This window comes from Lissotriton helveticus, chromosome 2_1 (genome assembly GCF_964261635.1).
Source record: "Lissotriton helveticus chromosome 2_1, aLisHel1.1, whole genome shotgun sequence".
NCBI classification, from domain to species: Eukaryota; Metazoa; Chordata; class Amphibia; order Caudata; family Salamandridae; genus Lissotriton; species Lissotriton helveticus.
Window position 1 is genome coordinate 52774425 of NC_136059.1, and position 144179 is coordinate 52918603.

Below are 144179 nucleotides of genomic sequence, written 5' to 3' on the forward strand. Positions count from 1 at the left end.
GGCGTAGGTTGAAGTGCCTCTGGGGGTGACTAGAAGAAATCTCAGAAAAGCGTTTTCCGCTACTTGAATGGAGCTGATGTCCGTATGTCCCCAAACCCCGGCTCCATAAAGAGCAATGGCCTGGCATTTGGCACTCTAGATCTTCAATAGCTCCACTGGAGCCCTTCTCCCCAATCTCCGAGAGAAACTCATCAGGGCCGCTATTGATCTTTTAAATAAATGGCATCTTGACTCAACTGCTGGCTTCCATGTCAGTCGTCCGTCTATCATGATACCAAGGAACGGATACTGGGGAGTAACCTCTAGTTTTTGTTTATCAAGGTAGATCTCTTTTACTCCTTTTTTCTTGGTACCTGCTATCATTACAAACGTTTTCTTGACATTTACTTGTAGATCTAAGCCTCCCATGAATGTCGTGTATCTCTTCAGGGAGCTCTGTAGCTCGCGCGGAGTACGCGCGAGGATGACGGCATCATCCGCGTAGAGCAGGGCGGGAATCAGGCGCTGTTTTATGCGAGGGAGGTCCTGGGCCCCCCTCAGCATCTCCCCCTCCAGACCATTGGTGTAGAGTGAGAAGAGGAAGGGGGCCAGGACACATCCTTGCCTGACTCCATGCTCCACTCTAAACGGGGCCGTCAGCTCACCATTCTTTCCAAAACAAACTCTTGCTGAGGCTCCTGAGTAAAGCTCCCTTACAAAGTCTAGGAGGGAGGGTTCCACACGCATTTGTCTTAAGACCATCCACAGCTTTGAATGCGACACGCAATCAAAAGCTGCGGATAGGTCTACATAGACCATGTAAATCATGTTCTCCTTAGCCTGTGTGTATTTGCCCACTATCAGGCTGAGATTAAGGGCCTGCTCAACGGTTCCGAACCCCTCCCGAAAGCCGAATTGGAGGTCAGAGATAATGCCTCTCTCCTCGGCCCATTGCTGAAGTCGCTCCAAGATTACTCTCCCCACGACCTTGCCAAGCGAGTCCAGCAATGAGATGGGGCGATAGCACTTCGCATCTTGGCGGTCCCCTTTTTTGAATATTGGGACCATGATGGACCTAGTCCAAGAATTCAGAACCCCCTCATTAGCAGCTGCTATGCATACTCTTGTAAGGATGGGCGCCCAGATGTCCAAGTTGTATTTAAAGAAATCCGCTGGGACCCCGTCCGGGCCTGGGGCTTTCCCCGTTTTACTTGCTTCCAAGGCCAGTAGCAAGTCGGGTATGTCGAAGAGGAGCGGGATAGGGTAATATACTTTCGGAAGGATGCTCTGGGAGCAGTCAATAGTTGAGTCATTTTTAAAGATCTTAGAAAAATGGGCCACCCACGTTTCTTCGTCGATGGCCACTTCGATCTTGGGGATGTTATTATCAGTGAGATAGGGGGCTCTAACTGTGCGCCAAAACGCCTCGCTATTTTTTGAAACTGCACTCTTATGCAGATCTTCCCACAGTTTCTGCTTCAGTTCTTTAGTTCGTAGCTTTCGTTCCCTGATGTATTCACGTCTGAGAGATTGGATTTGTCCCGGGTCTCTGGGTTTATTATGTAGCGCAAGTTTTAGTTTAGTGAGGGCTACGGTACAGTTGTGATTGAACCACCCTTTCTTGCCGGATTGCTTGGACGTTAGTTTAGACGAAAGTAGTCCCTTGATTTTCTCTAGGATTTGCTTAAAGTTGTCTAGTACTTCTTCGTGTTTTACCGAGAAGTCCAAGCATTTAATTATATTGGAATATGCCAGCTTGACCAACTTTTTGGTGATTTCGGTCGGGTTAATTTTTTCCCATTTTATTGTGTATCCATTCTGATTGCCTAGTTCTAAATTATTCTGAGCGAGAGTATTTACTATTTCTATATTTTGGTGCTTATATTTAGGTAGTTGAAGATACAACTTCAACGCAGAGTGGTCACTCAGAGAGTTATCAATAACCTGGAAGTCTTTAGCCATCTCTGACAGTCCAGGAGACAAGAAGATATAATCCACTGTGGTTTGGTGACCTCTGCCCACATAGGTCGGAATTAGGCAACATGAGTCCGAACTTGGGTGGTTGGCGATTTGCAAGTCCAGTTCGGAAAGCACATTGTTTAAGGCGTTCCCCGCCTTACTGTGAGTGAGATGTACTAGTGGGAGCTCGAATTCATCAACAATCCCACAACAGTGTGAATTCGCCAGTGGGCACGGGTGAAGGTTGAAGTCCCCTCCCCATAATACGTGGTTTGCCCCATGGCTGCCTTTCCACAGATAGAGTTGGCTTAGTCTCTCATGAACGTCGCTGAGAAGAATCATAAATTGATCTTCGTCTAGATTATTATAGAAATTAATCAGAAGAATAGTCTCCTTCTTCGCAAAGGTAAGTAAAAGAATTTGGCAATTAGGATCAGAATGGATGGTGGTCACTTTTAGTTGGTTCAAAGTATTCGCAATATACGTTGTTAGCCCCCCTTTGGGCCTACCTATTATGCTACGGACCGCTGGGACACAAATTTTTTTAAATCCTTGTAAGTGAAGCTCAGAAATGGACCATGTCGCCTGCAGGCAAATTATATTATAGGGTTCTAAAAAGTTTTGAGCCGACCCGTCCTCAATCTTGGTGCGCAGGCCTGCTACGTTCCAAAAGAGGATGGGTATAGGTAGTGTATCATCTTTTAGTCCTATTTGTTCTATTGGTGCAGGGGAGGGGTTTATTATAGAGCTCTGGTGGGGAGAGCAGGGATTAACAGGTTCTATGTCAGTTGGTGGTCAGTCGACCATTTCGAGCCCGCTAAATCTATTAGTCGTCGGGATATTGTACCATGGTTCCCAACGGGGCGGTTCTCTATATATCATCCTTTGAATGGGGGGCCTCCATTCTCCCCATCCACCACCCTGCTGACGAGGTCCCACTAGTTGCCATGAGTTGTCTTGAACATGATGTCTGGGGGCCCCTTGATATCCAGTGTTGTAAAAGTCGACGTGTCGGGGAACAGAAGCAGACCATGGGGGATCGTAGTTCTGGAAGAAGCCCTTCAGTTGTCTTAAGGGGTAGAAAAAAGAGAGTGGTTTAATGCTGATGCCTCCGTGTTCATTCGGATCTTCCCAGGAGCAGATATAATCTGCTATGCGAAGGTCCTCGAAGGTAATCAGAATACAGTCCCCAGGGATCGATTTTATAGCTTTGCCCACCCATGGAGTCCTACGAACTGACAGAATCCTTCCATTCCATGTTGGAGGGAAGGGCCGATTGTTATGTAACCAATGTTGTACCTTATTTTTGAGGGACCAGCCCAGTTCTGCGTTATGATCCGCAATTTCTGGGACTCCGGTCATAACCGCTACATACGGCGAGGCCTCGGGTGGTAGATCCACTGACGGTCTGCCCTCCCCGGCACCTCTAGGGATATTTCTATAAGGTTTGGGGACCGGGGGATCAGGAGCGGATGATTGAGAGGCCGGTGTTTTTGATGTTACCTTGTTTATAGCCTTATTTGTAGCCACTAAGTTTGGAGCCGGTGAAATTAATGGCTGGGAATTTCCTTGTGGCAAGATGGTAGGTGCCTTAGTCACTATATTCAGGGTACTCTTGGTGATCGGGAGGGAGGATGTAGCAACTTGGGTTACCTTATTCTGATCGGTTACGGGTTTCTGGGGGGCATTTAGAGGCTTTGTGGGAGGGTGATTTATATGGTTATTTCCCCGTGTATTTTGAGCCCCGACTGGTTGATTGTGTTGTTGGGATTTCACAAGTTTACATATCTGCATCTCCAGCTGTGTTAGTCTTTTTTCTATTGGTTGCAAAGATGATTTAAGTAAATCAGCGATCTTCTTTAAGAGCTGTGTGTTTTCGCCGTCTCCTAGATCCCTATTGGTAGGTAATAAAGTAGGGGATTCCAAGTCAATGAGGGTGGGGGTTTCATGCTCGTTGTGGTGTATTAAAGCAGTGACTACTAGATGTTCTACTCTGGGGGGTGGATCCTGGGGGGCGCTTGAAATATGATGTAACTTATTCAAGCTGGAATTTAGTTGATCATCCGTTCTCTTGCTTATCGCGCCCTCCCGCCTTCCCCTTTCATGAGTTTTTAATTTTGTTTAATGTTAGTGGTTGAGGGATAGAGACATTTTAGAAACATATGCAGGATTGCCTGAGTCAGGGATCTCAGTTAGTTCTTCATTCCCTGCCCTCTTCTGGACCACTCCACTCGCCCTCCAGTTGGTCCTTATCACCTTTCCAACCTTCCAAAAAAGGCCTCTGGCCCCTTGGCGTCCCACCTATGCTCAGAACAACCCCCGTAACCCCTGTCTATCTTCGCTTCTTGGCCATTGCTTTGTAATTCTGTCTTCTATTGCTTTATTAGGTTGACTCCCACTCCTTTTCACCCAATCTCTTGAAGCCATGATGTTGAATGTCAGCCTGTGACTACTCAACTACTATCACCTGCAAACCTCACAGCCTGCGATTCACCCCTCTTTGGTGACCTGTATTTACCCCCTTATCTAATTTGGCTTTGCTGGCCTCTATCTTCATGTCTATACTCACTTCTACTCCCATAAGTCACCTGCCTGTTGCTGCTTCCATGGCATCCAGACACATAATGCCTTCTTGGTCACCAGCGGGTCAATGTGGCCTGTGCTAGTCAGAGTAGTCAATGCTCCCCTCAATCTATGTTGTCCCACACACCTTTCAATGTCTCAAGACTGTTACCCCATGATCCATAGGACAACCAAAGATCCACTGTGTGATTTGTCATCTTTCCTTTTACCTGCCTCTGGTCTGCTGTCTAGAATCAATAAAGTGATCTTAAGCTAAATCGCCTGATTTGTGTGTTAATGTCCTATCTCAATATTTATATTGTTTGTATTGTAGATGTACAGCAGTCTTGTTTCCTTGAACAGCCCATTCTTAAATGTACATTCCCTGGATGACTTCAGTTCACACTTTCAGGCATAGTCAAGTTACATGCTTTTTCCTACGGCTGGAAAACTGACAGAACTAATAATGAATGAATAGAATATTCCAAAAGTGCAACAGCAAATCCTGAGGGACCCTGTTGCTTGAGATGATGGGCAAACATGGCTAATATAGTTTTGGAACCTACAAAGCAAAAAAAAGACATGCATGCTTACAGTGAAAATGAAGATAAGGCATTGTCCTCAAATCAAGGGGGAGAGAATTTCATATTTTTGTTGTTTAGTAGAAAAAAGATTTACCCCTTCATCTAATATTGTGGGTTCTAGGTACCATCAGAAGATGTACTTATGCAGATGTAAGTGACTTCTGTGGTGTGTATATCTATTAAAAAAAGATAGGCACCAGAACCTGAAACAGCTTCATGACGGACAGAACTATTAGGAATTTGACACCAATGTAGTGGAGGGCCAGTTCTGGTTGGTCCTCCACCCTTACTGGGTTTGATGCCACCCTAAGTAGTAGTCTGACCTAGGAGTGAGCCTCACCTGACAGTGACTATGTAGACATCCTTTGTAGCTTGAGAAGGGCCTGAGCACACCCCCATGCCATCCTGTCAAGGAAGAAGTCCCCCTCCCCACTCACAGGGTCCATTGTCAATTGTCTGGGAGCAACACACATCTCACCACAGGGGAGCAATCAAGCGTCAGCTGACTGCTGAACTCTGGCAGGAAAGCCTTTTGGTTTTAGACAGGAACATGACAGGTTTCTAAAAGTGCCTTTTACACAATAGTGATATAAAACATCCGACTTGCTAATTAAGTTGGATTTTTAACTACTATTAAAATGAGTGCTGAAATCATTTTCCTAGATATTTCCAAGCTGAATTTAGAACTTATTAAATGTAATAGTGTAACCCAGGTGTTAACCTACGGGAGAGACAGCTTTACTGAAGTGAGAATCACTTTGTATGTGTTTTGCTGCAAGGGCATGTAAAACATTACATATATATGTCCAAATTTAGGCCTGTCAAAAGATTTGTTTTTCCAGGTTGAAATAGCTGTTTAAATATGTCATTTAGGTGTATGCCAATTTGACCATGTCTGGAAGGGGAGCACAGCCACGTTACCACCGGTTGGCAGGGGTAACATGCGCAGAGTTCTGTGTTCAACAAAAAACAGGCTCAGCAAAAAGAGACAAAAACCTGGGGTGACCCTACTGGAAGGACACATTTCCAACACCTAAGCTAAGAGACAATGCTAAATGTTGAATTATTTCAAGTTGAGGTAAGCAAAAAGCTAGACCACATCCTGCAGCACTGAAAAGGGGCATATTTATGTAGTTTTCACGCAACACAGCAAGCCACCTCGCTGCACCGCATGAAAGGGTAAGGGCAGGAATGCACCGCAAATAACATATTACAATGCCTTTCTGTCCTTTTCTTGCGCTGGCGCCCTTTTGGCTGCCTAGCGCCAACACAGGCACTCTTGCACCATGGTGCAAGAGTGCCTGTGTTGTAAGCAGGATTGTTTTTGTGGAAGAAGGGGTACCTTCCTGCACAAAAACATTCCCCTGAGGCATTTTCTGCTGTATATGTGTGCTGCAGAATGCAGGATACATAGAAGGAGGAAGTAACGAGGAGTAATGAAGATATTTCTCCTCGTTACGCCTCCCCTGTGGAGGCGTAGCATTGTGAGGCAGTCCCAGGTTTACCACTGATGGTAAATCTGAGAATGCCCCAAAGCAATGGGTGATGCATGGGAAGACTAATGCCCCACACTTGGAACGACTCACTCGTGGAGAGTGACGTAATGCAGCAATTTGCACCGCTCTGCGTTACTCTGGATTTACCAAGCCATGCACGGCCATGCAAGGTAGCCTTGAGTGACTTAATGCAGCAATGTGCACCGCTCTGCGTTACTCTGGATTTACCAAGCCATGCACGGCCATGCAAGGTAGCCTTGAGTGACTTAATGCAGCAATTTGCACCGCTCTGCGTTACTCTGGATTTACCAAGCCATGCACGGCCATGCAAGGTAGCCTTGAGTGACTTAATGCAGCAATTTGCACTGCTCTGCATTACTCTGGATTTACCAAGCCATGCACTGCCACGCAAGGTAGCCTTGAGTGACTTGAATAATCAAACTTAGGAGTTGCATGGCTCATGCGCCCCATTGCATGGCAGGAGGGCAACGCAATTCATTGCAGAGGAGGGATCTAATTAGACAAATAGCGACGGCCATTTCACTCCAGATTAAGGTGGATGTCATTTAAAGTTGAAAATTCCACGCCTGGGTACTGACCGGCTCACACAGAATGAAGAAAAGCCCCATCCTCAAGATGAGATGATAGTTGGAGATTCACCTCAGCCTCAGGACTCCTACAAACAAAGGGAAACAAGGACATTGGCTTCCAGGGGCCAAAAGCAGTGGTATTGACACTGGTAGTCGGCAAGAGTGGAATGTATTTTCTAAGAATATCAGACTCAAACAGCTAAGGAGTTGTTGCAAATGGCAGTCACTGCAACTGCACTGGTTGCAAGGGTAAAAGAAACTGATCTAACAATGTTCACATCACAAAGTTATTGAGGAGAATGTGATCGGGGAACTGAAGGCAGACATTTCGTCCGCTTGCTGCGCTAGCGCTTTGCATCTAAAAACTGAATTTGCGAATGTTTGTTGTTTTTAAATATCTGCACTGAATGGAAAACTGTTTTATTAATTAATTACTGGAAACTGATACTTGTACTTACATCGCGGTCCCCACTCACTGACTCCCCGGTCCACCACAGCTGCTTTAGTGCTGGTGGAGTGGAGGGAGACTGTAGAGCCCGGCACTTCCTGGTTGGGCTATTGCGGGCGGCCATCTTGTCAGGGTGACGCTCCAGCTCTCCAAGTGACCTAATCTATATCTATATCTTGGAGAATGATGCTAACACACAGCGAATGCGCGCAGCGGGCGCGCTGACAGCGCGCCGAAGGCAAGCCAGTCTGCACCCATCCTAGCCCGAACGGGCCCAGGGGCCATAAACCCTGGCCCCTTTTCCGGAAATCTATTAAATTACAGCTCATCCCACCTGCATGAGTTGAGACCAGAAGGTAAATTGGAATGTCTCTACACTCTAAGCCCCGCAAAGCTCCCTCCCGTTATATTGCAGTCACTGTCACTATCATCACAAGCCGGTAGCTCATACAGACCCGGAACACTCGGCCACTAGATCTCGAAACATGTCTCTCTTAAACTACAGGTCACTGCCAAAACACTGCAGCGAAATAGCATTACTGATAGAAGGACATAAACTAGACATTCTTTTTTTAACGGAGACATGGCTGCAGACTGGGAACGAGCCCAATGTAATTCAGGCCCTCCCCTCAGGCTACAAACTATGTAGAACGGACCATACCTCTGGTAGAGGCGGAGGCCTAGCAATTATTTAGAAGGATATATATAAGTGCCGACTGCCACCAACTACGCTTGATGACTGTGAAAACATGGCTTTCTCAGTAGAATTTATGCCCACCAGTACTTTTAATTCAAACCATTTATACAGCTTTCCCCCTCACTCCTCCCGACCCAGCGGGAATTGAGACAGGAGGCTCTGTCCCTGTGCTGGAATAATTGCATATTTTAAATGTAGATACACTAGATCTGATAACTTCCATAGTGACCTCAGGCTCCCCACTGGACCCTGCCCCACCACAACACCTTATTGCGATCATCGAATCCATCCGTCCATTGGTCCTTGATGTTTTGAACTGCTCAATCATATCCAGTACGGTTCCTGATCCATGGAAATGTGCGATGTTTAGGGCTCTCTTGAAGAAGCTAAGTTTGGATCAATCTAACCTATCGAACTACCGTCTAATTTCTATTCTCCCCTGGTTGAGCAAATTGCTGGAAAAATATATTAACAACATTCTGGTTAATCATCTAGAAACCAAAAATTTGCTGGACATCTCACAAACAGGTTTTCGCCCGCAACATGAGACGGAAACTGTACTGTTGATGGTGATAGAAGAGGCAAGGAAGCTGGTGGATGAGGGAGGAGTGGCGGCCATCATCCTCCTGGACCTCAGTGCCGCGTTCGACACAGTCAATCATACCATCTTGATCCACCGACTCAAGAGTGTTGGGCGCTGCACTAGCATGGTTCGCATCCTTCCTCAGCGACCGCTGTTTTCAGGTCTTCGAGGGGGATGTGATGTCCTCCAGTCTACCTCTGAGCTGTGGGATTCCGCAGGGCTCTGCTTTGAGCCCGACACTCTTTAATATCTACACGAGGCCTCTGGCAAGGGTCATCCATCCATTTGGTATTAAGATCGTCAGCTATGCAGATGACACCCAGTTAGTGGTGTCTTTACATCACGCTGTGGGATCATCTAGCTGCCTGGGCCCTTGCCTAGAGGCAGTGTCTGAATGGATGGAGCTCTCCTACCTTAGACTTCACGGAGACAAAACAGAGATCATGCTGTTGGGTAATTCATCTCCCACTGCCTTCCTCCCCTTGTGGCCATCATGTTTGGGTCCCGCACCCCCCCGAAGCCACAGATAAAGAGCCTTGGCATGTTGCTCGGCTACTCCCTCAATTTTGCATACCAGGCAACCGCACTCTCAGCAATCTGCTACGGACTGATGAGAATGCTTCGCAAAATTATCCCCCTCCTTCCTTTCCAGGCAAGAAGGATAATGGTTCAAGCACTCATACTATTTCGCCTGGATTATGGGAATGCTCTGTACCTTGGAGCTCCCCAAGCTACAATAAACTGCAGGTGACCCAGAACTGTGCTGCACGGATGCTTCTTCAGATCCCACGATGGCAATCGGCAAGATCAGCATTGATACAGCTACACTGGCTCCTGATCTCAGCCAGGGTACAGTTTAAAGCTATGTGTCTTGCACATACGGCCATATGCAAAACCGGTCCACCGATCATGAACCCACTAATAACTCCTTACCTCCCCCATATAACTTTACGCTCTAGTTCTCTACACTTGGCCATCATCAAGAAAATAAAGAAGGTGAGATGGGGCGGACGCTCTTTCTCATTCACTGCTGCTAAGTTGTGAAACTCCCTTCCCCAGGCTGTGCGGGGGAACAACAATCATTTGGTCTTTTAAAAACCCACTTGTTTGGAATGCTTATATAGCTCTGCGGACCGGCCTTACTCCGTTCTTCTTTTCGTCAGCGCTACGAGGCCTCCGGGTAGTTAGGCGCTACGGAAATACCTTTTCATTCATTCATTCATCAAAAAGCAAATCTTTCAAAAATAACAAAATCTGATGTTTTAGAATCATAGGAGCAGAAAAGGCATTCCTGAGACGAATACTCTGCTTTGCACTGAACGTTTTCTGAAAGATGGAAAATGGAAGACCTTCACGTCCTCACAAAATTCATTTGAAGCAAAAATGGCAGATTTGCTGCATCCAGGCAGGATCAGTTAAGTCAATAATAATTTTGAAAGCTCCCCCTTGCTTTCCCTGGTAGGTATTTGAGGGTGACACACTATGCTGTAAAAGGCACCAGCATACTCAGAATGATTTATTTCTTGCCAACAACTTATTTCATGCCATCAACTATTTGCTAATGCGCCTACATCCGAAAGAGATAAGGAATGCATGCATTTTAGAAAACTCGCCTGTCTCACTAAAACTTGTCTTTGAAGACTGAGGGGCATATGTAGTGAACGAATTTTGATTCGCAAACGCTGCGAATCGCAAAAAAGCAGCGTTTGTGACTCAAAATTCACAAAACGGTATGCATGAGGATATTCGCACTGCAAAATTAAGGTATCGCAAGATTTGCGATTCCTTAATTTTGTGTCAGCATTTCAGGAATTGCAAAATGCGATTCCTTAAATGCTATGTATGAAGCACCCAAGTTGTGCGATTTCTCATTAAGAAATCGCAAATTACCACCATCTTGAAGTTGGTGCTAATTTGCGATTTCTTTAAAAAATCAGGGTATCCTTATGACACCCTTGCACCCTTGAAATTATTCTCAATTTGGATTCTTAAATTGCGAATCGCAAATTGAGAATAACTTCCCATTCATTCCTATGGGCCTCCTGGCCCATAGAAATGAATGGGAAAATATTCCTTAATTGCGATTCGCAATTTGCGAATCGCAACTAAGGAATTTTAAGAAATTGCAAAAACATTCGATTTTCTACATACATCCTTATTTGCAAATCTCAAATAGCGATTTCGAAAAAATCACTATTTTAGATTTGCAAATTAGGATGTTGATACATCTGCCCCTGAATTCCAAACTTATTTCTGCTTGGCCATTGTCTTTTGTGATTCTGAAAACAGACTTATAAGGCCTTGATTAACAAAAAATCGAATAATTTAGCATTCTTCCCCTTAAAGATAGCTGAGCCTTAAGAAATAGATCAGCTTCGCTTCAATTACTTTTAGGAGATGTTCATAAGATTGGCACTTTTGAGTTTCACTTGAGAGGTGACCTGAAAGCAAAAATAAAAGGTGATGTTCTAGCTCTTAAAACAATAAAATGGCTTTTAAAATAAACTTTGGGCATTGTTTAGATCTTGACCTTCGAAATATAAATCCCATTGTATCCTGTGGGATTTATATTTCAGCGGACAAGCTATCTGACACCATTGTGAAAGAGTAGCCCAAGGGTCTCCAACCTTTTCTGTAGTGAGATCTACTTCTGATCAATGCAAATCGTGGTGAGCTACTAAAGGCAAAGTGTGGAGATTTCATTACAGAACTCAGTGATGTAGTAGAATGACATCACTAGGAGAATCTGAGAAGAGAGTCAGTTGATGAAGCTGGAGGTCGCTGTACATTGATATAGATGGACTCCTGAATAAACACATTTTATTCATCAACCACTGCCTCTGTGGTTACTACACAAAGCAACCAGCTTCATTGACTTTAAGCCTATTTCTTTGGAGCTCATACTGTGGTTTAAACAAAATACTCATTGTAGCTCCAATTACCTTTTGATCTCTCAAAATTAAAGCTGGTGTGGGCAATTAAAGGGGAAAGAAAATAGCAAAGGAGGGAGTGAGAGAAAAACGCACGGATTTGTTATCCCTAGTCAAGTATACATAAACAAATAGAGCCGCGTTGGGGGCAGCACGGCAGAAACTTTCTCCTGGCAATCGATGCACAGTGGCTCGACATTCCCCCTACGTTCAGAGGCTCATGAGGCACATCATACCATAAGAATTAGTTTGCAAATCGCAGAAGCCTCTTCACTGTATATATACTTTAGGTACACATTAGCCTTTATTTAATTCTATCACTTTTCTGTAAATACACCAATTTTGGTATAAATACGTGAGTAAGGTGGGGTTTTGTGCACCCCGTCCTGAATAAGGAGTACCACTCCGAAACAAGTTGATGCACACATGAAGTGATGTACATTATATTACATCAGCACCTCACAACACACCATTTTAATAGTGCCAGCCCGGGGGTCCATTAAAAACATTTTCTGAGTATACCCCATGAGCCCGGCACTTTTTAACCATCACTTAAAACACTTCGAACCCCACCGCTCACTAAACATCACACCCTCACACACACCACACACAGTCTGAGTAAACAGTGCTCCCACGTAGTCGTAGGTCGCAGCACGCCGCATCCCGTAGAGGGGTGCGAAGACCCCAATGATGAAGCATGACACCAAGGGGCCTGTTGGTGTGTGAGGGGTATTTAAAGAACACTATGTGCTCCCCACCACTGTAGGGACCACCCACACCCACCAGTGGATTTTATTTGTTTATGTATGTAAGGCAACTAATGGGGAGCACAACAGAATCTAGAGATGGCATAAATAAATGTGCTTAAAAAATGACTCTTCTTCATCAGGGATCTTATCCTAAGGTAGTTCTGCCTAATGATTGTCATCATGTATTCATTTGTGCATCTGTATACTGAAAAATGTGTAATACATGTCATTTATTCGAGGGGCACTTTTTAACCATCACTTAAAACACTTCGAACCCCACCGCTCACTAAACATCACACCCTCACACACACCACACACAGTCTGAGTAAACAGTGCTCCCACGTAGTCGTAGGTCGCAGCACGCCGCATCCCGTAGAGGGGTGCGAAGACCCCAATGATGAAGCATGACACCAAGGGGCCTGTTGGTGTGTGAGGGGTATTTAAAGAACACTATGTGCTCCCCACCACTGTAGGGACCACCCACACCCACCAGTGGATTTTATTTGTTTATGTATGTAAGGCAACTAATGGGGAGCACAACAGAATCTAGAGATGGCATAAATAAATGTGCTTAAAAAATGACTCTTCTTCATCAGGGATCTTATCCTAAGGTAGTTCTGCCTAATGATTGTCATCATGTATTCATTTGTGCATCTGTATACTGAAAAATGTGTAATACATGTCATTTATTCGAGGGGCTTGCAGTGGACAAATTTAGACACAGAACCGGATTTTATCTTTTTTATGTGGTGCTGATTCCTTCAACCTGTGACAGAAGTGTGAAACTTCAGCCTGGTCCCACAAAAGGCACTTTGAAAGTTTATCCTAGTTAATTGGTATGCAAGTGCTTTTATTATTTCTTTAAGAGACTAGGGGCCAAATGTATAAAGCCTTTTTCCCGTTCGCATATGAGCCGATTCTCAGAATCGGCCCGTTTGCGAACGGGAAAAAGCCTTTTGGGATGTATCATCCAAAAAGGCTCTAGCAAACTAGAGAATCACAAAATTTGCGGTTCCCTATTTTGCAAATGCATTTAAGGAATTGCAAATTGTGATTCCTGAAATGCAGTTCTGAAAGCACAAAAGTTGTGCAATTTTGCATTAAGAAATCGCAAATTACCACCAACTTCAAGTTGGTGGTAATTTGCGATTACCTTGAAAAATGCACTTTTTTGCATTTTTCAAAGTGCCATGTGGCGCACATACATGCCCTTGGGGCATGTATATGCACCACATGTGCACACTTGCATATTTCAGAGGTGCAACAGGGTGCCCTTTTGGCACCCTACACCCTTGAAAATGCATTTGCAATTTGCCAGTGCCGTAGCTGAGTTGATTCCGACCGTGATGGTGGCCCCGTGCGTAGTTGTATGATAGGACTCACACGTAGAAGAGTGACATTTGGAAAGTATACATTAGAGAGGAAAGACGGACCCAGATGCGAATAGAAACGCACCAAATCCAGGTGTTTATAAGAAATAGTGGATGCACCTTTAGTGACTGGTTACTAGCTGCTGCCGGATTGAGTTTGCTTGTTGTTTATCGCCCTGTCCTGAAGAGGCCAGATTTGTTGGAAGGCCGAAATGCGACCGCGTCGACACTTTCCACATGGAGGAGTCCCTGTATAAAAATTGATTTTGGAAATTAATGCCTTGTGACACACTTGTTGATTTAGGTTCTGTAAAATTTTTGCATTTGAACCAGTGTTGTCTGATGACCTCCTAGTGCACCTCCTAGAGCTAATGGGAGGGCATTTAGCCTTTGCTACAATCTTTTTGTAAGGGTAAAAATTTTTCTAGTTTGTTGGTTTTTTGTTTCATGTTTGTCTAAAGTGTTTTTTTTGTTGGTTGTATATAGGTGTGTATATATGGATGTATATAGTGGTGAATGAAGTATTGATACTAAAATATACATATTATTTCTTTTTGTTTGTTTGAAAGGAAAAAAAAGACTATACGAAATAAGATAAAAATAATTTATATGCTGATTACAAAAAATAAAATGTGTAATCATGTCCCCTTGTGCGAGTGATGATGTATAAAATGTTGGATTAACTCTACAGTGAACATTCGGCGAAACACGTGTTGGCTGTGAAACTAACAAGAATAAAAGTGGACAAGAAAGAAGAAAATAAATTTTCCTTGCATTTTATTACTCTATTAACGTGTGGAAACATTGCCGTAGGTACCATTCTGGAAGCACAGGTTGATGATCTTTTCCCTCTCCTCTGAGAACAATCCTCCACACTTAAGGAAGGTCTCATCATAATAGCAGGATGGATGCAAGCCAACTTTCTCAAATTAAACGGAGAAAAAACCAAAGTCATTATTCTCGGTAAAAATAAACACTTGTGGGGCCCTCACCACTGGCCTCAGGAAATGGGCACGCTTCCCGCCCCAGTCTCACAAGCACGCAACCTTGGCATCCTCATTGATGACTCCCTTAATATGCACCAGCAAGTGGTAAAAACCTCGGCTACGTTTTTTGCCATCCTTAGATGGCTAAAAAAGATCTGCTGGATGTTGCCTGAATACACAAAGAAAACAGTAGTCAATGCCTTAATAACCTCCAGGATTGACTATGGCAATGTGCTCTATTTGGGCTCAAATAAAGCAACCATTCGCAAACTACAGGTAATCCAAAATTCAGCTGCTAGGCTACTATGCAAAATCCCTAGATCCACTCCAACTACCCAATACCTTCGGGACCTCCATTGGCTCAGAGTCGACAGCCGACTCAAATTTAAAACACTCTGCTTCATGCACAAGATCAATGCAGGCAAGGCCCCAAAATATCTTCACTCGCTTATCCACCCTTACCACCCTGCCCGCACTTTCCGCTCCTCTACATCAAAAAAGTTTGTCACCCCCAAAATAAAGCTCACACGTATTGGTGGCAGGTCCTTTTCCTACCTAGGGCATTCGCAATGGAACTCCCTGCCTTTTACAGTACGCAATGAGGTGAATTATATGAGCTTTCGCAAAACCTTAAAAAATTGGCTATTCAACATCTAGCAACACTGTCCTCCTAACCCTACTTACATTACTCCATATTTCGCACCGGGAAACCCTTTGTGGGTAGCTGCTGCGTGCTACAAATGCAAATAAAAATAAATAAATAAATAAATAAATGATGTACTGTTGGAAGATGTAGGCATCATGCACACTGCCTGGGGGATTGGTGTCACTACAACGCATGCTTTTACCACGCATGCCTTTACAACGCGGTTTTTACCACGCAGTCCATTACAACGCATAATGCTTTTAGGCGCTGGATAGTGAATTATTTAATTTACTATTCCAACTCCAGTCCCCGTGGATAGCAGGGAAGGTGTTGGATAGTATATTAAATACATTCCCTATCCTAGAGCGCCCCCCAGCGCATTGCGTTGTAATGGTTTGTGTGGTAAAAGTTGCGATGTAATGGTAGTGCGTTGTAAAAATTTCGTTGTAACCGTGCTACACCTGCCTGGGTAGTTGGCGACGAGGTTGGTGAAGAGTCCCTGGTGGTCTACTTTTGCTTACACTTTGATGGAATGCGTGCTCTTTCTGTTGCGGTAATTGTGTGTAGTGTCGGTAGGGGTTATAAGTAGGACATGTGTGCAGTCAATTGCCCCCAACACGTGCGGGAAGCCAGCTATGGCGTAGAAGCCTTGCTTGGTCCCCAGCTGCTCCTGCACAGTGTGGGGGAAGTATAGGTTCTGTGGTACAAAGCTGATTACGCCATCCAGGACAGGTGTGAGGAACTTGGATAGCGCTGACTGTGAAACTCCTAAGACTCTGGTGGTTGTTGTTTGGAAGGTACCAGAGGCAAACAGGTGCAGAACAGCCAGCAGCTTTGTCTGTGGAGGGATGTTGGTTGTTCACTGTGTTGGTACTGTCAATCTGTGGGCAATGATGTTCAGGATGCAGAGGATGGTTGTCCTTTTGAGCCTGAAGTGGGCAATGACATTCTCTGGTGCTAAGTCTGTGAGGTTGGTGCCTTTCCTGAAGGTCTGCTGTCTTTGTCTGCGCTGCCTCTGTGGTGGTCGGGGGCGAGGGATGTCGGGGGTGGCAGGCAGGGGTGTGGTGGTGGTGGGTGTTGTGGCCCTGTTTGGGCTCCGACCTGCATGATCAGTAGCTCCATGGCATCTGTTGCTCTTCAGGTGTGGCTCTGGGTTGGCCTCCCTGTTCTGGTGCAGGCAGTCTTACGACTTTACACCAGGTCCTGCTGCTAATGAGCCTTATTGCCTGTTTTGAGTTCTTATCACCGATCTGGCTGGTCATTAAGAATGTTGAGGAGTGGTTGCTGCTTTTTGCACGGGAATGCCTACTCTGCATCTCATTAGCGATAGTTGCCGTTGTCATCTGTGGCGATGTTTTTTTGCGGCTGCTATCACAGGTAAACTGATGATATGGGCTGTTAGCACCAGCTTGTGAATGGGGTGATAAGTTTATCGCCACTTTGGATGCGATAAAGTGCCGATAGCTCGGCGATATATCCTTGAGAATATGCCCCAAGACCTTTTGATTTTAATGTCGGCTCCCACTGCCTTTTACTATGGAAAGCAGTTATGAAGCGCCATGCCAGCCGACGGTAAAATCAAAGCACCTTGCGAGTGTGGGGCCGATTTACTGAATATGAGGCTATGAGACCTGCAGTTTACATACCAATCTGCTGCTCTGCTAGGCGTAGGATCAAACGGCAGATTTCAAAACACGCCGCAGGCCTGGAAAAAGCAGGTAATGTGGTTCCTGCTTGTGCCAGACTTAAGGAAGAACGTAATGTTCTTTGGCTTGCCTAGTCCCAGATAAGTTCAGCTCAGCCAATCTGAGCAGCTATTTTGAGTTAGGGCGGGCAAAACTAAAAAGACAATAAAGCAATCAATTAATCAATCAATCTGGTGTTTGATAGGCACAACTACACACCCGTAAGGGTCTCAAGGTGTCGGGGGAGCGGGGTGCAGGTTCCAGTCCATCAAGGAGCTCCGCCAGGTTTTGAGGTTTCTCATGAAGATGGGGAGGGATGTTGTCTGTCTGAGGTGGAGTGGTAGGGCGTTCTAGGCTCTGGGCGCGAGGAAGGAGAAGGAGCAGCCTCCTGACCTGGTCTTTCTGGTGTGAGGTGTGAGTTACCACGGTGTAAGAGAGCTGAGCTGAACGTAGGGTCCTTTGGGGTGCGTGGAATTTGAGTCGGCTGTTCAGGTGTGTTGGCCGGTGTCGTGGAGGGCCTTGTGTGCTTGGGTGAGAATCTTGAAGGTGATTCTAGCCTCAATGGGGAGCCAGTGAAGTGTGCACAGGTGCTGGTAGATATGGCAGTGTCTTGTCAGGTTGAGGAACAGTCTTGCGGTGGTGTTCTGGATATTTTGTAGCTTGCGGGTGAGGTTTTTGTTTATTCCGGCATAGAGTGCATTGCCGTAGTCGAGTCTGCTGGTGAGAAGAGCATGAGTGATGGTCTTTCTGTGCTCGAGGGGTATTCATTTGAAGGTCTTATGTAGGAGGCGGCGGGTGTGGAGGAAGGAGGATGCAACATAGTTGATAGTTGATCTGACGGTCCATTTTGAGCTCTGAGTCCAGGATGATTCCAAGGTTACATGTGGGGTCTGTGGGGTGGGTGGGCTTCGAGGGTGGGGGCTGAGTGGGCTTCACCAGGTGTTGTTCCAGGCATTGTGGTTTGGGCCCATGATGTGCACTTCTGTTTTGTTGGTGTTGAGTTGTAGGCAGCTGCTTTTCATCCCTTTGGCGACAGCTTCCATGCCTTCTTGAAAGTTGTTATGTTATGTTATGTTAATTTTGATTTCTATAGCGCACGGCTACTCCATTGGAGTGTCCAGGTGCTTTTATTGGCAGCCCGAGAACAGAAAAACATAACACAGTAAAATAAAAGAACATCAGCAGACAGAGGAGGGAAAATGCTAGAGGGCGAAAAGCCAGGTTTTAAGGCCCTTCCTAAAGGTCAGCAAATTAGACGTGCTGCGTAATGCCAATGGCAGAGCATTCCATAGCTGCGGTGCCTTCAGCCTAAAGGAGCGACCCTCAATGCGGGCCCTCTTTACTCGAGGGACCACCGCAAGGAACAGAGATTCGGATCGCAGAGATCGAGCCGGGCGAAAAAAAGCAAGCCTCCGTTGAAGATATTTTTGCTCCAGAGGCATAGAGAACCTTATGAGCCAAAGTCAAAGCCTTGAAGACTATCCGCTTCCGGATAGGCAGCCAATGTAGTGACTGCAGGAGGCCGAATACTCTGGCTCGCCTGTGAAGGCCAAAAATGGCACGTGCGGTCGAGTTCTGCACCACCTGCAGCCGTTGTAAGAGATACTCCGGTAGGCCCAGATATAGGACGTTGGAATAGTCCAATCTGGAGCCAATTAAGGCCTGCACCGTAATCCTCCTGTGCTCTTCTGAGAGCAGCGGAAGAAACTTCCGGAGCATCTTAAAGAGGCCAAAGCATGTTCCCGTAAGACCGAGGATCTGAGATCTCAACGTCAGACCGTTGTCGATCTTAATTCCCAGATTTTTTGCCAGCTGGGACGAATGTGCTGGAGGGAACATATTAATCGGCCACCATTCCTGCCAGTCAGGATCAGAAGTACAATCGAAAAAGAGTACCTCAGACTTGTCCGAGTTACATTTGAGGCTGTTCAGCTGGAACCATTTAAAAACAGCCCCATGGCACTCACGAATACTCTCTCCATCAAAATCCTCTTCTTTCCCACACGTAAAGAGAAGCTGGGTATCGTCGGCATAGGATACGATCTTGGCCCCTAGAGACTCCACCAGTGCCGCCAAAGGAGTCATAAAGATGTTGAAGAGAGTCGGGCTCAGCACAGAGCCCTGCGGGACTCCGACTCCCAAAGGCGGCATCACGGCAGAGCTGGGAGAGGCCCAGACCGTTTGTCGACGGCCAGCTAAGAATGATCTAAACCAGCTGAACACCGTCCCCCTCAGACCGATCTCATGAAGCCTGACGAGGAGACCCTCGTGGGGGACGGTGTCAAAGGCCGCCGACAAATCAAGCATGACAAGCATGGCCTTGCCTCCTGAATCCAGTGTCTCCTTGATGGCTTCGGACACCTCCAAGAGCGCGGTCTCAGTGCTTAAGTTGGGGCGGAAGGCAGATTGAGTAGGATGAAGCAAATCGTTGGTTTCCCAAAAATCGGAGAGCACGATATGCACGTGCTTCTCCAAGATTTTGGCCAGCGCCGGAAGGAGAGAGATAGGCCTATAATTGGCCAATGCCTCGGGGTCTAGGCCAGGCTTCTTGAGGAGGGGAATCACCATTGCCTGCTTCCAAGCCTGCGGGACCACCCTCTCACTCAGAGAGAGATTCAGAAGTGGGTTTGCCAACCAATTTACAACAGCCGCCATTTTCGCCAGGAATTTGGCCGGGCATGGGTCAAGAGCGACCCAGATTTAAGGTTGGCCAGAAATGCCAATGAGGAAGAGGTAGAAATAGGCGGAAAGTCTGCCAAGACGGAGTCCAGGGGGGCCGATGGAGCTGACCCGTCCCCAAAGCTGGGGCATACTTCGACCATCCTCGAGGGAAAGGAGTCCTGAATCAACTTTATCTTGGTAGTAAAAAAGTTGGCAAGAGCACAGACCCACGACTCAGAAGGAGCGGCCTGGGTTAAATTGGACCGTGAACTCCCTCACAATAGTGAAGATCTCCTTACATGAGTTGGAGGCAGCCTCTATCCTCCTGGCAAAGTAACCTTTTTTCTCAAGGAGGATGTCGCGATGGTATACTTTAATCGCAGTCCTGTAGACCAGCCTGGCCGCCGGGTCATACTGTGAGCGCCACGCCCTCTCGGCCACCTTGCACTGCCGGCGAGAGGCTGACAGTGCTTCCGTAAACCAGGGGCAGAAACCCGCTTTGATGTTAACCGGGGGGCCATAACAGGGGCTAGGTCATTCAGCCTGTCCGTCAGCCACGCCTGCAGAGACTCAAGATCCCAATCCAGGTCGCCCGAAAGGGGGCAGGGATGGTCAAGAGATGCCTGAGCAAGCATCTCTGGAGTCACCCGGTGGAATGCCCTAGATACTAGTCCCTGCTGTCTAAGAGCAGTGCTAGATGGTTTCTCAGAGCCCGGCACATAGAATTTGGCCAGCCTGTGATCAGACCAGAGCACCGGTAGAAGTTCTGGCCCCTCTAAGGGGGACGTAGAAAAGACCTGATCCAGGGTGTGGCCCCTATCATGTGTTGGGCCAGAGAGGTAAGGGACAAGGCCCAGGGGGGCCGTGATATCGGTCAATTTGATCATATCAGGGTCCTCTCCCTCATCCATATGGAAGTTACAATCTCCAACCAACACACAGTGCTCAGCCCTCAAGGCCAACCCCGAGACTGCTGACTGCAGCTCATCAAAGAAGGATCCAGCCGGTCCGGGGGGGTCTATAAACCAACAGCCCTTTAAGAGCTTGATGGGGGGCCAGTGCAATAGAGAAGGCCAGGGATTCAGAACCTGTAATAGCATCCATAGGGATAATGGAACAGGCGGCGAGTTTATTCACCACAAGTGCCACCCCTCCTATCTATCTTGCCTAAAAATATTATATTCAGGGGGGATTGCTGAGGGGATATCAGGATTGGACAGATCCCCTCGCCATGTCTCTGTCAGCATCAGGCATAATGGTTTTTCCGTGACAAGGAGATCAAAGATCTCCTGAGCATGTCTGCGTACTGATCTGGTGTTTAAAAGCAGGCAGAGATGCTTCACATTGCCCACTCCCCTCTTCAATAGAGTGGCCGGGACATAACCTGGTGACCAACCACAGCCCGGGCATTGCCTCTTACCCCTATAACGACCAGGAAAAACTGTATGACAGGCGCAAGATACCTTTTTGCAAAGAGCGCAGTTCTAGCGACGAGTAGTATACCATCTTCACGACAGCAGCTTATAATCCCATGCAGCCAGCCCCACCCGCCGCTCCGACGCCTCCGGGGCGCTGACGGGCGCGGACGGGCAGGACTCTGGCAAGACTCAGGCACAGCGAGGGCGCACCCACTACGCGATCCCGCTGCGCGAAGGGGACTGGTTTAAGTAGGGCCGCCAGGTGAGGTGATATCCGCCCCACTAGGACGCTCAATATGGCGCTGAGAAAGCGTCACTACCCCTCCCAAGATGGCGCCCAAACCGCAAAACGAGGCAGAGCCCCAAAACCCCCAGAACCGGACCCGCTAAAGCAGCGGTGGGCAGTACAATTATATGCAGGTAAGGGGACAGCTACCCCGCTAAAAACAGGGGCAATAGAAACGAAAATAAACACAAATAGAAAAACGGGTCATTAAAAGCCAAGCGCGCTTCACACGCAGCGCTGAAAGCAGTGCCGAGCTGCCAAGCAGGGCGAGTGAATCCTGACAAGGCAGAACAGCGGAACAGACCGCCTTAAGTAGGGCCGCCAGGTGAGGTGATATCCGCCCCACTAGGACGCTCAATATGGCGCTGAGAAAGCGTCACTATCCCTCCCAAGATGGCGCCCAAACAGCAAAACGAGGCAGAGCTTCCATGCCTTCTTGAAAGTTGTGTCTGAGGGTGTTGGGTTCGTTGGATAGGGAAAGGATGAGGTGGGTGTCATCTGCTTCTGACACCATGTTGAGTCCGTAGGTCCTGACGATGGGGGCGAGCAGACCCATGTAGAAGTTGAAGAGGGAGGACCCCTGGGGGACTCTACATGTGGTTGGTGTAGGGCAAATAAACATATACATTACCGTACTGTCAACATATATCGATTATTAAATACACATGTTGAGAGTAAGTTGCTGCATACGAAAACATGAAGTTATTGAACTACAACTCTCATGAGCCTACGGGCCAGCGAGTAATTCTTAACTCAAGACGTCATTACAATGGGCCAAGAAATTCGGATAATTATCAAAACCGTTAAGAGGCAGTAACGATAATCTGTATATAAGACCATCTCTTACCTACCGCTGTTTACCTCCGGCCGCAGCTTTTGTCAGTCCGGGGTACCGACGGATAGGTAAGCGAACCGCAGGGGCATGGTATTTTTCTATTTTTGTAAATCAGTGCGACAAACTGACGATTGCGCTGTAGACTTGAATATAGAGATTAACATCTCCACACATTGATAGTGTACGCTTCAGAGCAAACTTGTTAAGTTTTTCCAGGCATAGCGTTAAGACCATAAGCATGTTCACATTAACGACGCGTTGTAGAAATAGAGCGTATGCCGCACATGGCTGGCTGAGATATTTTATGTATTCACATCCAGCTCTAGACTATCGGGATATATTATATTATACTATATATGATCACGCTACTTTGTAGAATCTGCTACTTACACTTTTAAGTACTAGGCTCATACTACAAAAACCTATGCAAACTTAACAGTGACTTTTTCATAAGTAGCATGCCAGACTCCTCCACTTTTTAGTTCAGCATTTACTCAGTACATTCTTCACTTTGAATAATGGGCCGTGATTCACATAATTGAGAGTATTCTAGTGAATGACAGTACATATTTGACAAAAACACTAAAAGTCTGAAGTGTTTGTTAGACGGCTCAATGGCATTATCAATCTTGATGTCCTTAATAGGACATAGACAGCCCGTTTGTTACGTTGCCAGTATGCACCCCTTCTGTTTACCACATTTGTGTTCCCGCACTGCTCCCTCATAGACTGCAGTGTGTACAAATTGTTTTCAACTATGACCTAGTGGCAGGCTAGACTAGACAATATATCTTAGTCTGACCCTTTGAAAACATTATGATTTTATAGAGCAGTGCCTCCCGTCCTGAGCTGTTGCCAGGTGAGACGAGGCTTCTTACTCATAATTTATGGGTACATTTACTTTACAGTCTTGTTTTTCATGATGTATATAATGATGCTCCAAATGATGAGTACATGTGACTCACATGTTTATGAAATTAATAGACACAAACATTTGATCTCTCTTTTTGTTTTCTTCACAGGTGTCACCACTATGTCATAATCTACTCAATTCCTATTGGTGATGTAGTTTGTATTTGTTCCGAACTATAAATCCCTATAGATTAACTCCATTATTTGATCACTTACTTACGCAGTAGCATTTAACATCAAGGTACCGGTACACAGACAAAATATCGATTTTTAAATATCGAGATGCAAAAATATCGAAGTTTAAATATCGATATACAAAAATATCGAAGGTAAGTAATATCGACAGTCTAAATATCGATATTGGCATGATATCAGTAATATCGAAGTTGTAAATATCGATGTTAATAATATCGAAATTAATAACTTTGATGTTACTAATATCAATTTTTAAATACATTTAGTGTATATTATATTGTATTTATTATGTTTTATTATTTATTTTTAATGTTATTTTATTAAATATTGTCTTTTACTACTGTAGCGGGTTGTGGGTTTATAGGGGAATAGGGTGGGAAGTAATTTAATTATGTTAAATTAATTATTAATTAGTAGGAATTATTAATTAATTAATTGATAATTAATTTTTAATTATTTTTAATTATTTTATTAATAGATAAATATGTTCTGTAGCGGGTTATGGGTTTATAGGGGAATAGGGTGGGAAGTAATTTAATTATGTTAAATTAATTATTAATTAGTAGGAATTATTAATTAATTAATTGATAATTAATTTTTAATTATTTTTAATTATTTTATTAATAGATAAATATGTTCTGTAGCGGGTTATGGGTTTATAGGGGAATAGGGTGGGAAGTAATTTAATAATAATTAATTAATTGATATATGTTTGTACATATTTTAATTAATAATTAATTGGTAATTAATTTCTATTAATTAGTTAATTAATTATTATAATTTTTTACATATTTATAATTATTAATTAGTTGGTAATTAATTATTATTAATTATTTAATTACATTAATTATAGTAATTTTTTTATATATAATTTATTGTTATTCTTAATTAATTAATTGTGCAAAATAATATTAATTATTAAATTAAATTAATTACAGCAAATGTGCTAATATATTTACTTTATTGTTATTGTTAATTAATAATTAATTGGTAATTAAATAATATTAATTAATTTTGGGTACAGGGGTATTTTTAGGGTTCAGGGTCAGTTTTCAGTTCATGGGTACAGGGGTATTTTGAGGGTTCAGGGTCAGTTTTTAGTTCATGGGTAAAGGGGTATTTTTAGGGTTCAGGGTCAGTTTTTAGTTTTTGGGTAAAGGGGTATTTTTAGGGTTCAGGGTCAGTTTTCAGTTTTTGGGTAAAGGGGTATTTTTAGGGTTCTGGGTCAGTTTTCAGTTCATGGGTAAAGGGGTATTTTTAGGGTTCAGGGTCAGTTTTCAGTTTTTGGGTAAAGGTGTATTTTTAGGGTTTAGGGTCAGTTTTCAGTTTTTGGGTAAAGGGGTATTTTTAGGGTTCTGGGTCAGTTTTCAGTTCATGGGTAAAGGGGTATTTTTAGGGTTCAGGGTCAGTTTTCAGTTTTTGGGTAAAGGTGTATTTTTAGGGTTTAGGGTCAGTTTTCAGTTTTTGGGTAAAGGGGTATTTTTAGGGTTCAGGGTCAGTTTTCAGTTTTTGGGTAAAGGGGTATTTTTAGGGTTATGGGTCAGTTTTCAGTTCATGGGTAAAGGGGTATTTTTAGGGTTCAGGGTCAGTTTTCAGTTTTTGGGTAAAGGGGTATTTTTAGGGTTCAGGGTCAGTTTTCAGTTCATGGGTGAAGGGGTATTTTTAGGGTTCAGGGTCAGTTTTGGGTTTTTGGGTAAAGGGGTATTTTTAGGGTTCAGGGTCAGTTTTGGGTTTTTGGGGTACAGTCGTACAGGGTAAAAATAAAATAAATTTAAATTAAATCAATTAAATGAAATTAAAAAATATAAAATTACATTAAATTATTAAGTTTTTAATTTATTTTAAATGTATATGTATTAGTTTTAATTTTTTAATTATGTTTTAATATTTTTATTTAATATTTGTAACATTATATGTATTTTATAATTATTTTTACATTATTATTAATACATTTAAAAAAACGACATTTTTTAATTTCGATATTTTTGTACTACGATATTATTTTTTCGATATTTTTGTACTTACCTTGTTAGGGATAGGATTCCTATATTTTTGACTTCGATATTTTTGTCCCGATATTTTTGTATCTCGATATTTTTGATTTCGATATTTTGTCAGACATTCAAGTATAATGTAGTTAGTTTGAGGCCTCATGCATGTTTAAAGCTGTGTTGTCAGAGGCCTCCTATAGTTCTTAATCTGTGCTATCCAGCCAAGCCTTGAGTTCCAGTGACGTATAATGTACTCAGTTAGATGCCTCATGCATGTTTGAAGCAGTATAGTTAGAGGTCTCTTATAGTTCTTAATCCGTGTTATCCAGCTAATGGTCCCAGTGAAGTATAATGTACTTAGTTAGAGGCCTCATGCATGTTTAAAGCTCTGTAGCCATAGGTCTCTTATAGTTCTTAATCTGTGGTATCCAGCTAAACCTTGAGTCCCAGTCAAGTATAATGTACTTAGTTAGAGGACTCATTCATGTTTGAAGCAGTATAGATAAAGGTCTCTTATAGTTCTTAATCTGTGGTATCCAGCTAAGCCTTGAGTCCCAGTGAAGTATACTGTACTTAGTTAGAGGCATCATGCATGTTAAAGCAGTATCGTCAGAGGTCCCTTATAGTTCTTAATCCGTGGTATCCAGCTAATAGTCCCAGTGAAGTATAATGTAGTTAGTTTGAGGCCGCATGCATGTTTAAAGCTGTTGTCAGAGGCCTCCTATAGTTCTTAATCTGTGGTATCCAGCCAAGCCTTGAGTTCCAGTGACGTATAATGTACTTAGTTAGATGCCTCATGCATGTTTGAAGCAGTATAGTTAGAGGTCTCTTATAGTTCTTAATCCGTGTTATCCAGCTAATAGTCCCAGTGAAGTATAATGTACTTAGCTAGAGGCCTCATGCATGTTTAAAGCTGTGTAGCCATAGGTCTACTATAGTTCTTAATCTGTGGTATCCAGCTAAACCTTGAGTCCCAGTGAAGTATAATGTACTTACTTAGAGGACTCATTCATGTTTGAAGCAGTATAGTTAGAGGTCTCTTATAGTTCTTAATCTGTGGTATCCAGCTAAGCATTGAGTCCCAGTGAAGTATAATGTACTTACTTATAGACCTCATATATGTTTAAAGCTGTGTTGTCAGAGGCCTCTTATAGTTTTTAGTCCGTGGTATCCAGCTAATAGTCCCAGTGAAGCATAATTTAGTTAGTTTGAGGCCTCATGCATGTTTAAAGCTGTGTTGTCAGAGGCCTCTTATAGTTCTTAATCCGTGGTATCCAGCTAAGCCTTGAGTCCCGGTGAAGTATAATGTACTTAGTTAGAGGCCCCATGCATGTTTAAAGCTGTAGCCAGCGGCCTCTTATAGTTCTTAATCCGTGGTATCCGGCTAAACCTTGAGTCCCAGTGAAGTACAATGCACTTAGTTAGAGGACTCATTCATGTTTGAAGCAGTATCGTCAGAGGTCTCTTATAGTTCTTAATCCGTGGTATCCGGCTAAACCTTGAGCCCCAGTGAAGTATAATGCACTTAGTTAGAGGCCTCATCTATGTTCAAAGCGGTGTAGTTAGAGGTCTCTTATAGTTCTTAATCCGTGGTATCCAGCTAAGCATTGAGTCCCAGTGAAGTATAATGTACTTAGTTAGAGGCATCATGCATGTTAAAGCAGTATCGTCAGAGGTCCCTTATAGTTCTTAATCCGTGGTATCCAGCTAATAGTCCCAGTGAAGAATAATGTACTTAGAAAGAGGCATCATGTATGTTCAAAGTAGTGTAGTCAGAGGTCTCTTATAGTTCCTAATCCATGGTCTAAAGCTAAGCCTTGAGTGCCAGGGAAGTATAATGTACTTATTTAGAGTCCTCATGCATGTTTAAAGCTGTAGCCAGAGGTCTCTTATAGTTCTTAATCCGTGGTATCCAGCAAAGCCTTGAGTCCCAGTGAAGTATAATGGACTTAGTGAGAGGACTCATGCATGTTTGAAGCAGTATAGTTAGAGGTCTCTTATAGTTCTTAATCCGTGGTATCCAGCTAACCCTTGAGTCCCAGTGAAGTATAATGTACTTAGTTAGAGGACTCATTCATGTTTGAAGCAGTATAGTTAGAGGTCTCTTATAGTTCTTAATCCGTGGTATCCAGCTAAGCCTTGAGTCCCAGTGAAGTATAATGTACTTAGTTAGAGGCCTCATGCATGTTTAAAGCTGTAGCCAGAGGTCTCTTATAGTTCTTAATTCGTGGTATCCGGCTAAGCATTGAGTCCCAGTGAAGTATAATGTACTTAGTTAGAGGCATCATGCATGTTAAAGCAGTATCGTCAGAGGTCCCTTATAGTTCTTAATCCGTGGTATCCAGCTAATAGTCCCAGTGAAGAATAATGTACTTAGAAAGAGGCATCATGTATGTTCAAAGTAGTGTAGTCAGAGGTCTCTTATAGTTCCTAATCCATGGTCTAAAGCTAAGCCTTGAGTGCCAGGGAAGTATAATGTACTTATTTAGAGTCCTCATGCATGTTTAAAGCTGTAGCCAGAGGTCTCTTATAGTTCTTAATCCGTGGTATCCAGCAAAGCCTTGAGTCCCAGTGAAGTATAATGGACTTAGTGAGAGGACTCATGCATGTTTGAAGCAGTATAGTTAGAGGTCTCTTATAGTTCTTAATCCGTGGTATCCAGCTAACCCTTGAGTCCCAGTGAAGTATAATGTACTTAGTTAGAGGACTCATTCATGTTTGAAGCAGTATAGTTAGAGGTCTCTTATAGTTCTTAATCCGTGGTATCCAGCTAAGCCTTGAGTCCCAGTGAAGTATAATGTACTTAGTTAGAGGCCTCATGCATGTTTAAAGCTGTAGCCAGAGGTCTCTTATAGTTCTTAATTCGTGGTATCCGGCTAAACTTTGAGTCCCAGTGAAGTACAATGCACTTAGTTAGAGGCCTCATCTATTTTCAAAGCGGTGTAGTCAGAGGCCTCCTATAGTTCTTAATCCGTGGTATCCAGCTAAACCTTGAGTCCCAGTGAAGTATAATGTACTTAGTTAGAGGACTCATTCATGTTTGAAGCAGTATAGTTAGAGGTCTCTTATAGTTCTTAATCTGTGGTATGCAGCTAAGCATTGAGTCCCAGTGAAGTATAATGTACTTAGTTAGAGGCATCATGCATGTTAAAGCAGTATCGTCAGAGGTCCCTTATAGTTCTTAATCCGTGGTATCCAGCTAATAGTCCCAGTGAAGTATAATCTAGTTAGTTTGAGGCCTCATGCATGTTTAAAGCTGTGTTGTCAGAGGCCTCCTATAGTTCTTAATCTGTGGTATCCAGCCAAGCTTTGAGTTCCAGTGATGTATAATGTACTTAGTTAGAGGCCTCATCTATGTTCAAAGTGGTGTAGTCAGAGGTCTCTTATAATTCTTAATCCGTGGTCTAAAGCTAAGCATTGAGTCCCAGTGAAGTATAATGTACTTAGTTAGAGGCATCATGCATGTTAAAGCAGTATCGTCAGAGGTCCCTTATAGTTCTTAATCCGTGGTATCCAGCTGATAGTCCCAGTGAAGTATAATCTAGTTAGTTTGAGGCCTCATGCATGTTTAAAGCTGTGTTGTCAGAGGCCTCCTATAGTTCTTAATCCGTGGTATCCAGCTAAACCTTGAGTCCCAGTGAAGTATAATGTACTTAGTTAGAGGACTCATTCATGTTTGAAGCAGTATAGTTAGAGGTCTCTTATAGTTCTTAATCTGTGGTATCCAGCTAAGCCTTGAGTCCCAGTGAAGTATAATGTACTTAGTTAGAGACATCATGCATGTTAAAGCTGTAGCCAGAGGTCCCTTATAGTTCTTAATCCGTGGTATCCAGCTAATAGTCCCAGTGAAGTATAATGTAGTTAGTTTGAGGCCTCAGGCATGTTTAAAGCAGTATCGTCAGAGGTCCCTTATAGTTCTTAATCCGTGGTATCCTGCTAATAGTCCCAGTGAAGTATAATGTAGTTAGTTTGAGGCCTCATGCATGTTTAAAGCTGTGTTGTCAGAGGCCTCCTATAGTTCTTAATCTGTGGTATCCAGCCAAGCCTTGAGTTCCAGTGACGTATAATGTACTTAGTTAGAGGCCTCATGTATGTTCAAAGTGGTGTTGTCAGTGGTCCCTTATAGTTCTTCATCCGTGGTCTATTGAAGTATAATGTACTCAGTTAGATGCCTCATGCATGTTTGAAGCAGTATAGTTAGAGGTCTCTTATAGTTCTTAATCCGTGTTATCCAGCTAATAGTCCCAGTGAAGTATAATGTACTTAGTTAGAGGCCTCATGCATGTTTAAAGCTGTGTTGTCAGAGGCCTCTTATAGTTCTTATAGTTTTTAGTCCGTGGTATCCAGCTAATAGTCCCAGTGAAGCATAATTTAGTTAGTTTGAGGCCTCATGCATGTTTAAAGCTGTGTTGTCAGAGGCCTCTTATAGTTCTTAATCTGTGGTATCCAGCCAAGCATGTTCAAAGCTGTGTAACCAGAGGTCTCTTATAGTTCTTAATCAGTGTAAGTTAACTTTTTGTTCCATCATTTTTGCAAGGTTTTACCCATGAAGAGGAACGAAAACACGTTTCTAGATACTCAGGGGGATATTCGCAACAACTTGCGATAATTATCGCAAAACGCGCTTAGCACGTTTTTTTTATCGCCGCATATCGCTGGACATTATCGAGGAGACAACACGCTATTAGCAACCTTGCATCTCCAATGCAATGAAATATCCAGCGATAGAGGCAAAATGCATGGATATCGCCGGAAATCGAGTGATATTCACACAGTAACACCATGGTAGACTTAGCCTGACAATTCACCTCCCATTGAAGAAACAGGTCAGTCATGTTTTCAGCAGGTGTTCTAGCGATAATCGCGCTTAGCGCTACTTTTTTTTCTCGCTTCGCTTGCGTTATTAATAGGGGAAAGTTGTGTTAGCGACTGTTTTCCGTCGCTTTTAGTTGGGAATGCCTACCTTGCATGTCATTAGCGATAATTATGGCTGGCATGCAAGGCGACAGGAAAATCGTCTACTATTGCCAAAAAGCTGTCGCTAACGAATATTAGCGACAGCTTGCTGATAGGGTGATAAAAAAATCACCGCTTTAGCAGCAAAAGTGCTGCAAAAGCGGCGATAGGACCCTTGGTAATATGCCCCACAGTTCTTACTGTGTCCTGAAACGTCTTTTTGTGCTACTTTAAAGTTATCTTTTCTCATGTACACGTGGTCTTGTAGATTTCACTGCGTCACTTCTATGACCCTTTCTTGCGTCGGAACACCCCCCGCATACATTATACCTGGTGCAGGTATAATGTGGTACAAGGGTTTACAAAGTGATGCACCTACCTAGATGTGTCACTTTGTAAATATGGTGCAACAAGACGCATTTTTTACGCCACTTGTGAATCACAAGAAGTGACGCAACGGCGGCGCCAAAGTGACGCAAGGGCTCATAAATAAGCCCCTCGGTGTTGGAACTTTGCTCGGGTCTTTTCACCAAAGCTTTGTGTTGATTATTTTTGCATAGATTATGTAATATAGATGAACTAATATGAGTTTCTCATTGTCCCCACAGATTGATTTTAAAGTTCAATACCATTGTTATATAGAGCCCCATCGCCCCATATGGAATTACCAGGATGTTTTGGATGGCAAATTGATCTCCTAATGATTTTCAGACCTGCTGCTCCCTGACGAAGGAACTGTGGGTTTGCCACCCCACTCCGAAACGCATGTCTGCGCTTTACTTGTGATGTTTGCTCTATGTATCTATTTAATTAACTAAAAAATGTATTGAATTGTTTAGTCTAGCTTTGTTATGGAGTATGATTGTGTCATGTATGAGTGTTAGTTGTGTGTCTGGTGGTGTTTTGAATGCACTGTGAGATATTGATTTTACTTTTTCTGTGGGTTCTAATCTTTTTTGAGATTTTGTAAACAAATTGGAAAACAACATATTTCTATATCTATAAAAAAAACAGTAATATATTAATATTTTTGATAAATAGATGAATAATAATTAATGCAGTAGTGGGGCAATATTTTTCCTTGATGATGGTGGAAATCCCTGAATAGAAATTGAATGTTAAGGAGAGGTTTCTGTTGTTCTTGTTCAAATGAAATCAAAAACCCCTAAGTTGCCCTTGCGACGGAAAGTCGCATCAGTCAACTTTCCATTTTATTATTTTTTGAAATTTTTATGAAGATATTAGGCAGAGCATCTTATGCCCTCTTTTTTTCTAGCGAGAAATTATATTCTTACAAAGCTGCATCTAACTATAGCTGAATTTTTATTAACCATGTACTGGAGACAGAGTAGCTTTTGAGAATGCAATCTCATTGGCCTTGAGAACTGTTGCACCTCTGTCAAGGGTTTAGAGCAGACCCAGGGATCCACCCTTGTGTACATACGATCTGAAAGCCAGAAAAATGTGTAGTAGGAATGTGAAACGCATATGGAGAAAAACTAAGACCAGTGAAGATTGTCAAAAATGTAAACAGATCCATAGAGGTTATTTAGACAACATCAAATTCGCCAACAAGTTGTATTTTACTGACAGGATCAACAGAGTTCTATAAAATATTAAAGGAGTTTACTGCTTCCTCGTCTGATCAGCACAGTAATATACCGTTGCAAGAATGGGTTGACACTGTCTACATTTTTTTGATGAAAAGATTAAATCTATTCATAGTTCCTTTCCAGTCCCCAAAACTAAAATTCTTGACAATAACCCAGTCAGCAACCCAGATTCCACTACCCCCCTCCCACTGGAATTTACTATGTTTACTTCAGATGAAGTTTCAATCACTCTAGCCAGGATTAAATAGGGTTCTCCAGTTGATCCGCTTCTGCCCGCTTTCATATAACTTTGCTCCCTTGCTTACAGATAAACTCACAGACTTATTTAACATGTCAGTAGCCCAAGCAAAGATCCCGGTCAGATGGAAGGCAGCTCAAGTTAAGCCCATCCTAAAAAAAAAACTCTGCCCAGCAACTATCGTTCAATTTCACTGCTGCCTTATTTTGGAAAGGTTCTGGAATGACTGGTCAATAAGCAGCTTACCACCCATTTGAAGAGTCATGGACTCATTGATCCATCACAGTCAGAGTTCAGGGCATCACACAGCACCGAAACCTCGTTGGTGGAGGTTGTGAATTACATCAGATTGGCCTTAGACAACGGGCAGTCAGCCATGCTCATTCTGTTGGATTTGTCGTCTGCCTTTGACACCATCTCCCACAGTATTATAGGACATCGGCTTTGGGAGGTGGGTGTCAGGGGAAAGGCCCTGCACTGGTTCAGGAACCGGACCGAATGACCACAGTGCAAATAGGCACCCTGGCCTCCTACAGTCAGTCTGTAAGCTTGGGAGTTCCTCAAGGTTCTAGCCTGAGTCCCATGCTTTTCAACCTGTATGTGACACCTTTGGCCAGGGTGATCAGGTCCTACGGCTTTGATGTGGTGTCATACGCTGATGACAGGTAGCTATTAATTATCTTGGGCCATGACCCCCTTGACACAAAGGTCCATTTTATAAACTGTATGACCCACATTTACAATTGGATGTGTACCAATCTCTTACACCTAAACAGAAGTAAGACCGATGTCATCTTCTTTGGCAAGGCAGACGAACACTGGTCCAGTGATTGGTGGCCACAGAAGCTGGGCCCGTGTCCATCCCCCAAAGCTGTGGTGCGGAATCTCAGAGTGATCATTGACAATAGGTTGTCTATGAAAAACCATATTAGCCATTTAATCGGCATTTGTAACGGCATATTGCGTAAACTACGCAAAATCTTGCAATGGATTCCCATTGAATCCAGGAAACCACTGATTCAGGGACTTATCCTGAGTCACGTTATCTATGGTAATGCCCTGTTGACCTCAATAAATGAGGAGCTCTACTCCAAGCTTCAAGTTTTGCAGAACACCGTGGCTAGACTGATATTAAACGTTCCAGCAAGAGCCCCATCTGTGTCTAGTCTGAAATCCCTTCACTGGCTTCCCAATAAGAAGCGGTGCCACTTCAAAATTCTCTGTCTCGTGCATAAGAGTATGTATGGAACTGGACCAAGTTATTTGGCTAAGAAACGTGGCTGGTATCAACCTAGTAGGACGCTTAGGTCCAGTTGTAAATGCTTTCTCACCCCTCGCAGAATACGCACTGCCAGAAATGGCGGGAGATCTTTCTCCTTTCTCGCTCCTGCCTGCTTGAACAAGTTGTTGCCTTATCTCCTTTCTATCACTGATTGTAAGTCTTTCAGTAAGGAACTAAAAACCTGATTATTTAACCATCCATAACCCTTGCGCCATGAGACCCCATGGTGATATATGCACTTAATAAGTTTCTCTGACTTGACTTAACTAGTTTGGAAAATGAGATAGTATGTTACGCTGTGCCCTCATGTACAACTGGCTATTAAAAGAAGCAAGGCCAATTCACATCTTGAGGCGTAAGTTTATGAAACTACATAGGATATATACCCATTGGGTTACTTTCAGGTTTTCATGTTTTAATCTATTTTTGGATACGATTGAATCATTTGTCTCCTATGTATATATGTATGTATGTATATGGTATTTCTACTGCGTGAAGCTAGCCAAAAGGCAGTGGAGCACTGTACATGGTCAAAGGCAAGCTTACATTCAGTAATTTATAGGAGAGGAAGCAGAGTTGTAGAAGCTTAATGCATTGTAATGTCATGTTTTTAAAGAGGTGAGTCTTCAACTCTTCCCTAAATAGGAGCAGTGTTGTGGTGATCCTAATGGATACAGAGATGTTGTTCCAGATCCTGGGAGCATAGATGGAAAAGGAATACTGCCTTGTTTTATTTTTTATTTTTTACTCTTCTACAATCTCATGACATCATGTCGGTGAATTTTAAAAAATCAACCATATTTGCTGGGCTTGCCTGCAAGATAAACAGGAGTGTTGGTCATGATGGGTTGGTAAATGATGTGGCTGGTTCTGAAGATGCTTTGGTCAGGCAAGGGTTAGCCAATAGAGCTTCGTTGGGACAGGGGTGATGTGGTCATATTTATTCAGGCCCTGGGTGAGACGTGTAGTGGCATTTAGGTTGTCTTTAAGGGTGTGCCAGTGTGGAGAATGGGAGCTATAGAACAGGGCATTACCACCATCCATGCTCAATATGAAATGGCTGTTACATAAATATAACTTATCTGGAGGGCAACGGCAATTGTGACCAGGTAATTCAGTGGTCGACGGACTACCTTGTCAAGAGTTTATGACCACAGTTGAAGCTCTGCAGCTGTTTCCATGGTGTTCTAAGTGAGGCAGGGTGAGGTTTTCAAACTCTGAATTTTGCAGCACCCGCCGCAATGTCAAATGGCCATGTCATGCATTTCCCTGCACACCGTGGCAGGCAACGCGCAGTGCCTTCCATCGTGTGCATGGTAAATGGGTACCCCCAAGTGCACAAATGGCTCCCCCAACACTGAGGGGGCCCGCCACGGGCCCCTGAGTTCTGCCTCTGCCAGCCTTTCCATGGCAGTTCCACCGCCATGGAAAGGCTGGCTGACGCCGGCATTGTGATCGGGCGGGCAGTGCCTGCTAAGCACCACCGCCATATCCCCGGCCTTATACGTTCCGCCAGGCAATCATCCCGATTGCCTGTGGCGGAAGCGTGGTGGGTGGTCTTTGCTCCCGTCACACTTGCGGGATGCACCCCCAGCCATCCTAATGTGGTGGGGGAAATAGGCATTCAGATGGCGGAGGGACCGCCACCTCCTGGCTGGCGGTGGCGGTCCCTCCGCCAATGTAAGCAGGTCCTATGTTCCTTGATTTCATGTTCTTTAATTTGTGTTCTATTTCTGTCTGTGCCAATTTCATGGTTTCTTTATCATTTAAAAATATCTGTCAAGTTCCAAGTTGTAATTCATGTTTTCTAATATTGTTCATCATGAGGGTTAACTGCAATAAGGACAGTAATATTTCTATTCCATAACAATATTAATAATGTGTAATGCTTCCTTTTAAAATCACACAATTACTTAGTGGTGTAAATAACAGGCAATGGAGTTTCACAATTTAAAGATACTTCATTTGTCACCCTTTTAAATTCTTTTAGGATGCAGCGTTGGCTTGATTCAAATCTGTCATAAGGGGATACATACATATCTTAATGGACAGTACCTAACACATGAACATGTAAATTATACCTTACTGAGAGTCAAGGAACAAAATGTCTTATGTTGATATTGTTTTATTTGATCATGCAGTAGTGTAGAAGAAATGGTTATAACATACAGAAATTGTTAAGTTTACAATACAGAAAGGTAATGAGCATATAAAGACCATAAGTTATTAAACTCTCAGACAGATCAATTCTGTTCTCCCAGGAAACACAATCAGCACTTAGAGATACTAAATAGGACATAACACACAGCTAGTAAGAATGTTAGTATTTAGTAGGTCGTTTTAAATTTGTTGCAGCCATTATGTTGGCAACATTATCTAGTTATATATGTGTTTACTAAAATTGGACAACAGAAGTATTCCCCCACTCGCAGGCCAATATATCTTCTGCTATACATTGAGCAATAGAAAACATATCTGAATATATTGATCACTCATATACACCTTATATTAGATCTCTAAGTCTATACATTAAGTATATGCAAAATATACCCAACCTCCTAATTGGTAATACATGGTCAAAAAAGATAGTTTGGATATGTTGCTTGTTAGAAAGCTTTATAAATCCATCACACATGACAAGGGCATACAAATAGTCAGAATCATTTTGAGTACACACTCTAGTAGTTTAAACAATCACAATCAACCATAGTTAGAAATTACTGTTATGTTGTACAGTGGTGTGTTTCTGTTTGTGCATGAGATCCTTGTACAAAGTGGAATAGTTCTATGGGCATCATGTTTGCTTCAACTTATGCCAACGTTTTACTGATGGATATGCAAAGAACCATGCCTGATCCCCTAAAGTTTAGAATATTACATAATTTAAAACATTATATGCACAGGTTATGATTTAAAGGCAGTGTCATCTTTATTTGGAATGTTGGTCATTTAGTTCATGGTGATAAACCATCATCATTTTATTGCCACCTGTATTTTTAACCACTCAGAATGTAACTTTTTTAAGTAAACTTTATTGTTACCTGATCGTACTAATTTAGTGAACCGTATAAATCACAATTTGAAGGACACTATTAGTTGATTTTATAGAAAACATGTTACAGTCAGTGGCTCTACTCTGGAACGGGGACTAAAACCAAAGACATAGCATTGGAAAATAAAAGATAAAAGAAGCTGAGTATCTGGGGTTAACAGGGTAATTGGCACCCACTGCGTGGTGTGGCTACAGGAATTCCTGCATGTCGCTGCTCTTGGCGGTTGCTGCTTTCTTCACTTTTTGGTTGGCTTTCTCCAACTTCTCTACAATAGTAGGTAGTCTCACTGTGATCAACAGTTGGAAATTTGCATCACCTCCAGCTAGGGGCCGTGCAGCCTTCACAATGTCATCCATGACTGGCAGGAGAGCGTCAAGCATCCCACTAAACTGGACAAACATGTTGGCCACACGGCTCTTGCCAGCCAAGGTGCTAAGGAAAGTGCTACATTGCCTCACTGGAATGAGGAAATTTGTAACTTGCTGTTGAATAGTATTTTCTCGGTTAATGTCACCCATGATGGCTTGGATATTTCCCTTGTTCGCAGAGATGGATTGTTCCATGCTGCTGATTGCTTGGCTGCGGGACCTGCATTGTTCCTGATACATGTTCACAGTGCTCAACTGTGCCTGGAGGCCACGTCGTGCTTCGTTAGCTTGGTTATTTGCGTTTCTTATAGCAGTGTCCGCTGCCTTAATTGCATTAATAGCTAAACAAAAAAAGAAAGAAAATGAGAGATAATACCATGTGAAGCATACATTCATTTTATGAAATAAGTTAAAACATTTGGGTCAGATTTACTAAACTGTCATCCAATGCAGTGCAGAATCCCAAAAATTCTGTACTGCGTTGCGTGACAGGGAGAGAGAAGAGGAGCGCCATATCTACAAAGATATGGCACTCTCCCCTCCCCTCCCCTTAGCACCAGTGCAAAGTTTTGCTCCAGACCACCACACACCTTTAAGTCACAGTGCAAGGGTGTGTGCAATAGTGAAGCATCTGTTTTGTACTGGAAGGGTTTCCTTGTACTGCAAACTAATATGCCTAGACAACTTCTAAAAATATTCCTACTTTGCATGTGTGGTGTACAGTGCAGCTCACATGCAAAGTTGGAAAAGAAATAAGAAATTAAAACATTTCTCCTCCTAACGCCTGGTTGCAAAAGGCAATAGTTTTTGATGCAAAACCACGTCTCACAGTTTTGGCAGAAAGGGTTTTGCGACATAAAGGGTGGGTGACTGCATGGGAACACCCATGTAACGCCTCCTTGAAGCTAAGTAACACAAACCAGAACTTTTTGCTACTTTGCATCACTTTAAGTCAATTTCTAGCGCAAAAAAGTAAATATTTATTTATTTATTTTTTTATGTCCTCATATGCCCCCTAGGTTCTGAATGTGCAACCTGCAGGTATACAAGCAACATGCTGCCTCAGTTCTTTCGACTGGTGGGGATAGAAATGGAACGGGGCGCTCATCCCTCAGCAATAGAGCCTAGACCAGCAATGATCGCCAAAACAAAAACCTTATGGAGGTCTCAGAAGTACAGCCAGGATGCTAGTAAAGCATCAAAACACGGCTATACCCAAAGATGGGAATGATGGCTTAATCATTGGACCTGGGGGGGAAAAAAACTGTTTCTCAATGTTCCTACCTCAGGAGATACCAGAAAGATCTTTTGTCACGGTTCCCAGCTCTGGCCAAATCTAACCTAGAGACCTGCAAGGCCGAGGTGTACCAGTCATTAACTGAGGGAGGTAGAGAGTCTTTCCACTTCTTGCATATCACCCTCCTAGCAAGCAGGATAGAATAAAAAATCAACTTCCTTGCCGATGTAGGAACCCTTTCTACAAGGCCAAAAATTACTGAGGTAAGGTCAAGAACAATATTGGTACCAACTGATATTGAAAGGATCCTACTTATGGCTTCCCAAAATAGGGACAGATGAGGGCACTCGAAGAACATGTGGCTATCAGCTGCGGCTAAGAGCCAACATCTCGCACATTCCTCCCTGTTTCCCTGATTACATTTAGAAAGTTGTGGGGCGAATAGTAAGCTCGGTGTATGGTAAAAATATGGTTTCTACGTAACCATGCCGTCTTGACGATATCCCACATCATACCACATGATGTACTCCAAAGGTCTTGCAGGTTGGGGTTACTTAGATGTGATGACCAAAGCTGATCTGGTAACAGAAATTCGCCGTCCAGTTCTTCCAGAATTAGATTATACCAAGATGAAATCTCCTTCTTAGTGGGAGGCTTGTCAACTAGAAGGGTGATAAGGTGACTGTGTGTACCCAATGGAAATTTCCAATATGGGGAAGAGGCTGGGAAGTTACTGGCATGGAAAGCCAAAACGGATCAGGTCCGTAACAACATTGACCTGATCAACGTTAATGATGTCCCTCTATCCATGGATGTTGATATCAGAGCAGTTTTTAGAGAATACTTTCAAGCCATTTACCGTGAGGACAAAATATCGGACCCTGTTACCATCAAAGATTGTATTGGTAAAATCTCCCTCCCATGTCTTTCTGTTAATCAGAACGAGATGCTAGAGAGTGAAATCTCGGAAGACGAAGTGAGGATAGCCATTCAGAATGCCAAAAGGGGAAAGCATCTGGGCCAGATGGCCTACCTGCAGAAATTTATAGAACTTTGGAGCAAGAACTTGTCCCCTTTTTGGCAATTTTGTTTAATCAGATCCTTTCAGATGAAGTGCCTCCTCCAGTGTCATGGGATAATGCTTCCATTACTGTAATACTAAAACCTGGGAAGCCATCAACTGCATGTGGTTCGTACAGACCAATCTCGATTCTAAATGGGGATTACAAGACATTTTACATCCAGATCAGAAGGGGTTCGTCAAGGGGCGACAGCTTTTCGAATTAACCTTCGACTTAATAGGAGCTATAGATCTGGCTGTTTTGGAATGTCTCCCTTTGGCGGCTCTTACTTTAGTTGCCACTAAGGCCTTCGACAGGGTCAATTGGTTGTACCTGTCGGAGGCCTTGGCAAAGTTCAACGTGGGAGGAGGATTTCGTCAAGCAATTGGTCTTCTTTACCAGAATCCCAGTGCCTGCGTTCTGGTCAATGGGGTATTATCTGACCCCTTCAACATCTCGAGGGGAACTCGGCAGGGCTGCCCACTCTCTCCACTCCTCTTCGATCTATATGCTGAACCATTTGCCCAGAGTTTGAGGGATAGTGTTAACATCAAGGGGTTCGTATGCAGGGGTTTGGAGAGAAAGGTGGCCATGTATGCGGACGATATCCTCATCTTTACGTCCGCACCCCATTCGGCCCTTCCTGCAATATTTAAACTGGCTTCAGAATTTGGGGAGGTGTCTGGCTACGAGATTAATACATTAAAGACTGAGATGATGACCTGGAACATCGACCAGAGTTCCTTTAGCTCTGGCGTACGGCCGGGTAAGGGGATGAGGTATCTAGTCCTTGATGTTGTTGGGGATATAGATCAGATCGCCACTAACAATTTCTCGAAGGTGGCTAAGGAATGTCGTAAGTTGCTCCAAAATTGGGCTCATCCCCCATTGTCCTTATTGGGTAGGAATAATCTTGTTAAGATGTCCATTTTACCCAAGATTACCTTTTTATTTAACATAATCCCTTTATATTTTGAACCGTCTCTTATTAAAAAACTACAGGCCGAAATCAACACCTTTATTTGGAATAAGCACCTTCCAAGAATTTCGTGGAAAAAAATCAGGAGACGTAGGGATAAGGGTGGGCTTGCTGCCCCTGACCTGCAGATCTACGCCTGGGCTTTCCAGCTATCTCATGCTAGGATGTTATTAAAGAATCCATCGGACCATGGAGTTGGTTATATATATTCTACATTGTTGATGGCAGAGGGGGTGAGCCAGTCAAGTTTCCTCTTCAAATTTGGGGATCCCATGTTTTTAAAAAGAGTTAAACTGAAAAGTTTACGGGGTATGGCAAGAATTTGGGCCCAGCTAACAAAAGTTATTAAAATAGGGTACTGTGGCAGTAGAACGCCTTTGTGGGGCCTTCCCGATAGCCCGGCTTGGTTGGGAGATGTACTTGCTCAACCTATTAGAGATGCTGGACTTCTGGTGTGGGGAGAACTATGACGGTGCTCTGTTACCCTGGGAGTGTTTAAGAAATAAAATTGGTCCAAACTTTGCCAGACTTAAATACTTGCAAATATCCAGCTGGTCTAGATCATATATTGCTTTACCATCTCTAAAAAAGTAAATAATTAAAAAAAAAATGTTGCTAGTTTTCGTCACTTTAATGACGCAAACCCAGTGCTAAATGTTACTAAATCCTCCCTTTGTTTTCAATACCATTTGAGAGTTATCATAGAAAGTTCAAGGAGGGAAGGCAACCTATCCTATAAACACTCTCCTACTGGAGTGCTTTGTTTTACAGATAGGAGATATGTGACAAAACAGGAGACAGACTTCAATGACATAAGAAAGCATAATGCAAACACAAGGAGACAATGGACGGAGCAATTGAACTTTTTAGACACACAACCCCAGTCACAGACCTAGGTTGAATCCATCATCATTCTTTAGCCACCTCAGTTCTGACCCAGCAATATGCATATCAGTTTTGACCCTATACCTCATGGGAACAGTCCAGCCCGAACTGCCAAGCTAGGTCTTCCCTGAACCGGAAACAAGCATCCTGGGACCGGTTTCGGGATAACACCCCTCAGCAGCCAGGCTAGCTTGAATCCAGTGGCAATGTGAGCAAGAGACCCACGTCTGGACATACCCTGCCAACTTAGGGCAAACAAAGCAAACACAAGGAAATGATGAACGGAGCCCTGAAACTTTTCAGACACTCACCCCCAGTCACAGATCTAGGTTGAATCCATCATCATTCTTTAGCTCACCTCCACACCTCAGTTCAAACTCAGCAATATGCAAATCATTCTTGACCCTGTGCCTTATGGGCACAGTCCAGCCCGAACTGCCAAGCCAGGTCTTCCCTGACCAGAAACAAGCATCCTGGGACCAGCTTCAGGGTAACACACCTCATCATCCAGGTTAGCTTGAATCCAGTGGCAAAGTGAGCATGAGAACCCCGTCTGGGCATACCCTGCAAACTTAGGGTGAACAAAGCAAACACAAGGAGATGATGGAAGTAGCGCTGAAACTTTACAGACACTCACTCCCAGTCACAGATCTGGGTTGAATCCATCATCATTCTTTAGCTCACTTTGCCACCTCTGTTCAGACCTAGTAATATGCAAATCAGTCTTGACCATTTGCCTGATGGGGACAGTCCAGCCCGAACTGCCAAGCCAGGTCTTCCCTGAACTAAAAACAAGCATACTGTGACCAGTTTCCTGGTAACACCCCTCATCAGCCAGGCTAGCTTGAATCCAGTGGGATCCCAATTCATGAGGAAGACACACAATTTTTAAATAAAAAAAACAGCTTAATTTACCTGTCTCTTGCTTGAAATTGTCTCTGTTTCAATCAGGCCTGGGTGGGCCAGGCCCACTCAAGCATGACCTTTGGCCTTATCACTCATTGCAGAAGAGGCCATGGAAAAAGCACCTGTTAAGTACTACCCCTGTTTTGATGGCCAAACGTTATAATGTTTTTTTTCACTTTGTTCTATATTTTCTATCAGTAAGAGGTCAATAGGGAACCTCTGGAACACATTTGAAAGTGCATTTTATATTATTATTACTGTTTTAAGTATGCACTCATAAGGGGGGGGGATACTGGCTTCAGTTGATTTTCCATATTTTTGTTCTGACCCAGACATTAAAATATTGATCATGCCCATAATAAAAAAGCCGGGAGGCAACCCTAGCACATGTCTGAGGCAAGCTGCGGTTGGGTGGTGTGTTGGGGGGACTGAGGGCAGGGGTTTTCCTGCCAATGATGCAGCAGGTGCAGTGGCACCAGGCCCCATGGCTGTGAGCAGCATTCTGCACCTCAGTTAAGGCTGTTTCTGTGTGGGGGTTCTGAGGCTGTTTATGTATTTTAGTGTCTGTATGATGCACACAGTAATTAATACACTTTAGGATGGGGCATGCGTTATATTATGCAGATAGTGGCCGTGAATGAGCAGCCACAAGGGAATCAACCGATACCCTGCCATCCATACTTCAAGTACCATTGGATGTAATGCACTTTTAATACAGCGGAGGGGATACCCGTCCATTTGTGAAGGAGTTACCGGTCCCCCGAACTCTTAATCAGTTGCTTAATGTGGATTTACAGTGCCTGTTAGACTATGCGTGTCTGTCTGTTCTCTGCCACATGCATTTGTAAAATAAATAACTGTGTTATCTCAAGCAAGATATTGTGCTGGGTTGAATTTATTCTCACCAATAGAACAGCATTTCATACTCTGATATCTTGTTCCAGTACATTCCCAGGTTATAGTCAAGGCCACTGAAATTATGCAATTTTGTAGCTGTGGTGTTTTTTCACATAATTATGGATTTGCCACATTCTCCATATAATCTATCATCTGCTGAATAATCTGCAACTTTACAAAACAATGTTTTTAGCTCAAATGAATCAAAAGTGGAGAAGTGTGGCTCACTGGTTAGAGCAGGCATACCCTGAAGCAGAGGTCAGACCCGGGACCAGGGTTCAATTCCCGATGCGGCAGGGTCTTGAGCTCAAATGTCCACGGACTCGATAATTCTCGCTTCGGTGCCTGCCCTAATCATGGGTTCACACTCTGCAACTCTGGGCATTAAGCTTGCTTAATCTCCACAACGGCCCCCCCGCGGCGGGATGCCTGGCTTTCACCTTGGGGATGCCCTGTAGGGGCTATCTCACAGGGAAAAACCAGGATGGGTTCCCAAGGCAAGCGCCGAGATGCCTCCGGGTGATTCGAGCGCTATATAAGAACATACAAAAAAAAAAAGTTACAAAACATGTTGCAACAAGTGTTGCCACATAGTTGAAGGCCAATCGCAAATGTTGACTGCTAACCTCTCAGTTCCTCTTTGCTCAATTTGTGTGGTAAACTACTACTACTGAGGTGCTAAATAAACTCAAAACACACCACATACAGGCACCTACCATGTGCGTAAACACCATGTTCATGCCCAAGCACATTTATGCCCAAGCACAGGCTCAAAGAAATGTTGCACACAGAAACACCCATACCAGAATAGCCATGCCGCACACACACACATGCACAAAAGCAACACAGGAATGCACAAATATACAACACTCACACACTCAAACTGCACATGTGCATATGTAGATCCTAGACACAAGAAATGCACAATCAGAAACTTTCACACTGTACAATCAGGGTCTCAAAAACTGCAAGCCCCACAAGCTATCAGTGTTTCTCCCCCCTCTGCTGAATTTGACTAGAATAACTTATCACAATGACCAATGAATGATGGAAGAAGTCCAACTGCCTGAAACTGAACACTGACAAGTGAAGTTGTGATATCTGGGGAGAGCTCCTCTTCGTGTGACTCTACCTGGTGGGCGACAGAGATAGGACCTACTCTCACCCCCATCACCAACGCCAAGAACCTCAGGATCATCATTGACTGAAAACTTGGCAACATAGCCCAAGTAAACGCCGTCTCTCCCTCATGCTTCCATACCCTGATGATGCTGAGGAAGATTCTCAAATGGCTCATAGTCAACACCCAGCAAACCATCCCCCCATACTTTCGTCACCAGCAGACTCAACTACAAGCACACCCTCTATGTCGGGATCAACAAGCATCTCATCCGTACCAAATTGAAAGGAATAAATAGCCAGTCTTCCTATTGAGAAGATGTAAAGGCTTGGGGGTGGTCACAGAGATTGCCTTAAGCTTGCACTACTATTACAATCAGGTGCTTGCGTTGATGTCTGACCTGCAGGAAATGATAAAGGTTGAGGCGGACGAACATATATATCAGCTCTTTCTCTCAAATAACTCTCTATATGCTCTTTATTTCTTTTAGAAAGAAGGTATGATGTAAATATAGGGCTTGAGGATGTCTCCAGAATTGACGACAAGCATTTGAAAAGCTATAGGTCTCGCAATTACGCAAGTTTAAGCATTGGCATCGTGAATGACAAAGCGTTTTATTTATGTTTTAAAAAACCAAAATATAAATAAAAGGTATTTACAATGTCAATAGCTCAAACACTCTTAACTGTGAGACCTTTTACATTGCAAATGGTAGGCATCACGGACAAGAGGAGGGAGGTAGGGCGGGTGAGGGGATGGGAGGAGGAAGAGAAGGCACGGACAACAGAAGCGAGGGTGGGTGAAGAAGGCAGAACAACGGGAGCGTGGGGTAAAGAAGGCATGGACCTTGGGAGGGAGGGCGGGGTTGTAAAGAAGGTACCAAAGCACGTCGTGCCTGCAATAAGAAAAACTGGATAAAGAAAATAGTGTGTAAAGACTAAATAACAGGTACTGTGTAACAACCAATGTAAAAGGGTCAGTCGCCATGGAAGGTGACAAATGAAGAGGAGGCGGTACTAAGAAGGGACTAACAAGCCTACTTACGAATCAGAAACCATCATTTAGGACAGACAATGACACAAGCCAATGGCACATATGGGCGGAGCATGGGCGGGGCTTCTATTTCCTACTCCACTGCAACAAGTCTCGCAGAGCAGCGCATGCTCGCTGTTTCTAGGCTCGACCTAAAAATTGGGCCCGCACTGGCTCACCCGACGGCACCCTTGGCCCATCCAGGTAAAAACGGCTGCAACTGCGGCTGGTTTCAATGTTGGTTCCCTGGGGTACATAAAATTGCCCTGATATTTTTGTCACTGTCTTCCCCTTTGCTGTTGAGATATGCTGCCATGCATGGTAGTGGGTCTGACTGCTGGCAGTGTGTAAGTTTAAGACATGCGTACCAATAAATGGTCCTGCAAACGGGATTAAGAAGAACCAGAAAGATCTCTTCCGCGCCTTCTCAGCATCCCTCCTCTGCTGCGCTGCTTGCCTCATCCCCTCCTGGGCCACGTTGACGGCTCTCTGTGCTGCTGCGAGCTGCTGGCTGCTGAGGTCCGCCTGCACCCGCAGCCCGGCCAGCTGCTCCTGCAGGCCCTGCTGGCGCGCCTGCAGCGCCGTCTGCTCGTTCTTCAGGCGCTTTAGGGTGTTGAGGCGCTCCTCGGCGTTGGCGCTCAGTAACCTCACTTGCTCCAGGGACACCTGCTCCGCCAGCGAGAGGCACTTGAAGGCGCCTCTGAGGTCACAGCGGATGAGCTGAAGGTCCTCATTCAGGTCGGTGCTGCTCTCCAGGGTCTCTGCCACAGACTTCAAGGAGTTCAAGCCTTCCAGGAAGGGCTGCAGCACGGCCTGCTTGTAGCTCCCCTCTGTGACCGGGACGATAGCCAGAGACTGACCCGGAAGCAGAAGAACTGGGCCTGAGAGGGGGTGAAAGCAGAAGGAGATTAGATTCCTTTGGGTAGAGCACTGAAGCCTTACTTTCAGTCACAGGCATAATTCATTCACTTCCAAGAGAAAAACAGACATGAAGCTACATGTACAATTGTTACAAAGACACATCTAAAGTTGATTTTTCATATTTTATATGTGCAACCCCAAGCATCGGGGTCAGCATGTTTTGTAGAATTGCAAGTCTGGGAAGGCACCGCACAGGGTGTCTCCAACACGCTGTAATACAGGACGGGTTGTTACATTTATGAAGGGACTCTACAAACTGCATTGTTTCTAGGCGCTCCCAGCATCTGGTAATGTAGCTCAAGATTTCCATCCATCAGTTTTTGCTGTCAAATGGAGGGAGCCTTCCTGACTGACATCACAGGAAGTGAGATCATCGGAAGTGGCTGATCAGGAAGTAATAAATGGTTCTGGAACTACATCACACCATCTGGGAGATCAACTGGATTGGAGCATGTATGTGGCCAAAGTCCTCATGGGAAGCTCTTGGCACAATCTACCACAAGCTGCAATAAGGAACTCTTATCCGAGGCACCAGAGCGATGGTTGAATACTATCGATAACTAATGCCGTCAATATCTGCAAGATCCCATATTGCTATTACATCCAACTGGAGGGTGATAGCATGGTAGCGGTGGTGGCTATGCTGGTGTCTTAGTGGGTACAGTGATAAATGCACTATTGGTGAAATGGTGGGGCACAACTAGGGAGAGCTATATGTGGTGCTTGTTGCAAAGATATGTACAGTGGTGCTGCACTAGTGCTGATGTAATACTATGCATGGAGATGGTGCATCGCCAGCCTTCAATGGTGATTGGGTTGAGTGATGGTGGAGCTGTGGAGGTTGTTAGATCCTGTTCTGGTTTGCTTGGTACTAGTGTACAGAGTGTTATGCTGGGGTGTGTGCAGCATTTAGAGCATTGTTAGCCATGTGTTTGCAGCAGAGTTCATGATGAATTGATTGGTGCAGTGTGAGATGAGGGTTATGGGGCAGAGCTACATACAGTGATGGTTGTAGTATTGTTAAGGTGGTCTAAGAACTGTGCTTTTGCTGTCCTGTTGCAGACTGTAACTAGAAAGTGCTCAAGCCAGTTCCAAGTGTATTAACAGCTCGCCGGCATAAAAAAAAACACTGATCTTGCTCACATGTCCTGCAGATGTCCTTTCACTAATACTAGGCTATTCATTTTCCTTTTTTAAGCAACTGCTTACTTATCCTTTGTTCGAGGTGCTGAAAAAAGTGCAGCCTCAACACTATACGAGATCCTCTGAATGTAAAACCCAACTTTGGTTTTAAAAAATATTAAAAATATCCTCTAGTGTAATCGCCACAGCCGGCTCCGGTTTAGTGGAGATTTTTTCTAAAATATGTCAGAAAAGCTGTGCAATGTCACTAGACATATGGTTACGTATGAAGCCGACTCGGGCGTTACTGATTAATTTGGGCAGGACCGTGTTTAGTCTGACAGCCAGGATTTTGGCATATATTTTACAGTCCACATTGATGAGGGATATGGATCTGTAGTTTTTTGGTAGTGAGTGATCTTTGCCTTCCTTAGGGATGACTATCTATTATAGTAGCCTCTGTCATGGACTGGGGCACTTCCCCTGTTTTTTCAGCCTGGTTGAAGACTCTTTTCATGGTTGGTATTAATTGCATCAGAAAGGTCATATAGAAGTGAGCAGTGTATCTGTCTGGTCCGGGGGCCCTATTTTGTTCAAGAGACTTGACTGCCCTTTTAATTTCTGAGTCACTGATTTCCTGGCTTAGCTTTGTTGTGTCTGTGGAGTCTAGCTTGGAAGCCCTAATCTGTCTAGGTATCTTGTGCATTCCTCTTGGTTAAGTGTTTGACTTGTATAGCTCGGAGTAGAATTCCTGATTGCGTTTGTGTTTCAAATACGATGCCAGTAGTTTACCGGCTCTGTTTGCTTCGCAAAGGTTAAGTGCTTTGCCCTTGTTGAACCAGAGCCCTGCCCTTTCGCTCATGATTTTATTGTATTCGTAAATGTGCTGGGTTAGTGTGACTGGGAGTGCATTGTCCTTCTACGTGGCCTAGTTCTAGCTTTTTTATCTCCTCCTCTAGTTGGTTTATTCTCAAATTCATCTTTTTGTTTATTCTTGCCTTGATTCCGATTAATTTACCCCTGATCATTGCTTTCAGGGCCTCCCACAGTGTGCCAACGCTGGTCTCTGGGAATTCATTGTGGTATAGGTAGTCCGATATGGCTTCCTCGATCTCTATTTTGTTTTCTGGGTCTGAAGTAATTTCCCTATTAAGGCCCCATCTTCTAGGGACCGCTTCGTTTTGACAGCCGCTTAGTTTTAGATTGATGTCTGAGTGGTCGTATGAGATTAGTCTTGGTGTTATCTCTGATTGTTCTATCAGGTGTGTGTGTACCCCCGATATTAAAATGTAATCTATCCTGGTGTAGGAATTGTGTAGGTTGGAGTAGAAGGTGTAGTCTCAAGTATCAGGGTGTTGTAGTCTCCATGCATCTTTGAGGTTGAATTTGGTGCAGATGTTCTGTAGTGCGGTGTGCGATTTCGTGGGGTGGTACGGGCAAGAGAATTGTCTGTATAGTACATGGTCAAGTGGGATGTTGAAATCCCCTGCTACGATAGTAAGCTCGTCCTGAGGGAGTTTGTCTAGCGTGTCTGCCACTTCCGCCCAGAATCTGGGATAGTCCGCATTAGGGCCATATATGTTTGCAACGTGGAATCGCTCTTCACCTCTTGACAGGTTTGTTATTAGAAGTGTGCCCGGCTTATCGTGGGAGTCTATCGAGATCTTTGATCTCTTGGATTCTAGGGTCAGAACCCCATGTTTCTTTTTGTCTGCTGGTTCAGCCCCTATTACAGTTAATGGCGCACTCTCGGACCCTTTCAAACTGAAGCAAGGAACCAGACAGGGATGCCTACTCTCACCGGCACTCTTTCTTCTGGCCCTAGAACCCCTCATTCAGGACATAAACCTAAACGACAACATAAAAGGGGTCGACATTAAGGGCACCGTAGTAAAACTAGCTGCTTACGTGGATGATATTCTGATATTAACAGAACAACCAAAGCCCTCGATTAGGGCCCTGATGACCACAATTGCAGAATACTCCAAACTATCAGGGTACAAACTAAAAAACAAAAAATCAGAATGCAAACCGTTAAAAATCTATTGCACAAGAGATACACTAGGGGACTAGGGATTGACATGGCAGACGGGACACATCAAGTACTTAGGAATACACTTCGTACCAACTTGATCAATACCCTACGCCACAGTGAAAAATCCCTACTAGAAAAGGTTAAGAACCTGTTAGAGGCCTGGTCCCCATAATTCATTACATGGAGGGGACGAATAGAAACGATAAAAATGATGATCACCCTGATGATAAATTACCTGACAAGCATGCTTCCACTCCTACTCACAGATGATTTCCCTCGGAAAATTGATAGCATGCTAACCAAATTCCTCTGGGAGGGCAAGAAGGCAAGGATTAGTATTAAGAAACTGAGGCTAACGAAATCCCAGGGTGGGGTGAACCTAGCAGATTTCAAAGTTTACCAACTAGCTTTCCTAGCAAAACAGGGTACACAATGGGTGACCCAGACGCCCGACTACACATCAGCGTGGTTACAGTTAGAGCAAGCCATTCTAAACATCCTGCGCCCTCTAGCCCTACTTACTGCAAACACATACCCACACACATCTAAACTGATATTTAAAAACCCTAAAATAGCACTCCTAAAAGTCAACAGGAAAATGGGCGCTAGCATCAAAGGATCCAAGTCAGAGTCACTGTGGGCAAACAGCAGGATCAAATATAAGGGGATAACTCTCACCTGCGAGACATGGATAGAGAACGGTATATTCTACCCACACCAACTAGAGAGGGGGTATCCCCTATTACTTTCTCCGACCTAAAAGCAATCCATCAACTAGAAGACTTAGACCTTTCCAGATTCCTAAAGATAAAAGCAGCCTTGTCAAAGGCAAACCTAGTCAGCACCCAACCCTCGATCTTCCGCATTTTGGCAAACATCAACAAACTAGGGCACCAAGTCTCATAAATTTACAGGCTACTACGCCCAAAAACCACCAAACTTAATGCCAAAACAACCGAATACTGGGACAAACAGCTCCAGCCCCCACTAAATGACCCGGAGTGATAGACTCTGTGGGCCTCTGCCACACGTAACAACCCCAGTCCTAGCACAAACAAAGTTCTGGCTATTACACAAAACCTTCTGGACCCCAGACCACCTACAAACACTATGCCTTAGGGAAGACTCCCTCTGCTGGAACTGCAACATACATAAGGGGCAACTAATCACCACTTATCTTCCATTGCCCAACACTCAAGTTATTCTGGCTAAGAGTTTTTGACTTCATAGACAAAGTGTTTAAATGCAAATCAACTAGGGACTTTGCCTCCCTCGCCAGAGCTTTTATGCGATATGATCTCTCCTCTGAGAGAGAGAAGGAACTAATGGACTTACTACTAACTGCTGCGGTTAAACTGGTTCTAAACAACTGGAAAGACGCTAGCAAAACTAGCTACCAAGGATGGTTAAACTGGGTCACTCACCTCAGATGAACGGATCGTATGGCGCTGCAGTACTCCCCCTGGAAAGCATCATCCAGGGGGCTGTGGGAAGCTCTGGACAGGTCCCTAGACCCACACAAGCCACCATAGACAATTGAACCTAAGTTGTTGAACCTGGGGAGCCTCAAAAATGAGCTCAATAACCTCGAGTTGTGATAAACAAAATGCAGTATGACTTATCGGTTGCTAATGCTTATGCCATGAATGTATACCTGTCTAATGGGCTATCCTATCCCTTTCTCTAATTAATTTCTATTTTGCTGTCCTTTTCATCCTTTCATCTCCTACTCTATCAAACCTAACCAGCAAGGTTAAGCACAGTTATAGCAATGTACTAACGATTAATGCCAATTGCGGTGCACCCTGCAACAGTTATTGATGATTGTATACAGTATAGAAAAATGTCAATAACAATATCTATAAAAAATATATATATATATCATTTGTGATTTTCATCATTACTCAAAACCTTTCCCATCATCCCTCTAGACAGGAAATTACATTACAGGTTTTCTTGCCAAAACCATCTGTAAAAGGAGAAGCCAAGCATGAGCACTTCATTTCGCGTTACCAGTCATCTGCAGCAAAAAAAAAGAGTGTGGAATTTCATGATTAGGAAATTTCTGAAACTTTGCTTGATTTTCTTAATGCAAAAATTGTGAAAATGATGTCAAAATCTCTTAGGCATAAATATTAGCTTACTTTTGCACTCTAGATATTGTTTGCAAATACATTCTTTCAACACCTATATGCCCATCCTAGCCATCATCACAACCCATGGACTTTAGATCATATCCTATGCCTACGCCACTCATTTTATCCTGTCACTATCTGAAGATCCCTCCACCATGATGGGCAAATTCTGCAGGTGCATAACGAGCATTGCCGAATGGATGAAAGATAGCTGCCTTGAACTCATCACTGATAAAACACAAGCACTGATCTTCGGCAATAACACTTACCCTTGGGGCAAAGACTGGTGGCCATCCGAACTAAGGTCTCACCCACACAGAAAGATCATGCCTGCAACCTTGGCATCATCTTGGACTCACCATGAGAAACCAGGTCAACGCACTCTCCTGCGCCTGCTTCCTCACTTTCCGCATGCACTGCAATATCTTCGAATGGCTCTCTGTCAACCCCAGATGTACCATCATGCAAGCACTTGTCACCAGCCAGCTGGCCTAAGGTAAGGCACTATACATAGGAATCACCTCGCACCTCCTGAAGAGACTGCAGAATATACAGATGCCGTGCCTAAACTCATCCTCAACATCGCAAAGTGGGCACACATCACCACCAACCTCAACAATCTCCACTGTATTCCTGTTCAAAAGAGATGTCAATACAAGATGCTGATCCACATCTACAAAGCCCATCACAACCAAGGACCAGCACACATCCACCACCGGCTGAACTTCCACCAACGCTCCAGACACTTGCGCTCTACCTCCCTCTCCCTTGCTCACATCCCCGCATCCGCCGAAGCAACTGTGGAGGAAGCTACTTCTCCTACTTCACTGCGAAGTCCTGGAACAACCTCCCCCTTCACCTCCGGACCTCATCCTCTCTGCTGGAACGCTGGAAAGGACTCAAGACCAGTCTGTTCAACTGAACCTTACCCTGCAGCAGGATTGTCCCAGTGCTGGGATACCCTCACAGGTGATTAGCCGCATTTTACAAATACATATTGATTGATTGATTGACTGAAATACACAAAGGATGATGAGAGGGATGCTTACTGATGGTCTAAGACGCTGTCAAGCCCTCAGGTTTGCATTCCATCCCATCATTGTTTGCCCTCTTTGCCCCTGTCTGTGCCACCCTCTGTGCCACTCTAGACAGAGGCCCTACGTATACAGATCAGTACAGACCCTGAACTACAAGTAGCCCCAGCCTGGTTTTGGCCTTCTTAGGCCTCATCAATAAAGTATAACTTGGATCCCCTAGCACAATGAGCAACTAACTCTTACCTGGGCATGTCCTTGGACAATTAGTGCATTAAATCAAACACACAAAAAGTGGCGGCAGGAAGCTTGCAAATAGTCTAAACCACTGGCAAGCATGCCGGGGAGCATTCCAATCCATTGTTTTTCACCCTCTCTAGACAGAGGCTCTCCTAATGCAAATCAGTACTTATCCTACTCCTCTTGGGTATTGGCCATCCTGAACTGTAAGGTGAGGCCCCTTCTAGAAGGGAATAACAGCAATCAGTTGCAGGCTTTCCAGGCCTTAATTATAATGTGCTCTCCATAGCCAAGCAAACAAGAGACCCACATCTGGGCATACACTTGGCCAATTAGGGCATTAAATGAACCACAAAAAGTGATGGAGGAATGCTTGCATGTAGTCTAAACCCATATCAAGAACATTAGGTAGCAAACAATCCCATTGCTTTTTTACAACAGATCTGAATTATGGGGCTTGCTGAGCTTTAAAAACAAAGTTTTGGAATACTCCACTTTATGCAGGTACATCAAGGCTGGAAAAAGCAAAGGGTGAACTGAAGCATTTCCCATTGAAACTCTCAAAAAGAAATACTGGTATTGGCTTGAAGCAAAAACTGTTGAATGGATTTAAAGGAAACATGCAAATAAAGTAGACATCACAAAAGACTCATTTTGTTTTTTAAATACTTGTGTTAAAAAAGCTATTGGGAAACTGGAATGCATTATCACTTTCTGTATCTTGTAAGTTCATTTTGCAAGTAATGAATCACATCTGTAAATAACATTTGGATTTTCTTGAGATGTGAACTTTTTTGCTCTCATCTTGGAATGTGTGAATTTGGCCGAATTTGCAAATTTCATGCTGCATAAAAAAACCTTCACAGTTAGAGGTTGGAAACATGTGTAGACACTGGCATTTGCAATTGTACAAAAAGATTGTATAAAATGCATTTAAGTTATGGTAAATTCTCACAATTTCTCAAATTTGAGAGCTTGCAGCTGGCGTTTTGTATTTGGCAAGCAGATGTTGGTTTGACAGCTTGCAAATCTCAGAACAATTGTGTATGTAGATCACCTGAGTAAAAAATCTATGCACACATAACGCAGAGCTGCAACCGGTATAAAAACACACAAAGTGAGGGAGCACACTAAAGGACACAGAAGGATCAGAGGTTGAACATATAACACATGGTTTTCTAGACAGGAGTCCTGTCAATGCACAAAGAACAAAGTTGTGTGAGAACAATTCAAGAGTTTAAGGAAATGTGTGGATTTTATAAATCTATACAGATAAAAAGGTTACAGACATCATGATTGGTTTTGCATGAAAGTTGGCCTATTCCCAGATATATTGCTTCTGTTGGCTCTAATAATGAGACTATTTTCATTTAAAAATGGAGATGGCTGAACTTAATGGATTAGGGGCCATATGTATCAAGGCCAAATGGGTTTGCAAACGCCGAAATTCGCAAAATGGTATGTATGAAAGAATTTGGGTGCAAAATAACGAATCGCAAAATTTGCCATTCCTTATTTTGCGATTGCATTTAAGGAATCGCACATTTTGCGATTCCTTAAATGCAATGTATTAAGCAAAAAAAATCCTAAATGCCCCTAAGGAATCGCAAATTACCACCAACTTGTAGTTGGTGGTAATTTGCGATTTCTTTTACAAATGCACTTTATGCAATTTGTAAAGGTGCCATGTGACGCTCATACATGCCCTTAGGGCATGTATGTGCGCCATATGCGCACACATGTTATTTTCAGGGGTGCAGCAGGGTATTCTTGAGACACCCCTGCACCCTTGAAATTATTCTCAATTTGTGATTAGCAAATTGCGAATCGCAAATTGAGAATAATTTCCCCTTCATTCCTATGGGCCTCCTGGTCCATAGAAATGAATGGGAAATTATTCCTTAAATGCGATTAGCAATTTGCTAATCGCAATTAAGGAATTTTAAGAAATCGCTAAAAAAAGCGAATTTCTACATACATACCATTTTGCGATTTCTAAATAGCGATTCCTTAAAAATCGCTATTTAGAAATCGCAAAAGGGAATGTTGATACATCTGGCCCTAAGCTTTTTATCTCAGCTTTTTTTTAAATCTCAGTTTTGAAATTAACGATAACCATCACAAATCTATTTTTTTGGACAAATGTGATTAGTTGATGAAGGCGATCAAAAAAATGATACTGCCTCTAAGTAATTGGGTTACTTATTGAATTAGGTGTGAGCCCTGGTAAAGCAACAACTATCACCCTTGTAAGGGGAAGGCACAAGCAAACCCCAATTTAACCCGGGCTCACCCCCTTGTAGCTTGGCACAGAGCAGTCAAGCTTAACTGAGAGGCAATGGGGAAAGTATTTGTAAAACACTTCAAACGGTGAAGCAGTGCAAATACAGGACGAAAGGAGCCGACAACAGATTTAGAAAACTAAAGTCATTTTTAATAAATACAACAAAATCAAAAGGACAACACTCCATACAGAAGAACTGTAGTTATGGATGTTTAAATATTTTAGTAAGAATAGCACCAGAGCGCACAAAGCGCTAACTGTGGTCGCATTGGACCGGGAAATGTCACAATTTCAGTCCTTCTGCAATGGAGCATGGGCAGGCTACAGTTCGGCCAGAAGAGCTAAGTGTCTTAAAATCTGGGTTGCGGAGCGTAGCCAGGATCCGTGAAAAAGATGCGTCTTGAGGTCGAAACAGTGCATCAGTTCTGAGATGCTCCGAGGTTGCGATGAGAGTTTCTGAGCTGTTGTCGAGGATCTCATCAACATTGGCTTACGATGCAAAGTCTGGCATCGAGGATGAGACACGCATTCGTGGCTACTGTCAGCAGAAGAAGTGAGGGCCCGTGCCGAAGTTGGGAAGCACAGTCGGAATGATGCATCAGCTCCAAGGACTGTGGTGTTGATGTGAGTCTTTGGGACGGGTTCAAACTATGCATCAATGTGGCATTCTGTTCGGGATGACACACACAGCAGAAAAGATGTGCCAATTCCGCTGGATCCACAGAGGCTGGTAAGCACCTTAGACCCTTTTTTAAGGGTCCAGGACTGGTTTGGAACCACTTGGCAGGGTATACTCACAGATAGTAGAGTCCTGGTGCAGGTTGGTAGAAGCCGGTTATTTCCCTGAGGCTTCAGATCAGGAGGTCAGCCAACTAGCCCTTGCAGTCACTTTGTGTTCTGGGTTCAAGAGATGCAGGTCCAATCCTTCTCGCCAAGGCAAGAGGGCAGCAGGCAACAGGTCAACACAGCAGGGCAGTAGTTCCTTCAGAGCAGCTGTCCAGAAGAGTGGCAGTCCTTCAGCAGCACAGCAGCCCTTCTTGTAAGAGTATCCACAAGATCAGAAGTGAACTGAAGAGTTGGTGCCTGGGGACCTTCTTTTATACCCCGGTGGCCTGGTTCTGGAAAGGTGAGAGAAGCTTCTAGACAGTGGCTTTGAAGTGCATGAGATTTCCTACCTCCCCAGTCCTGGCTCTAAGGTGGTTGAAATGACAAATATTATTATTATTTTAGACTTGTAGAGCACTTAGTTGCCTTAGGGCTTCCCAGCACTAAGAGACAGGTTTGCAGACCGAGTCTAGCGGTGGATTAGAAATGTTGCAAAAACAGCCTATGCAGGGTTTTTAGGCCCCTTGTGCGGAGACAGCACACAGCCTATTCAGGTGAAAGTGATGCTAGGCCAAGCTCCTCCCTCCTATCCTGCCAGTGATGGCCCCCATCAGTCAGAGCTAAGTTCCCATTTTGTGTAGCTGTCTAGAAGGAATACACAAAGCCCGATGGCAACTACACCCTGTCATGTCCCCAGAAACAGGTTGCAGGCACAAAATGGCAAGAACATAATATTTTCATATGTTTAATTTAAAATCTGACTTCATCATAAGTTAGGACTTTAACTTAGGATTTCAGAGACACCAAACTTCAAATGGTCATATCTTCCCATTTGGAAATTACACTTATAAAATGTAATAAAGCAGTTCCTATGTTATCCTATAGGAGAGAAGGCATTGCAGTAGTGAAAAACTAATTTTTTAGTTTTTCACTGCCAGGACATGTAAAACTTTAAAGTACATGTCCAACTTTTAAATACATTGCATCCTACCCTCTGGGTTGTCCAGGGCCTACCCTAGGTGTGACTTATATGTATTAAAAAGGAAGGTTTCGGCCAGGCATAAGGTTTATTTTGCCAGATCAAAATGGCAGTTTAACCCCTTGCGTGCTCGTGATGAACCACTGCGTCACGAGCCACGGACGCGCTGTGCTGGTGATGGAGTGGTTCCGTCATGGCGCGGCCGCCCCGCCCACGCTGCAGGAATTCCGCACCTGCGCAAGCGTTCTATTGAGTGGGCGGCGCCGCCATGCCCGTGACATAACCACTCCTTCACTAGCACAGCTCGCCCGTAGCTCGTGATGGAGTGGTTCCGTCACGAGCATGGCGGCGCCGCGCGGATCCCCCTCCCCCAGCGCCCTGGCAGAATTACTGCAGTGGCCCAGGGGTTAAACTGCACTCACAGGCTCTTCAATGGCAGGCCTGAGGCATGTTTAAAGGGTTACTCAAGTGGATGCACACATAGTGCTGCAGCCCCACTGACAGCATTTAATTTACAGGCAGTACTAATTTACTAGGGACTTAAAGGTAAATTAAATATTCCAATTTGGTATAAGCCAAATTACCAAATATAGAGGCAAGAGCACAAGTACTTTAGCACTGGTCAGCTGTGGTAAAGTGCTCAGAGTCCTAACACTGCCAACGTAAAAACATATATTTTCATTCTGTGGGGAAGAAAATCCACACAAAAGGGGGCCAATATGAGAGCTCATGCCCCAGGTGTCCGCTGAGGATTACCTAGAGATGTGGAAAATGTGGAAAAAATATGGTAAAAATTTCCATCACAATTATGATCACACAGCTGCCATTCTTTTTTTTTCAAAATCACAATTATGTAAAAAATATCAACATGTTCATTAAACTACTATCTTTTCAAAAAGACTGCGGTTGATAAAATCCCTTAGGTGGTGGAGGGGAGAAGATGCAGGTGCTGTAGGTATGGCTGGCTGAAAGCCCGGTCATGCTGATAATCCCTTGGCCAACTAGGTTGGGAGGTGGGTCTGGCTAGGCCAAAGATCAGGCACTACCAACATCACCTGCTTCGCACAGCCTGAATGGGCAGTTGAATGAAGTGCACCCCAAAAAACATAGACAATCACTGAAGAAATAACATAGTTAAAGGGTAGCTATATTTCAACAAATTAAAAACTGGAAAGTCGGAGGAGCTACGCGTGCATCCAAGATGGCCACGTGAGCCCAGGGCACACGAGACCCTCGCCACCTCCCGCAATTATCCTGAATTTTATCCTGCCAACATCGACGGGCTATTGAAGACGCAACCCAGCTGACATACGAGCTGTTTTCAAAAATCGATTTGGACTCCGGGAACCGAACTTATGATACTCTGAACCTTTGAGGCCTGGCCCATGGACACCTCCGGGCCTCGGGTGGTCTGAGTGCCCAGGCTGTAATTCAACAACAACGGCGGCGGAGTCTTGGTTGCTGCCCCGAGTTCACTTTCGGTTTAGTTTTTGGATCTTCACCCTCCCGCATCACTATCCTGTCGTAATGGCCCGTGTTGCACCCGGACCCTGGATTTACTGTGAGCCCGAGGCAGCGTGTCTGTGGTCTACACTGTGTGCCCACTAACTTGCTCTCAGTAATATTGGTGGACAACGCACAAATCATTTTCACCAGTTCCAGGGCGCTTCCTAGGGGCTTGCCGCCCGACATTGCGGGCAATCCCGACAGGGATAAACGCAAAACCAAGACCCCTCTCCGAGGTGGTCCCATTCAAACGAACGTCATGGACCGCTACACCCAGCCTAAGGTGTCACCGGAGGGGCGAATAGGAATCGGGGTGAAGTGACCGAGGACCCCGCCATGTTGGCTGATCTTACATTGCAAGACGTTATGGGCGCCATCACTGGTATGAAGACTTCTATGGACCAACAATATGAGGCCATCGCCCTCAAGCTAGACACAGTGGCCATCGATGTCAATATTATCAGGATGGATTTATCAAGACCAACGAAAAGGTGAAATCGTTGGACTTAAAGACTTCCAGCCTCACTACGGATGTCGCTGACCTCCAAATGGAGGTGCGTAATCTCTGAACCTCTAATGACCTCTTTCATCGTCGACTGGAGGATTTTGAAAGCCGGGCGCGACGCAATAACGTGCGCATTATTGGTGTTCCAAAAAATTCCACGGGCTCTTCCACGGATCTCCTTGTTGAAGACCTCATCCTCACGCATCTTGCTCCTAAAGGCCTCAGCAAATTCTTTGCTGTTGAACGTGCGCATAGAGTTCCGGGTGGTCAGCCTAAAACCGGTGCTCCACCGCGCCCGATTATTGCTAGAATCTTCTATTTCAGGGATAGAGACGCTATCCTGCAAGCATCGAGAACGGGTGGCCCGGTGAAGTTTGAGAATACCACTGTGAGCTTCTACCCGGACTTCACACAATCTGTTCAGAAACAGAGGATGAAGTTCCAAGGAGTGAAGCGGAGACTGAGGGACATGGGACTGAAATATGCGATGCTTTTCCCGACCCGACTACGGATTGAATATGAGGACCGGACATTTTTCTTTGATCGCCCGGACAGAGTGAGTGACTGGCTTGATTCCTTGCCTGAGCGACGAGATCGCAGGGAACATACCGGCGGAGCCGAGGGGGGCCTACCTGACCAGGAATGAGCTGTGCTCCCGAGTTACTGACACTGCTTATATATGTCACTGTGGATAGACGTCTGCCGTATCACTAAGACTTCTGTGTGTACCCCGAGGTGGCGGGGGGAGTGGGACTCTTTCCTCCTCTGGGTTTCTTCTTGTAGATTAGTTCCATGTTAGGGCGACAGGCACACTGCAAGTTGGGGTGGCTTTCGAGTCTAACGCAGGGGTGCAGGGTGGGGGGCTTTCGTTTCCTGGGACTGTGGGGGGAGGGTGGTAAGTGTTTGGGGTTTGTTTTGGTTCTTTTTCAAGGCAACGTAATGATTTATTATTTGATTTGGGTGCTGCGCTGTGGGTTGGGAGGGCTCTGCTACCATTTCGAGTGTGGGGGTTAGGGGGTTGAGACTTCTAAGTTGGAATGTTAATGGATTGGGGGATAGGATAAAACGGGGTGTTGTATTGCAATACTTGAAACGTTACTGACCTGATGTAGTGTTACTGCAGGAAACGCATCTGATTGGGAACACTTGTTATGCTATGAATAGGCGGGGATACCACCTTGCTGCCCATGCTGGTTTCACCTCCGGTTCCAGGGGGGTGGGTATTTTTGTTCGGAACTCCCTTCCCCTTGAGGTTGACAATGTAATGTGTGATGATAGAGGGCGTTACGCTGCCCTCACTGGTAGATGGGAAGGGAAGACCATCACGCTGCTTTCTGTCTACGTCCCCCCTGGTTTGCAGTCCTCGACCTTTTCTGATCTGGGGAGGGTGGTTCTGGGACTCCCTGACTGTATGCTGATCATGGGCGGAGACTTCAATTCGGTTGTTTCTGGTGTGGAAGACCGCCATCCCCCCGAGATCTCGCGAGGTCCCAATCATGGTTGAGTGGATTCCTGGAAACTCTGGGCTTGATTGATTGTTGGAGGGCGATGCACCCTGGTCGGACACAGTTTACCTTCCACTCGGGTGCCCATGGCAGCCTGTCCAGGTTGGACTATGTTTTGATACCGGCAGCACAGGCCTCATTGATAAAGGAGATTAGGCACTTAGCTAGGGGGATTTCAGATCACTCTCCCGTATGGCTTCATATGGACATTAATCTGGGCACTGGGGGTCGAGTGGCTCCGATTAACCCCTGGTATCTTCATAACCCTAAGACCCGTGCTGAACTTGTCAAGTCCCTTGATCACTACTTTCTTGAGAATAAGGGATCGGTGTCTTCTTCTGTCTCATTATGGGAAGCGTTTAAGACGGTCCTTCGTGGACATGCATTATCATTGATTGCTGGTGCCAAAAAGACCAGAAATGAGGCGGTGGTCCGACTGGAGGCTGATCTTACTGAACTGGAAGGGGAGTTGGAGTTGGGGGTCACTCGAGACAAACTTCATGTCCTTGGTCTCAAACAGTCTGATTATAGGGCCTTGGTGACTGATGCTGCTAAACTCATGAGTAGGGAGCGACAGGGGCGGTTGTACGATGTAGGGGACAAGGCTGGGAAGTTGATCGCCTGGTTGGACAGAAAAGAGAGAGCTAGTCGTGTAGTCCCGGTGAATGAGAGGCCTGATGGAATGCATGTGACTGATCCGGTTGAGATAGTTGAGTGCTTTGCTGCTCATTTTCGTGAGGTCTATTCTCCAGTTTCTGTTAGACCCGAAGAAGACTCTCACCAGTTGTTACGAGATATTTCCCTGCCGTGCCTGTCGGACTCAGACTGGGAGCTGCTGGAAGCGCCACTCTCGGTAGACGAGATAGCTACCGCTATACGTTCTCTTCGTTCGGGGAAGGCTATGGGTCCCAATGGTCTTCCTATTGAGCTATACAAGTTGCGTCCGGATAGGATTGCACCATATCTCCACGGTATGTTCATGGAATCGAGAGATACTGGCTCCCTCCCTTACGATCAGCGTCTTGCATCGATAGTAGTGATTCACAAGGAGGGGAAGCCAAGGGCTCATTGTACGTCCTACAGACCCATTTTGCTTCTTAACGCAGAGCCAAAGATCCTTGCTAAGGTACTAGCTAACCGCCTTATCAATGTGATTAGTGACTTGATTCATCCGGACCAGTCCGGATTCATCCCGCGCCGTAACACAGCACTGAATTTGAGACGCTTACACGGAGCTCTCACGAGAGCCCCATATCTTCTGGAGTCGGCCATATTGGTCTCTCTTGACGCCACGATGGCTTTTGACACCGTGGAGTAGTCATATTTGTAGGCCGCTTTGGCGAAATTAGGCTTTGGTCCTGGCTTTATTGGCTAGGTGAAACTTCTCTATGAGGCTCCGTTGGCACAGGTAGTGGTCAATGGTCGGGTATCCAGTCCCTTCGCTCTGGGAAGAGGTACTCGGCAGGGTTGTCCGTTGTCTCCACTCCTCTTTGCACTCGCCCTGGAGCCTCTGGCTGCATGGTTGCGCTGGGAACCATCGATGAAAGGTATACAGTTGACCCCTGAGTTTGAAGATCGCATATCACTCTATGCGGACGATATTCTGTTGTACCTCACTTCGCCCCAAAAGTCGCTAAATGTGCTGTTTGATGTGTTGATTTCATTTGGATGCAATTCTGGCCTCGTGATTAATTGGTCCAAGTCTTGTATATACGTACCCGCGGGCGGCGCCCCTGCATTGCCCCGTGGTTGCCCAATACAGGTTACACAAGAGGGTTTCAAATATTTGGGGATTTTTATCACTTTGGACCCCGTAGTCAGATATGAGCGTAATTTACTCCCTCCGCTACAACGGTTGCGTTCTGATGTGGTGGGCTGGCGCGGCCTTCCTCTGTCCTACCTCGGACGAGCAACCCTTTTTAAGATGATGTCTCTACCGCGGTTCTTATACGCGCTCCAGAATACGTTTGACGCAATTCCGGCAAAATACTTCCGGGAAGTGGAGAGTCTACAAAGACAGCTGATTTGGGATGGGCGTGCCCGTATCGCCCTCCCTAAACTTACTCTTCCCTGGTATGACGGCGGTATCGCTCTTCCCGATATCAGGCGTTATTATTGGGCCTCTCAATTGTGTGCAATTAATCACGGTATGTATGGTCCGGGTTTGGATCCCGCATTTGAGATGGATCGGTGGCTTTTACCGGGAGGGAACTATAATAGGGCGCTATACTCTAGATCTGCAATTCGGACGCTTACTGGTCCTACCAAGATCGCCGTGCAAGCGTGGAATTGTGCGAATGCGGCACTGGGGTGGAGCGGGAGACTGACCCGTGCGTCCCCCTTGTACGATTCTTGCAAGCTGGGAAGTTTATGGCGGACGAAAGGCTTTGGGAAATGGGATTTGATTGGCATCAGTAGAGTGGGCGATCTCTGGGTCAAGGATAGGATTAAGACTTTCGAGGTCTTGAAGGCGGAATATGACTTGACTGATCGGGAATTTTTTCGGTATTTACAGATTCGTCACGCGTTGGGTTCTGTTTTCCCCGTGGGGACCGTTGTTCCCGACTCTTTCCTATTGGAGGATCGGATACTTGATGGATATGTGCCCGATAGCACGATTTCTTTGATTTATAAGAAATTAATTAATGATCGGTCTGACCTGTTAACGCATTTAAGGGAGGTCTGGACCAGAGACGGTTTACTATTAGATGACGAGGACTGGCAATCCGCGATTTCCTCCCCCAAGGAGGTCGCGATACCGGCCCGTCTTTGACTTATCCAGCTCAAGATCTTGCACCGTGTGTATGTTACTGGCCCGCGACTGATTCGAATGGGTTATTCTGATGGGTTATGTATTCGTGGTTGTGGTCAACTTGCTACTTTCCTTCACATCATTTGGGAATGTCCGGAGGTTGCTGTGTTTTGGAGTAGAGTGCATGCGGTCATGAAAGAGGTTACGGGAGTCGAGGTACAACCGGAAGCTAGGCGGTGTCTGCTGAATGTGTGGGAACCGAATGACTATGACGTGGCTCAGACCCGATGGGCGACCCTGGCTAATATGATCGCTAAACGAGACATTGCACAGTCGTGGGGCGCTCCCCGCCCGCCGACGGTCTCGGTGTGGAAGGAAAATATGGATTGGTGTATGTTTCGGGAGAAGACGGTGTATGTGGCACGAGGGAGGCCCCAAAACTGGGGGAAAATTTGGAATCAATGGAACTCCTACAGAGGAGATATATGCACACCACCCCTTCCTGAGGTACCCGATGATCCACATTCTCCCTAATCCTGACGTTCCATGACTTGTTTTGATTCACATGTTTTAAAATCTTTAGTCTTTTCCCACTACTCTGCCCCTCCTTGATTTTTTGTTGTTTGACTTGCACTGTAATGCTATTGCCTTTCCCTCCTGCTCAGAAAAAGCGCCTGTATTGTAATGTTCTTTTTGCCTTGATTGTTTGTTTTCTTTATATAATAAAAAGAGTTTAAAAAAAAACTGGAAAGTCTCTAGTTTTGATATGCACTGCACATGATAACTCAAGCCACCTTCCTTGCTTGACACACAACTTTACCAAAGGCACAGGGAATAAAAGCTGACAACCAAGAGTAAAAGAAATTCCGTAATATGACTTATGGTGTGCTTGTGTGTGTGCGTGTGTGTGTGTGTGTGTGTGCGTGTTTGTGTGTGCATGCGTGTGCGCGTGTGTGTGTGTGTGTGAGTGGGAAAAAAAAGAAAGTAAGAGAGCAACTGACTGGAAATTTGATTTTTGTACCTTTAGTAACTTTGCTCCCACAGTTGACTAATCTGTACAATTCTCCCCAAAGGTGGGAGGCCTGGCATTAAGTAACCTATTGTATGCCGAAGATCTGGTTCTCTTCAGTCTTACGAGGGTTGGGCTACAAAGGCTCCTCGACAAATTGCTCAGCTACACGACAATGAACCAGCTAGAGGTCAATTTAAAGAAAACGCAAGTCGTCCCCTTCGGTGAGACTTATATGCCTTACAGCTTGTCTCCAAAACATGTCTGGGATGGGGTGACAGCTACACTTTGTGCATTCCCTCTAGACAGCTGCAGGAACAGGACACTCAGCTGCATTTGCATTCATCGGCATATTAATGGGTCTTCCTGGACAAGAGGGGGGGGGGAGTAGTCAACACATACACCTGAATAGGTAGTGGCCTGGCCTCACACAAAATACTGATTTACCCCCTCACAGATAAGCTGAAACAAGACTTGTGTATCACCAAGGTTTTGCTTTGCAGTCACCTCCACATTTGGGTTTAATTGATGGGTCTATGACCTCCTCCTAATAGTTCACCTCGGGGTCCTAAGAAGACCCTGCCAAGAAGAAGATCTGTGCTACAGGAGAGACTGCAACTTTGTTAACTGCTTTGCTGTGTTGGCCATCATAGATTTCATTCGCACAAACGACCACTGCTAAGTTCTGCTAATCCAGAGTATTACTCTGCCTAGCTTGTCCTCAACCAGTCCTGGGCCTTTGCATAGTGTTGGCAGCCACTTTTAGGCATTCACATTCATCAGCAAGGTGAACAGATCAAGAACCACCATGTCTGCCTGCTCAGGCGCAGACCATCGTGTCTGTTGACCGTGCTGAAGTTGTAGCACCCGTCGGCAGTCCAGCGTGACTCTCTGCACGTATCAAGGAAAGACAGGTGCCTCCCCTCCATGTCTGCAATCACTGCATCATATCCAGCAAGGGAAGACTCCAGCAAGGTGGATCCTGATGACAAGGCTGACAGCACCGCTGCAATACCCCGAGAAAGGTACTGTACACTCCAGGACTTATGAGGTCCCTGCGACACACCAGCGCTCTTGCAGGCAGCCCCGAACGGAGTGAGTAGATCAGGGTGGATACCTCTGCCAACTAGAGACCTGCATTCTAACAGCAAGGCAGCCTTTCTGTAATTCAGTTCCTCCTATTGGTAAATGCGTTGAACGGTTTTGGAAATGCAACGCAAGGTGGGAGTGTGCATTTCAAAACATTTATATTTTCAAATGTTTTGCAATTTCATAGACAAGGGACAATAGGAACACAGCACACATATAAACCAGTTTGCACTAATACACTGCACACTCACTCTTCCCAATGTCCTTGAAAGATGAAAGAAAACAAAACAAAACATTCCACTTATTAATACCTCTCCTTAGTCTTTGTGACTGGCATGCGAGGCAGACAAGCCAAAAGGGATTTTGGTCCATATCCTCTGGTCTAGTCAGACCCAGGGGGCTCTAGACAACCTTTCCTTCCCCAGCTTGTTCAGTGGTAGAGTAGTACAAACTCTCATTTCCAAACTTGCTTAAGAGACTGGGAGGGCTGAAAGCAGCTAGTACCCTACATAGTCCGGGGGCGGGGGTAAAGTCGGTGGTGGTGGCAGCGATTTCATCCCCTAGGTGAGTGTACTGCTGCTGACTTGCACGCGATGGCAGATTTGTGGGTCAGGGATGGCTGGACCATCTGACATTATCTCTATCTTCACAGTACCTTCTTGGGACCTGATGTCCTAGCCTGGGTCCACAGATCCATTTAAGCCTTTAAATACATCCCATTTTGGCCGTCTCAATCGCTGTGGCCAAATATTCTTTCTTTGAGGGTTGACCAAGGGAATAATCTTTACACAAGTGCTTAAGGAGATGGCGAGGGAACTCGTTTTAGATTAAAGTTCTGCTCTAAATAGGAGCAACCAGTAACCAGGTCTTTCTGGTGTCATGTGCAGAACTGTAGTGTTCCCCTTTGCTGGAGAGCGGTAACCTGGTTTGTCACCCCAGGCCGCCCTGGGCGCTGGCTCCACCCCCCTGCTGGGTGTCTGGACTCCCTCATCCCGGACCTCCCGGCCCCCAGGCGCGAGGGTCCGGACATCAAAGGGGGCCAGACCTATAACTGGGGCAGGGCCAGACCAGGAAGGGAGTTGTATCCTGGAGTCGAGAGACCCGAGAAGAACTCATCCGCGACTGGCCTGCTGGCGCTGCCGCGGCCCTCTGCCTCGTGAAACCATCGTCTTGGCCTGCTGGCGCTGCCGCGGCCCTCTGCCTCGTGAAACCATCGTCTTGGCCTGCTGGCGCTGCCACGGCCCTCTGCCTTGTGAAACCATCGTCTTGGCCTGCTGGCGCTGCCGCGGCCCTCTGCCTCGTGAAACCATCGTCTTGGCCTGCTGGCGCTGCCGCGGCCCTCTGCCTCGTGAAACCATCGTCTTGGCCTGCTGGCGCTGCCGCGGCCCTCTGCCTAGTGAAACCATCGTCTTGGCCTGCTGGCGCTGCCGCGGCCCGACTTGCAGACTCGCCAGCCTCGAGGATTGTGAGCTCACCTCTTGCCACCTCCTGTACCGACCCGGTACCAAGACTGTCCCGCTACCCCCTTTTTCCCTACAGAGACTAGAAGTGAGAGGACCCTCGGGTCCGATATATCCTGTATCGCCAATATCCGTGCCCTACAAACCTTATATAAAAGTATTGAACTCAACCTGGTGTGGTGGCTGTTTGTGGGGAGGCAGGTGACCTATCTGTACAATCGCCGGAGGTGGTCCTCATCGGGGACCTCTCCCTCAGTAGACGGCCGACCCTCAGGGTCCCCGTCTAACATTGCTGGCAGCGGTGGGATCCGAACCTACGCATAATAGTACAGAGAGTGACTCTCCCCACGACACACAACCACCATGACAACAGAGAGCGGAACAACGGAAAAATTCCAGATGGAAAAATTGGAAGACTACAACCACCGGGAACTGAAGCAATATTGCATAGAACTTGGCCTTCCAACCACAGGTCTGAGCACAAAGGAAGACTTCAAACGAGCCCTAGAAGCTTGGGCAGAAACGGGTACGGCCGTACCACGAACACGAACAACCGAGACGGGCCCCGCACCAATTGAAGAAAGAAGAGCGGGTCTCTCCCTGGAAGAGATCCAAGAAAGAGAAAAAAGCAGACTCCACGAATTAGAACTGGCCCGACTTCGCTTGGATGGAGAACTCAAACTGGCGGAACAAAAAATAACTCTGGAACACTTACGACTCAGAGAGGAGCGAGAAGAGAAGCAAAAACAGAGAGAGCTAGAGGAAAAGAAACTAGCGTACGAACATGAGCGCAATCTCAAGGAACTGGAAATCCAGAAACAGAATAAAGAACTCGGGTTCCCCGAACGACCGACCCTGCCTGCCTCTACCGAGCCCAAGGTTCACATCCCCAAAGATGTCATCCGGGAATACTACAAGAACGATGATATACAGCAGTGGTTTAAAGCCTATGAGGTGGCCATGACCTCCCACCGGATTCCCCGGAGCGACTGGGGAGCCGGGTTATGGGGGAGGTTTGTCAACGAAGGGCGGGACGCCCTGCTGCAACTCCCGGACCATCTGATGACATCCTACGACCACATGAAGGCCGCCCTCCTCACTCGATACGGGCTCACACCCGAGATGTACCGCCAGCGGTTCCGCGACTGCAAACGGATTCCGGGTACGACTTGGGTGGAGTACGTGAACTTCTTTAGTCGAGCCTTCGAAGGGTGGATCAAGGGCAACAAAGTGACCACCTACGAACAACTTGTTGACCTTATCGTATGGGAGCACCTGTCTAACAACTGCTTCGTGGAACTCCGGCAACACCTCTTGGACAGTAAACTAACCGAACCTCGACAACTCGCCGCCAAAGCCGACCGGTGGGAAAGCACCCGAGTTGGCCGGAACGGACCCAGCAAATCATCCAGACTGTACCCAGGGCCCCATCGCCCCCGGGAAGGAGGAGGAGGGGGCCAGGGTCGGGGGAGAGATCCCGGCCCCTTGTCACCCACAAGCAGCCCCTCGACCCCGGCCGGCCGAGGGAGCCCGGCCATCCGGCCGGTTTCCGGGCCAACGTTATGTGCCACAGATGCCAGCGACCCGGCCACTACGCCAGTGATCCCAACTGCCCAAAGAATCCGAACACTAACCCCCGCCAGGTCGCAGCGGCCGCCCTAGGGGAAGAACTAATCCCGGACGACCAAGAAGAGTACGAGACCGACCCCTCTGAGTGGGCACCAGCCGCCATGGCACTGGTCTGCTTGGGGGAGAGAGAGATGATTCCGTGGGCCCCCCTCCCCGCCAACACGCAGAAGTACAGCCAGTGGGTCAACATTAATGGCCGCCGGGCGGAAGCCCTCCGCGACACCGGGGCCAGTGTAACGGCGGTCCGACGCCACCTTGTCACTCCAGACCAAATCCTGCCGAACATTCTTTGCCCTGTCCGATCAGCAGACAACTCCGAAAGTCTGTGTCGCATGGCCTGCGTCCCCTTTGAGTGGGGAGGAGTAACAGGGATGTTAAAGGTAACTGTCCGCGATGATGCCCCCGTGGATTGCCTCCTAGGAAACGACCTCGAAAGCTCTCCCTGGGCAGCCGTCGAACGGAGAGAACACTTGGGGATGCTCGGCCTCCCCGAATGGGTCTGCGTCACGACCCGGTCCATGACCGCCCGCGCGGTCCCCAGTCTAGAAGAGCCCGAGTGGCCGGAACCTCCTCCCGCGCTCATCCCAGAGGAGGCCGCCCCAGAAGCCAGTCCCTCGACCCAAACAGAAGAAGGATCCGACCAGCTTCGGGACGTCCCTGACCTGGCACAATGGCATCAGGAGGGAGGCCCCACTCAAGAACAATTCCGGGCCGAACAGAAAACATGTCCCTCTCTCGAAGGACTCCGGCAGCAAGCCCTGGCCCAGAGCACAGAGGATACCTCGGGGGCCCACTGGATCTACTGGGACCAAGACCTGCTCTACAGCGAGCAGAAAATTGCAGAACTAGGAGCCAGTCGGGTACTGGTGGTGCCCCTTCGCTTCCGAGACTTTCTCCTGAACTTAGCCCACGATGTCCCCCTTGCCGGACACCTGGGACAGGATAAAACCTACGACCGCCTGGTGACCCATTTTTTCTGGCCCCAAATGCGAAAGGATGTCACCAACCACTGCAGGGCCTGCCCCACCTGCCAGGCCAGCGGAAAAAGTGGCAGAAAAATCAAAGCACCTTTACAACCCTTTCCTGTCGTCACCACCCCGTTCGAACGAGTGGGAATAGACATTGTGGGGCCCCTCGACCCCCGAACAGCCCAAGGACACCGGTTCATCCTGGTCCTAGTAGACCACGCCACCCGCTATCCCAAGGCCATCCCTCTTCGGACTGTGACGGCCACCGTGGTGGGCCGAGCCCTGATGGGGATCTTCTCCCGGGTGGGGTTCCCCCGGGAGGTCGTCAGCGACAGGGGCACGAACTTTATCTCCAGATATATGAAGTCTCTCTGGCAACAATGCGGGGTCACCTACAAATTCACGACCCCCTATCACCCGCAAGGAAACGGACTGGTCGAGAGGTTCAACCGCACCCTCAAGGGAATGATTATGGGCCTAGAGGAACCCCTTCGACGCCAGTGGGACGTGCTACTTCCATGCCTCCTGTTTGCCTATCGGGAGGTCCCGCAGAAATCCCTCGGCTTCAGCCCATTTGAACTCCTGTACGGGCACCCCGTCCGGGGCCCCCTCAGCCTAGTCAAGGAAGGTTGGGAGCAGCCTCCCCAGAAAACTCCCCCAGACATCTACAGGTATCTCCTGGCTCTTCGCAACCAGACCCGGCGGTTCCGAGAAACCGCCAAAGCCAATCTCGAGGCCAGTCAGGAAGACATGAAGAGATGGTACGATCAGCACGCATCCTCCATTGAGTTCGAACCGGGACAACGGGTCTGGGTGATGTCCCCGGTTGAACCCTGTGCACTCCAAGACAAATGGTCCGGACCCTTCAAGGTGATCGAACGCAAGGGGCCCGTCACCTATTTAATCGACATGGAGACTGCCCGGAACCCTCTACGGGTCCTCCATGCCAACAGGCTCAAACCCCATTTTGTGCGATCCGAACTCAGCCTCCTGATGGCTACCGATAACGGGACGGAAGAAGACTCCGAACCCCTTCCGGACTTACTGAGGACCCTCGAGCGGGATGGCTCAGTGGAAGGGGTCCAGCTCTCCGAGGCCCTGTCCCCGGAGCAACGCCAAGACTGTCAAGCCCTCCTGAGGCGGTTCGCCTCCCTGTTCTCCCTCACACCCGGAGTCACCCCCTGGTGCCTTCACGATGTGGACACCGGGGACAGCCCTCCTATTCGACACCGGGCGTACCGCGTACCAGACCGGGTGTGCGCCTGCATCCAGACCGAGGTGTCCAAAATGCTGGCCCTAGGAGTGATCGAACCCTCAGACAGCCCCTGGGCAAGCCCAGTCGTCCTGGTTCCCAAGGCGGCCGCCCCGGGCGTTGCCCCTGAGCTCCGGTTCTGCGTGGACTATCGGGGGCTGAATGCAGTTACCAGGACCGACGCTCACCCCATCCCCCGGGCAGATGAGCTAATTGACCGGATGGGGGCCGCCCGCTACCTGAGCATCTTCGACCTAACGGCGGGCTACTGGCAGATCGCCCTCACCCCTAGGGCCCAAGAACGTTCCGCCTTCTCTACCCCGGACGGGCACTACCACTTTAAAGTAATGCCCTTCGGCATGAAAAACGCTCCGGCAACGTTCCAACGGCTGGTGAACCAGGTACTGGCGGGCCTGGAAGACTTCAGCGCCGCCTACCTGGACGACATTGCTGTGTACAGCCATCAGTGGACCGACCACCTCCGCCACCTGCGGGAGGTTCTACACGCCCTCCAGCAAGCCGGGCTCACCATCAAGGCCAGCAAGTGCCAGGTTGGCCAAGGGTCCGTGACCTACCTGGGACACCAAGTGGGAAGCGGGCTGGTGGCCCCTCTCCAGCTCAAGATTGCTGCCATCCAGGCCTGGCAACCCCCTACGACCCAAACGGAGGTCCGGGCCTTCCTGGGGCTCACCGGATACTACCGGCGGTTCGTGAAGGACTATGGCAGCATCGTGGGACCCCTCACAGAGCTCACCTCCAAGAAGAGCCCCAAAACAGTCAACTGGACCCCGGACTGCCAATCGGCCTTCGAGAAATTGAAGACCGCCATGTGCACGGCCCCCGTGCTCCAGGCTCCCGACTACAGCCGGGAATTCATTGTGCAGACGGACGCCTCCGATCATGGTGTGGGGGCCGTCCTCTCCCAACTCAACCCCGAAGGGGTCGACCAACCAGTGGCCTTCATCAGCAGACGCCTACTGCCCCGAGAACAGCGCTGGAGCACCATTGAGAGGGAGGCCTTCGCCGTAGTATGGGCACTCAAGAAGCTCCGGCCCTACCTCTTCGGCACCCACTTCCGGGTGCAAACAGACCACCGACCCCTGCAATGGCTGATGCAAATGCGGGGGGAGAACCCGAAGCTGTTGCGCTGGTCCATCTCCCTACAGGGGATGGACTTCACGGTGGAACATCGTCCAGGCCAGGACCACGCCAACGCAGACGGCCTGTCACGCTTTTTCCGCCTCAGCGAGAAGAGTCCCCAGGAAGATGGCTGACTCTCCCCGCCTTCAGCTGGGGGGGACGCATGTTGGACAGGCCGCATGGTCGGGCTGTCCCCCCTCCCCGCAACGGCACCCGGACCCTGGCTCTCCCTGAATCCCCAACCAGAGTCCCCGGCGACCACCCGAAGTAACCTGCAATCCCTCCACCACAAGACACCAGCTCCGGACCCAGCTGGCCCGGGTCACCATCCGCACCCCGGCCTCGGCCCAGCCGCCATTTTGGGGTACTACAGCACGAGGCCGCGTGGCCTCAACTCGACCCTAACCCTGGGCCCGGCCGGCCCCGACATCGAGGCACCAACCTCCTCCCAGGAGGCAGAGTGACCACTTGGGAGAAGGAATCGTCAACGGCTCTCCTCCGCCAGGTGTCGATCACCCCAGGCCGCCCTGGGCGCTGGCTCCACCCCCCTGCTGGGTGTCTGGACTCCCTCATCCCGGACCTCCCGGCCCCCAGGCGCGAGGGTCCGGACATCAAAGGGGGCCAGACCTATAACTGGGGCAGGGCCAGACCAGGAAGGGAGTTGTATCCTGGAGTCGAGAGACCCGAGAAGAACTCATCCGCGACTGGCCTGCTGGCGCTGCCGCGGCCCTCTGCCTCGTGAAACCATCGTCTTGGCCTGCTGGCGCTGCCGCGGCCCTCTGCCTCGTGAAACCATCGTCTTGGCCTGCTGGCGCTGCCGCGGCCCTCTGCCTCGTGAAACCATCGTCTTGGCCTGCTGGCGCTGCCGCGGCCCTCTGCCTCGTGAAACCATCGTCTTGGCCTGCTGGCGCTGCCGCGGCCCGACTTGCAGACTCGCCAGCCTCGAGGATTGTGAGCTCACCTCTTGCCACCTCCTGTACCGACCCGGTACCAAGACTGTCCCGCTACCCCCTTTTTCCCTACAGAGACTAGAAGTGAGAGGACCCTCGGGTCCGATATATCCTGTATCGCCAATATCCGTGCCCTACAAACCTTATATAAAAGTATTGAACTCAACCTGGTGTGGTGGCTGTTTGTGGGGAGGGAGGTGACCTATCTGTACAATCGCCGGAGGTGGTCCTCATCGGGGACCTCTCCCTCAGTAGACGGCCGACCCTCAGGGTCCCCGTCTAACAGTTGCATAGAAACAAAGAGCGAACTGTTGTTGGGTATCCCAAGAGGATAATATAGAAAAAGAGCAGGAAAAGGAATGAAACCAAAAGCACCACTTTTGTCACCATAATAAGTAAATTTCATTGAAAATTTCTGAAACCCTAAAGCACAGAAATTTAAAAAATGTAGTCAAGAGTGACAATGATCTTTCTGTTGTTCAAAAAGTAAAAAATATAGCAGTAAAATTATTTACTCTGGGTTCACTAGAGGTAAACAATGTTGACAAATAAAGAATACAAAAAAAAACAGATCAGGGTGCTTCTTCCAGAAAACACATTAAAAAGAGGACGAATGCAATCCTTTCAAATAAAAAGGAAAGTATTTATACAGGCTGGCATGTCTTGGCTCTTTAAAGGTAATTGGACACACTGCACTAACCCAGCAAGAAATCTAGAACCTTGCTATCTGGCTATCATACATAATTCATGAGTAGCTGGAAATTTATAAATCATGGATCCATTTTTGAGAACCTCATACAGATGCACTGCACAGGAGAGGTGGCAATGGGGTGATTTTTTTTCTCTTTCAAATGTATCTTTTTATTATTAACCATCAAACCATGTCACATACAAAAGATAGCACCCACCCAGGTACAAGGGGGCACACAGTCCAGGAGCGCAATAACAATAGCAATGGTAGGTTCAGCTTCGCGAAATCCCCATTTCTGCTACCACCCTGCACGAAAGGTATGACGCCTGTTGTAAGAACAAACAATACACCTCCCCCCAACAAACCAACCCCCACTCCATCCGGTGGTGACGAAATAATAATGAAAACATAACGAAAATGCAAATAATACAGCCATAGCAAAAGGAAACAGTGATGTAACAACTAGTAGCGAGATGCAGGCTAATCCGTAGTGCCATTAAGGCGCCCCCAAGGCCAATGGAACAAGGAGAGAAAACCTATAGTTGGAAGAGGTGCATTGGGGTGATTTTTTAAACACATTGTGTGAATGGGTTGGACCTGGCTTAATCATAGGAATTAAGGGAATGATCAATCAATCCATCAAACCGTGTTTGCGTAGACCTACTAATCACCCATGAGGGCATTCAGACGCTTGGCTTCATGGCTTAATCGAAGAGGCAGGTCTTGATTCTCTTGTTGAATTCTGCCAGCCCGGGTAGTGACCAGAGGTGGCGGGAGGGCTGTTCCAGGGCTTGGTGGTGAGGTAGGAGGAGGAACGGCCTCAACTGTGGCTTCAGCGGATGCGCGGTGTCTGTGTGAGCGTGGCGGAGCAGACCGAGTAAAGTTCCTCCTCCTAAATTTTAAAATGGAGTACAGACTTTGTTCATCCTGGTTTTCCTGATCTACTAGGCGAGGATAAGGTCCTAGCAGATATTGTTTCACATTTGTAATTTAAATAGGGTTAGGAATCGGCAGGGCCAGTTTGTGGATATCTCTTACGGCGACAAATTCGGAATTTGTACTTGGTATAAAGCAGTAAGGGATTTGATTTAATGAACGAGGAATTCTTGTGTGGAACTGGATCATGCAGCTGCAGTGCAGTGCATAATGCTGTTGGCATGTCCCTTATTTCCTCCTTGCCTTGGGAATGTCAGCCAGTTGATATGAGCACTGTAGGTGTCATGATGTCGCATATGGGCAGACTCCCTCCAGAGAGGTGAGGTACACAATGGACTTCAAAGTGCTCTGAGATGGTGTTACCTGGTGTGTCTGTTGAATCCCTCTGTGCTAAATACACATTTAAAACTCCCCCTCACCAGCTTCCTCTCTCCCTCACACTCCCTCCTCAATCACCGCCCCCTCCCAACCCTTCCTCCATTGCTTCTTTTTCTTTCTGTCTCTTTTCTTTCTGTCTTTTCATCTCTACTTCTTCTCTACTTTTGCATATCATGATCCTACTCTGGGGTAATACTCTGCCAATACTCTTGTAGTCCTTCATTCATCTCTACTACCCATGACACTATGATACTGTGATCCATTGATATTATGGTTTGTTTCCACTCTATGGTGCTGTGACACTATACCACTATCACAAATCGTGCTGTACCCTCCTCTCTTCACCATGCCCCTTTATGTGAGTGCTCTTCTTTCTGTGCTGCTTCTGTACTATTAGGCTTATAAAATCTTAATAAAAATAATTTTGAAATACAAAAAGGACTATGTTCGCGTAAGGTGAAACATAAGGACTCTGAACTGACCTGGTTTTATACAAGGGTGATCAGTACCCACCATCCCTCGCATGAAATCCATCCATTTGACCTAGTGCACAGACCTCATTCATGTTTTTTTCTAAAAAGGTTCATTTATTCATATCTTCTTGTTCTTTTTATTAAAACCTTTTCTCCAAAGTAGCCGAATGTGGATATTGTGTTTTTGGCTTGAGAGTGAGCTACTGAGTGAATGAATGATGGCCATGATTGTATCAAAGCGCGCGCTCTTCTAGAGAGGCGATCAGGTTGTGTACTCAAGGGTAACCAGCGATATCTCTTACCTAACATTGAGGCTTACTGTTTTGACATGGCGGTGGGAGGCACGGTGAGGTGGTGGACCAGGAGGGACAGGGTCGTCTTGGGTTTGTACCAAGTTTTGAAATGGAAACTTTGGGGGGTTTGAATAAGGCCCCAATAAGACCAATCGATAGGAGCCTTTATACTTGTCTGCCCTCTAAGTGATTCTCTTCGGATGAGAGACACTGATATATTGAGTACCAAAGAGCAGATGTTCAGGAGCCTTTACCTCATTGTGCACAGGGACCCTTAGTGTTGCCCTTAGCACAAAGTGCAGCTCAACAAAGAAAACATTGCGGTGCCAGGCGCAAGGACGTATCTTTAGCTGGAATGAAATTATCCGATGTCTATCTCAACGGATTATGCAATCTGCCACATGCAGGTGCTGTACTATACTATACTTTGGGTGGTCCCCATGATGTACCCAGGCGTGCCTGTTATTGTAGATCTACACATTACTTGCACTGGTGCCTTCCATGTACCTGCTCAGGGTTTGCCTGTTATCTATGACATCCATCCATTCAATGCTAATGCGAGTTGCTTGTATTATATTAAGTGGACAACATAACAGCATAGCAGTGTCTCAAATCCCTACCAGGAGCTTGGGAGACGTCCATTTCCCTGCTCCGAATGATAAGTTGGTATACCTGTACTGTCTCAAGGCAAAGGAAACCTACTAAGAGTGAACAACATACGTTTCGCTCTACACGGATAGTGATGGCTCTCACCTGTAAGCATGGCTACAAAGAAGGAACACAGCAGTCGGGTCTCCATGGGGATGCTTTACTTCACACAGCTGGAGGAACCCTTTATCCTGAAACACATTCAAAATAATTTATTTCGATGAGAATTCAGTCAAACATGTGATACCTGTTTTTTCTGAGTGCTTCTGTCTCATTTTTCAGCTTTCTCCCTCCTCTCCCTTGTTTTTCTGAGTTTTTCTCTTGCTTTTCCCTCGTTTTTTACTGCTTTCTCGCGAAGGAGTTAGCAACTGCAGCGCCATGAGACTCTCACGGGTTATTTGCTGCGCTTTATAAATCCTGATTGATAGATTGACACAGATCACTCACTCGATCACTCTCTCGCTCACTGTCTAAGCTCACTCATTCACTCATGGATCCTTATAGAAAAACTGTAGAGACAATATCAGGGTTCTCAGGATGGGTTCTTGTCGTCAGTTTCAGCTGCACACTCCAGAGGGAGAATGCGGGCAGCTCCCAAAACTGCTTTATCAGAATAAACATCATTGTGGTTCTTAGGTCACAAAGTCCTCTTAAGACAGTGAGCTCTCCAATCAGAGTCAGGCGCTACACGGTTCTTAGTATTTGAAAGTGATAGGAGCAGGGGGTGGGAGGTGTAGTGGGGGCCTCCAGGGGGTTGGGAGGTGCTTTGGGGCCTCCAGGGGGTGGGAGGTGCAGTGGGGTCCTCCAGGAGATTAGAGGTGCAGTGGGGACTCCAGGGGGTGGGAGGTGAAGTGGGGGCCTCCAAGGGGTGGGAGGTACAGTGGGGGCCTCCAGGGGATGGGAGGTGCAGTGGGGGTTCGAGGGGTGGGAGGTGCGGTGGGGGTCTCTGGGGGAGGTGCAGTGGGGGCCTCAAGGGGATGGGAGGTGCAGTGGGGGCCTCCAGAGGGTGGAGATGCAGTGAGGACCTCCGGAGGGGAGGTGCAGAGGGGGTCTCTGAGGAGGAGGTGCAGTGGGGGCCTCCAGGGGGTGGAAGGTGCAGGGGGGCCTCCAGGGGGTGGGAGGAGCAGTGGGGGCTCCAAGGGGTGGGAGGTGCAGGGGGGCCTCCAGGGGGTGGAAGGTGCAGGGGGGCCTCCAGGGGGTGGGAGGTGCAGTGGGGGCTCCAGGGGGTGGAAGGTGCAGTGGGGACCTTCGGGGGGAGGTGCAGTGGGGACCTCCAGGGGATGGGAGGTGCAATGAGGGCCTCCAGGGGGTGGGAGGTGCAGGGGGGGCTCTAGGGGGTGGGAGGTGCAGTGGGGGCTCCAGGGGGTGGGAGGTGCAGTGGGGGTCTCTGGGGGGAGGTGCAGTGGGGGTCTCTGGAGGGAGGTGCAGTGGAGGCCTCCAGGGGGTGGGAGGTACAGTGGAGGCCTCCAGGGGGTGGGAGGTACAGGGGGGCCTCCAGGGGGTGGGAGGTACAGGGGGGCCTCCAGGGGGTGGGAGGTGCAGTGGAGGCCTCCAGGGGGTGGGAGGTACAGGGGGGCCTCCAGGGGGTGGGAGGTGCAGTGGGGGCTCCAGGGGATGGGAGGTGCAGTGGAGGCCTCCAGGGAGTGGGAGGTGCAGTGGGGCCTCCAGGGGGTGGGAGGTGCAGTGAGGGCCTCCGGGGGGGAGGTGCAGCGGGGGCCTCCAGGGGGTGGGAGGTGCAGTGGAGGCCTCCAGGGGGTGGGAGGTACAGGGGGGCCTCCAAGGGGTAGGAGGTGCAGTGGGGGCTCCAGGGGATGGGAGGTGCAGTGGAGGCCTCCAGGGGGTGGGAGGTGCAGTGAGGGCCTCCAGGGGGTGGGAGGTGCAGTGAGGGCCTCCGGGGTGGAGGTGCAGCGGGGGCCTCTAGGGGGTAGGAGGCGCAGTGGGGGTCTCTGGGGGGAGGTGCAGTGGAGGCCTCCAGGGGGTGGGAGGTACAGGGGGGCCTCCAGGGGGTGGGAGGTGCAGCGGGGGCCTCCAGGGGGTGGGAGTTGTAGTGGGGGCCTCCAGGGGGTGGGAGGTGCAGTGGGGCCTCCAGGGGATGGGAGGTGCAGTGGGGGTCTCCAGGGGGTGGGAGGTGCAGTGGGGGCCTCCAGGGGGTGGGAGGTGCAGTGGGTGTTCCAGGGGGTGGGGGGTGCAGTGGGGGCCTCCAGGGGGTGGGAGGTGCAGGGGGGGCCTCCAGGGGGTGGGAGGTGCAGTGGGGCCTCCAGGGGATGGGAGGTGCAGTGGGGGTCTCCAGGGGGTGGGAGGTGCATTGGGGGCCTCCAGGGGGTGGGAGGTGCAGTGGGTGTTCCAGGGGGTGGGGGGTGCAGTGGGGGCATCCAGGGGATGGGAGTTGCAGGGGGGGCCTCCAGGGGATGGGAGGTGCAGTGGGGGCCTCCAGGGGTGAGAGGTGCAGGGGGGCATCCAGGGGATGGGAGTTGCAGGCGGGGCCTCCAGGGGATGGGAGGTGCAGTGGGTGTTCCAGGGGGTGGGGGGTGCAGTGGGGGCCTCCAGGGGGTGGGAGGTGCAGTGGGGGCTCGAGGGGGTGGGAGGTGCAGTGGGGACCTTCGGGGGGAGGTGCAGTGGGGACCTCCAGGGGATGGGAGGTGCAATGGGGGCCTCCAGGGGGGTGGGAGATGCAGGGGGCCTCCAGTGGGTGGGAGGTGCAGTGGGGGCCTCCAGGGGTGGGAGGTGCAGTGGGGGTCTCTGGGGGAGGTGCAGTTGGGGCCTCCAGGGGGTGGGAGGTGCAGTGGGGACCTCCGGAGGAGAGGTGCAGTAGAGGTCTCTGGGGGGAGGTGCAGGGGGGCCTCCAGGGGGTGGGAGGTGCAGTGGGGACCTCCGGAGGGGAGGTGCAGAGGGGGTCTCTGAGGAGGAGGTGCAGTGGGGGCCTCCAGGGGGCGGGAGGTGCAGGGGGGCCTCCAGGGGGTGGGAGGTGCAGTGGGGGCTCCAGGGAGTGGGAGGTGCAGTGGGGACCTTCGGGGGGAGGTGCAGTGGTGGCCTCCAGGGGGTGGGAGGTGCAGTGGGGGCTCCAGGGAGTGGGAGGTGCAGTGGGGACCTCCAGGGGGAAGGTGAAGTAGGAGCTCCAGGGGGTGGGAGGTGCAGGGGGCCTCCAGGGGGTGGGAGGTGCAGTGGGGGCCTCCAGGGGGTGGGAGGTGCAGTGGGGGCCTCCAGGGGATGGGAGATGCAGTGGGTGCCTCCAGGGGGTGGGAGGTGCAGTGGGGACCTCCGGAGGAGAGGTGCAGTGGAGGTCTCTGGGGGAAGGTGCAGTGGGGGCCTCCAGGGGGTGGGAGGTGCAGTTTGGGCCTCCAGGGGGTGGGAGGTGCAGGGGGGCCTCCAGGGGCTGGGAGGTGCAGTGGGCGTTCCAGGGGGTGGGAGGGTCAGTGGGGTCCTCCAGGGGATGGGAGGTGCAGTGGGGGCTCGAGGGGGTGGGAGGTGCAGTGGGGGTCTCTGGGGGGAGGTGCAGTGGAGGCCTCCAGCGGGTGGGAGGTACAGGCGGGCCTCCAGGGGGTGGGAGGTACAGGGGGGCCTCCAGGGGGTGGGAGGTGCAGTGGGGGCTTCCAGGGGATGGGAGGTGCAGTGGGGTCCTCCAGGGGATGGGAGGTGCAGTGGGGGCCTCCAGAAGGTGGGAGATGCAGTGAGGACCTCCGGAGGGGAGGTGCAGAGGGGGTCTCTGAGGTGGAGGTGCAGTGGGGGCCTCCAGGGGGTGGAAGGTGCAGTGGGGACCTTCGGGGGGAGGTGCAGAGGGGACCTCCAGGGGTTGGGAGGTGCAATGGGGGCCTCCATGGGGTGGGAGGTACAGGGGGGCCTCCAGGGGGTGGGAGGTGCAGTGGAGGCCTCCAGGGGGTGGGAGGTACAGGGGGGCCTCCAGGGGGTGGGAGGTGCAGTGCGGGCCTCCAGGGGTGAAAGGTGCAGGGGGCCATCCAGGGGATGGGAGTTGCAGGGGGGGCCTCCAGGGGATGGGAGGTGCAGTGGGGGTACCAGGGGGTGGGAGGTGCAGTGGGGGCCTCCAGGGGGTGGGAGGTGCAGTGGGGGCCTCCAGGGGATGGGAAGTGCAGTGGGGGCTCGAGGGGGTGGGAGGTGCAGTGGGGGTCTCTGGGGGGAGGTGCAGTGGGGGCCTCCAGGGGATGGGAGGTGCAGTGGGGGGCTCCAGATGGTGGAGATGCAGTGAGGACCTCCGGAGGGGAGGTGCAGTGGGGGCCTCCAGGGAGTGGAAGGTGCAGTGGGGACCTTTGGGGGGAGGTGCAGTGGGGACCTCCAGGGGATGGGAGGTGCAGTGGGGGCCTCCAGGGGGTGGGAGGTGTAGGGGGGCCTCCAGGGGGTGGGAGGTGCAGTGGGGGCTCCAGGGGGTGGGAGGTGCAGTGGGGGCCTCTAGGGGATGGGAGGTGTAGTGGGGGCCTCCAGGGGGTGGGAGGTGCCGTGAAGGTTCGAGCAAGTGGGAGGTGCAGTGGGGGCCTTCAGGGGGTGAGGGGGGGTGCAGTGGGGACCTCCGGAGGGTGGGGGGGTGCAGTGGGGACCTCCAGGGCGAAAGGTGAAGTGTGGGTCTCTGGGGGGAGGTGCAGTGGGAGCCTCCAGGGGTGGGAGGTGCAGGGGGCCTCCAGGTGGTGGGAGGTGCAGTGGGGGCCTCCAGGGGGTGGGAGGTGCAGTGGGGGCCTCCAGGGGGTGGGAGGTGCAGTGGGGACCTCCGGGGGGGAGGTGCAGTGGGGGATCTAGGGGGTGGGAGGTGCAGTGGGGACCTCTGGGGGGGAGGTGCAGTGGGGGCTCCAGGGGGTGGGAGGTGCAGGGGGCCTCCAGGGGGGCCTCCAGGGGGTGGGAGGTGCAGTGGAGGCCCCCAGGGGGTGGGAGGTGCATTGGAGGCCCCCAGGGGGTGGGAGGTGCAGTGGGGGCCTCCAGGGGATGGGAGATGCAGTGGGTGCCTCCAGGGGGTGGGAGGTGCAGTGGGGACCTCCGGGGGGAGGTACAGTGGGGGCTCCAGGGGGTGGGAGGTGCAGTGGGGACCTCCGAGGGGGAGGTGAAGTGGGGGCTCCAGGGGGTGGGAGGTGCATGGGGCCTCCAGGGGGTGGGAGGTGCAGTGGGGGCCTCCAGGGGATGGGAGATGCAGTGGGTGCCTCCAGGGGGTGGGAGGTGCAGTGCGGACCTCCGGAGGGTAGGTGCAGTGGAGGTCTCTTGGGGGAGGTGCAGTGGGGGCCTCCAGGGGGTGGGAGGTGCAGTTTGGGCCTCCAGGGGGTGGGAGGTGCAGTAGGAGTTCCAGGGGTGGGAGGGTCAGTGGGGGCCTCCAGGGGATGGGAGGTGCAGTTGGGGCTCGAGGGTGTGGGAGGTGCAGTGGGGGTCTCTGGGGGGAGGTGCAGTGGAAGCCTCCAGCGGGTGGGAGGTACAGGGGGGCCTCCAGGGGGTGGGAGGTGCAGTGGGGGCTTCCAGGGGATGGGAGGTGCAGTGGGGGCTCCAGGGGATGGGAGGTGCAGTGCGGGCCTCCAGAGGGTGGGAGATGCAGTGAGGACCTCCGGAGGGGAGGTGCAGAGGGGGTCTCTGAGGGGGAGGTGCAGTGGGGGCCTCCAGGGGGTGGGAGGTGCAGGAGGACCTCCAGGGGGTGGGAGGTGCAGTGGGGGCTCCAGGGGGTGGGAGGTGCAGTGGGGGCCTCCAGGGGGTGGGAGGTGCAGTGGGGGCTCCAGGGGGTGGGAGGTGCAGTGGGGGCCTCCAGGGGATGGGAGATGCAGTGGGTGCCTCCAGGGGGTGGGAGGTGCAGTGGGGACCTCCGGGGGGAGGTACAGTGGGGGCTCCAGGGGGTGGGAGGTGCAGTGGGGACCTCCGAGGGGGAGGTGAAGTGGGGGCTCCAGGGGGTGGGAGGTGCATGGGGCCTCCAGGGGGTGGGAGGTGCAGTGGGGGCCTCCAGGGGATGGGAGATGCAGTGGGTGCCTCCAGGGGGTGGGAGGTGCAGTGGGGACCTCCGGAGGGTAGGTGCAGTAGAGGTCTCTTGGGGGAGGTGCAGTGGGGGCCTCCAGGGGGTGGGAGGTGCAGTTTGGGCCTCCAGGGGGTGGGAGGTGCAGTAGGAGTTCCAGGGGTGGGAGGGTCAGTGGGGGCCTCCAGGGGATGGGAGGTGCAGTTGGGGCTCGAGGGTGTGGGAGGTGCAGTGGGGGTCTCTGGGGGGAGGTGCAGTGGAAGCCTCCAGCGGGTGGGAGGTACAGGGGGGCCTCCAGGGGGTGGGAGGTGCAGTGGGGGCTTCCAGGGGATGGGAGGTGCAGTGGGGGCTCCAGGGGATGGGAGGTGCAGTGCGGGCCTCCAGAGGGTGGAGATGCAGTGAGGACCTCCGGAGGGGAGGTGCAGAGGGGGTCTCTGAGGGGGAGGTGCAGTGGGGGCCTCCAGGGGGTGGGAGGTGCAGGGGGACCTCCAGGGGGTGGGAGGTGCAGTGGGGGCTCCAGGGGGTGGGAGGTGCAGTGGGGGCCTCCAGGGGGTGGGAGGTGCAGTGGGGGCTCCAGGGGGTGGGAGGTGCAGTGGGGGCTCCAGGGGGTGGGAGGTGCAGTGGGGGCTCCAGGGGGTGGGAGGTGCAGTGGGGGCTCCAGGGGGTGGGAGGTGCAGTGGGGGCTCCAGGGGGTGGGAGGTGTAGTGGGGGCCTTCAGGGGGTGGGGGGGTGCAGTGGGGACCTCCAGAGGGTGGGAGATGCAGTGAGGACCTCCGGAGGGGAGGTGCAGAGGGGGTCTCTGGCGGGGAGGGGCAGTGGGAGTCTCCAGGGGGTGGGAGGTGCAGTGGGAGCCTCCAGGGAGTGGGAGGTGCTTTGGGGCCTCCAGGGGGTGGGAGGTGCAGTGGGGGCCTCCAGGGGGTGGTAGGTGCAGTGGGGGCCTCCAGGGGATGGGAGATGCAGTGGGTGCCTCCAGGAGGTGGGAGGTGCAGTGGGGACCTCCGGGGGGGAGGTGCAGTGGGGGCTCCAGGGGGTGGGAGGTGCAGAGGGGACCTCCGGGGGGGAGGTGCAGTGGGGGCTCCAGGGGGTGGGAGGTGCAGGGGGCCTCCAGGGGGTGGGAGGTGCAGTGGGGGCCTCCAGGGGATGGGAGATGCAGTGGGTGCCTCCAGGAGGTGGGAGGTGCAGTGGGGACCTCCGGGGGGGAGGTGCGGTGGGGGCTCCAGGGGGTGGGAGGTGCAGGGGGCCTCCAGGGGGTGGGAGGTGCAGTGGGTGCCTCCAGGGGGTGGGAGGTGCAGTGGGGACCTCCGGAGGAGAGGTGCAGTGGAGGTCTCTGGGGGGAGGTGCAGTGGGGTCCTCCAGGGGGTGGGAGGTGCAGTTCGGGCCTCCAGGGGGTGGGAGGTGCAGTGGGTGCCTCCAGGAGGTGGGAGGTGCAGTGGGGACCTCCGGGGGGGAGGTGCAGTGGGGGCTCCAGGGGGTGGGAGGTGCAGAGGGGACCTCCGGGGGGGAGGTGCAGTGGGGGCTCCAGGGGGTGGGAGGTGCAGGGGGCCTCCAGGGGGTGGGAGGTGCAGTGGGGGCCTCCAGGGGATGGGAGATGCAGTGGGTGCCTCCAGGAGGTGGGAGGTGCAGTGGGGACCTCCGGGGGGGAGGTGCAGTGGGGGCTCCAGGGGGTGGGAGGTGCAGGGGGCCTCCAGGGGGTGGGAGGTGCAGTGGGTGCCTCCAGGGGGTGGGAGGTGCAGTGGGGACCTCCGGAGGAGAGGTGCAGTGGAGGTCTCTGGGGGGAGGTGCAGTGGGGTCCTCCAGGGGGTGGGAGGTGCAGTTCGGGCCTCCAGGGGGTGGGAGGTGCAGTTGGGGCCTCCAAGGGGTGGGGGGTGCAGTGGTGACTCCAGGTGATGAGAGGTGCAGTGGGGGTCTCTGGGGGTGCAGTGGGGACCTCCAGGGGGGTGGGAGGTGCAGTGGGGGCCTTCCGAAAGGTTTGCGAGAGCCAAAGAGATGGAACTTTGTTGATGTCCATAAACAAAATCTCCCCGCACTTACCACACTTGATTGTGCGCACAATGGAGCCCCAAATAACCCTTGCACTGATGGATGAGGAATGTGGAATCGCATCCTTAAAGCTTAATATCTGTGTTTATAGAAGAGGAATCGGGTCGAAGGAAGGATGTTCTGCGCGTGCACATTACCATAACCTGGATGCACCACAGCGCTCGCCCGGGAGAGCAGCAGCGAGGGGGTGAAATATGGCTGGGGTGTCTATTGTGGCTGGGGGTGGCTGAGGTGAAGGATGGCTGAGGTGTCTGGGGTAGCTGGAGTGGCCGGGGGTGTCTGGGGTGGCTGGGGTGGCTGGGGGTGTCTGGGGTGAAGGATGGCTGGGGTGGCTGGGGGTGTCTGGGGTGGCTGTGGGTGTCTGGGGTGGCTGTGGGTGGCTGTGGGTGGCTAGGGGTGGCTGGGGTGGCTGGTGTGGCTGGGGTGAAGGATGGCTGAGGTGTCTGGGGTGGCTGAGGTGTCTGGGGTGGCTGGGGGTGGCTGGGGGTGTCTGGGGTGGCTGGGCTGGCTGTGGTACCTGGTTGGCTAAGGTGACTGGGGTAGCTGGGGGTGGCTGGGGGTGGCTGGGGTGGCTGGGGTGTCTGGGGGTGTCTGGGGTGAAGGATGGTTGTGGGTGGCTGGTGTGGCTGGGGGTGGATGAGGGTGTCTGGGGTGAAGGATGGCCGGGGTGGCTGGGGGTGGCAGTGGGTGGCTAGGGTGGCTGGTGTGGCTGGGGTGGCTGGGGTGAAGGATGGCTGAGGTATCTGGGGTGTCTGGGGTGAAGGATGGCTGGGGTGGCTGGGGTGGCTGGGGTGGCTGGGGTGAAGAATGGCTGAGGTGTCTGGGGTGTCTGGGGTGTCTGGGGTGAAGGATGGCCGGGGTGTCTGGGGTGTCTGGGGTGGCTGGGGTGAAGGATGGCTGAGGTGTCTTGGGTGTCTGGGGTGAAGGATGGCTGGGGTGAAGGATGGCTGAGGTATCTGGGGTGTCTGGGGTGAAGGATGGCTGGGGTGTCTGGGGTGGCTGGGGTGAAGGATGGCTGAGGTGTCTGGGGTGTCTGGGGTGAAGGATGGCTGGGGTGGCTGGGGTGGCTGGGGTGAAGAATGGCTGAGGTGTCTGGGGTGTCTGGGGTGTCTGGGGTGAAGGATGGCTGGGGTGTCTGGGGTGGCTGGGGTGAAGGATGGCTGAGGTGTCTGGGGTGTCTGGGGTGAAGGATGGCTGGGGTGTCCGGGGTGGCTGGGGGTGGCTGGGGTGTCTGGGTTGTCTGGGGGTGTCTGGGGTGGCTGGGGTGTCTGGGGTGAAGGGTGTCTGGGGTGGCTGGGGTGTCTGGGGTGGCTGGGGTGAAGGATGGCTGAGGTGTCTGGGGTTCTGGGGTGAGGGATGTCTGGGGTGGCTGGGGTGGCTGGGGTGAAGGATGGCTGGGGTGTCTGGGGTGGCTGGGGGTGTCTGGGGTGTCTGTGGCGGCTGGGGTGTCTGGGGTGAAGGGTGTCTGGGGTGTCTGGGGTGTCTGGTGTGGCTGGGGTGAAGGATGGCTGAGGTGTCTGGGGTGTCTGGGGTGTCTGGGGGGAAGGATGGCTGGGGTGTCTGGGGTGGCTGGGGGTGTCTGGGGTGGCTGGGGTGTCTGGGGTGAAGGGTGTCTGGGGTGGCTGGGGTGTCTGGTGTGGCTGGGGTGAAGGATGGCTGAGGTGTCTGGGGTGTCTGGGGTGAAGGGTGGCTGGGGTGTCTGGGGTGGCTGGGGGTGTCTGGGGTGAAGGATGGCTGGGGTGTCTGGGGTGGCTGGGGGTGTCTGGGGTGTCTGTGGTGGCTGGGGTGTCTGGGGTGAAGGGTGTCTGGGGTGGCTGGGGTGTCTGGTGTGGCTGGGGTGAAGGATGGCTGAGGTGTCTGGGGTGTCTGGGGTGTCTGGGGGGAAGGATGGCTGGGGTGTCTGGGGTGGCTGGGGGTGTCTGGGGTGGCTGGGGTGTCTGGGGTGAAGGGTGTCTGGTGTGGCTGGGGTGAAGGATGGCTGAGGTGTCTGGGGTGTCTGGGGTGAAGGGTGGCTGGGGTGTCTGGGGTGGCTGGGGGTGTCTGGGGTGAAGGATGGCTGGGGTGTCTGGGGTGGCTGGGGGTGTCTGGGGTGAAGATGGCTGTTGTGTCTGGGATGGCTGGGGTGTCTGGGGTGAAGGATGGTTGTGGGTGGCTGGGGGTGGCTGGTGTGGCTGGGGTGAAGGATGGTTGTGGGTGGCTGGGGTGGCTGGGGGTGGCTGGGGTGAAGGATGGCTGGGGTGGTTGTGGGTGGCTGGGGGTGGCTGGTGTGGCTGGGGTGAAGGATGGTTGTGGGTGGCTGGGGTAAAGGATGTTTGTAGGTGGCTGGGGTGCCTGGGGTGTCTGGGGTGAAGGATGGCTGGGATGGCTGTGGGTGGCAGGGGGTGGATGGGGGTGTCTGGGGTGAAGGATGGTTGGGGGTGGCTGTGGGTGGCTGGGGCTGTCTGGGGTGAAGGATAGTTGTGGGTGGCTGGGGTGGCTGGGGATGGCTGGGGGTGGCTGGGGGTGGCTGTGGGTGGCTGGGGATGGCTGGGGGTGGCTGTGGGTGGCTGGGTGTGGCTAGTCTGGCTGGGGTGTCTGGGGTGAAGGATAGCTGGGGTGTCTGGGGTGAAGGATGGTTGTGGGTGTCTGGGGTGAAGGATGGTTGTGGGTGGCTGGGGGTGGCTGGTGTGGCTGGGGTGGCTGGGGGTGGCTGGTGTGGCTGGGGGTGTCTGGGGTGGCTGGGGGTGTCTGGGGTGGCTGGGGGTGGCTGTGGGGTCTGGTCTGGAATACTTTAGTTTTCGTTTCTGTCATGGCCGCGGGACTACTCGGATTCTACGGGGTTTCTCGGCTAATTATGAAGTTTCAGCTCTTTCCATGTTTGCTTCACGTTATGAACAATCTGCAGATTTTACAACAAAAAGTCCGTCCCTCGAGTGGATCTGAAGTTGCTGCGCCGCTGCTGCGCCTGTTGAGGCGCCTCGATGCCCCCTCGCCGCAGTAACAGGCGCCTTCAGGTGCTGTGCGTCGGTCTGACACTGGGACTGGCGAGGCCACATTTTTACCCACACAACGTTCACCGGCGTAAACACTACACATTAGTAAATGCCCCGTATTAAACCGCATATTTGCTTTTCACGTCGCATATTAGTTTTTTCCTGTCCCATAATGTACTTATTTCAGTCAACCCTACTATACTAGTTGGCGCTCCCCTGCCGCATGACTCCACTCTCCCTCCTTATCAGAAAGTTCTGTCTGTAACCGGCGTCGGGCTGTGCCTGTCGGACTAATGAATGTTCTTGAGAATCAGCCCTGAATCCCCCGAGTGCGGCCGGTCAGAGCAGCCTGCTTCGAAGTGACGTCCCTTCTAATGAATGACGGGGCGCGCGCCGCTCATGCACCTGCGTGCTCCTTGCCTGATGCCGGGACAGTGCTTAATTTGTAAAAAAAAAAGGAGTGCTGGGGCTCTGGACAGGCGGACACTAGAGCTTTCACCATCCGTTGCCCCTGGCAGAGCTGCCAATGACAGCACCAACACACTACTAATCACCACACTCTTACAAGTGTGACAATTGATACTATTACAGGCCCCCAAAGATATAAGAATGGCTTTGCAGGCAAATATTAATAATTGGAAATTAAAATTGGAATAATAAACAGAAGTTGCTGTGCTCGTACCTAAATTGGCAGACACCACTACCATGTGGCAGACAGTCATAAGCCCCGGTGCTGGCAATTAAGTGCTGGTGCTGAGCACCAGAAAGCACTGGCACAAATTAAGCACTGCATGGACATGGTTGGGCTTTGCGCAGCGGCTCCTGCACATGTGTGCTCCTTACCTGATGCCTTGAGACTAAGTTCCTGGCACCCCCTGCAAATGAGTGGCTCCTTACCTGATGCCTGGAGAGGGCTCTGCGCGGCACGGGCCTCTTCCTGCTCAGCCCGGACCCTGTGCACAGACTTGGAGATATGAGGAGCCTGGAATTCAAATGAGGAGGAAGCAGTGAGAGGGTGTGCCTTCATCATACACGGAGGATGAGGCAGAGCAGGGGAGGGGTGCAAGGAAGGCGTGGAACCTGCCAGTCAAAATACAGCACTTGATTACTCGCTACACAAACACAGGGAAAGATCAGGGCCTCAGTGACCTCCTGTCACTAATTTACAGCACCTGGAATCATGGCCTCAGTGAGCTCCCGTCACTTATTCACAGCACCTGGGATCATGGCTTCAGTGAGCTCCCGTCACTTATTCACAACACCTGGGATCAGGGCCTCAGTGAGCTCCCGTCACTTATTCACAACACCTGGGATCATGGCCTCAGTGAGCTCCCGTCACTTATTCACAGCACCTGGGATCATGGCTTCAGTGAGCTCCCGTCACTTATTCACAACACCTGGGATCAGGGCCTCAGTGAGCTCCCGTCACTTATTCACAGCGCCTTGGATCATGGCCTCAGTGAGCTCCTATCACTTATTCACAACACCTGGGATCATGGCCTCAGTGAGCTCCTGTCACTTATTCACAGCACCTGGGATCATGGCCTCAGTGAGCTCCTGTCGCTTATTCACAACACCTGGGATCATGGCCTCAGTGAGCTCCTGTCACTTATTCACAGCACCTGGGATCATGGCCTCAGTGAGCTCCTGAAACTTATTCACAGCACCTGGGATCATGGCCTCAGTGAGCTCCTGAAACTAATTCACAGCACCTGGGATTATGGCCTCAGTGAGCTCCTGAAACTTATTCACAACACCCGGGATCATGGCCTCAGTGAGCTCCTGTCACTTATTCACAGCACCTGGGATCATGGCCTCGGTGAGCTCCTGTCACTAATTCATAACACCTAAGATCATGGCCTCAGTGAGCTCCTGTCACTTATTCACAACACCTGGGATCATGGCCTCAGTGAGCTCCTCTCACTTATTCACAAAACCTGGGATCATGGCCTCAGTGAGCTCCTGTCACTTATTCACAGCACCTGGGATCATGGCCTCAGTGAGCTCCCGTCACTTATTCACAGCACCTGGGATCATGGCCTCAGTGAGCTCCCGTCACTTATTCACAGCGCCTTGGATCATGGCCTCAGTGAGCTCCTATCACTTATTCACAACACCTGGGATCATGGCCTCAGTGAGCTCCTGTCACTTATTCACAGCACCTGGGATCATGGCCACAGTGAGCTCCTGTCGCTTATTCACAGCACCCGGGATCATGGCCTCAATGAGCTCCTGTCGCTTATTCACAACACCTGGGATCATGGCCTCAGTGAGCTCCTGTCGCTTATTCACAACACCTGGGATCATGGCCTCAGTGAGCTCCTGAAACTTATTCACAGCACCTGGGATCATGGCCTCAGTGAGCTCCTGAAACTTATTCACAGCACCTGGGATCCTGGCCTCAGTGAGCTCCCGTCATTTATTCACAACACCCGGGATCATGGCCTCAGTGAGCTCCTGTCACTTATTCACAACACCTGGGATTATGGCCTCAGTGAGCTCCTGAAACTTATTCACAACTCCTGGGATCATGGCCTCCGTGAGCTCCCGTCATTTATTCACAACACCCGGGATCATGGCCTCAGTGAGCTCCTGTCACTTATTCATGGCCTCAATGAGCTCCTGTCGCTTATTCACAACACCTGGGATCATGGCCTCAGTGAGCTCCTGTCACTTATTCACAACAACTAGGATCATGGCCTCAGTGAGCTCCTGTCACTTATTAACGTCACCTGAGATCATGGCCTCGGTGAGCTCCCGTCACTTATTCACAACTCCTGGGACCAGGGCCTCAGCGAGCTCCCGTCATTTATTCACAACACCCGGGATCATGGCCTCAGTGAGCTCCTGTCACTTATTCATAACGCCTGGGATCAGGGCCTCAGTGAGCTCCTGTCACTTATTCATAACGCCTGGGATCATGGCCTCAGTGAGCTCCTGTCACTTATTCACAAAACCTGGGATCATGGCCTCAGTGAGCTCCTGTCACTTATTCACGTCACCTGAGATCATGGCCTCGGTGAGCTCCTGTCACTTATTCAAAACACCTGGGATCATGGCCTCAGTGAGCTCCTGTCACTTATTCACAACACCTGGGATTATGGCCTCAGTGAGCTCCTGAAACTTATTCACAACTCCTGGGACCAGGGCCTCAGTGAGCTCCCGTCATTTATTCACAACACCCGGGATCATGGCCTCAGTGAGCTCCTGTCACTTATTCACAGCACCTGGGATCATGGCCTCGGTGAGCTCCTGTCACTAATTCATAACACCTGAGATCATGGCCTCAGTGAGCTCCCGTCACTTATTCACAGCACCTGGGATTATGGCCTCAGTGAGCTCCTGAAACGTATTCACAACTACTGGGACCAGGGCCTCAGTGAGCTTCCGTCATTTATTCACAACACACGGGATCATGGCCTCAGTGAGCTCCTGTCACTTATTCACAGCACCTGGGATCATGGCCTCGGTGAGCTCCTGTCACTAATTCATAACACCTGGGATCAGGGCCTCAGTGAGCTCCCGTCACTTATTCACAGCGCCTTGGATCATGGCCTCAGTGAGCTCCTATCACTTATTCACAACACCTGGGATCATGGCCTCAGTGAGCTCCTGTCACTTATTCACAGCATCTGGGATCATGGCCTCAGTGAGCTCCTGTCACTTATTCACAACACCCGGGATCATGGCCTCAGTGAGCTCCTGTCACTTATTCACAACACCTGGGATCAGGGCCTCGGTGAGATCCTGTGACTTGTTCACAAAACCTGTGGAGCCTCTCTGGTTTCTTACAACCACCTGCCATGCCTTCTGATACAGCGGTAATTTCACAGAAATTTCTCAATGCAAAAAAACCTCTTCTACCTCTATTTTACCGCTGCAAAGATGTTGGGTCCTTGACACCGTATATTACCTTCAGGAGGCTTTAGATAAACATGAACAGTCAACAATGAAATTATTATTTAAGCCACTAAAGAGAGTTGGTGAGTATTTTAAAGGGTTTTATTTTCTTAGTTAAAAGTGAAGTTTTTCTGACCCTTTATTCATTAGTCAAATATCAATCAGGTTACAGAATTGAAAATTAGGAAAATATAGTATTAATACAGAACATAATACAGTCTGCATATAAAGCATCACATGTAGAAACGAAAATGTGGCGCAAAATGTCAGTCAAAACTCTTAAAGTTTCTAAGAAAAGAGGGAGTCTTGCAAGGCTAATCAATAATTAATAATGTCAAAAATATCCCATAAAGAGAAATAAATAAATTGGACAAATACATGTTTTCAAAACTAATTAGTTAGTCAAAGCATGAACTTAAAGGTTTTAGCATCCAAATGTAAACCCTTTCTATCTGTTGCTCTCTCTGCCCTGGTCTGATCAATCTTCCTGTCTGTGCTTAGGAGCAAGACAGGCCGCCCTTCACAAGTCCACAGAGGAATGTGATCGGCCTTGCCAAAAATATGACGTGCAAGGACTTCTCTAAAAAAATATGAGCATGAAACCCCCACCTCTCTCTGTCTGTCCTCAGATGCAATCTCTTCACAGGCTGCACTCGCGACTATCACGTACCTTACCCATATGATGTCTGGCCCCATCTGCTCCCTCTCAAAAGCTCACACTCTCCCTAAAGCTAACACGCCTCCAAAGAGGTCATTATTTATCCTCTAATTCTTGGCAGACTACAATAAAAATGTTTCAGATTCAGAAAAACTCTCACTGTGATTGGTTACCATATGTGACATGAGGGTCTCACCATTCTGTTCTCATTGGAAATTCAAAACCATACCGGCTTTAACAAAGGAAGCGTAATGATTAATACAATTATAAGTTTTAGCAACATTTACTAGGAAAAATGTTTCAGTCTATTTCCTCTGTCCTGTCACATCGCAGGCAGGACGGATATTTTAACTAACACTGGTACATTGGCACGATCACAAGAATGTACAGGCCTTGACTCCTTCGTGTCTTGAGCCACTTGGCAGTCCTGCGCATGCGTTTTTCAGCACGATTCTCAGCCGTGCTGGATTTCTTAGGCAGCCATTTAATGATGGGCCCATAAACAAAAACAAATAAGAAAGAGTATTAATTTTTATGTAAATACAGCTATTATGTTTTTCCACCCCCTTACTAATACCTTGTATAAATGATTACCTAGCAAAAGCTATTTAAAACAGTTTTTCTTATTATTTGTACACAACATGCAAAAAATGTGCAATGTACAATATAGCATAATACATGCACTAGTGCAAATTTCCAAAGCGCACTCATAGCAACATGCTCTAATGTTTTAGATAGCTTTTCATGCAAAATGTGTTTGCCCCGTGTAATGATGGTGCATGGTTAATTAATTAATATTATAAGATGTGTTGTGAACTGAACATGTATTGTCTAAATATGCAACAAATCCAAAGTCTATTAAGACACGGACAGGGGTGTAGATTACAAGACAATGAGCTGGGAAGAGAGAACACATTCCATGATTATCTTCAAAGCTAAAAAGGCCACTGAAATCACAAGTTTTCTTCTACACTGCAAAAACACATGTTAAGTCAGCACAAGCATTTCAGACTGACTGGACCTCATTTCATGTTCATGTGTTTTTACTTGCACCAGAATGTGCGCGTCAATTTAAATGCAGTCTGTCTGAAGCACAAAATAAAGCAATGCCTGACTCCAGATGAAATCTGAGCTACATCACTTCCCAAGAATGATGAGTGGGTCAGACAGTAGAGAATACAAACGTACATTTTATTCGCAGTACTCTGCAAGGGAGTCCATCATGACCTGCACCCTAAGATGACTGCAGAGAGACTGACCCCTCCCAGTAGTCAACAGTGAGTAATAATTCTTCCGAAGAAGCCTACAATCATGCCCACAATGCAAATTTTCCGGCCTGAGCAGAACACGAACAAAGAAGGCACAGAGAGATGGGCTACCACCTGCCAGATGGGTGCATGTTATCAGAAAGTCGAGGTCATGGGCATCAAATTCCGTTCCGCTATCCGCAATTGCGATAATTTGACATTTTTGCGCTCCGCAGAGAGCGTGAAAATGTCAAAATTTCCACAATCCGCATCGTCCCGGAATTTTTTCTTGCTCGCGTTGTAAAAATACATTCACGCGCGTGTGTTCGCCTTACCTGCATCCCCGCGTTCGCCCACACGTTTTCCCGATCCGGTCGCGTTCTCCACGACATGTTGGATTGTGGGTCGCCATTTTGCACTATCTCGCGCGAGTTAGCGCCCGCAATCACGTCATTCATCACACGATCACGTCATTCGTCTAGCGATCACGTCATTCGTCTCGCGATCATGCACCGAGAGAGTATGAGATCTCGAACACGTCATTCTCCACCGAGAGCGCGAGGACGCGGACACGTCACATCAAAAGCGCCAAGGAGCGAGAGAACCCGAACACGTCATATCCAACGCGTCAGGGAGCGAGAGAACTCGATCACGTCATTTTGGACGTGCCGCCAGAAGTAATGTGAAGCTCGAAAACTCGAAGATGTAAAATTTTCAATTTGGAGAAGAATATCAGCTCTAGCAGCAAGAAACCTTCTGCAAATGATGATTTGGTTGAAAAAAACTCCTCAGATTGACCTTTGGCTGTCCTTTTTGGTGCAAGGAGTCCATTTTAAAAAAGGGGTAGAGGGAGGAAGTGCCACAGATTCTGAACTTCCTGTTCCTGTCCAGCAGGCTCCTCCCAGTGCTTTGTCCATCTCCTGCTCATTCTGCCTTTCGATTTTGAGCTGGAAAGATCACTCTTTTTGTCTGCTGCATCATTGCAATTGGATTTGAGGATTTTTGAAATGGATATTTTACAGGTAAGTGGTTGTTGTGTCTGTTTGATTGGGGGCATTGCAGTTGTTGCTACTACAATTTATTTTTGGTAACTATCATATCTTTTTAAAAAAAAATGTTGTAGGTGGTAGTAGTCAGTAGGCCCAGAGCAAGTCATGGCCTCATGTGTGTGTGCATGATGAAACAACTGTTCCTTTGGTGTGTTTTTTATGTATTTCATTTTCAAGCATCATTTAGGGCCTGGATGGCACTGGATTGAATTGGGAAATGTGTTTTTTTGGGGTGGGCTTTCTGTTGTTAGGCCTGGCCTTTTGGCTGGTGGCCATTTAGAAGCCTAGGCCTGCAAGCTTGTCTGGCCTTGTCTGCCAACAGGCCTGCTTAAATCCAGTAGGCTCAGAGCAGGTAGCCACAGCTTTATTAATCAAGTGTTTATGTGTGGTCTGTTGAATTTTTAGACATCATTCAGGGCATGGATGGCATTGGATTGAGTTGGGAAGTGTGTTTTCTTGGGGTGGGCTTTCTGATGTTGGGCCTGGCCATGTGGCTAGTGACCATTTTGAAGCCTAGGCCTGCAAGCTTGTCTGGCCTAGTCCGGCAACAGGCCTGCTTTCATCCAGTAGGCTCAGAGCAGGTAGCCACAGCTTTATTAATCAAGTGTTTCTGTGTGGTATGTTGAATTTATAGACATCATTTAGGGCATGGATGGCATTGGATTGAGTTGGGAAGTGTGTTTTCTTGAGGTGGGCTTTCTGATGTTGGGACTGGCCATGTGGCTGTTAGCCATTTTGAAGCCTAGGCCTGCAAGCTTGTCTGGCCTTGTCTGCCAACAGGCCTGCTTTGTTTCATCCAGTAGACTCAGAGCAGGTAGCCACAGCTTTATTATTCAAGTGTTTCTGTGTGGTCTTTTGAATTTTTAGACATCATTTAGGGCATGGATGGCATTGGATTGAGTTGGGAAGTGTGTTTTCTTGGGGTGGGTTTTCTGATGTTGGGCCTGGCCATGTGGCTGGTGGCCATTTTGAAGCCTAGGCCTGCAATATTGTCTGGCCTTGTCTGCCAACAGGCCTGCTTTCATCCAGTAGGATCAGAGCAGGTAGCCACAGCTTTATTAATCAAGTGTTTATGTGTGGTGCGTTGAATTTAGATATCAGTTAGGGCATGGATGGAATTGGATTGAGTTGGGAAGATTTTTTTTGGGGTGGGCTTTGTGATGTTGGGAGTTTTAAAGACATTCCTTTGTTGTGTGTGTCTGGTGTGTGTTGGTGTGCAATGCATGCACCCTGCAGACCTTATTGGGGCCTGTGAATTTGCGTATTTGCATTTTGTTGCATTAAAAAGGCAGAGTAGTGTGCTTTAGCATGTATTCTTTGCCTGGCTTTTATAGGCCTTTTTGTCAGCTTCTGGTGTTTCCCAGGCCCCCTGCTTGTTGTTTGTGATTTGTGAGTGTGATTGTGCCTGGTGTCCTTCTTTTATGGTGGGAGTTATTAGTGTCCTGCTTTTGCCATATATGCCTGCATGGTTTTCATATTGGCTTACTGCTCCCATCCATCCACCCCCTTTGCCAGCAGCAGCTCCATGAATGATGTAATGCTCAAATTATTTAATGGCAAATAGGGTCCAACTCACTTCCATTAAATTGTTATTTTGGTGGTTCCTATTCTCTTTCCTATCCTTCTTGAGAGTGTAGTGTGTGTATGTACACAGTAGTATAACATAGCCCTTGTTGACAAAGTCTAAGAAATGGCTAGACTATATATTTTGTTTGCACAAGTACAGTAGTAAGTAACTGAACCACAACAACAAATGCAACATTTCACTGATGTTCTTCTCCTGGCTTATTTGCTTTTAAGTGCATAAAAACCCAGAGGAGGAGGTGTCATCATCATCATCATCATCATCTCATCACCCGTTGTACTGCCAGCCAGACAGAAGTCCTGCTCCGCATCACGCCCACGTGTGACCACAATTTGTTGTGCATCTGCGTCCTTCCTGACATCTGAAGAACATGGCCCCAAAGAAAGGTACCAGGTCCATTACCAAGAAAGTTGCTGGTAAGAAAAAGAAACAGAAACGGGAAGTGCCATTAACCACGACTGGTGTGCCGGCCACTATTTTTTTTGGGACCAAAAAAGATACGCCTGCAGCAGCGTTGTCCGGAAACCAACCTAGGAGCAGCACCACCGCACCAGCGGTACAACCCCACCAACATCAGCAAAAGCCCTTGAGTGCCGCAGAGGTAGCCAGTCTACTAACGAGCAGCGATGTTGTAATGTCATTATCGCAAAGTAGTAGGCAATCAACACAGGTGGAAACTCAGCATATAAGTGTGCCATCTCAACAAGAACCGGTTTCAGGCTTTCAGCCCTCATGAGCCTGGATAGCTTGATTCCAGTGCCATGGAGAGCACGAGACTCATGTCTGAGCATACCCGTCCCACTCGGGGTGACAAATGCAAAAACAACAGGTGATGGACAGAATGCAGAACAATGTCATACATTCACCCCAGTTCAGAGATCTGGGACTAAAGCCATCATTTTTTTGCTCACCATGCCATTCCAGTTTGAACCCAGCCATATGCAAATCAGTCTTGACCCTGTGCCCCATGGGAACAGTCCAGCCCGAACTGCCAAGCCAGGATCTCCCTGGACTGGAAACAAGCATCCAAGGACCGGTTTCGGGCTTTCAGCCCTCATCAGCCTGGATAGCTTGATTTCAGTAGCATGGAGAGCGCGGGACTCACGTCTGAGCTTACCCGTCCCACTTGGGGTGATAAATGTAAAAACAACAGGTGATGGACAGAATGCAGAACAATGTCATACGTTCACCCCAGTACAGAGATCTGGGCCTAACTCCATCGTTTTTTTGCTCACCATGCCATTCCAGTTTGAACCCAGCCATATGCAAATCAGTCTTGACTCTGTGCCCCATGGGAATAGTCCAGCCCTAACTGCCAAGCCAGGTCCTCCCAGGACTGGAAACAAGCATCCTAGGACCGGTTTAGGGTTTTTAGCCCTCATCAGCCAGGATAGGTAGATTCCAGTGGCATGGAGAACAAAGGACTCACGTCTGAGAATATCCGTCCCACTAAGGGTGACAAATGCAAAAACAACAGTTGATGGACAGAATGCAGAACAATGTCATACGTTCACCCCATGACAGAGATCTGGGCCCAAATCCATAGTTTTTTTGCTCACCATGCCATTCCAGTTTGAACCCAGCCAAATACAAATCAATCTTGACCCTGTGACCCATGGGAACAGACCAGCCCGAACTGCCAAGCCTGGTCCTCCCTGGACTGGAAACAAGCATCCAAGGACCGCTTTCGGGCTTTCAGCCCTCATCAGCCAGCATAGCTTGATTCCAGTGGAATCGAGAGCACGGGACTCATGTCTGAGCATACCCATCCCACTCGGGGTGACAAATGCAAAAACAACAGGTGATGGACAGAATGCAGAACAATGTCATACATTCACCCCAGTACAGAGATCTGGGCATAAATCCATCGTTTTTTTGCTCACCATGCCATTCCAGTTTTAACCCAGCCATATGCAAATCAGTCTTGACCCTGTACCCCATGGGAACAGTCCAGCCCAAACAGCAGCGGCAACAAGAACAGCGGCAGCAGCCGCAAAAAGAACAGCAGATGCAGCCACAAGAGCAGCCCACAATAGTAGTTTTTGCTCCTGACGTAGGGGCATTTCAGGAAATCGAGCTTCCTGCAGGCAAAGTGGAGCAAACCACTGTTTCGGAAGATCTATTGTCTTTCAGACCACCAGCATGGAAACGGAGGCTGAGTCCATCATCTTCTTCTTCAAGCGCCTCTTCTGATGATCGTGATGCCACTTGGCAGCCACCAGCTCAGTCTGAGAGTGAAGCACGCCACAAGACAATGCTTCTGAAAAGGAAGGTTCCAGAAAAACTTTTGGAGGTAGATGTACAAGAGGGGAATGATGTTGATGAAGAGTCAGACGAGCCAGTCATCACGCAAATCACTCCCGGCCCAAAGGGGATGGAGACCAACATTCTCACCCTTTCCAGAAAGGCTGCTACTGAGCGGGATGTAGCTCGGATACCACCAGCACAGGTTACACCACCACGACCTCCAGCTGCCATATTTTCAAAGGACCGGCAGGGACCTACTACATCCAGCTCAACCATCTCAGTAGGTAGTGGTGGTGGTAGCAGTAAAAGTCACAGTATAGCTGCAGAGTGTCACATTCCAAGCACACCCTCCAGTTCATCTGGTATTGAAAGTGGCACATCCAGCAGTGCCAGAAAGTTCTCCTCCCCAGTTTGGGACTTCTTTTCTGTTAGCACCAAGGAGGTGAACGTTGCTATATGCTCAATTGGTCGCACAGGTGTTCGGCGCGGTAAACTTGGTACAAACTATGGTACCGGAGGCCAAGCAAGTCATCTCAGAATACACCACACTATTGTGTGGGAGAATCACCTACTTCAGTTAAAACAAAGTAAAAAAACTCAACCCATTGAAGTTGGGCATGTAGAATCAGGGGACAATATTATTGCGGTGGAAGGTGAAGAAGAGGGAGGCATTTCTAGCCCTGTCACAGTGGTACTGCCCACATCCTCCTCAGTAAAATCTGAGTGGCACCGCAATAAGAGCCATACTCAGAGTCAGCCTGAGACACCAAGGCGACCGAGTACCACAATGAGATAAAGTGCGTTGTTGAGCCTAAGTGGGTTAATGAAAACAACAGTACCACAAAGGAAAGTAATCCAGCCTACCATTGAGAGCATGTTTAGGTTTGAGGGGCAGTTCCAACGCAACCACCCAACGGCACGGTTGTACAATGCGAAGCTGGCTAAAATGTTAGCGCTGGCCCTTCTCCCTTTTCCATTTGTGGAAGGGGTGGGTTTCCTTGAATTTGTCAATACAAGAAGGGGGACCAATTCTGGACAATATTTAATGGGGTCCAGTGTTTGAATTTGTGTCAGCCATCTGTCCTAAATGGAAGGTTCCCAGCCAGTCCTATTTCACAAGAATTGCTGTTCCGGCACTACATCATGATGTGCTGGAATTGGTTGGACAAGCTTTGCAGCAGAGGGCTGTTCACAATATCCACCTGACAACAGACATGTGGACCAGTTGCCAAGCCACAGATTACATGTGAATCACTCCAAACTGGGTCTCTTTAGTGGGGGTTAGAGATAAGCTATCTAAATGAAGTGCTGTTGACACAGCTGAGATTTTTAAAGCTACTCAGAAACATGCAACTGTAGCAATGTTCGGCATGGAGAAATCTCATACTGCTGTAAACATTTTGCAAGAGTATCGCAGCAATGTTTTTGAATGGCTGCTCCCAAGAGGGCTTAGTATTGGTTTTGTTGCCACAGATAATGGCAGTAATGTACTTAAGGCCATGGACCTTGATTCCTATTTCAGGGTTCTGTGTTTGGTGCATTGCATATTTATTATAGCACAAGACTTTCTGAAAAAAGAACCCAACGTCAGCCACTTACTGACCATCTGACGAAGAATATGCACTCATTTCAGCCATTCTTTTAAATCTCGGAAGCAGCTGAAGATCAATCAACGTGAATATAACATGCCAGTCAAAGCACTCTTCCAGGAGGTGGCAACACACTGGAACTCAACGTATTACATGCTTGATCGTCTATTTGAGCAGTACAGGCCACTCAATGAATATGTCATGCGAAGACTGGATGCTACTGTGAAAGGCATGACCCTTCAGATGGACCAATGGTGCCTAATTAAATGCCTGACTGAGATGCTTCGTCCTTTTGAGGTCTTCACACGTGCAGTAAGCAAGGAGGACTGTACAATGGGCCAATCTATCCCATTATTGCAAATGCTATGGCATCAGCTGAAGAAGGTGTCTGAATCATACAAAGGTGTAGAGGAAAACAAGGAAGCCTATGACTTGGTGGAGAGCTTAGCCCGTCGCTTAGCTGAAAATACAAGGGTGCAAAATAGGATTCTGTCACAAAAACATTACATTTCTGCCACAATTCTGGATCAACGGGCAAAATTAGGACAGAAGAAATTCATTCCTTTTTAAGAGATGGATGTTTCCCGCTACAAAACTTGGATACTTGAAAACCCATTGCAGGATTGGGATAGGAAAAGTCCTGAATGGCCACTGCTCAGCAGGCTGGCGATAAGCTATCTGGCTGCCCTGTTGCAAGTGTCTCTTCCGAACGTGTTTTCAGTGCTGCTGGTTCCAATGTAACAGTGAGAAGGACCAGTCTCTCGCTCAAAAACGTGCAGAGGTTAACAATGATCAAAATGAATCAGCACTTCATACCACTCAATTACACAATACATGAATCAAGGGAGGAAGATGAGGACAGCGGATCAGGTGACAGAAGTAGAGTGTCACATGATTACCTACTACTGGCTGAACCCCCAGAGTTTGAGGATGAGCTATACTTCCATGACAATTAGGCTTGCTCTTACGTTCTTCCTCCCTTATTTTCCTTTATTTGTGTGTCTGTCGTTCCGGTTACAAACTTTGAATCACAACAAATCCATTAGCACTGTCTTCTACTCTTCTTATTTCAATATACAATTTTCACCTGTACAATCCTCCGAATCCAGCTCCTCCGCTCCATCATACTGAATCTCCCTAAATCCACTGCCCTCATGATGATTGGATGCTGGAAAATAGAAGAAAAAATAAAAACGTTCCTAGTCCCTCAAAAAAAAGTGGAACATGATGACTAATACAGTTATCCTCCTTTCAGAGCCGTGAGAGATGGCCCGTTAACTTAAGATGAGATGGAAGAGGTAATGATTGATGCCATGCATTGGATGCAGAGTCGCAGACTGAGTGATTTTGTTGTTGTTTGTTGTGCGTGAAGTTATGTCATTGTTCACTAATCATCTTTCTACAGTACACACTAAACGTAACTCAAGGCAATTTTCCCCTTCTTGCAAATATTTTTTATAAGAAATTTGTACTTCTACTGCAGCTTGATACATTGCTTTTGATTGAATACAGGAAGGGGATTCAATCTGCACACTGAGTACGACAACAGCACCGCCTGTGATGATGATGGCGAAAAAGACGGCCAATAACTTAAGATGAGAAGGAACAGGTGATGATTGATTCCATGCATTGGACGCAGAGTCGCAGACTGAGTGATTTTGTTGTTGTTTGTTGTGCATGAAGTTATGTCATTGTGCACTAATCATTTTTCTACAGTACACACTAAACGTAACTCAAGGCAATTTTCCCCTTCTTGCAAATATTTTTAATAATTGTACTTCTACTGCAGCCTGATACATTGCTTTTGATTGAATACAGGAAGGGGACTCATCTGCACACTGAGTATGACAACAGCACCGTCCATGATGATGATGCCGAAAAAGACGGCTCATTAGCTTAAATGAGAAGGAACAGGTAATGATTGATGCCATGCATTAGACGCAGAGTCGCAAACTGAGTGATTTTGTTGTTGTTTGTTTTGCATGAAGTTATGCCATTGTGCACTAATCATCTTTCTACAGTACACACTAAACGTAACTCAAGGCAATTTTCCCCTTCTTGCAAATATTTTTAATAAATATACTTCTACTGCAGCCTGATACATTGCTTTTGATTGAATACAGCAAGGAGACTCATCTGCACACTGAGTATGACAACAGCACCGTCCATGATGTTGATGCCGAAAAAGACGGCCCGTTACTAAGATGAGAAAGAACAGGTAATGAAAATAAATGGCATTCATTGGACAACTGGCTCTGAGCGTTTGGTGTTTGTGTTTTTGTTGTTTGTTTGTTGTTCATGAAGTGAAGTCAAAGTGTACTAGTAGTCTTACTGTACATACTAAATAGTGACTCAAGTCAATAATATTTCTACTCTTGTTGTGTAATAACAACATTTTACTTCTACTGTAGGCCGAACTTCACAGTCAGTCAGTATAAGTATCGGAGATGATTGATGGAATAATAACAAGTCAGGAGGACGTTTCATGAGTGGCATAAAAGGTGAACACATCAACAACAACCACAGCAGACCCAAATTTCTGTGTAGAAGTGGAGTCGAGTGTAGCGGTGGGATGAATGCGGTGCATTGATTTACTAACTTAAATTGTAAAATGCTATGTTTGGATATGTGCTTTGTCCAACTCTTTAAAAAAAAGTACTCTAAACAGAGGATGTGCTAAGCGGCGTGCCGTCACTGTGGGCCTGCTCTGTCCTGTTGTTGTTGAAGGTCGATGCTGGAAACAGACTAGAGTAGAGATGATGCATACATGCCGCCTCGGAAAGTGTTCTTGTTGCACTACACCATAAATTGTGCATTTCTTTCAACTTTGTTTCTCAATATCCCTTTTGTTTTTCCATCTACAATTACAGGCCGGGCCTTGCCCTATACTTGGGAAAACATTACAATTCACACTTACCTTACCAATACATCTACATTTTTCCAGGCGGGCAGTGGTGACTGGCGACACCCAAGATTGATGGACGAGAGGACCAAGAGGAATGCCGAGATGCAAATCCAGTCCACATTTTTGACCAGGATAACACTGTAACAGTATCAACTTTCACAGAGTACGTCAGGAGATGCAACGGCCTGGGACATGCACAGTTGTATAGGATGTTACGCGGCGAGGGGTGTTCCAGATTGCATGACCATTCTATGAGTGTCTGCTTCAAGTTAGATAATGGGTGAAGAGTATCAGTACATGACATGGAATGTTTGTGGCCTCAACACGCTGAAAAAGATTAGACAGGTGTTGTCGTATCTAGATAGCCAGAAGATACAGATTGCATTATTTCAGGAGACTCACTTAACCAATTACACTGACTCCAAGGTTGCAAGCAGGTGGTCGGGGTTTAGATTGTCATCGCTTTTGAGGATACACATATCACACCTGCCCACAACAGTTGGTCCAGATTGGACTATTGGTTACTAGATGAAGGCGCACATAACTGGGTCACGCACATACATGTACTTCCCTGCACATTGTCGGATCACAACCCTGTGGTGGTGCGACTGCGCATCCCCACCAACCCCCGCCATCCTTTCACATGGTGCTTCCGGGCAGGGGGCTCTACTGGACCCCATCTTTGCAGACACAATTAGGAATGCCATTGTGCATTATTTTGATGAGAACACCGGGTCAGTTGATAGTCAGGCATCACTGTGGGAGGCATTTAAGTTGACAATAAGGTGGGTCTGCATGGGCACTTCAGCGGGCATACTGATGGACTTAAGGGGCAAATTGACAATAAGGAAGCAGAATTAGGGAAGCTTGAGAAAGAGTATTGTGCAGTGCCATCTGACACACTTCTGGCCAGCATCAGGGAAGGGCTCAAGGAATATGAGGAATTGGCGGAGGCTGAGGCGCGGTATAGGGGTAGGCGGCACATGGCTAGAGCATATGGGGGGGTGGCAGACCAGGGAAGGTCCTTGCTGCCAAGCTGCTGTTTCGGGAGCAACACCAGCATGTAGAAAAATTTGTAGATAATGATGGCAGAGAACCACAAGAGGTGACTGCGCAGTTTAGGAAATTTTATGCAGCACTATACACCACGCGGGGTGGTGCAGAGGAAGACGTCATGACGGAGTATCTGTCAGACATTGCTTGTGCGTAGCTGTCAGATGTACACAGAAAATACCTGTCCCTCCCCATAGACGAAACGGATGTCAAAGATGCCATTCTTTCTCTCCCTACACAGCAAGGCCCCTGGACCTGATGGTCTAACGGCAGAATTCTATAGGCATACGCTGACATTCTAGTACCCCATCTATTAGAAATGTATGCTGAAGCACATGACACCGGGTGCCTCCCCCCCTCCCTAAGGCAGGCTTTGATTGTCACACTTCTCAAGAAGGACAAAGCTCCTGCATCGGTCGACTCGTATCGCCCCCTTTCGCTGATTAATATAGATGCGAAAATACTGGCGAAAATATTAGCTACTAAATTACAACCTTTGATGCCTCTCCTTGTGCTCCCGGATCAGTCCGGTTTCATACCCGACCGATCCACCTCCCACAACTTGCACACCATCTTTTTCATGTTTCATGTCCTCAATCCTGACTTGCCAGCCGCCGCTGTCCTTCTGGATGCGTCCAAGGCTTTTGATTCCACTGAGTGGGGCTATATGTTTCACGTACTCCGGAAGATGGGGTTTCCTAGTGTCATATTGCAGTGGATTAAGATTTTATACACGGATACAACCACAAGGGTGGGAGTCGGTGGGCACACCTCTGAGCCACTACAGATCCAAAGGGGCACGGGGCAGCGCTGTCCCCTCTGCCCCCTTCGTTTTGCTTTGGTCGTCGAGCCGCTCGCCTGTAAAATCCGCCAGACCCATAGAGCTGCGGCCCTCAATTTTAAGCATCGACCAGTTGGCATATCGCTGTACGCCGATGATATGGTGCTGTTTGATCAAGAACCCCAGCAATACTTGTCCCCCGTCCTTCGTGAATAGATAAAGTTTGGCCTTTTTTCCGGCATCACGATTAACTGGGATAAGTCGGTTGTCATACCGCTTACATCGGTCATGTCCGGTCCGTCCCTGGAATACCCTGGAATACCCGCTAGGGTGGTCGACTGAACCGGTCAAGTATTTGGGAGTGTGGGTACCCCGAGATCCTGAGATTGTGGTCAGGGAGAATTACGGCCGTGCACATGATACTTTGAAGCAACAAGTAGACAGGTAGACACGCTTGCCTCTCTCTCTGGCTGGTTGAGTCGCAGTGATCAAGATGGTGGTGCTTCCCCGCTTCCTCTATTTGTTTGCTAATATTCCCATCAAATTGACTCAAGAATATTTTAAAACACTGAGGTTGTTGCTGTTGCGTCTGGTCTGGTGTTCGGGTCCATCGAGAGTTGGCTTGCTGACAATGACTCTTCCATATGATAAGGGGGGTTTCACGGCTCCGGATTTCTATGTGTACGACCTTGGTGCTCAAGCACAATATGCGTATTACTGGGTCAGGCCACACGCCTTTAAACCTCAGGTGGCAGTGGAGGACGGAGATGCTCATCCCACCCCACTGGGGAGCGTACTAACATATGCAAACAGGCACACTACCAAAGCAGAAATTAACACAATTGACACCACAATCGCAGCATGGCAGGCGATCGGCAGGCGGGCTAACAAGCTGCCCCTGTATGCACTGGCCCTCACCCTGGCCCATCATGCGGCATTGCCAGTTACACAAGAGGCGGGTCCTTTACACTCCCTTAGGGAGGCAGGAATTGCTCAGATGGGGGATTTATATCCTGAAGGCCATTACATGATGGATAGCGACTTAGATTACATACAGAACCCCTCTCCTCTTTTTCAATTCACTTGTTTCCGCCTTAAGCGGGCCATACGAGACCACTACACTGACTTCCCCGTGGAGCCACCGACACTCCAAGCCCTACAGCTGATCCTAATATTGCCCACAAGAAAGAAATTAATCACTACACTCTATAGGGCGGTGCAGGAGGAGACGTGCAGGGGGACGGACAATAGCTTGCATAAATGGAATTCTATCCTGGATCCTCCTATTAATGGGGAGGAGTGGGAGAAAATATGTCAACTAACGGGCTGCCACACCCCCAACGGTAACTTGCGGATCATCCATTTTACATTTTTACACCAGACATACCACACTCCCGCAAAGTTATATAAGACAGGTCTCAGGGATACTGATAGCTGCAAGTGCTGTAAACTTCCTGGCACAGATTTCCTACATCTGGCCCGGAGTTGCCGTCTGGTTTATCAATACTGGGAGGAAGTGCTGAGTCGATTGCACACCATGACGGATCTGCGGCTTCCTTGCACACCTCTGCTCTGTCTGTTGCATTACATTCCACAAGTCAAGGGGGTGGTGGGCAGGTTTGTCAGAATCGCCCTATTATTGGCTAAACGCCGGGTGCTTTTCACTTGGGACAGTGGGGCCCCTCCAAAAATAGATTGCTGAGTGAAAGATTTAGTCTATTGTAAAGAGATGCTGGCTACGTATGCTGAAGAATTGCTTGTCACATCTAGACCCAAGGACGTCTGGGGCCCGCTTGTTCAATTCCTCGCCCGCCCGCCTCCTGAGAGTGACCTTGACCAGTCTTCTGTGAGTGAGTAACGTATATCCCCGATGTAAGGTCGTGCTGGGCGCTACACCTCTGTCAAATTGTTATAAAATGTGTGAGGTACGGCCTGTGTATTCTCATGTATGTGCTGTAATACCTGCTGACGTATTTGTTACTCTGGTGTATTGCTGTTGTTCACAGTATTGCTGTATCATGTTCTTTAAAATTAAAATAAATTTTAAAAAAAACAGTATCAACTTTCATCTTCTTTTAAATAATTAATCAAACGCTTGCTGGGGCGGACGTGGCGAAAGCAACAGTACTTCAATTTCAAGGCAGAGCGATGATCTTCTTCTGCTTGCCCACCCACGAGCAGTATATTTTAGAGTTGATTTTTATTTAACAAAGGAACATATACCTCAGCATTGATTGGATTTGTTGTCATTCCTCATACACAGCGGTACAAAAGGGGGTGGATATGGACGGAGCATCTGAACCAATCAAACTCTCACACCCAGTCACCAGATCTGGGTTTAATCCATCACCGTTCTTCAGCCCACTCTGCCACCCCAGTTCAGACATGGCCATTTGCAAATCAGTCTGACCCTGTGCCTCATGAAAACAGTCCAGCCCGAACTGCAAAGCCATGCCTTCCCTGGACCGGAATCAAGCTTCCTAGGACCGTTTTCTGCCATTACAGCCTTCTTCAGCCAGGCTTGCTTGAATCCAGTGGCAAAGTGAGCTAGGGACTCACGTCTGAGCATACCCTGCCAACTTACGGTGAACAAAGCGGTACAAAAGGGGGTGGTGATGGACGGAGCATCTGAACCAATCAAACACTCACACTCAGTCAACAGATCTGGGTATAATCCATCATCATTCTTTAGCCACTCTGCCACCCCAGTTCAAGCAAGCCTGGCTGAAGACGGCTGGAATGCCAGAAACCGGTCCTAGGAAGCTAGATTTCGGTCAAGGGAAGGCATGGCTTGACAGTTCGGGTCAGACTGTTCCCATGAGGCACAGGGTCAGACTGATTTGCATATGGCCATGTCTGAACTGGGGTGGCAGAGTGGGTTTAAGAACGGTGATGGATTAAACCCAGATCTGTTGACTGGGTGTGAGTGTTTGATTGGTTCAGATGCTCCGTCCATCACGACCTCTTTTGTACCGCTTTGTTTGCCATAAGTTGGCAGGGTATGCTCAGACGTGAGTCCCTTGCTCACTTTGCCACTGCATTAAAGCAAGCCTGGCTGAAGACGGCTATAATGCCATAAACCGGTCCTAGGAAGCTTGATTCCGGTCCAGGGAAGGCATGGCTTGGCAGTTCGGGCTGGACTGTTCCCATGAAGCACAGGGTCAGATTGAGGTGCTGTTGACACAGCTGAGATTTTTAAAGCTACTCAGAAACATGCAACTGTAGCCATGTTCGGCATGGAGAAATCTCATACTGCTGTAAACATTTTGCAAGAGTATTGCAGCAATGTTTTTGAATGGCTGCGCCCAAGAGGGCTTAGTATTGGGTTTGTTGCCACAGATAATGGCAGTAATGTACTTAAGGCCATGGACCTTGATTCCTATTTCAGGGTTCCGTGTTTGGTGCATTGCATATTTATTATAGTTCAAGACTTTCTGAAAAAAGAACATAAAGTCAGCAACTTACTGACCATCTGCCGAAGAATATGCACTCATTTCAGCCATTCTTTTAAAGCTCGGAAGCAGCTGAGGATCAGTCAATGTGAATATAACATGCCAGTCAAAGCACTCTTCCAGGAGGTGGCAACACGCTGGAACTCAACGTATTACATGCTTGATCGTCTATTTGAGCAGTACAGGCCACTCAATAAATATGTCATGCGAAGACTGGATGCTACTATGAAAGGCATGACCATTCAGATGGACCAATGGTGCCTAGTTAAATGCCTGACTGAGATGCTTCGTCCTTTTGAGGTCTTCACACGTGAAGTCAGCAAGGAGGACTGTACAATCGGCCAAGCTATCCCATTATTGCAAATGCTATGGCATCAGCCGAAGAAGGTGTCGGAATCATACAAAGGTGTGGAGGAAAAAAAGGAAGCCGATGACATGGTGGAGAGCTTAGCCCATCGCTTAGCTGAAAATACAAGGGTGCAAAATAAGATTCTGTCACAAAAACATAAAATTTCTGCCACAATTCTGGATCAACGGGCAAAATTAGGACTGAAGAAATTCATTCCTTTTTAAGAGATGGATGTTGCCCGCTACAAAACTTGGATACTTCAAAACCCATTGCAGGATTGGGATAGGAAAAGGGCTGAATGGCCACTGCTCAGCAGGCTGGCGATCAGCTATCTGGCTTGCCCTGTCGCAAGTGTCTCTTCCGAACGTGTTTTCAGTGCTGCTGGTTCCAATGTAACAGTGAGAAGGACCAGTCTCTGGCTCAAAAACGTGGAGAGGTTAACAATGATCAAAATGAATCAGCACTTCATACCACTCAATTACACAATACATGAATCAAGGGAGGAAGATGAGGACAGCGGATAAGGTGACAGAAGTAGAGTGTCACATGATTACCTACTACTGGCTGAACCCCCAGAGTTTGAGGATGAGCTATACTTCCCTGACAATTAGGCTTGCTCTTACGTTCTTCCTCCCTTATTTTCCTTTATTTGTGTGTCTGTCGTTCCGGTTACAACCTTTGAATCACAACAAATCCATTAGCACCGTCTTCTACTCTTCTTATTTCAATATACAATTTTCAGGTGTCTTCATTTCACTGTATAATCCTCCGAATCCAGCTCCTCCGCCCCATCATACTGAATCTCCCTAAATCGACTGCCCTCATGATGATTGGATGCTGGAAAATAGAAGAAAAAATAAAAACGTTCCTAGTCCCTCAAAGAAAAAGTGAAATATGATGACTAATACAGTTATCCTCCTTTCAGAGCCGTGAGAGATGGCCCGTTAACTTAAGATGAGATGGAAGAGGTAATGATTGATGCCATGCATTGGACGCAGAGTCGCAGACTGAGTGATTTTGTTGTTGTTTGTTGTGCGTGAAGTTATGTCATTGTTCACTAATCATCTTTCTACAGTACACACTAAACGTAACTCAAGGAAATTTTCCCCTTGTTGCAAATATTTTTTATAAGAAATTTGTACTTCTACTGCAGCTTGATACATTGCTTTTGATTGAATACAGGAATGGGATTCAATCTGCACACTGAGTACGACAACAGCACCGCCTGTGATGATGATGGCGAAAAAGACGGCCCAATAACTTAAGATGAGAAGGAACAGGTAATGATTGATTCCATGCATTGGACGCAGAGTCGCAGACTGAGTGATTTTGTTGTTGTTTGTTGTGCATGAAGTTATGTCATTGTGCACGAATCATTTTTCTACAGTACACACTAAACGTAACTCAAGGCAATTTTCCCCTTCTTGCAAATATTTTTAATAATTGTACTTCTACTGCAGCCTGATACATTGCTTTTGATTGAATACAGGAAGGGGACTCATCTGCACACTGAGTATGACAACAGCACCGTCCATGATGATGATGCCGAAAAAGACGGCCCGTTACTAAGATGAGAAGGAACAGGTAATGAAAATGAATGGCATTCATTGGACAACTGGCTCTGAGCGTTTGGTGTTTGTGTTTTTGTTGTTTGTTTGTTGTGCATGAAGTGAAGTCAAAGTGTACTAGTAGTCTTACTGTACATACTAAATAGTGACTCAAGTCAATAATATTTCTACTCTTGTTGTGTAATAACAAAATTTCACTTCTACTGCAGCCCGAACTTCACAGTCAGTCAGTACAAGTATCGGAGATGATTGATGGAATAATAACAAGTCAGAAGTACGTTTCATGAGTGGCATAAAAGGTAAACACATCAACAACAACCATAGCAGATCCAAATTTCTGTGTAGAAGTGGAGTCGAGTGTAGCGGTGTGATGAATGCGGTGCATTGATTTACTAACTTAAATTGTAAAATGCTATGTTTGGATATGTGCTTTGTCCAACTCTTTAAAAAAAGCACTCTAAACAGAGGATGTGCTAAGCGGCGTGCCGTCACTGTGGGCCTTCTCTGTCCTGTTGTTGTTGAAGGTCAATGCTGGAAACAGACTAGAGTAGAGATGATGCATACATGCCGCCTCGGAAAGTGTTCTTGTTGCACTACACCATAACTTGTGCATTTCTTTCAACTTTGTTTCTCAATATCCCTTTTGTTTTTCCATCTACAATTACAGGCCGGGCCTTGCCCTATACTTGGGAAAACATTACAATTCACACTTACCTTACCAATACATCTACATTTTTCCAGGCGGGCAGTGGTGACTGGAGACACCCAAGATTGATGGACGAGAGGACCAAGAAGAATGCCGAGATGCAAATCCAGTCCACATTTTTGACCAGGATAACACTGTAACAGTATCAACTTTCACAGAGTACGTCAGGAGATGCAACGGCCTGGGACATGCACAGTTGTATAGGATGTGACGCGGCGAGGGGTGTTCCAGATTGCATGACCATTCTATGAGTGTCTGCTTCAAGTTAGATAATGGGTGAAGAGTATCAGTGCATGACATGGAATGTTTGTGGCCTCAATACGCTGAAAAAGAATAGACAAGTGTTGTCGTATCTAGATAGACAGAAGATACAGATTGCATTATTTCAGGAGACTCACTTAACCAATTACACTGACTCCAAGGTTGCAAGCAGGTGGTCGGGGTTTAGATTGTCATCGCTTTTGAGGGTACACATATCACATCCGCCTACAACAGTTGGTCCAGATTGGACTATTGGTTACTAGATGAAGGCACACATAACTGGGTCACGCACATACATGTACTTCCCCGCACATTGTCGGATCACAGCCCTGTGGTGGTGCGACTGCGCATCCCCACCAACCCCCGCCATCCTTTCACATGGCGCTTCCGGGCAGGGGTTCTACTGGACCCCATGTTTGCAGACACAATTAGGAATGCCATTGTGCATTATTTTGATGAGAACACCGGGTCAGTTGATAGTCAGGCATCACTGTGGGAGGCATTTAAGGTGACAATCAGGGGGGTCTGCATGGGCACTTCAGTGGGCATACTGAAGGACTTAAGGGGCAAATTGACAAAAAGGAAGCAGAAATAGGGAACCTTGATAAAGAGTATTGTGCAGTGCCATCTGACACGCTTCTGGCCAGCATCCGGGAAGGGCTCAAGGAATATGAGGAATTGGCGGATACGGCAGCGCGGTATAGGGGTAGGAGGCACATGGCTAGAGCATATGGGGGGTGGCAGACCAGGGAAGGTCCTTGCTGCCAAGCTGCTGTTTCGGGAGCAACACCAGCATGTAGAAAAAATTGTAGATAATGATGGCATAGAACACTTTTCCCCACAAGAGGTGACTGCGCAGTTTAGGAAATTGTATGCAGCACTATACACCATGTGGGGTGGTGCAGAGGAAGACGTCATGACGGAGTATCTGTCAGCCATTGCTTGTGCGTAGCTGTCAGATGTACACAGAAAGTACCTGTCCCTCCCCATAGACGAAACGGATGTCAACGATGCCATTCTTTCTCTCCCTACACAGCAAGGCCCCTGGACCTGATGGTCTAACGGCGGAATTCTATAAGGCATACGCTGACATTCTAGTACCCCATCTATTAGAAATGTACGCTGAAGCACATGACACCAGGTGCCTCCCCCCTCCCTAAGGCAGGCTTTGATTGTCACACTTCTCAAGAAGGACAAAGCTCCTGCATCGGTCGACTCGTATCGCCCCCTTTCGCTGATTAATATAGATGCGAAAATACTGGCGAAAATATTAGCTACTAAATTACAACCTTTGATGCCTCTCCTTGTGCTCCCGGATCAGTCCGGTCTCATACCCAACCGATCCACCTCCAACAACTTGCGCAACATCTTTTTCATGTTTCATGTCCTCAATCCTGACTTGCCAGCCGCCGCTGTCCTTCTGGATGCGGCCAAGGCTTTTGATTCCATTGAGTGGGGCTATATGTTTCACTAACTCCGGAAGATGAGGTTTCCTAGTGTCATATTGCAGTGGATTAAGATTTTATACACGGATACAACCACAAGGGTGCGAGTCGGTGGGCACACCTATGAGCCACTACAGATCCAAAGGGGCACCCGGCAGGGCTGTCCCCTCTCTCCCCTTCTTTTTGTCTTGGTCGTCGAGCCGCTCGCCTGTAAAATCCGCCAGACCCATAGAGCTGCGGCCCTCAATTTGAAGCATCGACCAGTTGGCATATCGCTGTACACCGACGATATGGTGCTGTTTGATCGAGAACCCCAGCAATACTTGTCCCCCGTCCTTCATGAATATATAAAGTTTGGCCTTTTTTCCGGCCTCACGATTAACTGGGATAAGTCGGTTGTCATACCGCTTACATCGGTCACGTCCTGTCCGTCCCTGGAATACCTGCTAGAGTGGTCGACTGAACCGGTCAAGTATTTGGGAGTGTGGGTACCCCGGGATCCTGAGATTTTGGTCAGGGAGAATTACTGCCGTGCACACAATACTTTGGAGCAACAAGTAGACAGGTAGACACGCTTGCCTCTTTCTCTGGCTGATTGAGTCGCAGTGATCAAGATGGTGTTTCTTCCCCGCTTCCTCTAGTTGTTTGCTTATATTCCCATCAAATTGACTCAAGAATATTTTAAAACACTGAGGTCGTTGCTTTGCGTCTGGTCTAGGGTTCGGGTCCACCGAGAGTTGGCTTGCTGACAATGACTCTTCCATATGATAAGGGGGGTTTCGCGGCTCCGGATTTCTATGTGTACTACCTTGGTGCTCAAGCGCAATATGCGTATTACTGGGTCAGGCCACACGCCTTTAAACCTCAGGTGGCGGTGGAGGACGGAGATGCTCATCCCACCCCACTGGGGAGCGTAGTAACATATGCAAACAAGGCACACTCCCAAAGCAGAAATTAACACAATTGACACCACAATCGCAGCATGGCAGGTGATCGGCAGGCGGGCTAACAAGCTGCCCCTGTATGCACTGGCCCTCACCCTGGCCCATCATGCGGCATTGTCAGTTACGCAAGAGGCGGGTCCTTTACGCTCCCTTAGGGAGGCAGGAATTGCTCGGATGGGGGATTTATATCCTGCTGGCCATTACATGACGGATAGCGACTTAGATTACGTAGAGAACCCCTCTCCTCTTTTTCAATTCACTTGTTTCCGCCTTAAGCGGGCCATACGAGACCACTACACTGACTTCCCCTTTGGAGCCACCGACACTCTAAGCCCTACAGCTGATCCTAATATTGCCCACAAGAAAGATATTAATCACTACACTCTATAGGGCGGTGCAGGAGGAGACTTGCAGGGGGACGGACAATAGCTTGCATGAATGGAATACTATCCTGGATCCTCCTATTAATGGGGAGGAGTGGGAGAAAATATGTCAACTAACGTGCCGCCTCACCCCCAACGATAACTTGCGGATCATCCATTTTACATTTTTACACCAGACATAATACACTCCCGCAAAGTTATATAAGATGGGTCTCAGGGATACTGATAGCTGCAAGTGCTGTAAACTTCTTGGCACAGATTTCCTACATCTGGCCTGGAGTTGCCGTCTGGTTCATCAATACTGGGAGGAAGTGCAGAGTCGATTGCACACCATGACGGATCTGCGGCTTCCTTGCACACCTCTGCTCTGTCTGTTGCATTACATTCCACAAGTCAAGGGGGTGATGGGCAGGTTTGTCAGAATCACCCTATTATTGGCTAAACGCCGGGTGCTTTTCACTTGGGACAGTGGGGCCCCTCCAAAAATAGATTGCTGAGTGAAAGATTAAGTCTATTGTAAAGAGACGCTGGCTACGTATTCTGAAGAATTTCCTGTCACATCTAGACCCAAGGACGTCTGGGGCCCGCTTGTTCAATTCGTCGCCCGTCCGCCTCCTGAGAGTGACCTAGACCAGTCTTCTCTGAGTGAGTAACGTATATCTGCCAATGTAAGGTCGTGCTGGGCACGACACCTCTGTCAAATTGTTATAAAATGTGTGAGGTACGGCCTGTGCATTCTCATGTATGTGCTGTAATACCTGCTGACGTATTTGTTACTCTGGTGTATTGCTGTTGTTCACAGTATTGCTGTATCATGTTCTTTAAAATAAAAATAAATGTAAAAAAAAACAGTATCAACTTTCATCTTCTTTTAAATAATTAATCAAACGCTTGCTGGGGCGGATGTGGCGAAAGCAACAGTACTTCAATTTCAAGGCAGAGCGATGATCTTCTTCTGCTTGCCCACCCATGAGCAGTATATTTTAGAGTTGATTTTTATTTAACAAAGGAACCTATACGTCAGCATTTATTTATTTTATTTATTTATTTGAACTTATATTGCTCGCAGCTACCCTCAATGGGTTTCCCGGCGTCAGGGATAGATAAAAGAAAGAAAAACAAGCAAAAGGCCCAAAACAGAACAAACACTGCAGAGGGATTAATTGAACAGAAGGGTCTTCAGTTTTTTACGAAAAGGGAGGAGATCAGTCTCGGCTTTCAAGGCCGGCGGAAGAGCATTCCACATCTTTGGGCCAAGATAAGAAAACGAGCGGCCGCCCATTTTGGCCAGTTTAATTCTGGGAACACTAGTGGAAGATCTTAAAGTCCGACCAGGCTTATAGACTTGAACCAGGTTCTGCAGGTATTTAGGGGCAGAACCCTGCCTGATTTTAAAGAGAAGGCATAAGGTTTGAAATTTTACACGGTTCGGGACCTTAAGCCAATGAAGGTCACGCAGAGCCTGAACTGCGGAGGATCTCCGGGGTACATTGCACAATAAATGAGCTGACGAGTTTTGCACCACCTGAAGCTTATTTATAGTGGCCTTATCGGCCCCAAGATAAAGCACATTCCCATAGTCAATGCGGGAGATTACAAGAGCCTGGACGACAGTTCTCCGAGTAGAGCAAGGTAGCATCCATTGGATCTTCTGCAACCATCTTAAGGTGGAAAAACAGATTGCAGCGACCCTTGTTACCTGCTGTCTCATAGAGAGCCTATCGTCGATGAAGAAACCGAGGTTGCGGGCTACGGGGCTGGACTCGGCAGAGGACCCATATCACAGGGCCAATGCCGAGGGCCCCACAGATCTTTATTCTTGCCCAAAATAACAACCTCGGTCTTGTCACCGTTGAGCTTGAGCAGCTGGTCGTGCATCCAAGCAGCAACGCGTGACAGGCCAGATTTCAAGGCAGAGATCTCATGGCCCTCACTGCTGGAAAGAGAGAACAAGATCTGCGTGTCGTTGGCATACGAATAGATTGTCAAACCGGCGTCCTCCACGATGGTAGCAAGGGGTCTGACATAGATGTTAAACAGCAGAGGGCTGAGAATCGACCCCTGGGGGACGCCATATGCCGATGAATAGACAGCAGATTCAGCTTCTGTCGAAAACACCTGGAAGGTGCGCTCACCTAGAAAGGAGGCAATCCAGGCCAGCGCAGATCCAGCAACACCAAGGGAGCGGAGAGAATCAAGAAGAATGGAATGAGACACGGTATCGAACGCTGCACTCAAATCCAAAAGGATGAGTGCAAAGGTCTCCCCGCGATCGATACCGTGCCGAAGCCTCTCCGTCACCCCGAGGAGTGCGGATTCAGTGGAGTAATGTGCGCGAAACCCAGATTGGGACGGATGAAGATATCCCACGTTCTCGACAAACAAATTAAGCTGAGTGTTCACATGTCGTTCCAAGATTTTAGAACATGCAGGCAGCAGGGATATGGGCCTGAAATTGGCTAAGTTAGTGATGTCCACGCCAGTCTTTTTCAGCAAGGGAACAACCATGGCATGCTTCCACTCCTGTGCCACCAAAGACTCTGTAAGAGATGTATTCAGAAGTCTCATTAGGACTCTCCGTGGCTCGAGGTCCAACAGTTTTAAGATTTTCATAGGAACAGGGTCCCGAGGGGAGCCTGACCTAATACTGTTCAAACACGATGAGAAAGAGTGATGTCATCAAACAATAGCCAGTCGTAGATGTACATTGAGGGGAGGGGAAGAGGACTGCTAAAAGTAGCCGCCGGTAGGGAATCAGCAGATGGCGGAGGAGTAATCAAGGATTCATGAATACGCTCCACCTTAGAGATGGCATCACACTGTGATTTATCCAAAGCCGGAGGAGAAGGTACCGCGTCTGGCTGAAGACGGCTGGAATGCCAGAAACCGGTCCTAGGAAGCTTGATTCCGCTCCAGGGAAGCCATGGGTTGGCAGTTCGGGCTGGACTGTTCCCATGAGGCACAGGGTCAGACTGATTTGCATATGGCCATGTCTGAACTGGGGTGGCAGAGTGGGTTTAAGAACGGTGATGGATTAAACCCAGATCTGTTGACTGAGTGTGAGTGTTTGATTGGTTCAGATGCTCCGTCCATCACCACCTCTTTTGTACCGCTTTGTTCGCCATAAGTTGGCAGGGTACGCTCAGACGTGAGTCCCTTGCTCACTTTGCCACTGGATTAAAGCAAGCCTGGCTGAAGACGGCTATAATGCCATAAACCGGTCCTAGGAAGCTTGATTCCGGTCCAGGGAAGGCATGGCTTGGCAGTTCGGGCTGGACTGTTCCCATGAAGCACAGGGTCAGACTGATTTGCATATGGCCTGTCTGAACTGGGGTGGCAGAGTGGGCTAAAGAACGGTGATGGATTAAACCCAGATCTGCTGATTGGGTGTGAGTGTTTGATTGGTTCAGATGCTCCATCCATCACCACCCCCTTTTGTACCGCTTTGTTCGCCATAAGTTGGCAGGGTATGCTCAGACGTGAGTCCCTTGCTCACTTTGCCACTGGATTTAAGCAAGCCGGGCTGAAGACGGTTGTAATGCCAGAAACCCGTCCTAGGAAGCTTGATTGGGGTGGCAGAGTGGGCTAAAGAACGGTGATGGATTAAACCCAGATCTGTTGACTGGGTGTGAGTGTTTGATTGGTTCAGATGCTCCGTCCATCACCACCCTCTTTTGTACCGCTTCATTCCTCATACACAGCACTAACTGTTACGCTGTAGGCCTAGTCAAGTGACTCGACACAACTATAGTTTGTAACTCTGTCTTGTAGGCTATCCCCACCACCATTATGTTTTGTTGTAAAATATTTCAGCATATTATTGTTGCTCGGTAAGTCATGTACTGTACTTCATTCTAATACCCCTCGAACAGTCTCTCAAAGGTGACTGACTGTCTAATTTTCTTATTTTGCAAATGCTGCTGCCCTGCCAGTGTCTACTACTACCACTATACTACCAGTCTACCACCACCACCCCAATCATGGCATGTTAGAAAAAGGAAACCATCTTCACCATGCAACCATCGCTGTGCCTAAGTTAAACATCAAGCAAAGGTAAGAGAAGCTTGGGGGAGGTAAAATTAATAATGGACCTGTTTTCATTGAATTCACGCACCCCTTTGAAACCAGATAAAGAATGCATAGACTAGAAGACAGAGACTGAAAGTACTAGTAGGACAACTCAATCAGTGAGGGGTGTCGCATCTATCTGTTTGTGTCTTACACAGTCAGCCAATTATTTAAATCAACCACTGGCTATGGGTGGTCCTGGACCAGCAAGGAAACAGTTTGATGTAAAACTGTAACCCCACCTACAAAACATTAACAACATTGCATGTAAAGTAGAAATATAGATTTAATGTACCCTAACAAAAATAAACTATGTAAAACCCACAAAAGCTGACCCACCCCCCCTAACCTCAACCAATGTCCGTAAGAAAATCCAAATGTCCAAAACCAAAACGCCCAATTCCCACCCACCAAAACAAGAATTACAAAAGGGGCAGAAGACAGGGAGTCTATGATGTGTGTCAGGATTGGAGGACGACACGCATTTGTTCCTCTAGACGTGTGACGCGGCGCTTGAGGCAATTGGCAGTTGTAACCACAATGGGGTCGGGCACCAGAGACGGTAAGGCGGTGGCAAGCGGCCGCCTGGCGGTGGTGCTGTACCGCTGGAGTGCGGTGGCTGGGGCCCGGGGCACTGGAGGAGGCTCCAAATGCTGCAGTCTCCTCCTCCTCCTCTGCTAAGACCACCAGCTGCCGATATTCGCGCTGGATTCCCTCTGGCTTGCGGCGCCGTGCTTTGGCGGCCAACTCCTTCCAATCAACTTTGGAAGGAGTAGCTGTATATCAAAAAGAAAAAACAAGACAATTGTAAAATATACTCTTAGAAAAACAGTAAGACAAGTTAATTATACACATAGTGGCATGGTAGCACTATAAAGCACAGTACATAACATTTGTAATACGTATCTACTATCTATCCTCCAACTTGCTTGGGCTTTAACATTTGCAGGATTTTTTCAGGCATTCAACCAACCATGCATCAGAATCTTTACTATCAGCCACCTTTGCAATTTGCATGCTTGCATCACACGTATCCTTCTGTCTGTCAGTCATAAATATTAAATCTCGCCCGTCCTTCTTCCTTCCACCCATCTTTCAGCACGTGATCTGATCTGACTTTTAGTCTTCTCCATAAAACTTTCAAAACGGAGTTGAAATCACAGATAGAGGAGGCCATTGGTTACTCAATACTCCCGCTCCCATGCCAATTAATGGGTGTCTTCACTCTTAAAACGTTCACCATAACTCTAACTTACTTAGGACATCCTTAGGAGTCCGCCCACCATCTGATTCCTCACACTAAAAAGGAACCGCCCGCCATAAGGGCGGGGGTTCCGTGGGGACAATTAGGAAGGATGCGCCCGCCACAGTGGCGGGTGCATCCCGTATTTTTAACATTGTGGTGGGCGGTGCTGAAAGCACTGCCCGCCACAATGCTAAAAATGCATGTTGTGCTTTTCCAAGCACAACATGACAGGCCCCGTGCGGAGCTTGCCACGTTGTGCTTTGAAAGGCAGGGGTGTACCATAGCATAGGTACCCTCCATGGGGGCCCCCAATGGGCACCCAAAGCATATTCCGCATGCCTTTCCGTGGTGGCAATGCCGCCACGGAAAGGCTTTCCCAAATGCAGATTATATGGCTGGCGGTGTGTTTCAGACACCGCCACCATATTGAACCCTTTTCCGCCCGGTCGACATGTCGACTGTGGGGAAAATCGTCAGACGGTTTCCATCCACCGCGGTCCTCTCAGCCATTGTAATATGGCGGGGGTCTTTTCGACAGGGATGGCGGGAGGTTTGCCTCTGCCGGCCCAGTGGGGGCATTCGCCCGCCATCCTATTGGCCGGGGCCCTAAAAGTCTCAACAGTACAGTATACATACAGTATACCCTTGCAGTGAGTGTAATGTCAATAGTTAAGGATTATGAATCTAACTTGCCGCCACGGGTGCTGGCACTCCCCCTACCACTCCATCGGTATCGCCAACTGCCGCATCCTCTCCCGCTGCGTCGCATTCACTGCCGCTGGCCCCGTCAATGGTGATCGGTAGTGCGCCTAGAAAACATTACAGATTTTTTAGGCGTCATATGCACCTCCCCCTATTGGTCAGTAGCAAGATTGAAAAATTAGTTAATAGTATACAACATACACCACTAGTACAAATCAGGTAGTAGTAGAGTAGACACTAGTAGTTATATATGGTCCCCAGGGTCATTCTAGCCTTTGCTTAGTTAGCCGGAGCCATGCAACCATTTTACCTTTGTGTCTTTTATTTTTTGCACATGTGACGTTACCTTGCAGCCTGTTGTATAAGACACCTTTGAGCCCACATGACTTCATACTGCTACTGTCTAAGCGCTGCGTACGAGCGGTCAACAAAAACATTAACAAGCCACTTTTTTATGAAGTTCTGGTGTACTGTTAGTCCATATTGCTTATCCATAAATGCTACACTTTTTGGCACGGCTGAGAAATGCTTGCAATATACTAACCCGCACCATTTTATTTTTTGCATTACAGACGCAAGATTCCCTTCTACGAACCAGAGCTTTGCAGAGCTTATGATGCAACAACTACCAGTACTAGGTTCTTCTAAGGTGAGGGGTACCCAGAATTCCCCCAGATCTTCATTTATAAACGGATAAACTATATTCCTACCTAGGGGATGGTGGTGCTTCCACCACTGTTCAGTTATCGTGATTCATTTACCAACTGTAAGTAAGTGTAACAATGTTTTTATTGTTTAAATGTTATTGATTTTCCTGCTGGTGCTGCATTATAGAACAACGTACAGAGCTTGTCAATTAAAAATAAAAATGTAGCCTAGACTTGGTGGTATTTGGTGTGGACCTACACGAGTGAGCGAGCGAAAGGAAGGGTGTGTATGTGCATTGTTTCCACGACTGAGAGGTTGGGTGTGTTATGTTCTGGGTTGTCTACTTTTTGGGTATCTTGGGGGGAGGGTTCGGAGAGCTAATAGTTATGACAAGACACTACTATAAATAGTCGGGCAGGGGATTGTGGTGGGTTCTGAACATGAGATTGAGGTGTGTGAGGAAGGTCCAACCTCCCATCACGAACATCCTAATTTATTTTGCAAAGGTCTGTATGTGCAAAATCCCTACAACAATAGTAGTAGTAGTATGTCCTATCATATCAAAATAGTAATAAATCTGGTTGGGCATTTGTTGGTGTGAATTGTCAAAGCCTCAAGATTAACAAAGACTCAAGATCAATAAGACTAGAAGTAATACAAGAGGACGACCCAAAGGACTGGACTCAATGGCTAGAGCTACTGGTGAATCTGAGTTTATTTACAACCTTTTGAATAAAGAGTGGCCAACTGGGCAAGCTTAGATACTACATTACAGACAGACTAATAGTAGTAGTAATACAGAAAGTCATCATAGCAGAGGCAGGGATAACAAGATTTTCAAAACAGTACTGATCGAAGGATAATTGTTGGTAACAAATAGCATTCGGAAACGGAAACAATAGTTCGGGAAAAATATGGTGCAGTAAAAGTTATGGAATAAGAATGATTATTAAAAACAAGAAGACTAGGGCCAGCAGAGGAGCCGTTGTTGGTGTCCTCCTGGTGTTGTTTTCCCGCCGACTGTGTCCTCCCTGTCTGCCTGCCCCTGGGTGCTGAACAGGAAAGAAATAAGAAAGAGACAAACATTGATGGATGGTGGCAAACAAATAACATATTTTTAATGAACGGTCAAAAACACTTATGTAAACAACAATTGCAATAACTAAATTGACCGATTTCATCTGGTCAACAAGTAGTATTGACTACTTACTATCTATCAACACTAATCCAGTCTTCCATTCTGATTCCAGAATACTAACTAAGCCTAAGTACGACATTCCACCTCACCTAACCTGATAGAGCGCGCGAGGCCACCCGACCAATAGTTTTCGCCGTTTCCGGCTTCAGGGCCCATATACTTTTCAAATCACCATATACATCGGTCAGGTGACTTCACGAGCTCTACCAAGTTGGTGTGTGTGTGTTCCCTGCTACCAAATTTCGGTGCACCCGACTTACCATCCACCGATGCGGGTACCTAATGACCACAATGAATCAGGGAGCTAGCTGTAAAAGAAAGGCAGCAAAATACAAACCCAACCAATAACATTCAAATACTGTTTAAATGACCACGGACAACTGGAAGTTTTAAAATGTTTATCTAAAGTTCATTATTTTCTTGCATGAGGTACAAATAAACAAGGCAATCAATAACCAAGATAACGTAAATCACATAGGCGTAAAGAAATAATGACAGAGTAATCATCAAAGTACTAATAAAATGTAACGAGAAAAGATACTATGCAAGTCAGTATTATCTAAACAGGGATAGCCTAAGTGTGGGTGACTATAGGAGAGTTTATAATGAATAACACGCTTCACTTAAGGTGAATGGGCCTTTGAACAATCTAGGCAATGAAGTTCTAGACCATATCAGGAAATGACACACTGCTATGCAAAATATAATTTCTAACAAATGAGAAGACATAGGAATAAACTTATGGAAAAAATATAAATGACTTTCAATAGTTGCGGAAAGGCATGGAAAATATAACATATGCAATGTTGAACTTTATTAAAGCAAAAGGTAGAAATTCAGAAGGTGCAAGAATTTCAAGAGGTTCAGAGCAATATTTACCTAGAAAGGTGTGGAAACCAAACCCTGGCCACGGGTCAGTTAAGGACAGGAAACCCTCAAGGAAGGATACCCCTCAAAGGACAGCAGGTGCAGAATGGACACCCAGGATAGGACAGGATACCCTCGGAATAGGAATCAGGACAGGACCCTCAGGACAGGACAGCAAACCCTCAGGACAGGACCCTCTTCAGGACAGGACCGGAACCCACAGTTCGGAAGCAACGCCTGCGCTCCACCCGCTCTGTAGCTATCGATCAAGACCCCGATTGGGTCAGTGAACTCCCAGCTAAGTGCTTTGCCAGCACTTTAAGGTTCAGTAGAACCTTAGTCTATGGTCAAATTCGGACAGAGTGCTCCGCAGCGCTCTGTATCTTCAGTCACCTATTGAGTACGATGGGTCAGTGACAGGTCAGCTAAACCAGACAAGTCGGACGGTTCACTAGGTGAACCCAGGGTAGATATACAGTTTGGGACAGTGTACCACCCCCCAATGTTGCAAAGTGTCAGAATCCCTCAATTTCGATTGGTCCTAAGGTAGGATTTGGGTAACACACCAATCACAATACACGATTTGAAGCCTTCATTAACATATTTGGGTACCGCCTAGCAGGTTTGGGGTTCCCATGAGAAGTTACACGGCAAACAGTAGCGCAACATTACAATGTATCATATAAGGAGCCACATTCGCTGTTCTCGCAGGGCAGAGGTGACTTTCTCAGGAGCATCTTGCCCATCACTGCCAACTGGCGGTGTTCCATCTGTCAAGGTCCCTCGTGCTGCCGAATGTCGCACAGGCGCAGAAGGGACCTCCAATATGGCTCTCCTCTCACTCAGACCCCCATTTCCCGCGGTACATGAAAAGTAAGCGAAAACAAATTAATACATAATAATGTCCTTATGAAAACACATCACAGGGTTTGTACCTTTAACTCATCATCAAGAAATAAACTTATTGCATCTAAATGTTAGCTACATTGATACGGACACAAGAGCAGTGGCACGAGCAGTACCACATGATAAGCTCAGCTATGAATTACGCATGCGCATAACTTTCCCTCCATTTCTGCAGACGCGTCAGGACACGTGAGTGTGGCTGACGCATGCGCAGTAACTAAAATACAAGCGGCGGCCATTTTAAGGGACACGGATTAAATTCATTAGAAATACACATAGGCAAGCTTCGGGAACTTCGCTTAAACAAAATAAATGTTAGTAAAACATACGCTTTTGTTACCTTATTACACATAAACGAGGTTCTTGATTTCGGCAAGCCGCAAAATATGCGAAGCTTTGCTTCATCAATCCCCTCTTTGATGATATTTTCTATCATCACAAATTATAATGGAACCAGATGCCAACTTTCTTTCATACTTTATAAAGTTCTATTTCTTCCAGCAGCCGTTCTAACTTTTCTCTCTCAGTTTTAGCAGGGTGTGAAGTCTTCACCTTTTTGTATATCTGATCATTCACTTCCTCTAATTCAATCTCATCCACACTTCGTTTCACTCCTCTTGCATTTACCTCGTGCTTTTTGGTGCGCTTGCGGCATTTACAGCACAAGAAAATGGAAAGTATAATAAGACCTATAATACCAATTGGCATCAGAATTTTGAATAATAAGCTTTTACCTATGCTAGCAAGCCAATGACCTACATTTGAGAGACCATCTACCAGTCTCTTCCAGGCACTATCAACCTCGAGTGGTTTGAGTTCCTTTGCCAAATTAGTAATGTTTTTCACATATCTTTTGATCTGTACACTTTTATCCGGAATATAAGTGCAACAATGTTGCGCCTTCAACATCCGGCAGACTCCGCCCTCTTTCGCTAATAAGGTGTCAAGAGCAAGTCGATTTTGTAAAACCATTGATCTGATCGCAACCATTTCGGTATTGACCAGCAAAAATCCATGAGCTGTTTCAGTAGACAGCACATCTACTATAGTAGACAATTTGCAAATTCTGTGAGTGTTCAGAACCACTCCCACTCCAGGTATCAGTGCACTGAAAATACTACCCATAATTTCACCTATACTTTCTCTTTTACTACGCACTAAGCCATTAGTAACTTCATTGCTTCCAGCTTTTCCATTCACATGGTATATTTTCGGGAAGACAATGCCAAAGTAGCAGCTTCCATACCAGTGATCCGGCAATTTAAAATAAGCCTTGTCCCCACAAATATAATAAATTCCAGGAAACACAGGCTCTGACCCATTTTTGAAACCCCAACCTCCAATTACCTTGTAATTATGTTCGCATTCACTGGAACCAATGAAAACATTATTGTAATAGCTAGTCTTCTCGCGGTGAAGACATAGCTTGCCTTTCTTTTCAAAATCCAGCAACAGAGCAGGACCCGCTCCACCAGATGAGGTGCCTTCCATGTTCTCTGCCCACTTTGGCTTTTTCTGACTTTCGTCATTAGCCTTCTTTTGAATTTTAATTCGCCTTTTCTCTGCCATGTTCAGGAACATCTTTTCCTGCTCACGCAAAGAACAAGTCAAGTTATCTCTGTGTGCGTCTGCTATGTCAATGTTACCTATAGTCAGAAAGTAGTCTCCCATATATCTTATGGTGTCAGTTTTGGTATGTACAGGATTCAAGTTCCCACGTATAGGAAGTTCAGAAAAGATCACGTCATTGTTAGAATAATAATACTGTAACGGTCCCCTTTTGTAAAATAAACTAGCTAAAATGCTACAGGAGATTCCATATGTCAATGGCAGATGATGGTATGTCACGCCCTCAGCCACCGAAGTAGGTAGCTTCATGCAGACATAGCAATCTTCAATTTCCATAGTCTCTACATAGTGTATTAACAAGTTTGCGAAAACATTTAAGTGTGTCTTGTTCTTAACTCCATGATAATGTAGTCCTCCCTCATCTGATGCTTCTAATTTCTGTTTTGTTTGTCTCAAAGCTCTTTCATGTCGTGCTACACTCTGTGTTGTGGGCTCCTCATTGTCAGTATTTACAACTTCAGTAGGGACAATGTTAGTATCTTTACTTACAGCAAAGGGAATGAAAATTGTTAATCCTATCCAGATAACTATCAGTACTACTACACTACATATACACACCTTGCAACACGTCTTAAAACGGCTGCAACTAGGTCTACCATTCACTGTTGAATCAGACATTTTGGCTCAGAAGGAGTCTCTCGAACCCCTCTTTTTGGCTTTACACAATTAGCTTACTTTGTGCAAATTCACGGTGGTTCGTCTTCCTCTTCAGCTGAGTACTCTGGGACGGGTTCTCCGTCGCTCACGTCAGTTATATCAAGATCTTCAAGCTCCTCCAAAACCAATGTCCATTCAGGAGACTTGTACTTTTTGTTTTGTCTTTTTATTCGTTCACTCCTTCTTTTGGAAGAGTCTTCTTCTTGCTCTGCTATTCGAGCACTTCTTCTTGCTTCTGCACGTTTCTCTTCCACTGTCTTTATCCTTAGTCTCAATCTTTTTACAAACCTAGGCTCAAGGTTGTTTCTTTTCTTTAGTCTCTTAGTCGGTACTTGGACTTCACTTTCTTTTCTTATTCTCTTGTTCTCTTTATCTTGTGGTAATTCTTCTCCACTTTCTTCTCCTACTTCCCTTATCTGACTAGTTCCAGGGCTAGCATCAAATTCTTCTGCCTGGTTGCTAATCTGGCCTTGTTCAGGAATATTTTGTTTTTGGCTTTCGATTGTCTCTGTTTCTGTTTCTGTTTCCTGAACCCGTTCTTTTAACCCTCTCTGATCCTGTTCAAGCACTTCGATCTCTTGATTTTCTTCTGCTCGAACTATCACTCTATTTCTAGTCTCTCCCTTATCTGCATCAGGTGTTAGCGGTGGTGTATCGAATACCTGCTCTGTCCCTGTCTGACCTTCTCCTTCCTCAGTTTTGATGTGAATCTCAAGCGGCTGAGGTTCTTCGCCTGTGCCTTGCTTTTCCTGACTAGTCCACTCTCTACCTTCACTAAGTCGTTCTCTTGTTCTGATAGGATCTTCGGTCAGATCAATCATCGGTATCCATTCTTCTGGCCATATGCTTGGCAGCTCGTCTTCAGCTACTCCTGGCTCAGTTTCCTGGACTTCTTCCACAGGCTGGTTTCTTGGCAGTTCGTAGTCAACTACTCCTGGGCCAACGTCTGCTGTTCCTGCAACCTGACTGGTGCTGGGCTGCTCGTTGTCAGTTGCTTCTGGTCTGGCTCCTTCAGGGTCCTCTGCTGGTTGCCCTTCTTCTTCAAATCCTTTGTCTGGCAATACCTTCTGGGTGTGTCCAGCGTGGATCCACTGGGGAACACCTGCGACTTTCACTGCTGTGGTTGTTACCAGGATTACTTGGCGTTTCTTTCCCCACCTTGGTGCCAGACAGCTTGATCGAGTGTGCTTCTTTATTTTGACCCAGTCTCCTGGAACCAAGCTGTGGAGAGGAGTCGTTGGATTGAGGATGCCGTCGTTTCCAATCTGGCGAGAGATAGAACGCACTTGGTCACCCAATCTTCTGCAGTATTCAAGCACCAAATCATCAGTAATACTCAACAGTTTGCTTCCTGGCACCCAGGCTTGTCTCATCACTCTTCCCATAATGATTTCATGGGGACTTAGGCCTGTCTTGCGGTCAGGAACACTTCTCAGTCCCATCAGGACCAGGGGCAGGGCTTTCACCCAGGTCATGCCAGTAGCATCTGTCAGCTTTGCTAGTCTGTTTTTGATAGTTCCATTTACTTGTTCCACTATTCCAGAAGCCTCTGGGTGGTATGCACAGTGCAGTTTCTGCCTTATTCCAAAGGCCTTACAGAGTTCAGCCATTATGTCATTCTGGAAATGTCCACCCTTATCTGATTCAATAATGTATGGTATTCCGAATCTAGGTATCAGTTCTTTTAGTAAACACTTCGCTACTGTCAGTGCGTCACTTTGAGGAGTAGGGTAAGCTTCTACCCATTTTGAAAATACGCAAACAATGACAAGGACATATCGTTTCCCTTCACAACGGGGCATGGTGATGAAATCAACCTGTATCCTTATAAAGGGACCCCCTGATCTCCCAATCCTGCTCAGTTCAACCATTGTCCTCTTGCCTGGGTTCATCTGTTGACATGACAGGCACCTCTGGCAGAGGGACTCTGCTACCTTCCTGAACCTTTTACTGTACCAAGTCTGTTGAAATACCAGAATCATGGCATCCCTACCAATGTGTGATCCTTCATGTATTAATCTTGCCATTGTGCCAAGCAAGTGTCGGGGTAACACAGGCATACCAGTTGGGCCCAAAATCACACCATCCACACGTCTCGGTCTACACCCATCCTCCTTCCATTTCTCTCTTTCTTGCCATGGAGCCGATTCCTGCCACTCTCTCACTTCATCCCACGTAGGCACTTCTTCAAACACCTGAAGCTGGCAGCTGGTTCCTGGCCCCCCTCGTTTTGGATTTACAATATACCGATCTTTGGCACACCATTGGGCCACTCGATCAGCATAATCGTTTCCCAGTGATACTCTGTCCATGCTCCTTTGATGAGCAGCACATTTTACCACTGCCAGTTCTTTGGGTAACTGGATGGCCTCTAAAAGGTCATGAACAACCTTTGCATTCCGAATGGGAGTACCTGAGGAAGTCATGAATTCCCTTTGTAGCCATAATTGGCCAAAGTCATGCACAACGCCATAACAGTACTGACTGTCAGTATACACTGTTATGCGTAAGTCTTTCCCAATTTTGCAAGCCTTTATCATGGCTATCAATTCGGCTACTTGTGCAGACTTGATGTTATATAGGTAACCTGCTTCTTCAATTTTGGTGAAAGACACTACTGCATAAGCAGCACTCAAGCCTCCTAGTTCATGTCTTAGACAGGAACCATCCACAAATAGTTCTTTATCATGCTCAGGCAATGGTACTTCTTTTATGTCTGGGCGTGGCTTAGTACTGAACTCTGTCAGGTCAATACAATCATGTTCATCATCATCCCCACCTTCTATTTCCAAGGGGTCGGGTAGTAAGGTGGCAGGGTTCAGAATACCGCACCTAACAATGCTTACATTTGCTGCACCCACAAGAATCCTCTCGTATTTAGTCAGCCGACTAGGGGTGAGATACTGTGTTTTAGTTCTGGTCAATAGAATTACCACTCCATGTGAAACATACACGGTCACAGGATGTCCCATGACAATGGACTCGCTCTGTTCCAAACTTGCACAGGTAGCAGCTACTGCTTTCAGACAGCCTGGTAACCCAGCAGCTACTGGGTCCAATGTGGCAGAGAAATAAGCCACAGGCCTTCTGGTCGTGCCATGTTCTTGAGTCAGGACTGACAATGCGCAATTATCGCGAGTGTCACAGAATAGGGCAAACTCTTTGGAATAATCTGGCATTCCCAACGCAGGGGCCGTACACAGACAGTTTTTCAGTCTTGTGAAAGCCATTAGACTTTCATCGTCCCACTCTACAACATCTGGCATTCCTCTCGTGGTCATTTTTATCAAGGGCCTGGCTAAGGCTGCAAATCCCAGAATCCACTGTCTGCAGTACCCTAATACCCCCAGGAACATTCTGACATCTTTTTGAGTACGGGGCAACTGCATCTTTTGAATTATTCTCACTCTTTCTGATGTGACTTTTCTGACACCCTTTTCTATCTGGTGTCCTAGATATTTTACTGATTTCGCACAGAACTGTAGTTTGTCAGGGGCCACTTTATGCCCTTTCTCACACAGATGATTTAGGAGGGCAATGGTGTCAACTACACAGTCCCTGTGACTTTTAGACGCCAGTAGAAGGTCGTCTATGTACTGTACTAACACAGAGTTCCCAGGTAAGATCAAAGTCTCTAGACATTTTTTCAAGATCTGATTAAAGATAGAGGGGCTCTCTGTATACCCTTGAGGGACCCGGTTCCAACAATACACGTGACCCTCGAAGGCAAATGAGAAAAGAAATTTGCTGTCGGGGTGCAGGGGTATCGAAAAGAATGCATGACATAAATCAATCACAGTGAACCATTCAGCATCCCAAGGAATCTGGTACAATATCACTGCAGGGTTTGGGACAATAGGGCAGCAAGGAACTACAATTTTGTTAACCTTTCTCAGGTCCTGCACTACCCTATACTTGCCACTAGGCTTTTTGATGCCCATAATCGGTGAGTTACATGGGCTGCTCATCACTTCCTGTATGATGTCTCCTTCTAATAATTTTTGTATTTCCAGAGTGACACCTGCTTTCACTTCAGCATTCATTCGGTAAGGCCTAGTGTTAGGATATACTGCATTGTCCTTGATGGCTATCTGTATGGGGTCCACATCTTTCATCAACCCCACATCTTTTCCAGTGAAATCCCACACCTCTGGCTTTACGGCTTCCTGGAGTTCTTGGGGCAAGTCCTGCAGGGTCAATCTTTTAATTTCTGAGTCAGGTCTAAGTAACAATAATTTATAAATGCCATCTTCATCTGGGGTCTGTATTTCAACACCTTTTGGTGTGCAAAAGATGGTACAGTTCATTTTGCACAGCAAATCACGACCCAGTAGATTCACTGGACTGGTGTCACAGACGACAAATCTATGCATTTGTTTAAAATTTCCAATTGAAATCTCCATTGGTTCGGTAACAGGAGTACTAATCAATTGATTAGATACACCCACTACTTGGATATTTTCTCCCGAGAGGGGTAGGTTTGGAACGTCCACTGTTCTTACAGTAGAACGGGTAGCGCCAGTGTCCAACAGAAAGGTGACATCATTTCCGTCAACCTTTCCTTCAATATATGGTCCAGACTGGTCTACCGGCAAGGAAGCGCCAAGTACGCACTCCTCGTCCTCCCCTCTCAGGCCCCGTCAGTCCTGATCATTACAAAGGAAGGTATCATTCAGCAGATACTGCGAAGTTGCTGTATTTCTGTTCTCCCCGCTTTCCCAAACCTCTATCTCTTCATCTTCTGCCTGTCTTCCCCTGTATACCTGCTTGGGTGCTCGAGGCACCTGAACTGTTTTTACCTGGGGTTGAGTCTTTCTTGGTCTTTCTTTCTGCGTCTGTGGAGTTAAATCAGGAGTTTTTTCATTAGCATCGACTAATTGAGGACACTCGTTTCGCCAGTGTCCAATTTCGCCGCACTGATGGCAGGGAAATTTCTTCATAGCCTCTTCCCTGCTAAATTTGGGCCGGGGCTTTCCTCCACCCCCTCCCCCAGGACCTTTGTTCTCAGCATTTTTAACCATGTTACTCAATTGTTTTTCCTGCTGTTCTGCGAGCTTCACCTGAGCCCACATCACCTTTTCCTTGAGGGCCTTTTTCTTTTCTGCCATCTCATCCTCACAGTACTTAGCGTACCGCAGGACCTCATCCATTTTTTTTGTATGCCAACAGATTTTATTATCTTTTATCCACTGACAAATTTCAGGTCTTAAACCATTTACAAACCTGTAAATAAAGTGCGTCATATCCTTCAGGTCGATGTTATCAATACCGCTGTATGTTTTAAATACCTGCAATAACCTCTCATAGAAGGAGTGCACTGTCTCGTCCCTTTCCTGTGTTGTTCTATCTATTTTTGTCCAATCAGTTTCCTTTGCGGGCACCTTTTCTTTCAAATGCTGAATTACCTGCTCATATTTTCGCATGACATCCTTTGACGGCTCTCCAGTTTCCTTATTTCTTGGGTACTCCTCACTGGGCCAGTCTATGGCTATTTTACACTGGGTCCATAAATCTACTGGAACCACAATGTCGAAAAACCCATCCAGGTCTTTCCACAGACATTTTTGTACCTTCACGAACCTCTCCACCTGCCTGTACCAGTCAACTGGTTTCTCTCGTAATTTTGGAAAATCGTTCGTGAAGGACACAATATCCTGCCTAGACCAGGGGACATGCACATATTTCCCTCCTGGAACTTCGCGCATGGGGCATAACTGCTCAGGTTTTTCTACCTCTCTTAAAGCAAACTCAGGAGTCACTTGTCGGGAGCGAACCTCTTCTCTCTTTTTCGCCCACCTGCTTCTCCATCTTTCCACATCTCCCCATTTCTGCAGTACCCCCATTAATTCTTTAATCTGCAACTTCTTCCCTGCCACATTCAGGTGTTCTATATCTTTGTCTGAGAAGTCTGCTCTGTACGGTTTCTGTAAGGGCTTGGATTTTGAGATATCTACCCCCATACTAACTGCTGTTTCGGTCAGTTTTTCGTGGAGCACTCTGGTGTTCCTTGTAAAGCTTTTACATATGAACGACAATTCTTCTTCAGAGTAGGTATTCAATCGATCCAACCCCACATTTCCTGCCATTAATTCTTCTATTTCGACCCTCAGCTTGTAGAGGTCTAAAGGTTTTGTTTGCGGAGTCTGCTTCTCTAATTCACGACTCCAACTCTCAATTTCATCCGGAGTTACCAGAGAGACATTCCTAGTACCTGTTGCTGTCTCTAACTTAATTTCTTTTGTATTAAAAGGGTTATGCCTCTGCTGTATTCCCTTTCCAGTCTGTTTGTTAGGCAATTCCAAGAACGCAACTTCAGACTCGCACTCACTGGACTGATCATCTATGATGATCGGTTCCTGTCTCGGGGTTGCCATGACTGGGGTCATAACTGGAGTAATCGGATTTCCCTGACCATTTCCGTATAACGGGACCACCGGTCCAATAGTTACTGGAATAGTCAATGCCTCAGGACTGGTATTTAACTGGGAAATTTTCTGAATTATTTCTGTCCTTTGTCTAGCTAGAGCCTCTTGCTCCTTTTCCACTAGTACCCTTCTTAAAGTTGTGTCATGTAATATCTGTGGGGTCAATGGAGGAGTAAAACTCGGGGCAGTAGGATGCGTTTCACTTGGTCCTCCCCCATAATTAGGTTTCGGGAATAAAGTTCCAGTATTAAAGGACCTGCGCTCTTCCCCATATGGAGGTTGAACAAAAGGCAGTCCTGAATTCGATGGTTTCTCTTCGCTTTCATACAAGGGTCTGGGGAAAAAGATTTTCGTACGTGAATATTTTTCTTCCTGGCTTGCGGGCACTTTGGGATATATATCCCTTGTTTCCGCCGGTTCGGGTTTTTCAGGATAGGGCAATACTTGACCACCCCCTCCCAGTCCCAGGGACCTGTCTTCTTCCTTTGGGAAGTGGCGTCGGGGAACATCTCCTACACTGGAAGGTCGGGTTCCCTCATTGTAAGGTGGCGGACTTCTGGTACAGATGTCATCTATTAGTTCATCATCTGAATCCCCCGGGGCCCCCCAATGCTTACATTTTTCAGTACTTTTCTCACCCGCTCCAATGTTATGACATGCCGGCATCATGGGAAACAGACCCTCAACAATCATGCTCTGCCTCCACTGTTTCATCCTTTTATCCCTGGATTCCTGTTTCTGCCTGGGGTACCACTTGGTCAAACCCTTGTCCATTCGGGGTCTTTCTCTTTCAAAAGCCTCAATCTCCCATTCCTCTAATGCCTCATACTGCGTTAGTCTCGGTCTGGGATGCAGTTCATTCATTCGGGTTCTTAAATTAAATAAGATCCTACCATTGAAAGTACCATCTAACGGAAAAGCCAATACTCCGTCATCTTTTGTGTACTTCACCCAATTCTCCAGCCACACACAGGTATTGTACCCTCGGTCAAACATCATGAATGAGGCGGGAGTATTGGGTGCTGGGACAAGAACACCCTCCCTAGATTTAATCGGTTTGTCCGTTTTAAAATAATTTTTCACCTTACTTACAAGGGACATTTTTCTCTTGGTTCCGTACATAATATCGTATCTATTAGTCTTCCACTGATCCCTTTCAAACCCTAGGTGCCTTGGATCAGGTCGAGTTCCTGTAGTCTGCGAGTGCCACATACGACTTCTGCGCTAACTTTGTTTACAAACTACCTCCAATCAGAACGCGCTTCAGAAATTCGTGCAACCAATGGGTGCGCGACACTAAATAAGCTCCGCCAATGGGTGCGCGGCCCCTTCGTGAGACAGTTCCCACGCTCCGGCGCTCACCCCTCCTTTACAATTCCAGCTCCGCTACCCGCCCGCTGCTTCTACCAATCCCAGCGCGGCACAGAGTGACGTCAGAGGCGCTTCGCGACTGACTCCCTCCCTTCACAAGGTAACGGAAACTTTCTTTCTTTTAAAGTGCTCAGTGCTTGGTTAATTTACAACAAATACACATTCGCCACAGTGCTCAAGTGTCTAGACAGAGAAAGAATTGTTTTACTGCAAGTAAACTACTTCCATTTACTTTTCACTCGCTGCGGGCAGATCTCTTCCGCCTACCCTTCACTCTAGCATCGGTGAACCTGTTATTCCCCTAAACTCATCCACTTCTTTCCGGGATATATTCCGAGTTTAAGGTTTCTCAGCGGACCCCTCTGCTTTCACGCTAGCTCCGAGGAATCTGCTACTCTTCCGATGTGACCCTTACTAGGTTACGTCACTATGGGAATTTTGCCAATGAACCCCGTTACTGTCATTTATTCACACATGTATTCAGAAAACCCTAGTTAGTGCTTCCCGGTTATCCTAACCTGCACCTAACTTTCCTCGAACCTGTGACCTCAGGACAATGGATTCTATTCACCACTTGCCCTTTCAATTCCCCGGGGAGTTCGGACAACACGAAACAATTCGATTTACAAATGCATGGATTAGTACATATAACAATATAAGAACAAGAATAATAACAATACAGTAATTCATGAATTTCAGCAGCGTATTCACAAGAGAGTGATCAGTTCCCTCAGAACAGCCGCTCTCATAGCAGCATTAATATAATAGCAGCTTCCGACTTAACTAGTCCAACTAATCCCTGCCTTACTCTCATCTAGTCCCTAACCATCCTCTAGCTACCAGAAAACTGATAGAGCGCGCGAGGCCACCCGACCAATAGTTTTCGCCGTTTCCGGCTTCAGGGCCCATATACTTTTCAAATCACCATATACATCGGTCAGGTGACTTCACGAGCTCTACCAAGTTGGTGTGTGTGTGTTCCCTGCTACCAAATTTCGGTGCACCCGACTTACCATCCACCGATGCGGGTACCTAATGACCACAATGAATCAGGGAGCTAGCTGTAAAAGAAAGGCAGCAAAATACAAACCCAACCAATAACATTCAAATACTGTTTAAATGACCACGGACAACTGGAAGTTTTAAAATGTTTATCTAAAGTTCATTATTTTCTTGCATGAGGTACAAATAAACAAGGCAATCAATAACCAAGATAACGTAAATCACATAGGCGTAAAGAAATAATGACAGAGTAATCATCAAAGTACTAATAAAATGTAACGAGAAAAGATACTATGCAAGTCAGTATTATCTAAACAGGGATAGCCTAAGTGTGGGTGACTATAGGAGAGTTTATAATGAATAACACGCTTCACTTAAGGTGAATGGGCCTTTGAACAATCTAGGCAATGAAGTTCTAGACCATATCAGGAAATGACACACTGCTATGCAAAATATAATTTCTAACAAATGAGAAGACATAGGAATAAACTTATGGAAAAAATATAAATGACTTTCAATAGTTGCGGAAAGGCATGGAAAATATAACATATGCAATGTTGAACTTTATTAAAGCAAAAGGTAGAAATTCAGAAGGTGCAAGAATTTCAAGAGGTTCAGAGCAATATTTACCTAGAAAGGTGTGGAAACCAAACCCTGGCCACGGGTCAGTTAAGGACAGGAAACCCTCAAGGAAGGATACCCCTCAAAGGACAGCAGGTGCAGAATGGACACCCAGGATAGGACAGGATACCCTCGGAATAGGAATCAGGACAGGACCCTCAGGACAGGACAGCAAACCCTCAGGACAGGACCCTCTTCAGGACAGGACCGGAACCCACAGTTCGGAAGCAACGCCTGCGCTCCACCCGCTCTGTAGCTATCGATCAAGACCCCGATTGGGTCAGCGAACTCCCAGCTAAGTGCTTTGCCAGCACTTTAAGGTTCAGTAGAACCTTAGTCTATGGTCAAATTCGGACAGAGTGCTCCGCAGCGCTCTGTATCTTCAGTCACCTATTGAGTACGATGGGTCAGTGACAGGTCAGCTAAACCAGACAAGTCGGACGGTTCACTAGGTGAACCCAGGGTAGATATACAGTTTGGGACAGTGTACCACCCCCCAATGTTGCAAAGTGTCAGAATCCCTCAATTTCGATTGGTCCTAAGGTAGGATTTGGGTAACACACCAATCACAATACACGATTTGAAGCCTTCATTAACATATTTGGGTACCGCCTAGCAGGTTTGGGGTTCCCATGAGAAGTTACACGGCAAACAGTAGCGCAACATTACAATGTATCATATAAGGAGCCACATTCGCTGTTCTCGCAGGGCAGAGGTGACTTTCTCAGGAGCATCTTGCCCATCACTGCCAACTGGCGGTGTTCCATCTGTCAAGGTCCCTCGTGCTGCCGAATGTCGCACAGGCGCAGAAGGGACCTCCAATATGGCTCTCCTCTCACTCAGACCCCCATTTCCCGCGGTACATGAAAAGTAAGCGAAAACAAATTAATACATAATAATGTCCTTATGAAAACACATCACAGGGTTTGTACCTTTAACTCATCATCAAGAAATAAACTTATTGCATCTAAATGTTAGCTACATTGATACGGACACAAGAGCAGTGGCACGAGCAGTACCACATGATAAGCACAGCTATGAATTACGCATGCGCATAACTTTCCCTCCATTTCTGCAGACGCGTCAGGACACGTGAGTGTGGCTGACGCATGCGCAGTAACTAAAATACAAGCGGCGGCCATTTTAAGGGACACAGATTAAATTCATTAGAAATACACATAGGCAAGCTTCGGGAACTTCGCTTAAACAAAATAAATGTTAGTAAAACATACGCTTTTGTTACCTTATTACACATAAACGAGGTTCTTGATTTCGGCAAGCCGCAAAATATGCGAAGCTTTGCTTCATCAAACCCACCTATTCCAGGCGTGCCAATTGTACATTAAGTATGCATTTACACTTCTTTTAGTCCTCAACAATATGATCAAATGAAGGACACATGACTACATTTTTGTATACACAAAATATTTGGTTGATTGATGCTGATGTTGTGCTAGTGCTAAGCCTATTACCACCACTCATTGAACAAACTAGAAAAGGTTCTAATAAAGACTGGGGTACTAGCAGCACGTGACGTAACTGAGGGGGCATCACCCATACCACTATAAAATTACAAACTCATACAAAGTAACTAAACTTAAGTATCAATCCGCCCCTATCTCTTAGTGGCAGGACAAAGTAAGGACTAGAGTCATTATAGCATTACGTTACTTAATTTCTCTAAAATAAACTCTTACATAATCACGCTAAGCCAGCACAAACGCAAAGTTGCAAACAAGTAAGATTAGTAGTAGCGCAGAGGAGCACCTGTATCATAACAATCACAGAAGACTTTTAAATGTAATTCACCTGGAATGTAACCAGCAACATTCTAGCTGGTTGGAAGAAAAAAAAGATAAAAAAGATATTCGCAATATATAACACAAAGCGGAAGAACAGACACAAAGTAGTAATAATTAAATAGTTACTCACCAAGACCCGGGACCTCCACTCCTAGAAGATCCAGCTGGTCCTGCTCATGGTCCAGGATGTCGGACCACCGGTGCGTCAACTGCGCCTGGGTGCGACGGACCCCAGAGCAGCGGAACACTGCCCGGCGCACCTCCCCCCACCGCTGTCAACGTTCCCGGAGCCTGTACCCGGACCAAGGCCTGCCAACTGCTGCTAGGGTTGAGGGGAGGTGGCATTGCACAAAGAAAATTAGTGCAGCCAACTCCACCTCCCCAAATAAGGCCCGTGCCTGCACCCCTTGTGGGGGAGGCGGTCGCGGCTCTGGCTGCGGCGATCCCTACCCTTTGACATGGCTCTGGAGAGAGTGAGATGGGGCGGAAATAAATTAAAAAAGTAAGTAAAGGATATGAAAATAGCAGGCAATAGAAAAAGAGTGAAAAAGTAGCTAAACAACACACAAAAAGTAGACAAAAACCAAAAATATAGAAGCAGGAAAATAGTATGAATAATAATAAGTAAAAAAGATCCAAAAAAAGTTTCTAGAAAGTAAGGATTGAAAGATAAAGGGAGGATTCAGAAGAAGGCCCCAGAACCATATCATAGAGTGAAAAACAAGATGGCCACACCCATTGCGACCGCGTTTGCGCGATATTTTCTCCGCTAGCACGCAAAAAGCGGCGCAAACACGTAAAAGCGTTCCCGAACAGGAAAACATACGTGAACGGGCGCGAGCATGCATTGCGCGACCCGGATCAGGAAGTAAGCAGTGTGAGCGGGCAGGACAAGTGAAAACAAGATGGGCGCACCCATGAGCGACCGCATGGGTAAGTTAGCGAGGCATATTTCAACGCGATCACGCAGTAAATACCGGGAAAGGGCGGGAAAAAAACTTCCACGTCTTTGCGATATTTCCGCGTGTTCGCGGAGATTTTTAACATTTGATAGTTTGCGAAAGTGAATTTTGCAAATTCCGCCCACCCCTAGCGCTGAGTCTCAGTTTCTCCTAACGTGGGAGCAGAAACTACACATGTGAAGCCAGAATGGACTATTCATTAGTAAGTCATTAAACAGCCTTGAATAGAAGAGAAAATAATAACAAAATACATAATTCTGCTGAGGCAAGCAATATGAATGATGAGGCCTAGTTCTGACACAGCCTAAGCATGGGGCTCATGAAATACTAAATGGAATCACATTTGCTAACTAAAGCGTGCATGTTGCAGGGATAACTCAGTGGATTGCATAGCATGAATACGGATGGCATCTATTTAGCTACACACTGCTAAACTAATATAACATGAAACAAATGCATTATGGGAATGGGATTTTCAAACCTAACAGACCCTCCTTTTAGCATGGGTGGCTAAATGCTTTATTCGCTATCCAGTAGGTTCTTTACAGTTCTAAGGAGGCTGGGGAGACAAATGCATAAGCACACATGTGACAATCATGTAACAGTGAGGAAGAAGACAACACACTTAGTATGAACATCCAACTAATACTCAAGAATGCCCTCATCTATGGGCATCAACCCCTAAATTTCCTGCCTCTTCATAGTAGAAACTTTATTATTGTGCCCTGAGAACTTAGGAGAAGGGGTGAGCTTGCTCAGACAATAGGTGCAACATGCTGGAAGGCAATTAATACATAAGCAACATGTAAAGATGACACCTGCGATAGCCTTTAGGACAAGTAGTATTTTCTACCCCATGATAACAATAGACCCCAGAACCACCCTGTGAGGGAACATGAACCATTATCCTGGTGGATGTCTGAAGCAAGGCTCTGTAATTTCTGTATTGCAGAATATACAGCAAGGACATTATCAGGAATGTACATGCAGCAACTACTGCCGATGACGCAGCATGCTCCACCCAAAAAGGTGTATTGAAGGTATACTGACCAATATCACAGTCGAACTTCAGGCTACGAGACTCGTTGCTCTTCAAAACCGGATGGTTTTAGATGTCATTCTGGCTTATAGAATGACGTCTAAACCCATCTGATTTTGAAGAGCAACGAGTCTCGTAGCCTGAAGCTCGACTCTGATATTGGTCAGTTTACCTGCAGTAGTATTAATAACCCCCTCAATTACTCTGGCAAGGCGACGGATATTACGGCTATTGAACATGGGACCGCAGAATGGCAGAATGCCCCTCATTATGTCAGTAAATTGCAACAAGGAAGTATCTATCTGATCAATATCGCCTGTATTAACTGCTCTCTTAACTCAGGGGGCTAGGACATTCCTAATCTGTAGGCGATGAGATCTGTGGTAGTTGGGAGGGTCTATATAGACTGGGGGTAGAAAGTAAGAGAGTTAACACCACCTGGACCATCCCTGAGGGAGCCACACATTACCACGAGCACCACAAATAAAATAAACATTAGGTGGCGGGATCAAGGGCGGACTCTTGAGCATCCTCAATATGGAAGTGGTGTTGCATCTACTTTCCCCCACCTCTATGTCTCCCACCCCATAAAAAAAACAAGCATTTACAATGAGCACTACATTTCATTATTGTAAACTTATGGGGAAGCGTAAATGCGGACAGCAATTTATGTATCAATGGGCGATTCTGTATTTGCAGTCCGTGCGAGGTCAACAACCCTCTCTCCGCCCAGAGGCAACCAAAATTATGGGCCACCCCAAAGGCATACTGGCTCTCGGTGTAGATATTAACAGCCAGTCCCTCACTCAACTCACAAGCCCTAAGGAGGGCAAACTAACTCTGCAGCTTGGGTTGATTGGTGTGGGATACGGGATGTCTCAACTACAGTGTGTAATGTTGTAATCGCATAGGCTGCCGTGGTGGTGCCATCTGCTAGTTTGAAACAAGAGCCATTGACCTATAATTCCCTTTGGGGGTAAGATAGGGGAAAATCAGTCAGGTCTACCCGTCAATTTGTTTCTTCCTTAGTCTGAAATAAACAGTCATGGACATCATTGTCCTTTTCTTCCGAAGGTAGGGGTAGTAATGTGGCTGGGTTCAGAGTAGCACATCTTTTGATTGTAATGTGCGAAGCAAACAAGGTCAATTCAAAGCCAGTCAGATGCTCACTAGTAAGGTGCTGCATCTTTTTCGTATTCAATAGTGCATCCACTGCATGAGGCACCATTACTGTGAGATCAGTATCAAGAACGAGGCCTGCCAATTGTCTGATAGAAACTGCCACCGCCACGGTAGCTCTCAGACAGCTCAGGAGAGCTCTGGCGACATTATCAAGCTTGGCAGAGAAATAAGCACAGGGTCTCTGCTTACCACTGAAACCCTGTGTTAGAACAGAAAGCGCACTACCGTCCACCTCATGCACGTAGAGCACAAAAGGCTGCTGGTAATTAGGAGTACCAAGTACGGGAGCAGAGCAAATCACAACCTTTAATTGTTCAAAAGCTTGCTGGCATGCAGTTGTCCAAGGCAAATGTTCATGCACATCTTCGGTTGCCATGTAAAGCAGGGGTTTTGTTAGTAAGGAATAATTAGTGATCCAATGCCGACAATAAGCTGTTGCATACCTGCCATTGGGTCTTAGGAACAGGCATATTAGTAATAGCAGCTATACGCTCAGGTTTTAGTCTGCGACCCTCCTTCGAAAGTAGGTGACCTAAAAAGGTGACCTCCTGTTGACAATATCAGAATTTTGAAAGGGACACCTTGTGTCCATGATGTGCCAAATGTAACAATAATTTAACTGTGACTTCTTTACAACCATCCTCATTGTCCGAAGCCACAAGGAGGTTGTGAACGTACTGCAACAGCACACTATCAGGGGGAAGCTCCAAAGAATCCAATTGAACTTTCAAAGCTTGGCTGTAGATAATAGGACGTTCTGTATAGCCTTCGTGACCTGCACAGCAGAATCTAAAGCTCAGACTGGCTATTGCAAATCCAAACAGATATCTGCTATCAATATTGATTGGTATGCTGAAGAAAGCATTTTTTAAATCAATTACAGAAAAGAAGTTTGCTGATGGTGGGACCCTCGGGTGTCTTTTTAAGAATAGGAAGACTAGGGCTATTGCACACATGTGCCACTGTCTCTTTAACCACACCAGACTTAATCAAATTCTTTTTATTTGCAAAAGGGTCTTTTCACCTGCCTGGGGTATCGTATACTGGGGTATACTTGGCAATTTAGCATTGTCTTTGATCTGGATAGACACTGGAGGGATCTGGAGTAACCCCACATCCATGTCTCCTGAAGCCCATAATGTACGTGGCACATCTTTGAACTCAGCAGGAAGGGGCGCATCTTTTGCGAGGCATTGTTTGGCACGGACCACCTGCTGTCCAACAGTCATGTAAACACCGTCTGGAGAACAAAAAATTGTCGCATGCAACCTTTTTAACAAATCCAGTCCTATCAAATTTTCCCGACAATTGGACGTCAGTAAAAATGGTGAATCAATCGTAGAGGGACCAATAGTCAAGGCAAGAGGTTTGGAAATGGGGCTAACAACCGGTACACCTGAGAAACTTACCGAAACATTGTTTTCACCAGACAGTGCTGCCCCCGGGACCAGTGATCGGGAAACAGAGCTATTCAAAGCCACTGTATCAACTAAAAACTTTCCGGATGTACCCGGTAAATATGCAGTGATGTCAGTCCTGCGCTGATCTATAGGCACCGGAACTGGTACCTCACCCTGTCCTTGGCTGTCCTAGCTGTGAGACAGCCTCTTGTCCCTGTCAAAGTCGTCATGATAGTACTGTCTTCCTCAGGGGTCATCAAAATAATTTCTGCTCTGCCTATTGTGTGTTGTATCCACTGACTGCGTCCCCCTTGGCCTCCTCCTTCTTGTTTTTGTCCTCATAAACCCCAACCTGAAGGGGCCTCACCTTTCTGCAACAACTGCAGACACTCAGTCCGCCAATGTCCCTTCTGCTTGCAGTAGACACATTGATGGAGCCCAAGCCGCGCACTCGAAGCATCACCCCAGCCAAATCGGGATAGCCGTTGAGCCTAACCCGACCCTCGTCCTCGTCCACTCCCCCTTGCAACTTGTTGCATCAATACCATTGTCTTCAAATCCTCTGACTTTTTCTCTACCCTTTCCTTGTCCTCATTCTCTCTATGTTCTTAGTACTGTTCCACACTCAATATCACTGACGGGGATGCGGTCAACCAAGTATTTCCCAAAGCCTGCAACCGTGTTGCAATCTCAGGAAGCAAGTCAGTGCCAAATCTGTTAACATACAAATGAACACCACCCTCCTGTGACAGGTCCTGACCACTAAAATCTAAAAACACAACTTCAAATCTGGTAAAGAAATCCAACACACTTTCATCCTTCTTTTGACGACACGCAGTCAACTTATCCCATTCCTCTCTCTTCGGTGAGATAAGTGATTGCATGTAATTTATGATGCGCCCTGGCAGAGCTAGGAGCTTCGCTTTCGGCTTGTTGCCGGGCTTACGTTTCTTTTCCCATTTCCTGATCTTATCCCATGTGCCACCCAACTCCAGCACATGGTCACTGGTATGTACCTGCTTCCATATATCTACCTGTACCAACAGGCCAAAGAACAACTTAATAACAGCTAATGTCATCACCGTGGAGGAGGCCGCCTCCATCAGTGCCTTATAATATGCAGTGGGGTTCTTCCGAAGGTCTGGCAGCTGGCTCTTTAGGGATAGGACTCGCTCCTCTATCAAGGAGTATAGATCCACTGTTCCTGGAACCGAGCATCAACCTGTGGTCTAATTACAGTATCAGTGGAGTCACGCAGTTCTGGTATTTGAGGATGGTAAATGTGATGGACCTCCCTTGTAGGGTGCTTTGTCCCTATCATCGGAACCTTTTGGAGCAGTCTGCCTCGGTAACTCACCAGTGTTGTTACATTGCTAAAAACCTAATTTGGATCCACACCTGTAGCATATGCTCTGTCCCATATGTTGTAGATGATTTGCGGTGCAACACCCTTAAAACACTGTTCCCACAATCCTATTAGCGTGGCTGACATGTGCTTAAGAGAATGCTGCTCTATGAATGGCTCATAATCTTTCATCACACTTCACACATCTTCCACACTATAGATTGGGTTCCGAGCCCACTGAGCTGCCTGATTCACCACCATTTGCTTTTCCTCATCACCCACAGCAGAAAGCACCAACACTTTCTCCATGCAGTGTTGCACTGTCGCTCAATTTGCTTCATGCATTCCACGCACAGGTATGTCAACATTTGACAATGTTTGAGGTGGCACACCAAAGGGGGAAAGGGCAGATGCAGAGACAGGTACCATCATGTAGGAAGACAGTGGTATAGGGGTAGAATTCGGCGTGGCAGTTGAAACTGAACTAATTGACAGGACAGGAGTGCTAACGGCTGCCGCCCCTGTGATGGGTGTGGGTAATGGAGAAGCAAGTGGGGCCAGGGCTGAAGCAGTAACACCAGAAACAGAAACACTAGAGAGGGCGGCACTAGGGGCCATTGACTGGTACGGCGGGACTGTCGGGTAAATCCCCTTCAAGGGCATAAGGAGTTGAGGGGCAAATATCCAATAGTTCTTCAACAAAATCGTCACCTTCTTTCTAGTAATATAACCTTTATCAGTCTGTAATCAGAACTTTCTGTCTGCTCATTCTATGCCTTTCTCTATCTTTTCCCTCTCATAGGCCACGGCCTTCTGTGTTATAGTTTGCTTCTGCCTCTTCTGGGCCTCTTTCTCTGCTATAATAGGTTGCTGCTTTGCTTCTTTCTGCCATACTCGTAGAAAGTCAAACATCGACTCCCTGCTCTTTTTAGCAAACAATTTATCCTGTACAAAATTCAATTTTTGTTCATCGCACAAACCTGTAAGTGGCCATTGCAACTCACATTCTCCCTTGTATATTTATGCCAGAATGTGCTAAACAATGACATACTTGATGTAATCGAGCATCAGTGGAACAACATCGACATCCAAAACATCCGAAATTACTTAAACAAGGCATCTTAATATGAGACACGTACACTGTCCCCAGCGAACAAATACAACATCAACAAAAATAATAGCAGGAAAATAAACAAGAGAACAATAGTTCGGGTGCCAACTGAAGGAAGTGGCCCTTAGGGGCAAATTTGGTTTCTTACAACCACCTGCTATGCCTTCCAAAGAATGAAGAATCGGTCAAACAGTAGAGAATACAAACTTACATTTTAGTTCATCATGACCTGCACTCTAAGATGTCTGCTGAGGGACTGACCCTGAACAGTCGACAATGAGTAATAATTCTTCTGAAGAAGCCTCCAATCACACCCACAATGGAAATTTACCTGCCTGAGCCGAACATGAACAAAGAAGGCACAGAGAGATCGGCTACCACCTGCCAGATGGGTACATGTTATAAGAAAGTTGAGGTTGTTTCACTTAGTTACAGCGTCTCCTAATGTGGGAGCAGAAACGACACACTCGGATAGGTATGCAAAGCCAGAATGGCCTATTCGGTAGTAAGCAGGTAAACAGTCTTGAATAGAAGAGATATTAAAAACGAAATACAGCATTCTGCTGAGGTAAGCAATACGAATGATGAGGCCTAAGTTCAGTCACAGCCTACGCAGCTTTATGGGGTACGAAATACAAAACGGAGTCACAACTGCTAACTGGATGACAGCAAGCCACCTCCAACTCAACTCCAACAAAACCAAAATCATCATCTTCTGACCCAACAGAACAGAATGGGATGACTCCTGGTGGCTTACCGCCCTAGGAAAACCCCCATCACCATCCACACACGCACGCAACCTCGGCATCATCCTAGACTCCTCTCTCTCCATGACCCAGCAAATCAACTCTACAACTTCCTCATGTTTCAACACCCTCTGCATGCTGCGTAAGACCTTCAAGTGGATCCCCATAGAAATGAGGAAAACGTTACCCACGCACTCATCAGAAGCAGACTAGACTACGGAAACGCTCTATATGCTGGCATCAC

General features: G+C 47.5%; 1 protein-coding gene across 1 annotated transcript; it reads right to left on the reverse strand.

The window, feature by feature from the left end:
- Window positions 1-35760: 35760 nt before the first annotated feature.
- Window positions 35761-87847, reverse strand: LOC144819204 (uncharacterized). Its single transcript, XM_078677179.1, has 4 exons — window positions 87784-87847; window positions 76054-76139; window positions 45558-46070; window positions 35761-37413 (listed from the first exon to the last, which is right to left on the reverse strand). Exons 2-4 carry the CDS (start codon window positions 76097-76099, stop codon window positions 36893-36895), a joined length of 1080 nt encoding a protein of 359 aa, XP_078533305.1. The 5' UTR covers window positions 76100-76139; window positions 87784-87847; the 3' UTR covers window positions 35761-36892.
- Window positions 87848-144179: the final 56332 nt, after the last annotated feature.

Bases quoted from the DNA above. Each gene is read 5' to 3' on its own strand.
- LOC144819204 (XM_078677179.1), bottom strand. From the start codon at position 76,099: ATGGAGACCCGACTGCTGTGTTCCTTCTTTGTAGCCATGCTTACAG. The intron at 46,071-76,053 runs GTGAGAGCCATC...ACCCCCTCTCAG, and splicing joins CTTTGTAGCCATGCTTACAG to GCCCAGTTCTTCTGCTTCCG. The intron at 37,414-45,557 runs GTACGCATGTCT...TTTTTTGTTTAG, and splicing joins GTTTGCAGGACCATTTATTG to CTATTAATGCAATTAAGGCA.